The sequence below is a fragment of the Athene cunicularia genome (assembly GCF_003259725.1).
Source record: "Athene cunicularia isolate RWA chromosome 6 unlocalized genomic scaffold, athCun1 chr6_part1, whole genome shotgun sequence".
NCBI lineage: Eukaryota > Metazoa > Chordata > Aves > Strigiformes > Strigidae > Athene > Athene cunicularia.
In genome coordinates this window covers 17,040,105-17,167,353 of record NW_020799105.1, presented here as the reverse complement: position 1 = coordinate 17,167,353, position 127,249 = coordinate 17,040,105, and the positions used below count along the sequence as shown (strand labels likewise).

Sequence of the window (127,249 nt, the reverse complement as noted above, 5' to 3'; positions counted from 1 at the left end):
CGGTGGGAGGCGAGGGCTGCCCCGGCAGAGGGGCTCGGGCGCTGCCCCCCGGCTTCTCTCGCTTCCCTGATACGGGCGGCTTCATCCCAGCAGAACGGAAATTACCACTTTTTAATAGGTGTGCGCTGTCGTACTCCCACGAAAGAAAAAGAAGAGCCCTAAGTTTCACCGAGACAGAAGGTTGTGTAGATCTAAGGAAATTTTTCCCCTTCTATAGACTTCAGATGCATTTCCTTATCTTTCCAATTATTCAGTGTGTTGCATCTCTGCTAATTACGATACCCTACTGAGGAGCCGTTGCATCAGGCCCAGCAGTCCAGTACATGGACTGAAGATTGGCACGGTGTTACTAATTACTCCTGGATGCAGGCTCCAATCCTGCAAAATCATACACCTACCCAGCGGTGCGTGGGGTTTAACATTCACTACCTGAAGAGATTTACATCAAAGCGACATTTTTCAGTGTAACTGCCTCATAATTGGCACAAAACACAGGCATGGTAATAAACAGCCTTTTGCTTCACGACAGGTCACTGCTTCGATATGATGGAGGGGCGGCTGAACGGCACGGCGGCTCTTGCCGTGTGTCTGCATGCTGCTGCTGGGGCCGGTCTTTGCTTCGTGGGATTATGCCTGTAGCTCCTGGTTGGATACATAGCCAAAGTTTTCTCCTGAAAATCAAACTAACAGAGTCCCATGGTTCCTCTCATGCCATCTGTTAGCTACTTCTTTTCAAGAAGACAGCACCACTTCCAAATCTGTAATGGATCGTTATGGACAAGAGAGACACTGGAAATGTATAGATCTTCAAGTAAATGCATGGAGAGGAGATGAGGGAGACTGTGCTGTCACCATCAATGACTGGCAGTGTACCTGAACTTCAGAACATCCAAATGTGATTTCATGACAATGTATATGGGGGTTACCTATGAAATCCAGAAGCTGTTTGCCAGCTGTGACCTTCTATATCTTGATGAAAATATTTTTCCATTGCCATCTGGTCCCCACAGCTGAATTAACAGACCTAGGAGTGGCTTTTTTCTAAAAGTGATTGTATTGCTATTGAAAAAGTGGTATTGTATCTGATAATGCTTGCCAGTTTTCAAGAGTTTACTAATAAAATTGCGTATGGGGAATTTCTGACTCAAACTGTTGATGAAACCCCTATTTCTGTTTTCACAATGGTTGTTGGCATTCACAAAGAGAAAGGTTGATTCCTCAGTGTGCTGCAAGTTAAGTACTTTCTTAACTGTGTGCCCGATTAACCAATTTTAATGGAGTATGAAGTCCTGGATTTTTCAGAAAATCTTGCTTGTTTTCAGTAATGAGTAAGGGCGAAATTAAAAGGATAGTAGTAGAAGGAAGTGTCTTGCTTCAGGGCATGGAGTGATTGCTACCTGGGGAAGGGTCAGGAAGGAAAAACTTTCTCATGTACAATATTGCACAGCTGGATGTATGTATTACTGGGCAGGGGGAAGAACCAGCAATGTGATACCTATAGCATCAGCACTCCTTTTATTATCCCCAGAGACTCACCCTACTCCCTAAAAACATAAATAATGAAGCCTTTGACTGGATATTTGCATTGTAGAAAATAAGTGTTTAACTACCACGTAAGCAGCTGCAGGATGACAATGGAGCATGCCTTTGGGAAATTGAAAGGTAGATGGCAGGTACAAACTAGAAGGCTTGAGGCAACTAAATAGTACCTGTCTGGAATAATAACTGTGTGCTGTGTTCTGCACAACATCTGTGAAAACAAGGATGGGGCTTTGCTGAGACCTGGGAGGCAGGTGTGGGAATATTTTCAGCATGCAGGATTTGAGCGACACACAAGGTGTTCCCTCCTAAATGACAGTTGTTAGAATTTTATATATTTTGCAAGAAAGGATGGATGCTTTTGATATGGTGTGGGGAATATGGGGGCTATGTGGTGTGATTTGGCACACCACAACTTTATGAAATTCGGTAGAATAATACATCTGTCAGTTTGGGCTATGTGTTTGAGTGGGATTTCTTTGTAATCAGGCAGAGATGATCTGTTGCAAATGCCATGATTTACAAGATTTAAACTTGAGTATTTTTTAGGTTATGATACATGATAAATGGGCTTATTTAGACACTGGAGGTCTCATTGTATGCACATGGTCTATGCTGTGCATGCTTTGCACACATTGCTTCAAGATTTCAGTTTAAATTTTAGCACAGCCTCACCAGTTCTTTCTTTGCTCTTTAAGAGTGATGCTGCCCTGGCCTGTCAGTTCTTTTTTCCATTTCTCTCTACTCTCTCTTTGGCTTTTTCTTGCTCCGTTAGAAACATTTGCAAAATCCCTGCACTCTCAAGTTTTCCCAACACTGGCAACAAAGGGAAAGTGTAAGCACAAATCCTTTTAGTTATGAAATGTAAACAGTTATTGGTTGGTTTCCAAAACAGCAAAAATGTAAAAAGCTCCTGTAAAATTTGGAAGGCGGTGCCTTAGAGGTTTTTCTTCAACTCTAGGGAGATTCTGGTGTTGATAAATCTTTTCCAGCTTTCTTTCAATATTTTTGCAAGCTGGATTTGCTACTATGCTAAATTTGATTAGCATGGAGAGGCTATGTGAGACAAGAGGCCCTGAGCCCATTAACCACGTGGTTCAGAGAAGGTTATGGTGAGGCTGGTCTAGTTGTTTGAACTTTTACAGGCAGCTTTTAACAGTGGATAGCACCCCCACTTTGTGTAGTGAAACACCACCTTTTTTTTTTTTTTTTTTTTTTTTTTTTTTTTTTTTATAGGGTTGTAGTTTGTGATGTCTGGCTTCCAGCGATTCATGTGGCTGGAAGAGGAACAGCCGCTGTTCAGGAGTGACAGAGAAGGTGGTCCTGACTTGAATGCCTGTTAAGAGGTTGCTTTGTGTAACTAATGTGTGCTTTTTAGATTCAGCTTCAGGATGCAGACATGCTCCAAGTTTTCTATGCAGTTAATTGAAAGAGTTTAAGGAGGTTGGAGAGGTAACAATGTTTCTTCCTACTAATTTGCAATTTCAAGGTACTGTCTCCTTGTACTTTGCTCGTAACTGCAGTACTTTTAAACCACATTGATTAAGGTTCTACTGTTAAGTAAAGCCTTTTAAGATTTTCACTGATATCAGAAAGCCTTTATGGAACCTTACTAAAGGAGGAAAAAAGCCACAATGAGCTTTTAACTGAAGAGAAAATGTCTTGCTAAGATTCGTCAAGATAACAAACGTGATGGTTTTGTGATTTAATTCCTTGCATGATCAAAATGCCGTGCGTACTTTGTAACGAGACCATACAGTGCTTGTTTTTCAGTAAACTCTCTTTTCTGTTAGCAACTTAGTTTTAATCCAGGGTGGTAAAGAACAGACTATGTAACAGGACAGTTTTGAGGTGCTCAGAAATGGGCAAATCTTCAGTAGACTCCAGCAGAACTGACGCACAATGGATGTGAGGGAAACAGCGTCGCTGGGAAAGGACAGGAGCTGTCTTAAGGCATCGTGGCTTACCGTGCTTCTCTTCCTGAACATGCTGTAACCTGGGAGAAGCAGGAGAACTGGGAAAATGTGTTTCCTGACTTCCAGCCAAGCCAGTAATATGTGTCACTGTGAAAAGAAACAAACAGGCTTTGCATATCTTGAAATGAAGTAACTTTTATCTGTGAAATAAAGGGCTTCTAGCGGTCTGTCAGGACTCGTGGAAGGAACACGTGGTCCCATTCTTCTCAGGGACCTCTCTCATGCTCTCTGGGTGCACAGGGCATATGGGCTGCAAACACTGATGCTCCAGGCTTTAGTCCTGTGCAGGTCGTTGGTATCCAGGTGACTCCTGGATGAATGATTTGTTCGGTAGTTGCCAAGTCTTTTATGTTTTTGTTTGGTTCGGGGATGTCCTGCTTTCAGCACCTCTCAGAAGTCATTGCAGGAGGGCCTTAAGCAATGTATTGTCTGTACGGTACAGGAGCAGCTCGTGCATCTTTTGTCTTGCCAAAGTGTGAGACAAGGGCTCTAGCATGGATACAGATAGCATGAAGACAACTAACTAGAAAATACACAATATGGTGACTCTTGAAGTAGATGAAAACAGAGAGGCAGTAGCTGGTAGTTTGCCCAGTGCTAAGTAAGGAGGGGACAGCCTGGCCACTGTGACCCTAATATCGGTCACTTGCATAAACAGAAAGGCAATCTGGGACAAGATGAAAAGCTGTGTGAGAAGAGAACTGGAAGACTTCCAAACTATTTTGGTTCACAGGTGTGAGCAGGGTAAATATTATTGTGATGTAACTTGGTCAACATAAAATCATTCTTGATCCCAAAAGGAATAACATGAGGTAACTCATCGGTTATTTTGATACAAATAATTATGTTGTGTGAAATTTTTTTTTAAAAACAAAAATACGTTTTTATATACTGATGTTAATTACTTACTTTGAGAGGCCTCAAGTGTTTTCAGGACTTTGTGCCATACCCATTGCTCTTCAGATTAGAGACTCTATTTTCAGCACACCAGTTGCTGACAGTATGTTGTGCCAGTACATTGTCAGCATTCAATAAAAGTAGTAATAATAAATTAAGCAGAACTGTGCATCTCCATGGAGAGATGAATAGGAGGCTCTTTAAGCATACCCAGAAGGTTTAGACAGAAATGATTTTGATTGAATTTTTTTTAGTTTATAGAAAAGGGAAGTGTTTAGCAATATTCCAGCACTGCTGCAGGCACAGGAAGTGGTGCAGATGCATGGATGACTAAGTAGACTTTTACTTGGATTGAGATAACTCTTAGTTGTGTCCCAGGGCTGTGGAGCCCTGCAGCTGAAGGTATTATGATTAGGTGAGATGTAAATCTCAAATCCTGACCATTTATAGCTGGTAAAATTTAATAGCTTTTTTTTTTCAGAACAGATTTCACAACCCTAATAACTTTCTTGAATCCTAATATCAAGCAGAATCATTCCTTATCGTTATTTGGCTAAGGAATTTTTATATTCTAACCTATGCCAGCCTACTCTTTATGAATGCTGTTAAATAACTGCTTTGTTCATTCTATTCTAAAGTAAACGGTTCATTTCTAAAGTTTTTTCTGTAGGAGACAGATGTTTGGATTTGTACCCATCTTGTTTAGAACTCTTTGAGATAAGAGGCTCTGCTCATTTCACTGTGTGTCCTCTTACACCTGGAGATGGAATGATAGGTTGATGAAATGGAAAGACATGAGAAATGAGTGTGCTCTGCTCTGCTGCCCATAACATACAAGGTGAAACTGAGCTGGCACCAAGAGAAAAAAAAAAAAAAAAGACTTGGCTGGGACAATGGCATTGTGCCTCCTGCAGACCCAACAAAGGGCCAGGAAGCTCCAAACCCATCTCTGGCCTATGTCTCTGGTGGTACCATCTTCTAATATGAGTCTGTTCCTAAACACAGAGCAGTCCTCCATGAGGTCACTGGCTGTATGTCAGCGTGAGGAGAGGCTATGATAAATTGCGGCTGCTGCTGTATTTACTTTTCTGTTCATCCTGGGCTTATGACAACTGGCTTTACAGCAAAACCGAAATACTAAATGATCAGACTCTAGCGTTCACATGGACATGATTCGTTTCTGTGAGTTCATTCTTCTATTTAGAGAAAGATATTGCTACCCTCCCTTACGCACTGACACAGTTGCCAAAATAACCGCTCTTACTAACTGGCAGCTTTAAAAGCCAGCCTGCAGCTGACTTTGAAACAGAAGGTCAGCAAAGGGAGCAACAGACTTCAATTCAGAGCTTTAATGGGAGCCATTGACCACAGCAAAAGGCCCTGACTGGAGTGTCTAGAGTGTGCTTTGCACAGGCCAAAAGTCACTTTCATAGTCTTTGAACCTTTTGTATAAACTTATATATTTTTCACTCGGTGGATTTCAAGATGAATGTGCAGCCGTGTGCTAGATGTGGCTATGGGGTTTACCCTGCTGAGAAGATTAACTGTATAGATCAGGTCAGTTCTCTTTCTTTATTATTTTGGACTATAATAAATGTACAGATTGGCACTTTTAACACAGTGCAAATCTCTCCGTTCCAAAAATTCTTTACTCATAACTGGATTCAGAACTGAAATGAGTTAATAAAAGGCATATATTTGAAGAAGAATTCTTGAAATTCATGAAATGAATGTTAAGGATCAATACTGAGATTTAAAACTCAACAGTATAATAATGAAATACAAATGTCTGTTTGGTTTCTGTTTTGTGGTATTTCCAGACATGGCATAAAGCCTGTTTTCACTGTGAAGTATGCAAGATGATGTTAACAGTAAACAACTTTGTTAGTCATGAGAAAAAGCCTTACTGTCAAGCGTAAGTGTGTTTCCTTTTCTTATTTTTTTTTTTTAAACACAAAGATTTGAAATGCCAAGTCATTTTAATGTAATAGAGGCACCATTTGGACTCAGCCTGGTCCCATGTGTGATGTGAAATTATGCATTGTTAGTGCCTTCATGCATATCTTTGGATTTACATGCATCACAAATGATGAGAAACTTGTTACTGTATATAAAGATTCCTCATTTGTCCAGTGTGTTAAAAGATAACAAATTAAGTTCCATTTCAGTATTGTGGGAAGAAAATAGACACAACCGTAAAATTCAGTGCTTTCCAAATCAGTGGTTAAGAGTTAACAAGGTTGAGCTAATCATCAGGAAAATGTGTAAAATGCAGATTTTGGAGTTGGTTTGTTCTAGGAAGTTTTTATTTTATAATGATCAATTCCTGTCAAATTTGTCAGCAGAAAAAGGAGAGATGACAGTTGTTTTTTATTCTATTATTCTCTTTTGTTATTAGAAACACAGCATTGATATGATGATCATTAAAATTAATTTTGCTCTAGGCACCTACTCCATACAATAATAACTTGAATGTAATCCGAGATCTCTGTCTGAGGGGTGGAAAAGTTATGTATAGAGGGGTGGAGGCTGGTATTGTGTTTTTGAGTGCTCAAAGAGACCCTTTCTTGTGGGCTGTCTGGAACATTCCTAATATCCTTTTACATTTTACTTTTTTAGGCATAATCCAAAAAACAATGCGTTCACAAGTGTATTTGAGACACCAATAAATATGAACGCAAAAAAGCTCTCGGAAGTGGTAAGCGAGGTAAGAAGCTTGAGGGCCAAAGGTATTTAGCTTTGTTTTACGTTTTGAGATCATATTTGTGTCTTGTCTTAGAAATACAAATATGTATTCTTTACTTACCCTCCTGTGTTCTATTAGAACAGTAAGATCTCAGCCTGGGTTTGAATCATAATTTTTAAAATGCTTTCACTCATGAGAAAGAAAGGTTAGATCTGAATTTGCTTCTACTTTCAGAAAGAAAAATGGATAGCAGTTTCTCACCTGCCATATTTGATAATCTACATGGAAGCATTGTTCACATAAACTGCCCAGAGCTATGTAAATTTAGTAACTAAGTCAGGGGGGTTTACACAGCCATTGGAAACAAGAATGACCTGCTTGCTTTATGATCTCTTCTGAAACTGATTCTAAAGGGCACGAAACAAATAAATTCTGTCTCAGTGGAATGTAGGCAAAGGTTCTCATAAATACTTTGTCAAATATTTCTGGCAAACCTGAGGTGAGAAAACACGAAGTCCAGGGGGTTTTGTGTGGTTTTACTGAAAATGTTTCGCTAAGGCGTTCAGAACGGACTGGCTTTCCGTGCCCTTTTCGCCGGATCTATCCTCTAAAAGGCTGCTGTGCCCCGGCAAACCTCTAGGGGTGCTCAAAGTCTTCTTTCTTTTCAAATGACATTCTTTTCTGTCTTGCATTGTTTTCCTCCCAGATACATTTGTTTCAAACTTGCATTTCTGAGAATTTAATGAAATGAGAAATACAGAAACAACCAATAATTGATAGCTATTTCACTTCTACGTGTAATAGTATTTTCTTGAATGTCGTGTCTTTTTATACTGTTCATTGCATGAATATATTTATCAGGCAAACTAATGTGTTTTGATGTGATTGGCCATCATTAAAATAAAAGAAGTTGTATTTCTTAGTCTATAGCATGCTAAATTCATTCTGATGTTTTGTATTAGCTGTACAAAGTTGATGTACATTAATAGCCTTTATCAGACATTGTATCCTATATCATTCTTGTACAGTATTCTTATACATCAGCTTTTGCAATATCATGGGCAGTAACTATTTCAGCAGTGATTATCACACTTACTTTAAACTGTGTGTGACAGACCTGGTCAGGAATGAGTTTGGGATTACTGCACGTTCTATTTCTGGTTTTAGGCAGCTATATGAGACTCTGATACTTCCAGTGCATGTGAATATACACACCAGACAAATTATAGCTCAAAGATCACTTTCCCTTGTTTTTTACACCTAAAGCACCTTCTGTCCTTTTCAATCACATAATGAGGTTCTGCTCCAGAGAGAAAATTGCTAAGGGTAGTAAAGAAGCTGATTCTGCAGTACTTACTTAAAGGGAGTATTTCTGTGGAAATTTTGAGTGAAGGAAAAGTTTTTTATTGCTAAATGTATAAAATAATGCTAACTTGGGAAAAGGGTTCATTTGCTACTGTAGGTTGTTGGGGTTTTTTTAGGTAAGATTATTTCTTATGCAGAAAATATAACATATTTCTTCAGTCCTAACCTGATGTTCTCACATAAGTCTTATGCTGACACCAACTTGAATGCAGAGATGAAAATTTAGCTCACTCCCTCTGCACAGAATTTCTGTGTGAGCAGACAAATCATTCATATCTCTGTACCTCTGAATTTAATTTCTAAAATGGGAATAATGGTACACATGCTCCGTGATGTTTTTGTTCCGTCCATTTAGATTTTTCACTCTTCAGGACAGGGACTGTTATTTTTTGCATTTGTAGAGTGAGATGTGTAACAGAGCGGTGATTTCAATTGGATTTCTCCGTGCTATCATGGTAAAATTAACAGTAGGAGAATAATGACCCAGGACACAGTCATGATATGTCATGGACACTATAAAGGGAAATAGGAGAGTAGAATATTGCCCACCAGGTAATAGTTCTTTCATCTAATGCTGCATTGATATGTTTTGTTTAAAATTTCTTAGGGAATTCAATGCTCATAGATTGTTTTCCCCCAAAGTGTTATCTAAGGACCAAATTATTCTTTCAGATTTTTGTGGCAGATTTCAGGTGTAATATGCTGCTTCTTATACAAATGTGCAGCTCCAATAGTAGCAGAAATTTTAGGTAGAAGCTGCGTGTGGATTAGAGAGCAGAGTTTTGACTTGAGGGTGAAATGCAATCTTCTATTCCATGAAAACTCCTTTACCAAGAATGGGTGGCATGGAGGAAGTACTTATGTAGTCTTTGCATGGCATAGAGCTACAGGCTGTGTGGCCTTTATGTACATAAACAGGGTGTAAATGGTGATCTAAAGAGGGAGAAGGAAGAAAAGCTGGAGAGTTTTGCAAGCTCTCAAAAGGTGGTTGGTATTTTCTTGTTGGCTGTGGAGATTTGGTGGATCAGGTGTGCTTGTCATAGTCCCTTGGTTTCTGCATTCATATCATATATGAATGTGTCTTCAGGGTGAAATTATTAGTTGGCACTGAAAACTAGGCTGATCTATAGTAGTTGGAGATCTAATACACAGACACAGGTAAACATTATGAGTAGAATAAATCATCTTAAACTGAGTTGTGTTGATGCTGCCATCCAGAAAATTAGTTCTGTTCAGCTACTTTGTTCTGTGTGCAGTCACATTGTTCCTCTGCTTCTCTTGTATTGGTGATTTTTGCAGTGAGGCAAAGCTAACACAGCAAAAGCCTCCTTACTAATTCCCTGATCTAATTTGCCCCATAGCAGCCTGTCTGATGGTGTCAGTGTGTGACAGACAAGAAGAAGGGTTGCCTAGTAGGGCCAGAGGTGTTTTTGGAAGTAGCCCTCCTTTAGACTGGTTTAAGGTGGAGCCCAAACTAGCAGGCACTGAAGTGGGTTTGTTATAGGGGGAATTGCACTGCTTTTGTTGTTCTCCTTTTGTTGCTGCAGCTCCTGCAGACTCCATATCACTATGGACTAAGAGACTGTTCACCTTGTTTGTCTCCCTTCTTGTTCTTATCCTAAGAGGGGGATGTGTTAGCCTGTACTAGCAAACTACTAATAGCAAGTCTTTTTTTTTTTTAGATAAAATATCGAGAAGAGGGTGAACAATTCAAATCAGTCTTTCAATGGGATGTAAGATCCAGAGAAATTGAAGCTGCCTATAAAGCCCAACAACTGGCCACCCAGGTAAGAAATGTCCCTCAAGTCACCAAGCCACTAGCCTGCAGGATACCAAGGATGTGCCTTGGCTGTCCTGATCACTAGGGTTTTACTCACAGCATTTCAGTGCTAAAAAAACCATTGCTTCTCATTTGGCTAAACTTTGCAAGGCAGCATAGCTCAATTTATAGCTTAGGGTGTAAGAATCAGAAGATGAGGAAGGGTGTATCTATACACTTAGCTGTTAGGACTGTTGCATGTACAGCTATACTCAATGTGTCTGCTTTCTGCTGGCACTGAATGTTCACAAGTGATCTGATTCCCAGGGAGAGTTATTTCAATCTCACTCCAGGATCCTAGATCCTGACATTTTGATGTCAGTTCTTGTTATACAAGTTCTGCCCTGGCATTCTGAAGGTATGTGGAATGTAGGCCTTGTGCTGAACATCTGCGGAGGGTAAATTTCACTTCCACAGCATTGTGTGTGCTTCTTTTTTTTTTCCCCTGTCAGATCAGCTATTTGTGTATTAAAACAAGGGTGAAGATTGGTAGTTATTTTATTTTTGTTTTGTAGAATGCTTACTATGCTGCCTATGAGGAAGGAAAATCGTGGTACTCAGGAACCATCCCAGATCCTGAGATGGTCAAGATAACCCAGGCACAGAAGACTCTTAATGATGTAAGTGGGCTGATGTTTTGAATAGCTTTATTTTCATGGTTCATCACATTCTGAAGACTTAACTGTGTGTAAAAGCCAACCTTTGGTAAGATGTTACAAAAGCAGAGACTGACATGTTTACTTCTGTCAATAACAATATTTAACCAAGTGATTAGAGTCACATAACAGTGCTATTGCCCATCCTGGAAATCATACATTTGTATATTTATGTAATTGAGAAGCACTTGAACTACTGACCAATGATATCTGAGGTGACATGATCTATCAGGCAATACTATTTCCGTCAGTAGAGCAGAACTCATGATGGAAAACATGTCAATTTCTATAGAGTCGACATTTCATGGACTATATTTCCATGCCTGATGAAAATCACTTTTGAATTATGACTGATTGTCTATGCCCATACAATGGGTTAGTGACTCAGTCAACATAGCCAATTAACAGTGGATAATTGATATGAATGGGGAATGTTTTCTGTTGTTTGTAGGAAATATTTCTACCTAACAAATTTATAAGGTATAAGTTATTTAGTTTACTTTTAAATAAAGTGATACATACCTTTATGAAGCAAGCATTAAAAGAGGAATAGCATTAAACTATAGTGGGTTCTTCTGTTTTAACAAACAATAAAATATTAATTTTCTAGTTTCAATATACAGAAGAATATGAGCCACGGAGAGGCAAAGGCAGCTTTCCTGCTATGATCACTCCAGGTTATCAGGTTGCTAAGAGAGCCACACAACTAAGCAGCAATGTAAGTCACTGTTTTTTTAATTGTATGTTAGACTTCTGAATTTGGAGAATCCTGGGTTTAGGCCAGTCACTTTAGACAGTAGGTTCTATGAGGAATATTTGTTGTATTGTTAATTCTACAAAGTGAGAAAACTTTAACATGATGCAGAAACAGGGTTAACAAACCACTTGGCTTGAGAGACAATCATATAGGATAAATGGCAATATAGATATTTCCTGCTAGATGTAGCAACATTTGCTGTAATTTATCACAACCTGAAAAAGACTATGAATCACTCTAAGATGTTTATTTAATTTATTACCTTTATTTTCACTTTATGGCTTTATTATTCTATTTATTTACATCTGACATTTTTTGCTTTCTTTATTATTTGATGTTTAATACCTGTAATATTGAATTTAATTAATGTAAAAGCTACTTTAAAGATATGCACAGAAAATTGCTTATTTATAAAAATAAAAATTCAACTGAAAAAGATCAAGTAAAAATAAATCTTGTAGAAATAATTTAAAAATATTTCACTGTTTTCTGCAAACTGCCTGAATTGATATTGTAGTATAATCTTAGCTGGGCCATTAATGACTATTCTCATGATATTTTAATCAAAAGTATGGCTCACATAAATCTAGTATCATATGAGAATTTGATTATCTGGGTCCATTTCTGTTTCCTTCTGACATTCACTTTGTGAATTGTGCCTTAAATATACTGATAGCTTTACTTCACAATGGGGGAACATCATGATTTCTGTTGCTCATTGTCTCTTAAAGCCTTCTGATACGAAATGCATATTTGCTGTTTATTGTTTGTAATATGTATTTTATATGTTTTCTCTCTCAGGTAGAATATAAGCGGGGACATGAAGAGAGAATTTCGAAGTTCACCTCTGTTGTAGACACTCCAGATATAATTCATGCAAAGGTTGGAGGGCAGCTTTCAAGTGATGTACGTGAAATGAAATAGGTTGACCTGCAAGTGGCTCTTAGAAAATTTATAAATCACTTAAGAATATGAACATAAAGAAAAGTTAAAAAATTAATGTTTTAAAGGCAGACTCATTTTACCATTAAGTATTTAATACTTCCAGTTGTAAAGACCATATTCAGTTCTAGGCCATTTTAGAGACTATCTGGCTGTCAGAACTGAAGGCAGAGAACTAGTCTGTTCTATACCCAGCAACTAGGTGCCACGTAAAGTAAAATCTAATGTAAATAGAGCAGGCATCTTGCAGACAACTTCAGCATTTTCTTTAAATAACTGTGATCCATCCTATACCTTGAATGAGACACAGAGGTCCTCAGAAGATATGTGATCATGTAGTTAAAGACTACATTGTAAAGATTTGGACTTCATGGTTCATCTTCCTTTTGGGAGATGACAATCATTGAATGCCTGACTTTGCAACTTTAAGAACTGATTACGCATGCAATCAAGATATATTTGATCTAATTGGTCCTGAACTGTCTTGGATTTTTACAGTTGAAATACACAGAAGACTTTGAAGAACGGAAAGGGAAAGGCAGCTTTCCTGCTATGATCACTCCAGCTTATGAAATAGCCAAGAGAGCTAATGAATTAGCTAGTGATGTAAGTGTCCAAAGCAAAGTTTCTTTTTGGAAAGAAAGTAAGTTGTCACACAGTTTTTGGATTAAAATGGTTACTGGCAGATATTCCATGAGCATTGTAGAGGTATGCTAGCAGTGCACTTCATATGCAGATTTTCAAGTGATTGTTTTTTGCAGGGACAAAGTTGAGTTTTATGCACAAAGATAAAATTAGGCATTTTATTTCTGAATCAACTCTGGATTTTTGTGGGAAAAATTTACCCAGCCTCCTGTTGCATACAACCGAGAAGGGAGACAATAGAGTCAGATGGAGGTCTTTGATTTCATTCTGTCCAACTTGGTATGTGTTAGAGGGGCTGAAGTGTGGCTCTAATTTATACAGCCACAGTATTTCTGGGTGACCTTGTATCAGGGGAGGGCTGTGTTTGCAGAGATCTGCTTTGCCATGACTTCCCATGCTGTAAGGGGATCCTTACAGTTCATTCTCCTATTCCTTCTTTTGTGCTGTTGCAGGATGAGGCCTTTATGAATGCAAGAAACTAGCTTCTTGGATAGCAATTATATACATAAAGTATACACACACACACAAACACATGCATACATTTAACATAGGTGTGGATTTATAAAATGTAGCTTTGTATTCCACTCATTTTTCTCTCCTTACTGTTGTGGGCTCTTTTTAAACTCCTTGGTGTACTGATGTTGGCTTTCTTTTTCTCTAAACATAACAAAACTAAAACACCCCTCTATTCTGTAAAAAACATTGTAAAAGGACATCAGTATTACTTCAAAATGTACAGTTAATTGTGTTTTGTCATTGGATACTGAAAAGAAAGATCTTTTTGTTGCAAATAACATATTGTACTAACTCAATGGAAGTGAATTTAAAACATTATTAAGAGTCATTGATGAAAATAAGAAGAGATCTGTAATTCTGAAAGCAAAAGCAACTGCCTCAAAAACATTTAAATGGTTTTGTTTGCCTTTGATCTGTGGAAAACCTTTTATTTGTGTCAGCAAACACACATGTGATTAAAGGGCAGCATCAGGTTACAGGCATTATTTTGACTTCAGCAAAGGTAGTGTAAATCTGGGTCTAAACTTGAAGGTTGATTGCCTAAAATTCCCTTGATCATTGGGTAGATCAGCATCTTTCATAAACAAGCCCATTTATTAATAGTGTTCAGATGACCCTGTTGTAAAAGAAGTGCGCTGTGGTAACCATGAATTTACGTTACAATCAGTTCTGGTTTTTTAACCTGCTGGAACATCAGGGATCAGCCACTGACAAGCAGGTGGTGCTGAACACACTGAACCCAATGGTCTGAGTTGAAATGGCAAGTCCCATGTTCCTAGTGCATTATTTAAAAGTACACCACTATTTTTGGTTTTATATCTTCAAGTGGTATATTTGACTTCTGTAGATTGGTGGCAACAGGAATTCTGACAATCCTTTATTGTCAACATGTGCATGTCATTGATTATTATTTATTATGCAACAACTATATACCAGACTACATTAATCTGAATGATTCTTTTACTTTTTTCTGTTAGGTAAAATATCATCAAAGATATGAAAATGAGATGAAGGGAAAAGCCAGCTATACAGCTGGAACAGATGTTACTTTTGCAAGAGAAAATGTAGATCAGTATGTCCAGGTATGCAACATTTGAGAGATAACCATGCTGATGTGGATCATTACTGTGGCTGATTGCTTAAGACTTTAGAAAGCTGCAATGAGGCATATTTTCACTCTGCTTTCCTGTCTGGGAAAGCAGGGTCTCAAAGGAAAAGATGGTGTGCAATAGCACCGTGCTCTGATTGTGTAATATATTTGACCTTGGAACTTACGAGATGTGACTACAAGGTGCATGCACTGTCACTGCATGATCATTCTGAAAGGTGAGACTTACCTTGGCAAATTTTATCTGTGTACAGGCATGCACTATACATTTCTATTGGGGTGTCGTTACATATCACACTGAAATGTGTTTACTTGTGGAAACCTTCCCATTCCATGAGAAAGAAAATGTAAATTCAGTTAGGAGAGAAAGTGAAAGGGCTGTGGAATGGTAGAAAATTAGTCAATATTAAGCATCTTTTCTCTGCCAGTATTTTGGGGAATCTTAGAAGCTTTACATCTCTAAATATGTGCAAATGGCACTGAAGATCATACACAATCTCTTAGATTTCAGCTCTTCTACAAGAGTGGTATAGTGAGCTTGAGAAGTTGTAGTTCTGCATTTGTGGAACCAAATAGGTTTTAGTTCTGTTTCAGTCTTTGCTTTCCTTTTACTTTTATTTAATTTTTAAGGGAATACAATTATTTTTGTTGTCTCCCAAAATGCATCCAAAGTTCTATTCCAGTTAAGTTAGGGAAATAGTACAGCTAAATAGAACTGAATACAGCTAAAGGGAATTTGAAAGGAATTGAATAGTGGTTTTGTATAAACAAAACTGTATGATTAGTCTTTGGTTTTTCATCCTAGCTCCTCATGAGACCCATATACTTTGGAGAAATTAAGAAACAGGGAATACATTGTCATAAGACATTTGGAAGTTTTACATCACTTCTGTCCAAACCCACATCTTGTAATGTGTGGAAAGCAAACCATTCTTGAAGAATATGAGTTTAGAAAGTGTAGCATTGAAGCCTTCAATTAATTTCTGTCTTTTGAACTACTACAAGTTTTAGTAAGAATAAACAAATAAAATTAATTTGAAAAAGTGCTAATTGCATTTTCAAGCATTGGAATGCTTTAGATAATTTAGAATTAATTTAAATTTTCTTTTCTTTGAAAGTATCTTTGAAACTTCAGTCATAGACTTCAAATTTAATTTGAGTTTTAATCTTCATAGATTGGATTCTGATATTTTTATTCAAATGAAATAGAGCCACTGAAATTAATGGATCTTTCTGAGTGAAGCATGACTTAACACGGGTAAAGAGATTAGATTTCTAACTGTCAAGATCATGAGGGTACATCATACATATATATATATATATATATATATATATATATAAAAATTGAAACAATTTAAGGAATCTTACTGTAAAATTCCTGTGTGCTGAACACCTGTTTTTTTCATGCTTAAGAATCTTAGAAGTGGCTAAAATTAATTATCTGGAACTCTGAAAATACTGTTCTGCAATATAAGCAATATTAAAAATTATGTTAAAATGTATTTGAGAAAGAAGAAAAAGAAAATGACAAGTTTATCTGAAGAATTCATACTTATGAGTGGCATTTTAAAAAGTCAGCTGATTAGTCAGGGATATTTTTTATTTTCTGTGCCTGTTTATAGAATAATTTAGATTAAATAACTGATTACATGATATTGTTCACAAACTTATGACATGAATGATATAACCTATAGCATCATGTTGACATTGATGGTGCACAAAATGACTGACAAGGGATTGTTTTGCATTGAGAAGACACAAAAGAGATACCACAAATATTTATAGTCCTATCTATCTGTGCTCTCCATGACATTCTGGACATGCCACACATTATTTTTTCACTTAAACTGGCTCTTTACTAGAAAGGATTTAGAAAATATTATGGAGAAGACACATTACACTGCATCTTACTTGTTTGTATACTTATCGTATCCTCCCAGATCTTGCCATAGAAAGCTTTGGGATGGTCATTGTGTAATAACATTTTAAGAAAGTGTCAGTATTTTCTCAAAAGGCTTTTCAAATTGTCAAACATTTACACATTAATTTATCTATAGATAGATATAAGAGTATTAATTCTGCAACAATTTTTTTTTAAATCAAGCAAATGGAATCTTGTGATTTGTTCCCTAAGGAATTTACCACTTTAATATATCTATATATCTGCTTTATTAATAAATTAATATACCTTCAAAATATATCACTTCACTAGAGAAATATTATTTTGGGGCAGTTATGATGTGAGAAATGGCTATGGAGAGATCAAGAGACTTCTGTCACATCATAGAGGACGGCTGACCCCTTGGAAAGTTTAAGCAAATCTCCTGGCTGCTCAAACCATTAGATATTTTTATAGTTTTCCAGGGAAACATATATTGACAAAGAGAGGGGCTAGCAGATATCATCTCTGTAAGAACTGAGCTGAGATTAGAAGGATGTATATCATTGTATAATTGAATCCTATCTTGACCACAGCTAATTGCTACCTGAATTTCTCTTGCAATGAAACACAAGTAATTTTATAGGCACATTTAATTTAATGGGTGATTTTATTCTTACAGTTGGTCATTTTATTCCTTTTTCATTAAAAAAACCCCAAACCCAAAAACCTATAAACTTTCCTACTAACAAGGAATATGGGGCTTTGTGAAATCACCCATGGCCCCACCTGCTGATGTATGATGAGTAAACACTGAATTTTCTTCAGGATTATATGGATGAGTATGAAGAACGTAGAGGGAAAGGAAGCTTTCCTGCTATGATCACTCCAGCTTATCAAAATGCCAAGAAAGCAAATGAATTGGCAAGTGATGTAAGTATGAAACCTGAATCAATACAATTCATAAACAATTAAAACCAGCAGTTTGTCAGAGCTGTGCCTGGGAGGAGAATGCTAAAATTCCACTTGAGAAGTAAACAACAATGACATTTCACTGCATTGCTGGGAACTGGATGGCTCAGGGGATTAATAATATCCATTAATAGAAGGGGACACAGCTCCAACTTGCATGAGGGAGGAGGTGGATGTAGCAACTAATGGGGATCCCTACTGTTAGGTTAACCCTCCTGGCAAATCTGCACCTGTATTATTAATGAAACCTTCAACTGCCTTAATCATCCTGTGGACTACAGTGGTATTCCCAGTAGTGAATAAATAGAGGATGAATGAGCTGAACTAGTTTTGATATTTTGATGTATCATGCCTCTAGCACAAAGCAAGTCATATGGAGCAAAAGGAACTATGGAGTATGACACTGTCACTTCACGAGGTTGAGTTTATTTCTAGGCTCAGGATTTTTAGTTTTGGGTGCTAAGCTAAAGAATCGGCAAAAGAGCTGGTGATGTGTGATTCTTGCATGTGGCCCATTGATTAAAGAGGCCTTAGTCCTATCTGAGGAGACTGTTTCTAGTAGTGACAAAAAATGGGTCAGTCTGTAGGTCACTACCCTGTGGCTGCTGTGAAGGGTTCCTGCAAGTGACAACCTTTGTAGTGTGGACACCTGTCCCCCATGGGGCAATCTGAGCTGTTGGGCTCAGTCTGTTTTCTGGGGAGCTAACAGACTGTTGAATCTTTCAGCTTGTACTAGCCTGGACTAGACACTTGCAGTAAATTAGAGTGAAAGGATCAGTCGTATTCTGTTACCTGAGTTTATGACTGAGAGAATATAAAAAACCTGAAACCTTCTGTGTCCAGTCCCTATTCTGATGACAAACTCACTGATGCCCTGTTTAAACATGAAATATTTAACCTTTCCAGATGAAGACATCAGTCTCACAGGTTTGCAAAATTCTAATGATTGGTAGTTTCCTTATTAATCTGTAAGACCTAGATCATGGAAACAGATTGGTTCATGGCAGTAACATTTGCACACTAGGGTGTTGCTCAAGCTGATTCATATGTTTAAAGCCTGAGACACTGAGTGCAGACTTGGAAAATAAAAAGCACAAACACTTTGCAGTTCAGTATGTTTAAAGTAATTTGTTATTTCTTACATTATGAATCTGAGTTTTGAAGCAGTATTATAAGATGAAGAACATAAGCATCTCCTTGTATGCAAGAAATATTGAAATATATTCCCAAAAGGGGTTTTGCTGGATAAAGGTTGACAAAAAGCCAATATTCATATTATCTGTCTTCACCCATCCAAGCTCAATTTAAGTCAATAACCTGATGTTTAAATTAAATTAACTGATCTTTTATTTCAATCTTGATTTCGTAGAGAAATATAATTCCGTTAAAAACACTGTAAGTGCAAAAAGATACAGCTTTTTTTTAAAAGCTGGTTTCTACAAAAGGAAAACTTCACAGAGCACTTGATGACTATCTGTAATTCCCCGACTAGAAGTCTAAAATTAAAGTACTGAGAATTAACTTCAGTAATAGAAGAGCACACAGGCTCCAACGGGTCACTAGCCAAGCACCTGCTAGTTATCTCTTCAAGCTATGTAAACAACCAGTGCTCTTCAATCTATGTAAAAAATGGATTTTAAAAAGTGCTATCCAGTGAAGTGACTTGACAGGGGTTGTTAGGGCTCTGATTTTACATGTGGTTTATTTCAGGAAGTAACAATTTGCAGTGTTTCAACTTAGCAAAATTTATCTGCTTAGCAAAGCAAGAATAGGAAAAATCTTATCCTGAGTCATGAAGCCAGTCTAAATAGAAATGGTGAAAATTGTAGACATTTGTTTTATAATTTTCCCTACTTCTTTTCAGATAAAATACAAGAAAGATCTTTCCAAGATGAAAGGTGCAGCTCACTTTCACTCCCTAACGGCTGAAGACAACTTAGTCCTCAAACAAGCCCAAAGTGTTAACAAGCTTGTCAGTGAGGTAAGGGCTTCAATCGATCTGTTAACAAGTTTGAGAGCAGCTCATACGAACATTTGTCTCTGATGGGTAAGGACTACAAATATAAACAGCTGTTGTTCTTGTTGCCCCATATGTAACAAAAATGATCTGTGTATAGCACAGTAACTGGAGTGAAAGGTGCAAGAACCGTTCTTCAGGTGCTATTACTTGGTACTTCCAATGATCTGTGTGAAAGTATGGGAAATTAACCTTGGAAGAGCAATTCTCATTCTGGCCACATGAAGAATAGAAACCTAAAAAACCCAATTGTGTTTCTGAATGTGCTGTGAAGTTATAATCATAAATACTTTAAGATGACTTGTGTGTGTACATTAGAGTGTTTCAAAGAAGGTTCTACTGACAATTAAAAAATAATACCAACAGAGTAAAAATTTGTACCATTGTGTTAATGCAGGTTTCTGTTTTCTTCCATCATGTGAAAAACTAAGTTACTGATAATGCATTCTTCTTCTGCTTGGCAAGCGAAGATTGCTAGGGAATTCTCAGTAGATTCTGAATTATTAATTTATTTATAGTGTCATATCAGCTATAAAGCTATTAATAAATGTGAGTTTCTAGAGCTTCCCCATGGCAGTTTAAAAACTTATACACTTGAGATGTCAAAGTATAAAACCTTCAATAATGAAAAAACCCTGGAAGTAGGACTGGAAGGGGCCTCCTGGGCCAATGATTGCTGGCTCCTGCTGTTTTGGCACACTATCATATAATCTTCTTCTCATTTCTAGCCTACATTTATTCTTGTCCACTTTATTACTATTGTGTTTTGTGCCAACATTGCCCTTTAGTTTAAGAAGTTTTTTTCCCTGCATGATTACCTTTCTGAGATGTTTACATACAGATATCATTTTCTTCTCTCTGCCTTTATTTTCCTAGACTAAGCAAGCCAAATTCTTCTCATCTCTCACAGTCTTTCACTGAAGCTGTTACAGGCTGAGTGCATGTTCCTTAAACAGGAATGATTATGAGTACATAAGTTCTTGATGAGGTCTTGCTGGAACCTGGTACATAACACATGCACTTCTTAATGCCTGCTCAAAAGTCTCCTCTTGCTCCTGCCTTTGTCTTTTTCATGGCTGTGTTACTTTGGCATCTTGCCATCTTTCTGTGGTCAGCCTACATCTGAATAGTTTTTCTTAGCCTTTCCAGGTGATGAGCTCTTTTAGCTATATTTGTTATGCCTACTCCCTACGTATATTAACCTATACACTTCTGAATTTAGTCCCATTTCTATTATCCCTTCTAATATCACCTCCAACATTCCTACTTCAGAGAAGAGATACTTAAGGAAAATATGAAACCAGTTCTGTATGTAAACTTGCTCTGAAGACTTCTGCTGGTAGTCTTTCCCCTGTTCAATCCTTCATGTGGAAAAACACCCATTGCCTTTTCTGCTTAAAATTCCTTTGTAGATCCTTGTTTTCCTCATGGCACTGTCTCATACACTTTGGTGGGGTCCAAATGAATGAAGTTGATTACATTTCTTTTGCCTATAAAATGAGAACTGAGTATATGAAAATAATTTTTATATTAATTTTCATCATATGACATCTGATGAAAAGCATGTATCAAAATTTCTGAACAGTGGGTCTGGCTAATAAAAAGTGTGTGGAGGAACTTGACAGGGCAGGTTGAGGTTTTACCATATCTTTTCCTTGTGCATTTTTGTCAATGAGGTGGAGTATAAGAAGGATCTTGGAAACAACAAAGGCTACAGCATGAACTACTGTGATACTCCACAATTCAAGAATGTGAGCAAGATCTCAAAATTCACCAGTGATGTAAGTTTTCAGTACCTCATGTGTGACTTGCTTACTCCGGTAGCTGCTGGAATCACAAGTCATCTGTGTGTGTTTCAGATAAGCATGGACTAGGAATTTGATGGTATCTGATTTTAACCCATGTCTGTATAGCACATATCCTAGTCTGTCCTGATGGATAACTGGGGGTCATTTTATATAGGATTATGAAAATAACTATTATGATATATGGAAAAGAAATTACTTACAATGGACTACTAATCTAAACAAGTAGCTGTCAGTTGTTACTGTTACCTATCATAATTACTACTTATTTCATTGTATGTCCATTTCCTGGCCGGAAAGGTAGGAAGAAAAGAACATGCTTACTGTGCAAAAGCAATTGATTTTAATAATTATACTGCTTGTATCTCATGATTGCTTTATACTGGTTGCTATCATACTCTGAAATCCTGGAGGAGTAAATCTTTTGCTGTACGGATGAGATGGTAGAGTGGATAATTTATCATGTCAAATTCCCTACACCTTGGTGGAAACTGCACCAAAACAGTCCAGTTTTGGTAGATGTTTACATGTTCATTTGTTAATCTACAAATAATGCAGAGGTATCTTCTTTACATGGCATCCAGATGATCTGAAGAATATATAAATGACGTCTTGTAAAGTAGAAAACTCACAGAGGATTTTAGTTTTTATTTTCTAAAGTACCAAGCTTGTTGTGGACTCATGAGTTTCTGTAGTGCAACACTAGTAGACCACAGTTGTAATAATTAGTCTCATTGCTGTAACATATGGAAACTCTTAGAAAAGCTAAATGTATTTTCTCAGAGTGTTTTTGCTTTTTTTACACAGCTTAAATACAAAGAAACATACCAGAACCAGATGAAAGGTCATTATATAGGTATCGGCATGGACAAGAGAATGCTACATGCCATGAAAGTTGGCAGCTTGGCAAGCAATGTAAGTCTTTTTTAATCACACTTGTATGGTTGTTGCTTTCTTGTCTTTAAGATTTTCCAGAATTAAGTTGATAGAAAACTTTAGATCATATTGTACTGGGGTTCTGATGGATAGATATGTTGAGAAGAGGGGAAATTCTGGAAAACCTTTTGTACTGGTTTATAGCTCACTGTGTGGAAGAAGTTAAAATAAGCACATTCAGTGATCTGGCAACATACTGAGCTCCTTCAGTTTTCTTTCACATCCGTAGGATGCTGAAGGTTGCTTGCCACCACTGCCAGGGTCAGACCTTTGCTGAAAAAACAGTCTTTAATGAAGATTTTTGGATTCCAATTTAATTTACTGGGTTAGTCAAGAAGCTATTTCATTACATACCATTCCTTCAAGTACATTATTTACAAATCTGTAAGAAGCCTGAGAACTAAGCAGAAAGATAAAAGAGATGTGTCGTAGGTGGAAGTTAAGTTAATGCTCCCACTGTTGGCACTGGATTAATTGAGGAGCTGAAAAAGAATCAATTAGTGGCTAAACTATGCAAATAATTTCATTTTCTTTGTCACTCATGACATTGAACTTACTTTGTTTCCTGCATTTAATATTAATATTATTGTTTCTCCTTTTCTCTTGACTGATAATTATTCAGATAAATGACAGCTAAAAAAAAAGAATGATTTTTTTTTGTTCTCCCTGTGTTTCAGATAGCCTATAAATCTGATTACAAACATGATGGTGTTGACTACAATTACCCAGCTACTCTCACTCCCTCATATCAGACAACAAGGAAGTTGGTCCCTTTGAAAGATGTAAATAATTCTATGTTGTTTTTTTTTTCCTATGACTTGCATGGCTCATCAGCTCTCTGTAGAAGAGATTGTAAAAGATTGCATGTGTCAAATGATGATTTAATCATGGGAGCAAACAGCTAGTGAAACAAAGCTAAAGCAAAAGAGTGCAGGGGGTCAGGAAGGCTTAGAGGTATAGAAAGTGCTGCTACCTCCTGTCATTGGCTTCAGTTCAGCACAGATTGTACAGTGATGCAAAATGAGTCACTTCTGTCGTATCCCTAGTCTGTGTTGCAAAATGTCTCACCATCCTGGGCAGCTTCAGCAGCAGCATCAAGCACTGAAAGGACAGAGAGACTTAAATAAACTTCTCATCCTTTGTGAATTCCCTGAAGATGGGTGTTCCTCTCCGAAGGGGAACTAACTGGTCACATGCAAGAGAGGTGCCCTGTGCTTGGGACTGTTACTGATGAAACAATGTGAAGAAATTTGTGTACTGCTGTGGTTATATGTGCTCTACAGATAAATGGAGGATGTCAGACTGTAGAGGATACCATACTTTCACCTCTCACAAGCGTTAAGGGCTTGACTGATATAATCTAGCATTTGGATCTTAACCTGTGCCTTAGGAACACAGTCACCAGGCATTACTTATAAAATCAAGAGGAAGAGGGCAGCAGCTCTGCAGGGCGTTTCTGACTACCTAAGATGTATATAACCTGTCTTTCCCTTGAAATTGCAAGAAACCAGGGGCAAGATGCCTTAGAGAGGCCATTAACATTATATGAGATTTATCTCGGCCTAAATATCTCTTCCAAGAAAAAGCTGGTGTTATGAAGAAGTAGAATTGAGAACCCTGATGTTCTTGAGGAACTACTTTATATACTTCAACTGTAAAATGCACTATTGCCTCTTCAGCAGTAATTTCAACTTTGTCTTTGAAAAAAAATTAAAAAAGTAAAGTTCAGTGTTTGGTTGCTTAGTGTATGAGACAGCTGGATTCTTAAAGAGTTCAAAGTAAGCATGAATTAATGTCCAAAATTAGTTCTACCCACTCTAAACATTTCAGCACTACCTGTGGCTCATAGTCAGCATCTGGGTTTGGAGGACATAAATCAATTGGCCACAGAGGCTCAGTTACACTAGTCATGATCATTATCTGGTAGTTTGAAACAGTCCCAGGATTTGTGTGCTCACTGATAACCAACATGCTTGCTTTGAACTCTTTAAGAATACAACTCTCTTGCATACTGAGCAATCACAAGTAGCAATAAACACACAGTTTCAGTAAAAAATAAATGATCCTTTTTTGTGGAATTAAAATTCTCTCTGTCACTATAAAGAACCAAACGAACTGTTTTATTTACTTTGATCACTTTGGACCTGTGAGGTCATTCAGGCCTTTTTTCCTATTTTTTATCATTATGGCAGAAAGAACAAGTTTACGTGATGATACCTGAGATAAGAAGGTGCGCATTAAAATAGTTTTGGTAACACAGTCTCTAGAAATACACCCTCCTTTACTAGAAAAAAGAGTTCATAAGAAACTAGTTTTAAGCAATGTGATTTACAATGTTTGCAAAGTGGTGATTAATTGCAGTGAATATTAATTAAGGCTTACCGAGAATAATAATTGTGTCCTGCAGTGTAGCACTGAGTCCTTTGGCAGTGACAGGTTTGAAGAAAAGCTTCTTTATGACTTTTTTATCTTGCATCATTTTGGGGATTTAATACATTTATTTTATGGTTTATTACTGCTGCTACCATGTTAATGTGGTAGGAATTTAGTGGGCTCCAACCCTATCTATGGCTGACATTAAAATTACTTTTTTTGTACCATAAATATATATTTTTCTTCTCTCAGCCATACAAAATGCTGTGATTAATTATTACATTAAAACTCAGTAAAGGCAAAGTGTAAGAGAGTTCACTTGCTCTGCACAGCATTACACTGGACAGGCAGTTACAATGTTCTTATATAAAGGTAGTCTGATAAAGATAAAAATAGTCTAAGTGATAGTTAAGAGTGTCAATTTTATAGGAATGCTTTAGGGGACCAGCTGAAACTGCATGTCTTTAAGAATCTGTGGTTTTGAGGGCGAGGGGTTTTAAGTGAAGTTCGTTTTCAAAGTGGAATAAAAACTGTGACATCTGACTATGTAATTTTCAGAGCATTAACTCAGATCTCATCCAAGAGACCCTGACATTTTTCCTTACCTCAATTTATCATGGTTTAAGTAATGATTTATACAGAGTATTAGCTAACAAAACTGTCTACCCAATATCTCATTTTCCAGTCTGAATATTTCTTCCTTTATCTAATGTGGGTTTTTTTATCTTAAATTAGGTAAACTACAGGCAAAGCATAGACAAGCTGAAGTACAGCTCTGTTGCCAGTACTCCACAAATTGCTCAAGCCAAAATAAATGCACAGCAGATCAGTGATGTAAGTTCTGTCATCCTTAGCCACCATAGTTTATTAGAATTATGACATAATTTTATTTGTAGCACTTAAGTGTTTTTATTCTTGATAGTTCATCAGCAAATTTACAACCAAAACAAGAATAAAAATTGAATGACATCACTTCCAAACATATGGCAAGCATGTAGATATAATATTTTTCTCAATTTTTAAGATTCATATTAGTGTGCTTTGTTAGGGATTTGTCTTCTGTGTATTTATTAATGCATGTTTTTTAATAATATATTTTCTACTTATAGATAATCAGTAACTATTCTATTTGTAGAATAATTATTCTACTTCCAGTACCTAGGTAAAAGTTATAATTGGCTTATTGCCCTCATATTTATGTCAGCCATACCTATGAGTGTATCTATAACATGTCACTAGTAGCCTGAAATTCAACAGCAGTCAATTCGTGTAACGGTCATATTTTTAGTGAGTTTAAAATAACTGAGTTTGTTGTTGACTTTTTCAATATATGGCAGGTGAACTATCGAGCCCAGTATGAGAAGACAAAAACAAATTACACTTTACCTCAGGATGTACCTCAGTTAGTCAAGGCAAAAGCCAATGCTGAGTTATACAGTGAGGTAAGCCAAGAGATGTGGAAATACTGTATTCATGATGCTGTTCATAGACAGAAATGAATGTAAAGATGATGATGATGCTATTTCTGGGAGCACTGGGCATTTATCTTTGGTCTTTACTAAGCAGCATGAAATATGGTACCCAGAATAGATCTTAAGTATAGTGGAACTGCCAGACTTTTTTTTTCAAGACCTTCTCAGGTGATTTGAATTTGTTTAGTGAATCAGTGTTTGGCTCACAAAATTAATGGCTTCTGAGGTGATATTTATATGAAGAACCAACATTTGCACGGTTCTAATAAAGCCTGCTGAAGTCAAAGGAAAGACACACAGTGACTTCAGCGAACTTGGATCAAGCCCACTGTTGACACCATTCATAAATTGTGACAGTGTGTGGTGATTTACTGAGAGACCTGGGTGGTGAAATCAAGCACTTTCAGGAAAAGTTTAACTTCTATTTAATTTTTAAAGTATTTTTCAGGCGTCCATTGCTATAGATAGTTTTAGAGGGAAGAAAGCTCAATGGGACAAATAAATGAAAAACCAGAAAAAAACCCCAGGCTTATTACTGGTGTGACTTATTTTTGAACCAGCTTCATAGTTTTTCATGATTGAGAGCTGGCGTTACAGCAAGTGTTTCCTGGCATATTCACACCTTGTCTCTTTCCCTACATTTTATTTGAGTTGCATTGGTGGAGTGTTGTGGAGCAGTACTCTTTGTGGCTATAATGTGTTGAGATGCATGCCTATTGCTAGATACTAGTGAAATGTAACCATATGAAAAGCCAAGTCCAGAAAATGGGGCTTCCTGGATACTTCATTAGGTGCATGCATAGAGTTCATGAAGGCATACTTGATCCTGTTCTAATAGAATTTCAAGTGGAACCTTGAAAAAGAGCTTAAACATCTAGTACTTTAACTTCTGTTAGCTTCCAGAAGTTAAGCCTGTGATTCTCATGCACTTCATCTACATGTGTGATATAGTGTTGGTCATGAGTGTGCTTTTGAAACAAACCTCACAATGCTTCACTGAATTTTGCTTCGCATTGTGGGGTGGTCTCAGAGCACATGAGCTAGATTCCTTTTAAATGCAGCCAAACGGAAAGAAGATGCTCTGCAGCAGCTCACATAAAGATCTGCAGTTACAAACAGGTGTTCAGTGCATGGGACCGGACTAGCTCTAGTTTGGCGAAGTGGAAAGAAAAATTCTGAAATGAGTGGTGTGATGTCTGATTCTGAGCACCAGCTTTTCTGCCCTATACATTAGCTCCTGTTGATCTACACTATTTGTGCATGTAAGCATAACCACAGGCAGTTCTGAAAAAGGTTCCTTCCCCTATGCCTGTTTAAAATGGAGAGCTATTGGTCATCTGGGATTTAAAGTGCCTGTAAACTCTGCGAATAAAATTCTTGACTCAATCCTGGCTGATTAATTAGCTCAAAATGATAATGACGTGTGACTTAAGAAGGTTTCAGTTTGTTGACTGAGCATATTGTGTGTTTATGTGTTAGTGACATGTTGCTGTCTTTCCTTTCTCAGATTAAGTACAAAGAAGGCTGGGAGAAGAGTAAGGGCCAAGGCTTTGAAATGAAACTTGATTCTCTGCCTTTACTTGCTGCCAAAGCTTCAAGGGATCTTGCCAGTGATGTATGTTATATTTAATTACCTAGGAATTATTCTTTATATAAGTTGCTATAGCACAGGGAAATAAAGCTTAGCTCACTTAATCTGGATTTTTAAATCCTGCATTTGGCTGTCCATCTTTCTCAATGGCTGATGAACAGTTGGAAACTTTCTCAGGCTCTGCTATGAAATTTCAATTTCTGACATTTTTTTTTTTAAATACAAGTGTACAGAAGGAAGCAAAATATGCAAAATAACGCTATAGTAAAATTCAGTGTTTTGAATTGTTTATAGCCTCAAAAATATTTCTAGCATCCGCTGCAAAGGGAATGTGTATTTCTTTAGTTTGCTTCTTTAACATGAACACATGTATATAAAAAAATTTCCAAACAAACTCTTTTTAAACAATTTATCTCATGAGAAATTGATACCTGTGGAGAGGCAGAAAAGAACAAAAACTTTTCCTTCAGCTGGAATGTGTTCAGCAATGATGGTGATTCCAAAATTCATTAAGAAAATCAAATCCTGAATTTCTTGCTTGATTTTTACATGATTGATTTCTTATCTTTTGCTTTAAGAACAAGATAATTTAGCTAATTAAAAGACTTTAAATTTATAAACATATCCACCTCAGAGGGGTGAGCTTTAAAGAATGAGGTTAAAGATAACATAAATGAGACCAACCTTGCACCTTTGGGAATTTCTGAGAAAATCTGGGAAATCTGAAGTGGCGAAGTGAGAATGCGAATCAGACTAAGCCCGTGTAAATTTTGACCATCCAAATCACCAGTGAAAAACATATTACTTATCTCTTGAGTAACTGGGAATGTGTGTTGACTTAAACTGTTTTTTTCACAGATTAAATATAAAGAAGAATATGAAAAAACAAAAGGAAAAGCAATTGGAACAAAAGATTCAAGACTTTTGCACTCTCTGCAGGTGACCAAGTTGAGTAGTGAGGTAAATTATTTATTTCTCTTACTCAAAAGGTGTTTTTCATAATTATGAATCTTTCAGCAATAATATGCAATCTACTACTGTTACTGATTTCAGTATAAGAAATTACTGGAAGCATTTAACAAAAAATTGGTTTCCTTCCTTTGTCTGTTAATCTACAATGATTGCACAGTATTTTGGTTCCCACAGGGAGTTTTGGGTTGATGGTGTCCTTATTTTGGGGCAGGAAAATAGCATCCTATTAACATTGCAATACAAACACTTTACATAAAATTTACAGGCAGATAAAATTCTGTTTAAAAGTAAGGTGTACTATGATGGAGAAGATGTCTCTAAAGTCTGCAAAATTCATCCTGTCCTCTGTTTTGTGGATCCCTCATAGGACCCAATTTCTACATGTGTTTTTTGCCTAATCTGTGTAAGGACCCAAACAAGTGGGGAGATTTAAGAGAGCTTTGGCTTTTCAATACACTGATACAGACAACTCATTTTCATTCCTTCTATTTCTAGACTGCCTACAAAAAAGATTTTGAGGAGAGTAAGACCCATTTCCATCTGCCTATGGATATGATAAACCTGAGACATGCTAAGAAGGCCCAGGCACTTGCTAGTGATTTAGATTATAGAAAGAGACTCCATGAATACACAGTGATTCCAGAAGATATGAAGACCAAATGGGCAAAGGCGGCCTATGGTCTCCAGAGTGATGTAAGATGGTGTATACTCAGTCCAGCTGTTACAATTAGTATGAGTGTTTTATAGACTTTTTCAGTTTGATATTAATTCTCATTTTGTATGGATGCTGGTTGATTTGTACTACAACTTTTTAAAATGTCTTTGCAATGTCTTTGAAACTCAAAAGGGTGTACATGTTGACAGGCAAAATTTGTGCCCGTGTTTCTCATGCCAATAAATGTCATTTTTCTCTACAGCTTCGATATAGGGCAGATCTGATGTGGATGAAAGGAGCTGGGTGTATTACAGAAGGAAGTCTTAATATACAACAAGCCAAAAAGGCAGGAGATCTGGTCAGTGAGGTAAGCAAAGTGCTCAGGCATCTGTTTGTTGTTTATTTAAAGGTTTATGTACACTTATTCCACTACATTATGTGGTATAAGTAAGGAATTCCTAATAAAGAAACTCTGAGAAATGGAAGAACTGATGGACATAGTTCAATTATTTTACAGTTTAGGAGATCCTGGGTTAGAGTTTAAAAATATATTTTCCAATATATTATTATTGGGCCGAATTTCTGAGGCAAAAGTCCCTATAACTGTGCTTCCACCCCTTTATTCACTTGCCATTTTGCAGCATGGCATTGGAAGGAATTAGAATTTTGTATGATACATGTTACATGAAGTGCATAGAATTTTAAGGAACAGTGTTGAAAAATTAGATATTTTGCACTGCCACTAACTTTATGGAAGTACACTTCCTCAGCTGCTTAGCTATGGTTGAGTCATCTTGCTAGTACTAGGAAAACTAGAGGACAGAAGAATAAATTTGGGGAAGTTTGACAAGAAGGGTAAAATCCCACTTAGTGCTGGAGGAACAGAAGCCAGTTAGTTACTGGAGATCACACTCTCTGATACTTTGGGTCTCTGACATCCTCTCACTACTCCTGCAAGGGAAAAAAAATACATCTTAGAAACAAAAGAAGAGCAGCTACTCTCAGATCTAGTGTCTTGCTAGGGATAGGCTGACATCTGCTGCTGTGGTATGCTGTAGTAATAATCACTTCCACAAATATTTAATCCATAATGATCTGCCTTTTCATTCCAGTGCGGTGTAAGGCCAAGAGATGGCTGACAGTCACTTAAACTGGAGACTAGTGGATATTATTTTAGAAATCTCTATTGCCATATAGAGCCTGGCATTTTGTAATTTCTTTGCAGAGTGTCACTACATTGTGTTCCATGCAATGTGACAAAACATGCTGGTTTTAATCTGCCTCCCTCCCTTACAGGTTCCTAAAATAAAGCAGTGAGCACCTCTTTGAAGTGCTGCATGCTTTTTTAATAACTTATATTTCGTGTTCCCTTAGCAGAGACACCACGTAAACTTATCTGTTCACCCATCAGTTCAAACAGAAGGATATCTCTCCTGAAATGCCAGATAATGAAAAAATGCATTTACACCCTTCCTAGGTGGAATGCCCCACTTCATGGCTGAACTGTTAGAATAAGAATTTGACTAAAGTATGCAAGAATTGTTTGCTTGATCTCCTCTACCATACTGTGGTCTTGAAATAAGGTGCTGCATTTCCTTGTGTTGTCTCAAAGATAGAAAGAGATGGTTAGCCTGCTCTCAAATAAGTGACACAAAACGCTGAGACAGAGATACTGATTCGAAACAGGCCTGATTCAAAGCCTGATGAAGTCAATGGAAGTTTTCCACTCACTTTGATGAGTTTCGGATGTAAAATGAAAAGTAAGATGGAATAAAAGTAAGGGCAGTCTTATTTACCAAACTAGAAATGTTAGTCTCTATGCAAATTTGTCCATTGAAATGGATTTTATGTAAGTACTGGTACCAGAGGATGAATGAAGCACAATGTTTTTTCCAGCATCCAAGACCTGAGCCTTGTAGAGGGCTCTCTCTCACAGCTGTTGCTCCCAGGAAGGCTTGACTACATTGAGCTCTGCTTTGGAAAGAACTGGGAGATGGTGGGGAAGATTTTGAATTTAAGTTACTTTCAGGACACTGAAATTGCTTGTTCTGCTTTAATTGATAATTGAGAAATATCTTAATAATTTAAAAATATCTCAATAGCTTATGTTCAGTGATTTGAACAACACATGTATATGCTTGAGAAGTCTCATGTAAGAAAATGAGATAGATTGGCTGTGTAGCTTATGGGCTCTCTTGGGTCCTGACTTAAGTCATACCCAGTTTGTGAAGGACACTTGTTGGTTGGTGTGCAACCTGGATCTTGTAAGATACGTAGCTCGTACATCTGGCATGAAGGGTATCCATGCTTACAGTGTCAGCAACAATGCATTTGGCATTCTTGCACTACCCTCCTTGCATCAAAAATACTAGCACTGGGTAATATTTTGGAAGTTTATTTTGTGGATACCTGTTCTAAAACTGTCTTGAGAATTTACAGGGGACTTTTGCCTCTTATCAGTCATGTACTTTTTGAAAGCACTACATTTTTCTGGGAAGGTAAATATTGTAGAAATTCTTATGTAACCTTCTTTAATTTGATGTAGAAAAAGTACAGACAGAAGGCTGATGCTCTGAAGTTCACCAGTGTGGCTGACAGTTCTCAGATCAAGCATGCCAAGAAAAGCCAGGAACTGCAAAGCGACGTGAGTCCTTGACTGAATTTGTCTCTTTACAGGTAGCTTACTCATAATGTGTTCATCCCTGAGATAGGTACCCTGAGATGGTGGTGGAAGAGAACCTAGTCATGAAACCTTTCAATATATGAAATTTCTTGAGATTTATATCTAAAGGTTTTTATTTGTTTATTTGATGAATTTTCTCATTGAGTTCTCTCAGCTAGAACAATGACAACAGAAATCAAACCCCAATGGAAATGGAAATAGACAAGAAAGGCTTCTCATAAATGAGGTTAAAGGCTGGAGGGGGAGTTGATGACAAACTTGTGAGTGGTGCAGGTTGGATTCCAGTATAGCTGAAATGTGTTCAGAGAAGGCACCTGAGTATTCCTGAGATAATAATGTAATCTGTGTGAAAACTGGTTATCCATGGCGTGGTAAAAATGAGGAAGGAAGTTAGAGGGAAAACACAGTATTCCCAGCTGATCCTCAAGCAGTGCTTCAAAGCAAGGTAGACATTAGCACAGGGACTGATATACATCCATCCCAGGTTCTGTGTTTCCACTGAGGGCCCTGTCAGACTACTTAAAGCTGTATCAGTTAGACCACACATTCTGCAGCTTTTTCTGTTAAAGTACTTTACTTACTTTACTAAAGTACTTTACCTTTTGATTTTATGGTTCTGGGATTTAGCAAAATGCTAAAATAGGCATATTTTCCCATACTGTGTGCTTTCAAAATGCTCCCTATTCTTTGGTGCTGGGTGACCTTGGTAGATGGAATAGAATAGAATACTAGAAAATAGGATAGGATAGGATAGGATAGGATAGGATAGGATAGGATAGGATAGGATAGAATAGGATAGAATAGAATAGAATAGATAGAATAGAATAGAATAGAATAGAATAGAATAGAATAGAATAGAATAGAATAGAATAGAATAGAATAGAATAGAATAGAATAGAATAGAATATGTCACTTAGAAGGGACCTATAATGATTGTCTAGTCCAACTGCCTGACCACTTCAGGGCTGAGATGGTACTGCAGAACTTCTTGGCAGGATTTAGCTGACAGCAACTTACGCTTAAATTTCCAAAAGGAAGGGAACCTGTTAAAATTGCTGACCAACTAATTTTGGAACAGTAGTGACTTGACAAGCTTTTTTAAAATTACTTTTAATATGTTCTGCCTTGAAATAAAGATACCATCAGCTTCTCAGTTGTTATGTGAATGAAGCATTATTGCTTCTTGATTGGTCTTTTCCAGGCAGCTACCATGTTTCCTTTTTTGCTCTTCTGCATCAGTAAAGACCTGGCACTTACTTGGATGAGTGTTGTGTGTCTCAAAGATGACACCAGATTGAATCAGAGGAGAGCACAGATCTCCTGACTCTTGTTACTTATCTTCTCTGTACTGAACAACACAATTTCTGTATGTGTGTTAAAGTCAGAATAGTAACCGTGGATTTAGAGCTTTATAGTGGGGACATTTTTTTTCTTTTTCTGTGAGAGGTAAAGAAATTTAACAGTTTCTGAAATGGGACATCTTTTCATAGCTTTTCAATAGCTCCTCCAACAGCTTTATGGGCTTCTGAAACAGAGCAGTTCATTTCTCTGTTGATGTTGCCCTGGGATATAAAGTGGAGATGTTTGCTACTTGGATCATTGATATTTTCATTTAAAGTTGGAATGTTAGTCCTCACTGGAGTATTATGTCAGCAATTACATTTAGGTCATAAATTTTCTGTGCAGATTCAGTTGCTTAGTGTTCTTCATTTCATGCCTAAAATGCACTATTTCTGTGTCCTATTAAAGACTTTCATTCCACCTAAAAAGTAGCTGCAGTTTAATATTCAATGAAATGTATTCTTGCATACATTTTGTACAGAGTATGAATTACTGCCAGCTTTATAGCCAGTTAAGCAGAAAACTTTAGAAAAGAGAATCAAAGTATCCTATACGTATATCATTTCACTGCTTCCCTGAAATTTAACCATGAGCAATTTGGTCAACCTGACTCTGTGGGTCAGCTTTTAAATTCATATTTGGCAAAAAAAGACATGAGGCTAAAGATTAACTCACCAAATAAATTAATCCTAACAAATCCTTGAATATTTTCTCTGTTTTAATTAGTATTTCTTCAACATTAAACACAGACTACTGCTTGTTAACCATGCTTTGCTTTCTGTGGACAGGTTGCCTACAGGTCAGGAAAAGAGCAGTTTCTCCATCAGTACACCATCAGCAAAGACGATCCTGTCTTCATACTGGCCAAAGCAAATGCTGCCAATATTAGTGAGGTACTGTGCAAGACAGAGGTTTGGATTCCCTTACTCCTGTGAATATTTACAACTGCTATTGAAATGTTTGTTCTGTAGGTAACAAGTTCTTTCTCTGAGAAGGTCCAGATTCTTTAGATGTAAAAACTTTATATCTACATTTAATACTTGCTCTTAATTAAATACTAGTCACATCTGCTGTTCTAAAGAGTCGTCACTTTTAAAGTTTGAAGCTGTGTATTTTCTACATGCCTCCAGATGAGTGGCACATTGACAGTTTCACTGGAACCAGTGAGATAATGGGGTTATAGTATCCACAGTATCCACACTATGTAAGTGAAGACACCAGGATCTGATCCTTAGACATATAGTTGATGGACATGGAGTATATGCTGGTCTGTTGATACTGAGAGCTTTCACTGTGACTATAGAACAAATAGAATATATTGATAGTAATAAAGAGACTGTGTTATTGTCATCTCTTTAGAAACTCTACAAGAGTAGCTGGGAGAAGCAGAAGGAAAAAGGATTTGTGCTTCGTCTGGATGCTTTGTCATTCTTGTCAGCTAAGGCAAAGAGGGATCTGGCAAGTGATGTGAGTATGGACTCCGTCAGCCTTCTTTATTCTTAGGACAGCTGACAGTCCAGGTTGCTACCAGAGCATTGGGGATGTGTCACATAAATCTCAGTGCCCTAAGCCACCCTCCCTCGATTCATGCTAAGGAGCAATGGAGGAGTTGTCTAGGTGATTGGCATTCTGTAAGTAGTCAGAAGGTTTGCTCTGAGCAACTCAGAGTTTTTCCCCACATGCTGACTGTGTTTTCCTATTCTCATTTTGACCCAAGGGTGAATTTTAGAACTAAAAATGAAGTGGAAGTCTCCTATGAAACATCATAACTTAATACATCTATGCCTGGCCAGAAAATTCCTGGAAGAACCTTCTGACCTCAGTGCCTAAAGAATGTTGTTTTTTCTAGAGAGGACCAAAAAGAAAAGATTTCTTACAACTTTTTGTGAACATGCTATTATAGGGAAAGGGTTTGTTCTTTATAAACACGAATTTCTAAGGCACTTAGTTCTCTATTGCAAATGGACTTCTTACTTGCTTGTATCAAGGACCAAGCATGTCACAACACTGATAGACCATTGCTTTACTACTAGTAGAGTTGTCAGTTTGGCAGCTTAGATCACTTACTCACAGTCTATTTTGTTATTCACAGATTAAATATAAGGAAGGTTATGAGAAGATGAAGGGTAAGCTGATTGGAGTAAAAGCTGTGGAGGGAGATTCGCAGATGGCTCATTCCCTTCAAATGTCAAAGTTGCAGAGTGATCTGGAGTACAAGAAGGCATTTGAGGACACAAAGAATCAGTTCCAGGTCTCCATGGACATGGTTAACCTTGTCCATGCCAAAAAGGCTCAGAATTTGGCCACAGATAGAGGATACAGGACAACTCTCCACCACTACACAGCCCTGCCTACTGATATGAAAGTGGCCTGGGCCAAGCGGGCCTACGGATTGCAAAGTGATGTAAGTCCAGAGCTTAATGTATTTCAATACCCTTTCATTCAGCCCCTTCAGACACTTAGGGCTGAGTTTCTTCAGATGTTTATGCTTTTAATGCCATGACATATTTTCCCAATTTTTCAGCTATTAAGCAGTTAATATTAAACCAGTAAATATTAACCACTTATTTGCTCAAGAAATATGTTTAAGGTGTGCTGTGTTTTTGAGGAGAGTTATACGCCTGTTTATGAGCATGGCTTCTTCAAAACCTACTTCAAATGTTATTAAAGTACTAGGATTCATATATGAAGTACATTTATTTTTTTTACGTAATGTGCAGGGAGCTTAAATAATTTATAGTGATAAAATTAGTGATAAAATTCCATATGGAGACCACATGTTCAACTGTAGCCATCAGATGAACTGTCTGATACTGTAAATGTTTACTGTAAGTTAGATTTTTCATTCTGAGGCTTTAAGTCAGAACTTTTCAAGAAGACTAAGACAGATATGTGTACAGGTCTTGTTGAGGTATAACTGCTGAAACCACTCTGGCTTCTCTGAGAAATGCAGCTGTAGTGCTTGGATAAGCTTTTGGAATTCAACAGACTGTTGGTAGGAGGGATTTTGTGAAGAAAGTGAGAAGCAATCCTGTACTCTTCTTCGTTAAAGACACATGGAAAAAATGAAGCAAGATACTTTCTCTCCAGTATACCAAAAATATAGGGGTTGGGAAATGTTAGGTATCATTTTCTTATTATTGCAAATCATTCATGATCTTTTAAACGGTGCACTATGTAGAGAGAAACTGAAGTTTTTGCCACGTTAGAGTAAAAATTGCAAATGACGGTAAGGTGTAGACCAGTTCTAAAGACTGTCTTGCAAAACATATTGTACGTAAGTGCTGGTGAATCCTGATACTCCTATTTCATTCTGAAATTTTTTTTTGCTTTCCTTGCAACTGTGCAATAGTGAATAAAACAAAAGCAGGCAATAATTTGACTTCATTGTTCCTGAGATGTCTGAATCCTTTAATGGCATTTTAAGTATATGAACACCAACAATAGGACCTTTTTTTTCTTTGTCAGAACCTATACAGAGCAGATTTGAACTGGATGAAAGGAGTTGGATGGATAGCCACTGGGTCATTAAATGTGGAGCAGGCTAAGAAGGCAGGAGAACTCATTAGTGAGGTGAGATTTCATGACAGCATGTAACAGAATTTGCTGCATAATGCGTGCAAAATGTCTGTATAAAATTAAAATAATTTCTACTCAAAGGGGAAAGAAAAAGGCATACCACATGAAAGCCCTCAAAACCAGGGATAGGACTGGTAATTAGAGGGAAACCAGATACCAAACACACACCAGTAGGAGTCCATATAGCCTTTGCAAAAACAAAGTAGGTGACAAATGATATTATGAATAATAATGGCAATCAAACAGTGCTCAATTGCTACCCACTAGCCTACCTTTTTAATGAAGCAAAACAGGAGAGATGATGAAAAGATGCAGTCGTTGGACCCAGAACCTTCTTTTTTAAGATACGGATTCCTTTTTCACATATATTCATGTTAGCTATTGAAATTCATATAGATATCTCTGTCTGTAGCTATCTATTGGCCCAAGTAGTTTTCATCCTTATTTCTTCCTATGACTAATACCACTTACAAGAAAAGGTGAACTCTGGAATCCTTTGTGCCAGTTCCATGAGGCCTTCCAAGGAAATTTTGGCAGAAATAGTTAAAAAGTTCATAGTATTCTGTTTCTGATATTTCAGAGGGAGTCCTACTGGCCAAATCTTCTACAGTAGGAGATTGAATACTGTGATTTTTTAGATAACCGCTGGTGATGCAGGAATCATCTGTCCATTCAGTCAATGTGAATAAGAGCATAACCACTGATGTAGCGTTTCAGAAAAATATGGTCATCCTTTCACGTCTGCGTGATTACCAAAACTACTCTTCCTGGTAATCATCTACAATGAAGAAGGGTTATATTTTTAGATACAATAAACTAGATCCTCAGCTAGTGTAAAGCAAGGTAGCTTTATAAAAGCTAGTACAGCAATGCTGGCTGGAATAGTAACTGTGAATCTGTACAGGTGTGCCATTTTGATGTTATAGTAGTGAAAACTGCTGAGTAGAAATTTGACCTGCTAGGTTGTTCATCTCAACATTTTTGTGAGCACTAAATAATTTTAAGTGGCTATGAGTCTCCGTCCTTCTTAATCCACACCGTGACTAGCCCTTGTAATACTGCTGAAAATAATATAATTTCTAGGAATTTTATGTAGAGATGTTCTGTTCAACTCTTATTTGTTTTTATGACTGATCAGGACAAAGTGTAAACCGCTTTTGTCCCTGCTTAAACTCAGGAAGATTGCTCATATTTAAGGAGTTTCTTTCTGAAACCAAAATATCGCTCATAAGCTTGTAATACCTTAAAAGAGTTAACGTGCTTTGAGTCCCCAGAGAATCAAGATGTTGCCTCAGATAAACTTTGGTGGATCGCAGCTCAATTTAAAGGAGAATGACATGCCTTTAGACTCAAACATAAACATTTTCCAGAAGAGCCATGAACATGCTTATTGACTTAGGAGTTCATCACAGGCATTGGGAAAATTTAGCATGCACTATTTGGAGAAGGGATAAGAGTATTGATGGGTATAGGAAAACTCATGCAGGAAGGGAAGCTTTTAGTGACCTGGCCATATAGAAAAAGTGTCATTTTGGCATCAAACAGCCTTCATCTTAATTAAGTATATATAACAAGACCTCTCAGAACCTACTGTGGGTCCTTTCAAGCAAGCAGAATTAATATTATCTAGAAGATATATCATAACAATTACGCACCGTGTTAATGTCTGCACAGATTTGCTGTTGGTGTTAGGAGTAAACCTAAACCCTGAAACAATGTTAAATGATTGCCGTTATTAACAATTGTATATTATTTCCTGCTTAAAGAAACTATAAATAAAAAATATAATCAGTAATCTGAAAAAGGTTTTAAAATCCTGAGTCCGGGAGTATTTAGGTAGGCAGAATCTGATTTTGAAATGTTTTACTTATATTTAGGGAGAAATACTTTAATATTAATTGGCAAAAGGTTATTGTTAAATTGAAACAAATATTAATCTGAAAGTACCTAGGACATAAAGATGAGGAAAGAGGAATAATAATTATGTTCACAAATTCACTCTAATCTCCAGCAACCTATGATTTTTCTCTTTCAAATAGCATGAAAGAGCAGCACAAAATTCACAGCTTTGATCTTTTTCTGCTCAACAGAAGAAGTACCGTCAGCATCCATATGCTTTGAAGTTTACCAGTATTAAAGACACTCCTGAGATGATCCAGGCTAGAATTAGTTATAACCAGGCTGTGGATGTAAGTTATAATGTATATACATTATGATTATAAGAGTGGTATCCTCTTTGAACGACCTGATTGAAGCACTGGCTTTCTCTCTCTTTCTTTCTCTGAGATTATCCTTGGGAACCATGAAACTTCTGTGTTCTGGTGTGGTGCATCTCACAAAGAGCATGTTTCTAACTTGGAACAGGAAGTCATAGAGATACCACTGAAATGAATGGGAGTTTCATGTAAAAAAGGGCTTTCTGTCCATTTTTTTTTTTTAGAAGTAAAATTTAGGAGTAAGACTGACCTTTGACCTTTAGAGACTTTGGGCCTTTTGAGATTCATTGAGGAAGAACACATTTGGGGTTCTTTCCCCTTTTCAAACATCTTTCAAATTTCAGTTTCTGCATATTCTTTGGAAACAAAATGTAAGGCGGCATGACAAGGAAGAAAAAAAATTATTTCAAGCTGTCATCCTGCTGAGAGAGAAATCCAGGAGGGGAAACCTTAAAGGAAAGAATAGAGGCTGTTTGGTGTTTAAACATGTTTATTTTTAATAGAAGAGCGATTTAAAAATATTGTAGACTTAACTGGGATAATACAGAAATGAATAATATGCAAAAGTCACTCAAAACAGACAAGTTTCAAACATGAGAGGATGTTTTATTGTGAAAATAGATATTTTTAAAGTGAAGAAGAAGATGAAAGACTTTGTGTAAAAACACATGCTATTGTAATACTTATAGTGTCTTTGCTTTTGGTTTAATTAATAAGATTCAAAAGGCTTACATCTCAGGCAGGATAAATATAAGTCATTTTGTTTGACTGAGCCACAGTCAGAATCAGTCTGCTGCTCTACTTCTTCACACATAGAGTTCTCATTAATTTTCCTCTTATGGAACTGCAGTACAAATGGGCTTACTTGCTAGAGAAAGTGGCTGCAGGGTGAAATGGAGAGGTTCATTCTAATCTAAAAAAAATCTTCTGGGAAAGGCAAATCTGGTGGTCAAGGCATGGGTCATATCTAAGGCCAAATAAAATGGTGGCTATCTGTACTTATCTGAAAATTATGGTGTCAGTGTAAGAAGAAACTAAATTAGGAAAGAAAAAATAATATGAAAGAGGTGACCTCTGCATAGCGATTGTAGGGGAAGTTCCATTTAACTGCATAGAACTCCTCTTACCTGTCTGCAGACATCTGAACGTTAGCTAATCCTGGGACAACTCTATATTCTTCCTTCAAGGACTGATATGAGTAGCCTGCATAGACATCTGTTTTATGATGGGATCAGTCACCTTCTGAGTTTTTTTTAATGTCTTTCCATTGACTATTGAGCACTCCCTTGCAACTAGCTCTAGAAATAAATTTGGAGCAATTGCACAGATAATTACCATCATATTTTTCTGCTAAAAATGAACAACTTTGGAGAGATGTGTTTGGGGAACTTCAGCTCCCCCGATTTCTGTGGAATTTCAGAGTGTTGGTGGGCCACTCATGACTTCACATCCTAATAAATGCTGTTTATTCTCCCTCTCCCTATTCACATATGTTGGAAGTGTTATCAAATTAATATTAAAATATCTGAATTTTCATATACATTGATTTATACACTTAAAACTACAAGGAGTTCCTCTCTAGCATACTCTAGCTGGTAGGTGGGTGTATCAGACTTTTTGAATACTTTTTGAGTGATACAATTCCCTGTATTTATTAATGCTGCTGTCACTTTTCTGTAGTCTCTGCTTTCCATAAACCTATTTGTTAATGTTTTTCTCTGAACTAGTGATTGTATAGTGAGTACTTGCTTCTGAAATTCATCTCTATTTGCAGAGGCTGTACAAGGAGCATGGAGAGAGTGTAAAGCATCAGTATACACCAACGACAGATCTTCCTGAAATCCTTCAGGCCAAATTAAATGCTATGAATATCAGTGAGGTATAAATCTAATCTTTAATATTTTAAGGGAAAGTGAAAAATTTGATAGTGCTTTCCTATTTGTCCTAGAAAGGAAATCATACTAAATTTATTTCCTTTCACCAGTGTACAGTAATTCTATGGTCTAAATGTTTCTTAAGTAATATGAGAAATCAAACTTCTCCTATATTAGAAAGATTAAGAATGAAAAAACAAATACATTTTTATAATGGACATTTGTCATGTGATTCTTCCTGTTGTATATTGATAGTTTCATTTATTTGGTTCTCTGTGTTAGAATAGTGGAAAACTATTGTGGTAGTAATGCTGGGATAGCAATGAAGCTGCAGTGTCAACCCTCTGAACAGCAACTCTGCTTTATTCCTGTTCCATATTTCCTAGATTCGCTATAAGGAGTCCTGGAGACAGATGAAAGATGGTGGCTATCAACTGAAACTAGATGCCATTCCCTTCCAGGCAGCAAAGGCTTCGGGTGAAATCATAAGTGATGTACGTGAACGTACTGCTGATATTGTCCAGTATGATACGTGAGTCACTCCAGACTGTTTCTGCTCTGCTGAGTGACTCCTGATGGAAACAGCGTGTCCAACCAACTTTACATCTGGGACACATCTGTCCTTGGTCTAGTTAATTGTGCTTTTGGAGGTGCAGCCACAATGAAGTGTTATGGTAACTAAGCAAAGGAAGGTTTTTGAAAGTAAACATCCATTAACAAAATTGACCAATTTACTGGCTGTAGTGACTGGACAATCACAGGGATTGTTCAGAGGCTGTCAGCCACTGTTAGCTAGGCAAGCTTTGAAGAGAGCTTATTCAGGAAGTTCTAACCTTCAGGGTTTGTTTTGGATATTCTTTAAAGGTTATGGAGACATACAGATTAATTTCAAGTGTAGGAGACCAGTTGTTTTGACTTTGCTAGAAAGTTGATGGAGAGAGGCTCCTCAGAGGTTGATTCTGAGCACCCGCACCAGGTTCTTGTCTTTCAGCACCTGTGTAATAGCAGATAACTAGCCCAAGCTATTTGTAAGTATTCATTGGTGTTTTTTTTTTTTTTCTTTTCTAAATAGGGTAAAATATTAAAATGTTTGCACAGGTGAGGTCTTCCTACCATCCACTAAAGGTTTATTCAGATTTATTATCCTACTGAGTATAGCCAGAATCTATTGTATAATCTATTAATCCATAGCTCTCTGTAATATGAAAACTCTTTTATTCAGGTTTTAACAATCTGACTAATACTTCTCTTCACTCCTATTCACATTTCTATTCCTATTTCTATTCCTATTTCCATTTTAGTGCAAGTATAAGGAGGCATTTCAGAAAATGAAAGGACAGATGGTTGGTTCACATGGCCTGGACGGTGATATCCATATTGCTCATTCAGTCCATGCAACATCACTGCAGAGTGATGTAAGTACAAGAAAGATGTGGGCATTTTGGAACTGGTTTCTTAACAGTACTCTTCTGTGAGTGGCTTCTCATGGAAGATGCTCTTAGCTGGAGATGGACTAGCTGTGAAATAGTTTACTATTTAAAATTTAGGACTTTCTCTTCAACTTTTCAGATATTTTGATATAATCACGATATTCTTGCCATTCTTTTACATTAATTACAGTAACATTAATTTGACAAAAAAAAAAAAAAAAAAAGACTGTGCATTCTTGCACAATCCTCTGCTGCATACTGCTGTTGCCTAGCATAGAATATTTTACTCTGTAAAAGTATCACTCAGAGGCAGGTCTAATTGAGAACTAGTAGTGGTCTTTGTACTTCTAGAAGTATATTAAATTTAGTAAAGATACAAAGTTATTCAGTAATTATTTTAAATTTACTGTCTTCCTGAAAGACTAAAGGATGAATGAATTTATGGAATTTCAAGTTGGACTTTTTTTGTTGGGGAATGGTTCCGACGTGGGGTTGGGATATGCTAAGAATCACATCATTTGTTCATTGTCGGTAAGAACTGTAACTGTTCAGAGCATTTTGAACACTGTGTCTTGATCCAGAAAGCAGTGAAATATTTGTCTGAATTTAAGCACATAAATAATCTAAGAACTATTTATCTTCTTACCAAAACTGTCTATAGTGATTCTGATTGTGGATATAGATGGGTGAGAGTTCATGGATTTCAGTGAGTGCTGGGCTTGTACTGGGATTCTTTCCTGTGTGATGTCATGCTTAGACATGTAGGTTACGATAAGTGTCTGAAGAATTCATCCATCTGTCAGTTCAATGATCACTGATAACTCTGGATATTCATTATCTGATGAACAGCCTGAACATCTCAGATATGGATAATCTGATAGAGGAATGTCATGTGAGAAAAGTTCTTTGAAGATTTCCATACCTTTCTTGTCCTGGACAGAGACAAGACGTGAAAAAAACCCTACCACTAAAAATGATGTTTAAAACTATGAAATGAAACTGCCTAAATCAATGGAGGCCAAAAAATATGGCATTCCTCAGGGGTCAGTGTTGGGACTGACACTCTTTAACATCTTTGTTGGCAATATGGACAGTGGGATTTAGTGCAGTCTCAGCAAGTTTGCTGACACTAAGCTGTGTGGTAGGGTCGACATGCTAGAAGAAAGGGATGTGCCATCCAGAGGGACCTGGGCAGACTCATGAAGTTGAATAAAGCCAAGTGCAAGGTCCTGCACATGGGTTGGGGCAATCTCAAGCCCCACAGGCTGAGTGGAGAATGGTTTGAGAACAGCCCTGAGGAGAAGGACTTGGGGGTGTTGGTTCATAAGAAACTCAACATGAACCAGCACTGTGCACTTGCAGCTGAGAACGCCAACTGTATCCTGGTCTGCATCGAAAGAAACGTGACCAGCATGTTGAGGGAGTTGATTCTCCCCCTCTACTCTGCTCTTGCGAGTCCCCTCCTGCAGTGCTACATTCAGCTCTGGGATCCCCAGCATAAGAAAAACATGGACTGTTTGAGCAAGTCCAGAAGAGGCCACAAAGGTGATTGGGAGGCTGGAGAACCTCTTCTGTGAGGACAGGCTGAGAGAGTTGGGCATGTTCAGCCTAGAGAAGAGAAGGCTCCAGAGAGACCTTATAGCAGCCTTCCAGTACTTAAAGGGGACTACAGGAAAGATGGGGAGGGACGTTTTAAAAGGGCATGTAGTGATAGGATGAGGGATAATGGCTTTAAACTAAAAGAGGGTAGATTTGGATTAGATGTAAGGAATAAATTTTTCACTGTGAGGTTGGCGAGACACTGGCACAGGCTGCCCAGAGAAGCTGTGGCTGCCCCCTCCCTGGAAGGGTTCAAGGCCAGGTTGGACGGGGCTTTGGGCAACCTGGGCTAGTGGAAGGTGTCCCTGCCCATGGCAGGGGGGTTGGAACTGGATGATCTTTAAGGTCCCTTCCAACCCAAACCATTTTATGAAATATTTTGAGTGAGGATTTGTACTAATTCTAATATAAATATATCTGTTTGCATTTCAGACAGTATCTTCACCTTTTTGTTGTGCTTTCTAGAAGTGCAGTGAATTAAGATTTCATTTATTAGTTTAGTAATTCTATAGACTCAATGTATCCAGTTTTAACAACAAAAAAAATTTAAATAACGTCTCAGCTTAATTGATTATATTGTAGATGGCTTCTAATTTGATGATGAATAGGCTGCCACATATTCTAAGTATCGATCAGTCACAGTATAGTTATACAAGTTAGGGAACTTACTTTTAAAAAGAATATACTGGAAAATGGATGAAATATGGAGAATATCTCTTCTGGTCAAAACCTGAATTCTAATTACCATGCTGTGACATGTATGTGATCTGTTTTTAATTTGATAGGTGAAATATAAGCAAGGTTTTGAGGATACAAAGACTCACTTCCACCTGCCACTGGATATGATAAACTTGGTACATGCCAGGAAAGCCCAGTCTTTGGTCAGTGAACAAGAATACAGACAGCTGCTACACCAGTACACTTCTTTGACTGATGATGTGAGATTGCGGTGTGCCAAGAATGCATACAAACTACAGAGTGAGGTAATTGCAAAATATCCCAGCAATATTCCCCTGTTGGTTCTGATACAAGATAGTTCTGTTCCAAGTTATGACAGCTGACAATATGTATTTGAGCAGCAGCTGGGGAATAAAGCAATGGCTGTTCCTCCTTGATTACATTCAGGAATGAGACATTTATCTTAATGGGCAATTGTACAACATGTGTGATCACACTATACTGAGAGGTAGAAGTGTTTGCAAGTGAGGATGATCGCACTGTTGGTGAAATACTCTTTTTAATATCTTGCTAACCATGCAAACTGTTTACCAAATGGTATTTGAGTTGGTTTGCATCTGGGTGAAATTCATGTGTACTTCCACAACAAAGATGCCTATTGTTAAAAATCTGATTGGTGAGAGACTTATAAACTCTGGCCCAAGACATAGCCACTGAAATTCTAAGAAGGATGAGTTTAGCTCCCTATGTAATCTTGAGTAAAATTAGCTGGATAATGTCTTAAAAATTCAAGGGTAGGCTGTGTCTGTAGGCGCAGCCTTGAGCCAAGGGCTTTAATAGATTACATTGCCTCAGGAGGGGCTGTGTCTTAAAAACATGTCTGACCTCAAAATGCCACTGTATAGCAGTTTACCACTTTCAGTCAACAGTCTTAAAGATGTGTTCCGCGGTTGTGCTGCCATAACTCAAGTGAAAACATGTGTAATCAGAGATTCTGGGGCAGGTTTCCATCCATGCCCCTCTTTGAGATGGGAATGAAATTCTGATGGGCAGCAATGCATCTCAGAGTGCAGAATTCACTCTTACCATCTGATGCTAATAGATGACAAGAGGTGAGGACTGTGGTTATGCTTTGCCCTCTCTTACTTTGCAACTCACAAAGGATATTTCCCGTACACAGCACCACGATGCCTTTGAGTCTAGAGTTTACCACTGGACAGACCTGGGTGGAAGAGAAGCTGGTTCTGTTCTCCTAGGCAGCTGAATAAAATGAAGGCATAGTCCTTTTACTTTATAAGTGGTCGGTTTACTTTATAAGTGGTTGACTGAACCAAAACACCTCATTAACTAAAGTTAGTTCTTCCCTCAGTGACCAGTAGCAGTTTCCACATATCCATCAAATAGGCAAATCTGTGCTTTACTAGTTGTTTGGTCATTATGGCTCTCTTGACACAGAAAATAGAATGATCCTCCTCACCCTTCTTATCATTAAATGACATAAATTTTGTCATAATATGTCTACCAGTAACCTATCGGTAACTTTTGAAAAAGTAATATTTTACTTTTAATAAAATTTTAATAAACTGCTGGGTTTGGTGGTCTGGAAAATATTTTAACAAAGTCTGTACAGTGGCTTAGAGCCATTTTTCCTTAGTGTTCCCTACTTATATTATGACTGTTTAGAACTGTTAAAAACCAAGGCTATTTTGTCTGCAGTTCCACTTACTAAAAGGTTACCAGCTTTTATTTAAAAAGTATTTTTTACACTTTTCTAAAAAGGTTATATTTTATATATATTCATAAATAAAAATAGCTGATTTATGTATTATATGTGAAGAAAATGCCTGTATCTAGGAAAAGTTTTTTCGAGGTTACAAATGTAAGTTAGGAGTACAAGTATCATTCAGTGTTCGTGAAACATAGTACTCAGAATCTTGCATCTATACTGTAGATCTGTCAGGACTATATATGCACATGGACACATACATAAACACAGGAACATAGGGTAATGTATGTGAACTCTCTGTGGTAGATGATACTAATTTTAATGGATTTATTTGAATACCATTATTGTGTATTTTTGGATGTATAAATATAGGGCATCTCAGATGCAAACTTGTAATTACTGCCGCTTGGTTCTCCTCAGAATTTATATCGGTCTGACATGAACTTTATGCGAGGAGTTGGATGTATTACTCCAGGGGCCCTAGAGATTGAAGGAAAGAAGAAAGCTTCTGAACTCATCAGCGAGGTAACAAAAGAGGGTTTTGATTTTTCCACTACAAACAAGAGTTTGCCAGATGTCTTTCTATTAAACTGGGCTGGCAAAGTGACTCACTGGATAACGCTAGTCTCCCTCCCCTTGTGTTTGATCATTTCATTCGTGTCCTAACTGCAGATGGGTGAACTTGATGGAGTTCAAGGTTTTGCAGACTTTGCTAACTGTTTCTGCAAATCTTTTCTCCTGTGTTACAGACCCAGGAGGTTGTTATTTTATGTTGTTTATTTTAGAATTAAAAGGGGCTTTTCAGCTAAAAGTAAGGTTGTGCCCATCTCTAATAAGTACCGTGTACTGTTTCTCCAAAATTAGACTGACCCGTGGAGTGCCCAATACAGTACACCATCCTCAGCTCTGCTCCTGCTTTACAGTCTTAGTCTGTTTTTCATTTTCTGCTTTTGAGTGCTATTGTTTCCCCCCCTCTGTAACTGGATTTTTATTTCCTGTATTGTGTTCTCTTCTTACAGTCTCCCTAGTTTCAAATCTTCAATCTATTGCCCATATTTACAGAGATGTGAAATTAGGAAAAATAAGAATGTTCTTCCTAGTTGTGTTTTAGTGAACAGATCCCTGCTTGGAGTGATCTTGCAGTCATTTTGTTCACAATTCTGACATAGGACCACAGGACAGGTGGAACCTCCTTTTTCTCACAAAAATGTTCAGTGTGCTTGTGCAGCACCTTCTCTCTGGATCTGATTGCCTTTACTGTAATTCTACTAGCCAGGGTTAATGACATCGAGTGAAATAACCTTATTACTGTATTCAGGATATCAGTGCTTCTGGGGTTTTTTATACCTTATTCCCTATTTACTTTTCATTTCCCCTGTGAGGCTTGAATGCACCAATTTCAGAGTAGCAAAAGGTAAATTAGTCTAATGGTTAATAAACATTTAACCTTTGCAAAGTAGAGTTCTAAGTACAAGGAGCAATATTAGACCACTGGTAGTGGAAAAAGTCCCCTATCTGACAAGAAAATTTAGTTATTCTGTTCATTTTTCTTTGTGTGTGAACTCAGAGTAAATATCGTCAGCAGCCACATTCCTTCAAGTACACATCGGTGACAGACTCTCCTGGCCTCCTTCATGCAAAATTCAGCAATATGATTGCTAATGAGGTAGGCTCTCCTAACGTGAATCAGAAAATATGCTTTTCAAAATGCAGAGAGCTAGGCATGGAGGAATGGGAAAGAGACAACCCTGTCTGAAAGCAAAATGAGTCAAAAAGAAAGCAAACATCACTGATTTGTGCTTTTTCAGTTAGGTCACATTTTATTATTTCCAAAAATTTAATATCATTTTCAATTCAATCTCTTCTAAAAAGCTTAAATAGTATGCATACAGTAGAGTCCCATTATTGTTTTTTTTTAATGTAAAATGAATATTCAAAAGATCAGGTCTGTGGGATGTTCTTGAGGGAGCTCATTTGCATAGTATGGTCCACTTCAGAGGGCTCCTAAAAAGTGAATCACTTTTCTAGTTTTTGAAAAAACAAGACAAAATCTATAGGCAGATGATGAAAATCATCTATAACAACACGAGGAAAAAATACAAGCTAGAAAATATGGCTAGTCTAACAGAAAAGCCTACCCTTTTATTTAACATACATTCATAATGCCCTTAATGTCCTTAAGTCTACATTTGGCCTGCTAGGAACATAACGAAAGGCTAAGAATGTAGTGGGTTGGCATCATGATATATGTATAAAAATGAATGTAAAATTTTTTTATGCCCAGAAAAAACCCCCAATGCAATTTCAATTGCAATGGTATATTCTTAGCTGTTTTTTTGTGCTTGCTATCTATAGTTGTCATAATCATAAACAAATTAAGTACTGCTGTTATATTATTGAAACAATAGAGAAAATTAATTGCAATTGTCTTTTTGATCTCTTTTCTAGCGCCTGTATAAGGCGGCGGGAGAGGACAGTCAGCATCACTATACACCAACACTGGGTCTGCCTGAGTTTACACGGGCAAGAATAAATGCAGCCAACCTCAGTGATGTAAGAATTTGTTCTGCATTTCTTGTACTTATTTGGGATGGAGGATGAATTGTGCAAGGAAGATGGCTAAGTAGAGGACTTTTTAGGTCTATTCTATTTATGCTTTCCCTGATTTGATTACAACGATATTTATCCCATTAGCATATATATGATTGTGAGTAAATTAAATCTACATAAAGAACAAGACATGTTTTGTCTGAGTTAGTAGGATTTCCCAAAGATAAATTTAAAAAATCCTTTAATTATAAAGAATGAGACTGTAATGCAGAATAACAAATGAAAGAGGGTCCCTTTGTTTGTTCCTTTGTGCATTTAAAAGTGAAGCAGCAATCTACATGTGCCTTTCCTACTTTAGGCAAAATACAGAGAATCTTGGCATAATCTACGTGCTCAAGGCTACAAGCTGACAATGGAAGCACTCCCGTTCCAGACTGCCAGGGCCTCCAGAGAAATTGCCAGTGATGTGAGTTGAATGATTCAACCTTCTTTCTTGCCTAATTTCTGTTAACTTCATGTAAAACAATGTCTAAAGCAGATTTTACTGAATTAAAGCAACTCCATAACCATGTGAGACAAGTGTGAGACAGAATATATTACTTATGAATGAGATTCTTTGTGTGAATTAAAAAAAAAAAAGAAGGGGAAGAATTGCTGCTAATCGGGAACCAAGCTCAGTTAAACATCTTCCAGTGGGAAATAGCTGAATTAAAGTATTTGCAGACAGACAAATCAGAGAGATTCTGCTCCTTTCCAGGCTTTCAGCTCCTCATATTATAAAACACCCACTAATTCTGTCCACCCCGCTTTGAGCTGACTTTTGGAAGTTCTTAGTGCTCCTGAATTGAAATGAAGTTAGAAGCTGAGCATTTAGTTTCTTCTTACTCCTTAGTCAGGAACTGCCTGTCTGGTTAGGAAATGAAAATCAATGGATGCTCCTGTAAATATATGTCTCCTTAATTTCTGAAATAGAGGAAACTAATCTTCTTATGCTTGAAAATATCCTTCTCTTTTGATTGTTGTTTGCAAAACACCCAGACATGGTGGTATCCATTTCTCAGAAAGCCTGATTTCATCCCTTCCTCACAAGACATTTAAGAAATTCTAGGAAAAGATGACAATTAAGCTAAATTTAATTTAAAAAGTCTTCATTTTGTGTAGTATTTAGTTGCATATTTTATCTCTAATGTGATAAAATATGAATATATTTCATGTCTATTTGTTTCATGAAGCAACTATTTCTAGCTGTAATTTATAATGTATACTTAACCGTATTTTGCAGAGTGCTTTTGGTTACAGCTTCAGATCTGCTCTAAAGGGTACAAGTCCATAATAGAATTACATCCACTTACGACAGATCTGAATTTGGCCCTTCATCTTGGAAGCACTTTATAAACATTAGCTACTGTAATTTAATCCCCACAACTCTCTTGTGTGGTAGATAAGTGTTATTATCCCATTTCAACTACATTATGAACTCTTCAGGGCCCAGGCCTTCCCTTTAAAGTTCCAAGCACCCTGTTGATGCTGTATAAATAATCATTATCATCATCATCACTATTTCACAGAGAGGATAAATGCAAGATCATAGGGAGAGTCATAGTCCCAGCTAAGATGAGAATGAGGGGTTACTGGTGCTTATTCTTGTGCTCAGACCACCATCTTAGGCTTCTCAACATAGTTATTGATCCAAGAAAACTGAATTTACTCTTTAAAATAACTGAGTGGCATTTGCAAATCTGAAGGCTGCAGAGTGCATGATGTTTCTCTTTTGTATGGATTTTTTTTCGTCTGTCTTTTGTTTGTTTCTCCTATGTTCTTATTACTAGTGATGAGAATAAATTTCTATGAAAGATAATAAAAGTACGTGATCTGAGGTTAAACATGATCAATGCTTTAGGCATATTCAGAGAATGTACCGAGATGTGCTTAACTTTAATGTCGCAACTACTGTGGTATTTAAATTTGAGAGCAATGAGAGATTCAAACAATTACTTTCTAATGCTGCATACCTTGGCTGTTTTTACAGACAGCATAAGCATAGATGTTTCAGTGACTTATCCTAAGTTAGGTAGCTAGAGCAGCCAGTCTGTTTGGCACTTTTTCACCTTCACCCCTTTTTTGTTTTAGTACCAATATAAACACAACTTTGTGATGGAGAGAGGAAAGCACATCGGTGCAAGAAGTGTTCTGGATGACACCAGGTTGCTGCATTGCTTGCATGCTGCCAAATTACAGAGTGAACAGCAGTATAAGAAGGGATCCCAAGAAGTGTGGTCTCAGTACCATCTGCCCATGGACATGGTGAATCTTGCCCATGCCAGGAAAGCCCAGGCCTTAGTGAGTGATCAAGATTACAGAAAGAGACTCCATGAATTTACAGCACTCCCAGAAGACATGAAGATGAAGTGGGCCAAAAGAGCCCACATGCTACAGAGTGAGGTAAAGACTTTCCTTCTGTTAACAGCAAATTGAATTTAGCAATAACAAAGCTTTGAGTGACTGGCACAAACTGCATATTGACATTGGGCAGTGTTTTAGAAAGACTGTAAATTTATGTGTATGTAACAGCAAGATATCTGATTGCTCTTCACATATGCGATATATGTGAATCAGATGTTCTCGTATTATGAACCTGACAGAAAATCACTGTGGTCCATGTTACTTATTCTAGAGCTGAGAGATATACAGTCATCTCTCAGCTGTTTGGATCACAGCCAGTCAGTGGTCTGACAGCCACTGATCTACATGCAGAATTCTTTGAGGAGAAGGTTAAAAGCTAAGAGGTTGATTTGAGATATGTTAGAAGGTCATTTTGCAAACAGAAGTAGTCATATCAAATAACCAGTTCCCCAGATGTATTTCTAGAAATTGCTTATGCAAAAATAATTTCAGACAAACTTTGATGACAGAAATGGTAGAATCTCAGCATGGGCCACATCATGCTCACTTTGCCTTAGCACATACCTTTGTTCAGGGACAAGCCATTGTCTGTATGTGCTTTTAAACAGATATCGATGTTGAATGCATGCATAAAGCCGCATGGATGCAGGTAGTTGTATTTTGACAGTTTAGGGTCCAGCATCATTAGTTGCTCTGTAGGAGCAGCTCTCACTATCTAATAGAGTAATGCTTGAGCTGGCTTGCTGTTATGTCCTTTTGCATATAGGGGGAAAAAAAAAACCAAACTGAAAAAATGGATGATTGGATAAAAGTCACAGAGTGAGCCAGTGTCACTCTGAAGGAGAAGTCAAAATTGTTGGGATTGCGGGTACTGTATTGGCTTTCACTTTTTGTTGGGTCTGCCTTGTTGTCTTTACTGGATTAGGAGGTAGAGCAGGCCTTTAATGTGAGTAAAGAATGAGTAATGTGTCCTCCTAGAAATGGGGTTAATGAGGAAGCATACACCAGATAAAATAATTAGTATTCCTGACTTGAACTCACCTCATAAAATTATTTCAAAAGGGGTTCTTTTACGCCCAGTACAAACAGGTTATTACTTACTGCTTTGAGTCATACTAATTCACTCGTGGGGCCTTCTCTTGTAACTTGCATATGATACATTATTTAATTCCTAGTGGAATGAACAAATGCAAACAGTTTGGCTCTACGATGTGATATGTGCATGGCAAATGAAAAACCTCAAAATGTTAAAATAAATCAGGGAGTCTTTTTTAAAAAAAACTTAATAGCTGTGGATACAAAACTGATAGCTAACGATTTTCATTTTTATCAGCATCGCTATAAATCAGACCTGAACTTCATGAAAGGAGTTGGTTGGATGGCTCTGAGATCTCCACAGATAGAAAGTGTAAAGAAGGCTGGAGAGCTCATCAGTGAGGTAACTGATAAATCTTTCATGGAATAGCACGTCTGTAGGAATTGTTTACCATCAAGGCTCCTCGTTACATGACACTTACGAATGTAGCTTATCGTTTCCTTTTGATGTGGGAGCCTGTTTATACAAGGTGTAAGTTACCAAGAGATGCAAGTCCACTGTGTGACACCTGCTGAATATTTTCCATTCCGAATGAAACACAAGAGTATAAACAAAACATGTAGCAATAAATAAATGCAGTATACTCCATTATGAAATTCTAAGCAGGTGGTTATGGAAGTGATATAGGAAGATACAGCATTGACAACCACTCTGAAGGGGCATTTGCCTGTTCAGTATCATGCATTAATGGAGAAAAATTATGAACTGTCAAAAGTGTAGTTTTCGAAAGCTTTTTGCATGTGAATTTTCAGTGGGAAGTCCTTCTTGCACACACACAAAAAATGAAGTTTGGTGCCTGGGCACCACAACAGTGATTCAGTGGCATCCCCATTCCCTAGGTGAAAGAGCAACTGAGACTAAAGCAGAACACTGTTTTTAATACTGTGGCTTCAGGGAGGCGTCTTTTGTTTTGTTCCAGTTAGCACACACTTGGAATTGTGATATATCATTAACAGAACCATCCTGTGCATTTTTCCTTTGTTTGTTTCTGTTGTCTCCTCTCCCTCTCAGATAAAGTACCGTCAGAAGCCAGAAAGTTTGAAGTTCACATCTGTGGTTGACTCTCCAGATTTGATTCATGCTAAAAACAGTTACCTCCAGTGCAGTGACGTAGGTTCCATTTTACTACAAGTGATCTTATCTTTTGTTGTACTATAACGCCTAAAAGAATTGATCTCGACATTGCTTCCAGTGTCAGTTGCATTCAACGACTTTTGACTCCACAGAGGCTGTACAAGGCTGAAGGCTCTGAAGCCAGGCACAGGTACACCCTGCCTCCTGATCATCCGGATTTTATTCGAGCCCGCCAGAATGCACTTTACATCAGTGATGTAAGTAAGACTTTTACTTTTAGGAGCTGACTTAGTAAACTTGCTTGGGAATGAAAAGCTTTCATGTGTATGTAGAAGCCAGGTTCTCTGAGCCTGACGAAAACTAAAAAAGCCAGAGGCTGTGCACAGCCAACATGGCGCTAGGTTTGGGCTGGTGGAATCAGGAAACGTCTTTTGATTTTTCTTCTGAGAACTGGTTCTACTTTCTAGGACAGGAACCTACTATTAAGGATTTCAGTCCTTCCCTATACAAATGGTTGCAACACTGTGTTGAACAGATCCCTTAGGCACAGTTGTCATCAACCTGGATGCAACTGAATTAATGGAATTGGTTTAAAGAGATTTTGTTTCCACATTATCCTAGACAGAGGCACTCAGTCTATTCCTAACCTGCTGTTCCCTGATTAAATAGCTGTTGTCTTTAACTGTAGGGTCAGCCTGACCTTACTTTGTAGAAGCTTTGAGTTCCTTGTTTGGTGATAGACACTGTGTAGGTGAAAAAAACAAATAGGATTCACATTCTTTGAAGCCATAGAGGAGAAGGTAAAAAGGCAAAGGGGTGATTGCACACAAATGCAAGGTCATCCCTAGTCCTGTTAGCAGGGTGTACAGTAATGCTTGCATTGCTTCTACCCAGGCTGTCTTGCAGGATTTCTGGCATCTCAGTTTACCTTCAAATTTAACACCACCTAACACTAAATTCACCAGTGAAACAGAAGAATATATTTTAAAACATGAAGTGGATTTTGTGCTTGTTTTCATATGGTCACAAACCCCAGAAAGGTTGAATCAAAGACTTACCAAAAGCAAATGAAAGGGACAGACAGAAATGTCGTCGAAGATACCATGGCTGTGTAGCAGGACCTGCAGACTGGAAGCTATTTTAAGAAAGCTACTAATGGAAGAAGAACCAAATCTAGAGCAATTTCTCTTCGGGATGTAAATGGGTTTCCTCAAAGTCAAATTAAATATGTTAGAACCGGCTGTTATGTCTTATGAGTTAATGAAGACACATGTGGCTGGGGATAGAGACAGGGATCATTTGAAAAGCTTGAAATAACTGGTATTGAAATTATGATGCCACGAAACCCAAGACACTGCAAGTGGATGCATCAAAAGAGAGAATAAGGGCAATATCAATGCAATATTGATGTGACTGATTCATCACAGTTTCTAATAGAAATTAAATCACATTAAAAACAACCACATTCAAGTACAAAAGGAAACCCTGGTGACACTTTTCAGATGAGGCATTTTATCATTATGGTGAATAGAAAAGAAGTTGAAGTGCTATGGAGCTGGATCAAAACCTTGGAGACGGTACTGATGACTCTTGCTACAAATAAGCCCAGTAGGATAAAACATTTATTATTGCAGTTATGGGACTGCGTTTAAGAAACTGCAGGGGGAAATGACTGTTTTGTTCTTTTCTTTTCAACACAGAAATTGTATAAAACATCTTGGGAACAGACAAGGGCATCTGGCTATGATTTTAGGATTGACGCCATCCCATTCCAGACAGCAAAGGCTTCAAGAGAGATTGCTAGTGATGTAAGAATTGTTCTGTTTCAAACACTTTCCAACCCTCTTCCCATACCACCCCACCCTGTAAAAATGGGTGAATTCTGACACAAGTGAACCTTGTTTGGGTTTGGAAAATTGGTGACTCAGTGAAATAAAATGCTGGTGAAGTGCAGATTTCCAACTAAGGGCTCCCATTAATACTGCCCAATACCAGGCTGCTCTGTTTCACACTGAAGAGTTATTCTTAGGAAGAAGGCATATTATGATGTAGTTAAATAAAATAGGTACTAGGCTATGAATAGTTAGAGCATGGTCTAGAATAAAGTGGGTCGCCTTTCAACACACAAGACCACAGTTGGCAAGAAAGCTGGAGATGAAGGAGCTTCATTGCTTGAGCGGTGTATTGGGTGTGCCCGAGAGGGCAACAATAGAAGGACCTCTGACTGCTTTTGAGAGATGAGTATTTTGGTCTCCCTAAGTCTTTCTACTGCTTTAAAAATTAGCACAAAGAACATTATTCTAAATTGTGTTGTTAGATTAGGAGATGTAGTTTGTTATCAAACAGACCCTTGGTCTTTGTGCACTCCAGGAAGCATGACTGATAGCTAGGGGAGGGTAAGTTATTTCATAGCAGAATTTGAAGGTAATCTGAATGTGAAAATGAGATTTTCCTCTGTACTTCCTGCAGTACAAATACAGAGAAGCCTTCCTGAGAGACAGAGGCCAGCAGATTGGATTCCTTAGTGCAAATGATGATCCCAAAATCAGGCATTTCCTCAGAGTGGGGAAACTCCAGAGTGAGAACCAATACAGGAGTGAATATGCCCAAAACAGGGCACAGTTCCATAGTCACCTCAACCAGCCAGGATTCCTCCACGCTAAGAGAAGCCAGCAACTTGCAAGCAGTGTTAACTACAGGCAGCCTTTGCATCAATACACTTGTGATCCTGAGCAGCTAAATGTGAAGCATGCAAAGCAGGCCTACAAGCTGCAGAGTGATGTGAGTATAACTGAACTACACTGTCCTTCCAAGTGCTAGGAACTGTGTGTGGCAACATGCTACACAACCTTATCTATCAACAAAATCACATTCTTGAAAGAACTACAGTCTCTTTGCTGAAACTTAATAATTTATGATCGACTGTGTTGGTTTATATGCTCCTTCTTGAATACCCAGTGCATGTGGTTTGTTAGAGCCCAGCAGAATAACACACACTGGTGTATGTTTCATTCTCTCAGGTAAAATACAGGTCTGACTTGAACTGGCTCAGAGGCATTGGCTGGACTCCCCCAGGTTCTCACAAAGTTGAAATGGCAAGAAGAGCTGCTGAGTTGGCGTACATTCGGGAAATGGGATTGCAGGGTGCTTCTGCTCAGAGTGGACCTGGAGTTGTAAGTAGAGATAAGCATTCTTCTCACAAATCCCAACAGCTCTGCTCTCTAGAAGGCAGACAGGCACACATCCTGTTTAATGGTTTCAAATGTTCCTCAAAGTCTACAGTTCTCCCCATTTGAACAGAATGTATATACTTCCCTCATGAAGCTTTGTGGCTTTGTGTACACCTTCATTTGAAGGAACCTCTCAAGAGAATTCAACACTGTCATGGCTGAGGAATTCCTGCAGGGACTGGGAAGTGCCACTGTATAGGATTTGCTTGCACTATGGGATGTATTTTCCTTAACTTGTGGATGTTTTCAGATCTCCAAGTGTCCTGGTACCTCCACAGAAAGCAGAAGTAGAGGTGGAAGGGACTCCCTGTACAACTACCCTTCTCTTTTTCTAATTTCAGCAAGTCACCATGTGTTGTGTAATTATGTTTTGCCATGTCATCTCCACTGGCAAGTGTATTGACAAGCTCAGTGTAGACTCTAAACAGCATAATGTATGTTTTGGGAGGCTCCTCAATACTGTGGGAGGCTTTTTGCAAAGGGGGAATGCTCCAGCCTCCTCCGTCTCTGTCCAACTCAAGATTCAAGAAATTACAAGATGGGATCCTCCGGGTTTTCCTGACTCCCAGTCTGCAGTGTCCCAGCACAAGAGAGGAGAAGTCCATACAGGGACCTTGTAGCCCCTACCGTTAGGAAGCATTAAGTTACAATGATAGAGAAGCTCTGCACTTTAAATACTTGTTTCATTTAAGTTTTAACTTTGGCAACAAGTCAAACAATAATCCAGCTCAAGAGAAACAGGACATACCCATGATTTACATTCCCAGTTACTCAGGAAATAAATTATAATTATGGGTAGGTGAGTAATTCAGGCAGTGGGAACTGCAGGCAACATCTTCTTAAGCCTGACGTATAATGATCTGATGGTCCCAGGGAAATCTACAGGTGTGCAATCCACCTGAAACTCAGGTGTTTGCTGGTTTGCTCTTTATTTAGGGCTCAAATTAGAAATTAGGACCTGAGAACATTCACTCCTTTCATATGCATGATATCTAACTTACGTCAACAGATCCATTTTTTGCACTTTTCCACTGTAGAGATTTGCTCAGTGCAGAGCAGTGATTTAGATTTTGCTCATTTGTTTTCCAGCTGTTGTAATTTTTAATATGCACATATTTTGATAGAATAATAGTTAAAACCTTCTTCTGTCCACTGGCTGTCCTCGCAATTTACTTGGGTTTGATTTTACAGGACCAACTGGAGACAGAAGGATCTCAGCAGGTCACAGTCAACCCTGATGCTTCAGAAATTCTGCAAGTGAAGAGAAGAAAAATGCAGCTGTATCAGAAGTGAACAGAAACGTGACATAACACAAATAGATTTTCATATTTTCCTGCAAATCCTGTAGCTTTTCCTGTTTTCTGGGAAGCACAATAGATGGCATCTAAGAACTTTCGATTTTGAAAAGCAACTTAAACATTGCAATTTAAAACTGATCATTTTATTTTTGTGTGGATACTTTGTGATTTATCACTGTATGTATTACAAAATCTGATATTTATTTAAAGCTGTAAATGAAATTAATACTAGGTGACTGGCAGGCTCAGCTTTGTACTACAGGTGAATGAACCAGACTGGTAGAATATAAAATAATTTGACATGAATAAATCAGATGAATCTTATTCCATGCTTGTAATCTTTGGAGATTTTTATGTTCTTGGATTATTTGCACCATTGACCTAAGAGAATACAAAAGCATCATTCAGGTGTCTTAACAGAGGAACAAGACAAAGGCCAGTGGAAGCAAAGTTATCGTTGACTAACCAAGTGTATGCCTTTTAGCAGACACCAGAGAATTTGTTCTTGATTAACAGGATGTATTCAGATCATAATTAGCTCTTCAGTCTTTTTCAAATCTTCCAAAGCAAAAAATCAGAATTAGCTCAGTAAAATTTATCTCAATAGGGATAGCTATTGATTGATTAGGTAGCTGCTTAAAAAAGGTTATAAACCATGGAATTCACATGAAAAGGACGTTACTGTTTTGAGGAATTGACTTCACAAACATGTCGATACTTTATACCTTGATTTAATACCAATCCCCCGTTTTTCAAATTTCTTTGCAGAATCATTGGGCAAAATTTACACAATTTGACTTCAAAACTTACGAAAAACCAAGAATTATCCAATAGCTTTAGACCCATATTTTTCAGTGAGATTTAATACCCGCTAGATCTCACTGGTATTGAAGTTAAACACACATAACACCATTGTAGATCTGTAGTGTAGTAAGTAATTATCCTCTAATCAGAAATAAAGTGGATAATTCTAATATTAGAAGGGTTTTTTTCTTTTTCATTCTGGAATGCATCACTGATGGAATTTGTGGTTATTTGCCCTACAGACGTGCTTTTAAAAATAATTTTCCTGCCTCCTCAGATAACTCCAATGGTCACAGTCTTGCAAACATAGGCACATGATGATTTTTATGTATGTGAAAGACAATAACGGCTTTAGGAGTCCACATCAATAGCTTTCAGGTGTCAGGGTCTGATGAGTGCAGAAGAAACACACCTTAGACAGGGGCATGAGGGGAAGAGGGGAATGGTGGCAGCAGCTGAGCCTTCAGAATTTGGGGAAATTATAAATACAAGTAAATATCTCAAGCTTACCATTTGTCATTCCAAAGATGTCTCCTAATGAAGTGACCTTGACTCAGACTGAATTTTGTATTTAATCCAACTGAGAAATGTTGTCACCTGGGTATAAACTCCTGGCTTTGTTTTTAACCCGCACTTCCTACCCCAGCTCACAAGGCCATATACATAGTAGGAGCCATTTTCTACACAAGTTAGTGGGCCTCCGGAGTCTCCCTGATAAGAAAAAGAACACATGTTCCAAACATGAAGCAAAACATTAACCAAAACAAGAATGCTCCTCTCCCATCATAAGACTTTGAAGCTGCAATGATGTTTGTTTCCTATCGGATCATCAGATGCTGCTCAGTCCCTGATTAGGCTTGCAGTTCTGGAACCCGGTCAAATGATACCAGATGTTTGGATGTAAGTTTTTGTTTGTTCAAGTCTGTGATGTATATCTGACAAGGTCACATGAAATTTCTCAGGCATAAAAGCACCAGGCCTTCAGAGTCTGAGCTCAGAAAGGTAAAGATGTGATCTTTGGCTTAAATAAAATACTTGATCTCTCCCACACCCCTCAAAAAACTTTATTCTGCACTGGTTGATCTCATTTTTTGTTTTGTTGATGATTTCTGTTGGAAAGTATGCTTGTAGTGGTAGTTTTCACCTTAGGAAGTGTTGTTCAAACTCTTCCCTATCTTACAATGGTATAAATATGAACTTGCTTCACACTTGCACTAGCTGTAATGAAAAGAAATATCAATCCTGACTTTCCCTGCAAGTCTTAGCTCTGATATAGTGAAAATCAGATTAGAAGTGGTGCTCATGGCAGAGGCCATAATAAAATCTAGAGAAAAAAGGCAAGTTTTCAGGTTATTATGACAAACTGCCTCAGAAGCCAAACTTTCCAGGCAAGTCTCTAGCTTCCATAGATCTGTCTGTGGCTGACAGTGACAACATTAGCTCTAGGGATATACATCTCAGACTGTACTGAAGAAATATGATGGCTGTTGAAATACACTGATGGGAGAAACAGATGCATATGCAGCACCCTGCCAAAGCTATTACTCTTCACAGCCTGACTATTTACACAAAAAATTAGTGTTCAAATACAGAAAAAGCAACAGACCTGACAAGAATCAGCTACGGGTCTCTGAAGATTTCCCGCACAAAACATGCTTTCATCCAGTATGTGATCATATGCTCTGGGTGCATTGCATTTCCTCTGCGAAATCAGCTTGACATTGGCATCTAACAGCTGACGGGATCCTTCATCTATGGGATGTGCACCAAAAAAAAATGGAGTCACCTTCCTCCCAGTCCTGTTACATGTCGTCTTTGTTCAAAATACGAGCTTGCTTGCCAGTTGGATGGGAAGGGGGAAGAGCAAGGGGGATGCATGTGCTAGCCTGGGTAGAAAAGGAATTATCTGCCTGAAATTATAAAGGTTAGAGTTGGAGCCTGGAAGCTTCGCTCAGAACACCAAGTTGTTGTCTGAATAAAAGCAAAGTCAGGTACTCAGGATTTGGCTCCGATCAGCTCTACCCCTCTAATCCTGCTTTTCAAAGGTGCTGGTTGTCTGCAGCTCCCACAGATCCCCATGGGACTTTGAGCTGCTCAGCACTTCTCAGACTGGTGCCATTACATGTTTTAACACGCAAGCTAATGAAACAGATGAAAACTGAAAATCATACAATATTTAAGGGCAATGATTAATTATAGTGAATCTAAAGACATAACTTGACATCTAAAAGCAATAGCCAGAGTTTCAAAGCACTACATCTGTAGATAATTAAAGGTGGTTTATAAGTTTGGTTCTGCTTGAGTTTCAGGAAATATTCCATTTCTGCAGTGATTTCCTGAAATGCTAATAATAGCTCTGCTCAAAGAAGGAGCCATCTAGTTTGAACACGTACAGGGTACTTGATATTCTTTGTTGGGAAAAAAAAAATATATATAAAATTCCCCGTACCCTTTTTAAGAGAGACTTTTTATTTGGAACTTTTAAAAAATGTCCATTAAATTCTGTTGGTGCATTCTGATCAAATGAACACACTTGTCTCTTGTGGACTTCAATGAGAGTTACATCAGAAGGGAGAATTTGGTCCTATGTATCGTATCAGGCTGTATCAGTCACAAAGCACTAGGACACCTACTGCAGCCTCAGTGACACATTTTCCTTCTGCTGCTTTACAGCAACACATCAATCAGAACATGAGAAAATGCATTTTTCAGAAAATTGCCATTATCTTTTTTTTTAAGCATAGTAATTTCTCCCCTTAGGATTTACTGCGGGCAAGAAAGGTTTTGGATAGAGCTGGTTGAACTTGAAAAGGTTTGGTTTTTTATTTTTTATTTTCAACGCATCTGAAGATCCAGATGCTGCTTCTGAAAAGCTTTATCTGACCCAATGGGCTGGAAAACCATGTGAAAGTTCCCGTCTTTCTTGGTCCTGTCTTGAAAAACACAAACTATACAATAGCCTCTCTCTTGATACCTTCTTGCTTCTATTGCTGGCTTCAGATGAAACCATGACATGGTCAGGTGGCAAGCAAAAAAAAAAAAAAAAAAAGCATCAGGGATTTTTTTCAGAGCTCTGAAAGATTTGGTTTGTCTAGCAGTTGGAAATTTCTGCTAATGAGTAATTTCCATGGCAGGGTTTAGCCGTATTTAGTTTTGAATTCCATCTCTTGGTTTCACTAAGTGACTAAGTCCACATTTGGGTCTGGCAAATGCTACAAAAAGTACCAGCCCACCTTGCACTGAAAGTACCTATGAAAATCCAGCTAACCCACAAATACCTGTCTCTGTCGTGCCCCATCCAGAAATGAAGCAGTCAGTCCCAACAGGAAAGAAGAAGTCAGGCAGACACACTGTTTTCACATACTTTGTTTCCACCGCACAGTGACCATCAACTGGCTTCAATTTGAGTAGTGCTGGAGAGAAGGTAACAACAGCAAGAAGTATATGTAACTAATTTTAATCCGTAACCATCTTTACCAGCCTGTGACACAAACCAGTGCACAGCTGCATATACCTGACATGCTATTTTCACTCCATGACAGACCTGTCCCTGTTGTTCTGCTCCTCCAACACAGTGACTTCTGCCTGGCCATCACAATTCACATCCTAAAGATTCAAATGGGTCTAAACCACAATTTGGCCTAATTATTTCCAGAATATAGTCTCAATGGGAATTTTACACTGACTTTAGTTGGAGAGAGGTGCTTCAAACAGCTGTTGTTGGAGGCGAGCCACATGAATAAACGGTAAAAGGGTTTTACCAATATCATTGTACGGAACATCATTCCTCTCTCTGTATTTGTAATGTACTATGATCTTCTCCACATCAAATATTTGCTCTTGATGCTCTTTCTTCTTGAGGTCTTGTTTTCCAAGGGCTACTTGGAGATATTCTGCTGGTTCTCTGAAAAAAAAAAAAAAATGCAGATATTATCTATTAGTGATGGTGAAAACCTGTGCCTTCAGTACCTGGAAGTCAAAATATTGCTTCTTGTTGCAGAGCATGGCAAGAAGATTTCCTAAGATCGTTAGGAGGGAGAAGGGATTAGTCAGGCAAGTGGTCGTGTTGGACAATACATGAGCTCTCAGCTTGTTACAATCATGAAATAAAGTGGTTTAAAGCTGCATGAACATGGTTTTCTTTGCATTTTAGGGCAGAGTAGCAGTGTGCACAGAGTCCCTTACTGTGTCTGTGATGATGAATGACAACTCCTGGAGCCATGGGAGTACAATCGCTTGCCATTGTCTGGGCATATTTAAAATCATCTGTGCTGGAATGATCGCCAGAGTGTGATTTACCCGTTTCCAAGGATGGTGGTTTCCAAACTAGTCAACAAAAATGTTGAAGGAAATGTCATATTCTAAGCTAGCTGTCACATAAAAAATTGAAAGCAACATGTATATTTTGGCTGTTCTGGAGATCTTAATTATGATGCAATATGTGATGTTGCTTATGGTATCCCAATATCCCCATAAATTTTCATGGAGTCTTTCTTTTATACATTGCAAAACCTTGTTACTTTCCTCCTTTTTTCCTCTCACACAAGTATTTTAGCTCATTTTAGGTGAGTGGGGCCTAAGTTTCATTTGTTATTCCAGCAAACACAATTTTCAAGTATATATATATTTTCATGTATGTGTTCATTTTTTCACATATAGGTTTTCCTTTCAATTTGATTCCCAGCAATCATTTGTATTGCATATAATTTGGATTCAAAACTGTCTTTAATAAGCATCCTAATTTTTATACTTTGATCTACCCTAGGCATAGGACATGCACCTACCCAATGCAGTGTGCAGCAGTAAGAACCCAGCATTCTTTAATTAGCACTCCACCACAGAAATGTCTACTCGGTTTTGAAGTCTTCGTCTGCAGAGATGCCATCCAGGGATGTTTGCCAGCTGTAGTCTTAGCTCCACCATAGATCCTCTTGAGTGTACTTTGAATTTCTGGTTGTCCACATGTTTTGAATATTTCATTTGATCCAGGTGGGTCTGTCGGGCTGTCTGTTGGCCATGAACTCTCTTCAGCTGCATTGGAAGACACAGCAGATGTATACCACAGAGATAATATCAGACTGGAGGAGATAAACAACAGGGAGTCACTTGCTGCTCTGGACTGTCTACATGCTGCCAAACTTCTAATTCTTTACCTGTTCCTGAGCAGGGTGAAACATCACAGAAGTCCCATTCCACTTTGTGATTTTTTACAATGTAGCACCAGGGTTTTTCATCCTCATCAGGATTCCTGAAAGGAACAGTTGAGAGCATCAGCCAGTGAGAATGGGGAAATCTCCACAAAGCCAGTGAAGGTGCTGAGGATCCTTAGGGGAGCAGCTTCATGCTCCCATATGAGAGCCAAACTTCCAAAGATACTCTTTCATAAGATTTGACAAAGAAGATGCCTGCGATGAGAGAGTGCGGCTTCTGCCATTTTACTATCCCCGTACATATTTTAACTCTAAGAAAAATGAGGGACTGATTCAGCAAAAAGTGGGCTGCTTCTGGAAGCCTCACAGCAGTACAGTGGCTTAGGGAATGGCACCTCTAACACCCTGGTATTTTATAGGCAGGCAGTGTCTAGAAAGATGTGAGTTCCTATCACCATCAGTTTACCAAATTCATGAGCAGTTTGTCCTCAGTGCTCTCTTTGATACAGACTTCTACAATTGCTTCTTCAAAATATTACCTGCAGAAGTTATGTTCACCAATGCCATAAGAGTCAGCATCCTCCATAAAGGCATTAATAGGATAGTCCAAGAGAATGTGGGAATTCCAGTGCAGGCAGGTTTTGCCATTTTCTGTTTGGTTCACTCTTCCTCTGTACTTCGAGGAGGCCTTTTCATAACAATCATCCACTCCTGTAGAAGGACAAGGACGATATGAAAATGTCTTTTGTGTTGATCCTTGCCCAACATGGTTCGTCCTCCTTCCCTTCCTTGCCCTACATTAATTTTATGGAGGATCAGAAAGACCTACTGGGTTATGTAATTATATCCCTTCTATATAGGCCAGAAATAAGAGTAATGTGCCAATATCTGTCCAGCTTGAAGCTTGATTGACCTCAAATGCCTGAAACCTCTTTGCATGGTAAAGACCTAGCAGCTAAGAGGTGTCTTAATGCCAAAGCAGAATCTGTCCGTCACTGGCTTGGGCAAGAAATGGTACCAGCAGCATTAGATAGAAGTGGGTGCAGAGCTGCTATCTTGCTAGGGCAATGGATGTGCCAAGAGGAAGGTTGTGGTGTTATGAACCTAACCTGTAGCTGAGGTGGAGGAAAAGTCACCTGCAATGTGGATCATGTAGTGGAACATGGAGTCTTTCTCTTTAAAAGCGAAAGAAACAACTCTTTCTCCTTGGAAACATGCGGTGTGTGGTGCCCATGGTGGTGCTACAGAGGCAGAAGGCTCTCCATACAGGCTGGCGTAACCCCACGCCCTTGGCCACCCATTCATGTATCAGTGGCTGTCCCCTTGTCCTGGGGAGTCACAGGCAACTGGCCATGAATCTTCACTATATCAGCTTTTGAGTGTTTAAGGAAAGACCGACATTCCTTCCCCATGGGACACACATAACCTCTGGGAAACGTGTGCTCAGGGACCTTGCTGAAGTGCGCACAGAAAACATCCATATGGGAACTTTTTTGAGTCCCTTTGCCAAAGGATGTCTGCAGAAGCCAGCCTCTTCCTCCAACAGTCTCCCTGAGGAGGCCGGTGCCCTGGTTGTAGTCCGGTGCTTGGTGCAGTGACAGCACCAGTTAGTATGGCTGCAGGGTGAAGCCAGCCCTTGGCTGTCTGGAGACTTTGCCCCTACCCTCTCCCCCCGGGGCTGTGACGTACCGATCTCACAGAATCTCCCTCTGAAATGTTCAGGGCACTTGCAGGTGAATTTTGATCTGATTCTGTGTCTTACGCAGATACCTCCATTTTTGCAAGGGCTTGGCTTGCATGGTGCAGATGCTGTCAATGTGGAAAACAGAACAGCCTTGTCACTCACTCTGCTGAACGCTATACAGCCACTCACATGCCTGATGGAAACTGGGGAGAGCTCCCACTTAACCTGTTGGCCTTGAGTTCTTATGAGCTCTTGAAAAATGCTTATCACTGTGGATTCTAACAGTGAATGAACCACCACCCTGTAAATCAACGTGACTCAGCACTAACAAGCTCCACAGATGGGAGCTGTAGCAGACTCGGGCTGGATGACCAGGGCAGGATCACCCTCTGCAGTGGGCTGCATGTGATTTCCCACCACTGACCGCCCATGGTGAGACGACCTCGCCGTGCTGTCCCCACCACAATCCACTCAGCGCCCTGCTGAGTGCTCACCTCGTTGGCAGTCAGGTATCTTGTAGGGATGATTGCAGCTGCACTGAAAATAAGGGGGGGTTAATGTAATCAGGCAGTCTCCTCTGTGGCACCTCTTCTCCAGACACATGTCCTTCACTGTGGAAAACAGAGAGTCAAAGTACTTCTTCAACACACTTGGGATTTCCCTTCTTGTTCACTGTATCTATCTGTGGCAAAAAATCTGCAGGCCCAGTGAGCATCTCCTCCCTGACCACCTGGCATGGGATAGAGGAGCACTCTCTGCACACCTGATGTCTGTTTTACTGGATACTGCTTTAGACAGACCTTGGTCTGGATAAGGAGCTAAGTGTGAGACTTATGAACATGACTCGGTGGGCTATCAAAACCTTCAGCCTGACAAAGGGTAGTTTTATAAAGCCCTCTGTGTGCTTTCATTGACAGAGCTGTAACAGTAACATTATTTGCCAAAATAAGGAGTGTAAATTATCAAAAGAGTGATTACCCTTCTCGCATGTAGTCCCAGCATACGGCTCAGGGCAGAGACAGCTGAAGTTGCCTCCTCTGTTTTCACATCTACCGTTGTTCTTGCAAGGACTGGAGGAGCATGGGTCTGCTGGGGTAAGGATGAAGATCTTAGTTTTACTTTCAGCTTCTCCACCTCTATCACCTGCTGCTTCTTCTCGTATTTTCTGACTGCAGAAGGCTGCCTTCCTGGGCACAGCATCTCGTGTAACACATTACACATCAGCCACAGGAGCAGCTGTGAAATGCTGCAGAGCTTATTGCAAGATGTAACAGCTCACGGCTTTGGGTCTGGAGCTCCTCAGCAACTTTTGCCATGTCTGCAATGGAGCTGTAATGGGGCAAGTCCCTTCCTTTGCTCAGGGACAGGTTTAACTCTATGTCAACATCAGAAGCAGATGCCTTAGGAGCAGAGCTTCAAGCACTTGGTGTGGAGGGTTCTGGATTTCATATTGCCCTGGTCACAATGGGGCACTAACTGTCCCCCAGAAAAGCCATCCACCACCGTTATATCCCTGGGTGGCTATTGCTCCAAGGGAACAGGCACCTGCTGAGAGACACTTAACTGCTGCTCCTTTACACCACGCAGAACCTCTCCACTCCACTCCAGGCTGCCAGGAGCTACATACCAGCTCTGCTTTCTTTGTATGAGGGGAGAACCCAGGGGATGTTACAGGCAACTTCCCTGTCTCTCCTTTTGTGTTCCCTGAGCAATCTCGAGGAGCCTTTCCTGCTCTCCTGAAGTTTGGCAAAACAGAAAAAGAAAAGAAAAAACCCTGCAACTGAGAAAAAAATTTTAAAAAAGGAAACCTGCTCTACATTTGGTTCCCAGCATAAATACAGAACATATATCCCATGAAAACAGCAATTACATCTTACAGTGTCTATAGATAAATAAGCCTGTGCTTTTTTGTAGTAGTAATCAGAAATGTTCTGCATGATCAGAATCCATCCTGTGAAACCTGGAGATAAAACACAGACTCCTTACAAGAGAAATACAAAGGAGAACACTGCAAACAATCCTCCTAACTCATCCCTTTGATGCAGGCATTTTGAGAGCAGGCTGGCAGCCGAGGCCTGACACCCTCATGCTGCAAGCGCAGGGCTGGGATTTACTCTTTCCTCGCCTCCCTGCCCACCCCTCAGAGGTACCTTTTTTGGTATCACTGTAGCCAAAATATGCCTCAAACCAGTCAGGGTCCTCCACAGACTGCTGCTGGAGGGAGGGGTCCTGCTCCGGTTGCATGTACTCATCGTAGTACTCATATTCCTCAGCCTCATCTGTAGGGAGTGTTGAGAAGAGAGTGGAAGAACAGGGGAATTAAAACTGCTTGGGGAAGAGAAGTTGTGAAAGAAGTTATTCGCCAGGATGGACAGTCCTCTTCTCCTTCAGCTCATTTGGGATGTCAGTGGGTCCAGAGCTCGCATCATCTCAAGAACCAGAGGTGCTGTTCAGCTCTTCCTTGGCATGGGCAGAGCTCACCCCGTGCCCAGCACAGCCACCAGCACAGACCGCCGGCCCCAGCCCTGCTCCGGGAGGGCGCTGGGGCCCTGTCCTGGGGTGGCAGCTGAGACACGAGCCCCCTGCTCAGCACCACAGCCAGGGGAGGCGCTGATGGCCGTTCCCAGCACAGTGAGAAAAAGAGGTTTAGATTCCTGCAAGAAGAAGGGGTTTTCATTGCCCAGCTGCTTTGATCACCAGCATCACCGCTGCTGCAGCACGAGGCAAGACCTTCACCAGCACACGGGTCCCTGCTGCGTGGGGGGACACAGAAACGCCTTTTGAGGGCAATCGGAGGGGAGTGAGGGCCCAAGGCATCTGCACACCCGTGTGGCTTCCCATCCACAAAACCCCTTTTGAGGAGCAAGGGCCCGGCGCAGCAGACACATCCTTGCCTCGGCCGAGCCTGCAGCCTCCCGGCAGCCAGCATCCTCCCCGGGAGCCCGGCACCGGCGGCCCGCAGCTCTGCCTCTCCTCGTTCGGGGGGTCCGGCCCATTAAAGAGGGCTGCCAGCCCCTTGCACAGGTACGGCTGCTGCCGGTGGAAGCCACTCCGGTGTTTCAAAGACAAGCTATGGTAATGAGCAAAGCTAAGCTACGTACAGAGACATTTTAAAAAGCTCTCCCCTAGGGCCGGACCGATGGCCCCATGGATAATGCTCTGCCTTGAACTGATTATCAACTGCATTATCTTAGTTTTCTCTCCTCATTCATTCACTTGCAGCCTTCATCTTTATTCTTTCTTTGCTTCTGGAAAAAAAAAAAAAAAAAGAAATTCCACTTTTGTACAATGGGTGTTTTATATTTCATATTAAAATAGAACCTTCTTTTTTTTCTTCTTTTTTTTTCCTACATGCCAACTCTCGTTTCTCACCAAAAAAAAAAAAAAAAAAAAAGAGGAAAGTTTCACCTCATTTACTGCTATGTCAAGTCAAGACTCCTTTTCCTCAGCTCATTATTTCCGCAGGAGCTGAGTCTCGACAGTGTGCAAGTGTTGCAGAAGTGTGTGCCTTGCTGAGGAACAGAAGGATCTCACTGGAAGATAAGGACATTGTCTATAGTGAACAAAATTAAATTTAATGTGGTGTAGTTAAGAAAGAAAAACAAAAAGATGATTTTGCCTGAAATGCAGCCTGCAAGCTCACTTTATCAGAGGGGAGATTTTGCAAGAGGACTTGAATTTGAGGGAATTGTCTGAAGGACTCTGATTTTGTCTTCCTGATTTATTTTCAAAATCTTAGTGGGTAATGTTGACTTTTATTCCACAGATGCTTTAAGAAATTTTCTGAGGCACGGGGTAGACCTTTGTATAGAAAAGGTATAGCTGCTAAAAGTTATGAAGGATGAACTGGGGAGTTAGGGCTTCCAAAGGCAGGCTGCAAACACACCTAGCATGCTTACAGAGGTCGGTAAGGACTCTTTTGAGTCAACAGAGGAAAAACAAGTGCTCTGAGTGAGCACAAATAGCCAAGCCATTGTAGAAACATCTACCATGATCTCTAAACTAACTGCTCAGTGTAAGTATGGTGTTAAGAAATGACGATACTGTCACTTCTTTTTATTACATTGGCATCGTTTCTGAGCAATGTTTATTACTGACACCTGTGAAATTACTTGTTGACCCATTATAGACTATTTTAAGTGCATTGCTGTGGTAAAACCCAAGTTGGCCAAGGTACAGTTCATGTTTTTCAGGATGTCTGCTTCTGATGACTTTGTGAGGTGGAGGATCACAACCCCCTGTTGGCACTGATGGGGCAGAAGATCCCCGAGGCAGTTTTGAGACAGGCTAATGCACACCTGAGGCCAGGTTGGCACCCAGCAGCCCTCGAGGAGGGCAGTTTCAGGTGGCCAGGGCTGAGGTCAAGTGGGTGGCACTGAGCAACCCGCTCATGGACTGGCAATTAAGTGAAACTTTATGATCAAGCTGTAAAGTTAAGGGAGCATGTGGAAAGGGCTCAGAAAACATCAGTAAACCTTTTTGGGTGCTCTGGCCCACTGCATGAATAGTGGGAGTCAGGGAGCTGAGCTGCCTGGCTGGAAGACCAGCCAAGGTGACGTGAAAGTGAGATCTGAGAAATCATCAGCGTCCCTGCTTTCTCCATCACCATCCCTCTTTATGAAACTGTGAAACAGAAATAACTTTTACAGGTCATGTGAGTGATGCTTCCTATCTCCCAGCCACACTGTGTCCTTCCCAGCTGCATGAAGCAGTGAAGAGCGAAGAACAGAAACCCCTGACTTGGGTACATGACATCAAACTAAAAGATGTCTTATTTATCACTGCTTCGACACTAAAAACTATTTGGCTTCCACATTTCTTATTTAAGGAGTGCTCCCATTCCATTTTTTAAATTATTCATAACAAGCCATAGGTTTAGTAAAGCAAAAACACTTTTTAATTTTTTTTATCAGAGCACATAATTAACACACAAATTCTGTTGCACTAGTTGATTTAAACATATTACTAAATTAGAGTGTTCATTTTTTGTGAGTGCTGGAAAACCTTAACATGCTTAAAAAAAGCAGTGATCTGACATTTGTCACTGAAATGTGACTATTACATGAAATTAAATTAGACATCCTGCATGCAAATTTTCAAAGAATAACTTTCCTCTGTGTAGTACAAAAAAATCCCCCCATAATTGATAGGCAGAGATTGACTTTTAAAGCTTCAAATCAGCTTTGAGGTCTGGGTGATCTTTTAAACTGCTCAAGCTTTCATCTGCAGTTTTTCACATTGCCAAGAGCTGCCAATCAAGCGATGGATTTCTGATCAATATCCCCTTGTTCATTAGCTTACACGGTCTCTCTGTTACGAAGAGAACAGATATCCCAATGCCGGCAGTCACACTGTTTTCAAAACCTTCGCTGGATCAAGTCATGACTAATGTTCTGAACGGGAAAGTGATGCATTAGGATGCCATCGAGTGACCTGAATTGCGAGGTAACTTTGTTGGACTGCGGTTGTCAAGATGAGTGATGTGCAAAGTTAAAGCCTATTGCCAACACACATCAAGAGCACCAGAAAGTACCCAGCATTTATTCGAGCTCTCTGAACCTCTGAGGATTGACTGAAATCTGGCCTAATTTAAGCAGGATGAGTCTTCCTGCCACCTTTCTAAATAATTTTTGTCTCTAGCTCTGAGAATAATGTAGTGTTATTTTTATGAGGCTGAAATCCTGACTGTATTTTAAATAATGAGATGTCCCTCGTTTACTTCTGCAGAGACAAGACCTCAAGGTATTTCCTCCATTCCATGCAGGCTGTGGCTGGGAGTATCTGTGACTTCAGAAATAGCGAAAGGAGTAAGACCAGCTAACAACAAAGCCAGCAAATCTTTCAAATAGTTTTGTAGCTGTAACTTAAAAGCAGTTTCGCAGCACCTTTTCCTCGTAGGGACAGGCACTGGGCAAAGACGGATGATGACAGCTGAAGGAGTGAGGACTCGCAGGCGGATGGGCAGTGGGAGGCTGCAGGGATAGTGGAGGGACAGAGGTAAGGACCATGAAGCATAAGGCAGGGAATGAATTAAGAAACTGTGAAAGGGATACTTTTCCATCAAAGGCAAATCAACAAGTTTGCACAAGGCTTGTGCGTAAAGTCTGAAGCTAAGTGCACAACTCTGGGGCCAAATACTTGCAGAAGCGAAATACTGAGCTCAGACACACAAATGATTTGGAATTTTGTTTTCTGCACGTATCTTGTTAGAAGAGCAACACTGATTTGGGGAAGGAAGCAGTGCTGTATGAGCTACAAGGCTGCTGGACTTGCAGGTTTGAGCTGGAAGCCAAAACGCCATGGGAATGAACAGAAATGCAGGGGAATAATGGGGACATAGTAAAAGCCACACTCCATTTTGCAGGAAAATGAGCAAAATTAATGTAATGCTTTGTCAGTTATAAATTATAAACTCAAATCTAAGAGCCACTGAAATCGAGAATAGGATGAGCAGGGCTTACCTGCAAAAATACTGAACTTATCAATCAAACCATAGGCTTCTATGTGGATCAAGTAGGCTGTGAAAGGATGTACATATCTTCACACAATCTACACATCCTCACACAACATTCATCACAGCCTTTCACTTATCAACATCTTAATGCTACATAGCCTTTAATGATTTTTTACTTGCATGAACTTGTAAACACTTTTTAAACCTTCTTGCACTTTGGGCAAAACCTTGCGGAAATAAGTTCCAGTTAGTTGTGTGCTGTAAGAGAAAGGTAGCCTTCATTTATTCAACCTTCGATTTTCATGCACAGTTAGACTCTGCTTATCCTTCTGTGAGTTTTGCAGCCCAACACCATGACCTCTGCTCCAGCCCATGACCCACTGTGTCACCCGTGGATCCCCAAAGCTGTGTTGAGCACATGAAGCCACAGAGTGGCAGAAAAGTCCTGGCTTGGAACAGACCTGAGTTGCAGGTGCACTCTAGGAGTACCCCACGATCACCTGCACATTGGTACTGCTGCTGCACCTTTGCTTTGGGCTCCAGTGTGCCAGACTCGCTCCTGGCTGGGAACCGATCCAGCATTGTCTCCTGCACCAACATAGAGCACATGTGGAAGTCTGAAAGTCGTCACTGTATTACTTGTCCGAAGTCAAATAGACTTTCTACTTGGTCACAGGCCTTATTTTAAGCTCAGCAAAGCTGCACGTGAAGTTAATAAAATTTAGCACTGGGCTCTAGTGAAAGCTCTTGATGGACCAGATCACCAGCCTCTCGGTTTCGTATGTAGAAATTAAAATGAAGAAAAGGAAACCACTTACCATGCAGCAGGTCAGCCAAGAAGAAGAAATGGGAAGTCTGCATGAAATAAAAAAGGACAGAGAGTCAGTTTCTGGAAAAACAAAAGCCAGCACGGAGCTTGGTTTACAGCACAGTTTCTGATTGCCCCCAGTTCTGGACATTCAGATAAGCTTGTTACCCACTTTGGAGCTAGCTGGGCTGTATTTTAAGAGTTCTTTCAAAAGATTAAAAAAATGTTTTAAAATGCCCACTGATCCCAACAACCGCCATGGGAGCTCTGGCTTTTTTGAGCATCCAGCCCAAACCACTGGGCTGGTGTGCTTTGGGAAAAACCTGTCCTGAATGAGTTAAATTGCCTCTTTGCTTATTAAATGACCACACACTGACTATTTTTCTAAGTTCTCTGAGATACCAACAGAGGTCATGGTCCACCTGGCTGCCAAAGCCGGAGGCTGAGATGTGCTCGGGCTGGGCAGAGCAGAGGTGGGGCAGCACGGCACAGCCTGGGAGCGGGTGCCGCCGGTGGGATCTGGTCCTTCAAGCTGGAAGGCTGTCAACAACCTTCTGATGGAGAAGGACATTTCTGGCACTTCCCATGAGGAAATGCATGTGTCCAATCTCCGATGTGGGGCTCCAGCCTTTCCTGTTTGGCTTGTGATCAAGGGCAAGTGACAAAAGGGAACAGAAGAAAGAAAACAGCTCTCAGCCTTTGAAGAGCGTGAGTGAGGTTTGTCTGAAAGGAGACGCACTGACTCCACACCGGGATGCATCGCCCACATGACAATCTCAGCTCACTTTCCCTCTTGCTCTAAATCCCAGCTGCGGACAGGATTACCTGCCCGTGATTGAGAATACACGTGCTAACAGCAGGTGTAAAGAAGATTTGGAGCTGCTATTCTTCATCTCTCACATTATTCGTCAAAAGAAAAAATATTTCCAAACAATTTAACACATGTAATAAAGACAGCACACACACACACACACTCACACACAATTATTATGTGCACCTACGCATCGCCACAGATAAAATTAACTGTAAATATATGCCCTGTTTAGTTGTGCATTATATATAGAAATGGTATAGTGAAGAAAGACATTCTCAGCTAACACTGGTTGTGACTAAGAACGAATGAATCAGAAGCAATGGATAAGAAACAGGACAAAAAATGCTCAGAATTCACATTCGTGAATATTATCTGGAATATATAAATGAGTTTTTGCTTCAGGCACGTTTGCGTCCCTCTTGTGTTTGAGCCAGGGAGAACAGACACTCCAGCTCTCCCTTTCCCACTGACTTTAATGAGAACGATGTCCCCTGAACTGCTCAGCGGAGCCCCTTTCCAGGTGCACTTAAGTGAGCCACACACATACATAACTAAATCCTCTGCAGCTGGAAGGACACACACACTGACACAATTGCCCCTCCTGAATGAGTGCAGAGATGGCAGTAAATGAGAAGGCTGTAAAAGCTCTGCCCTTAGTGTATATGTTTCTTGAGTGCAGGTACAGGGTTTGTCAGATCCTTTGCCAGACCCAGTAGAGACTGAATAAAGAAAAGGTCTAATTGTTTCATTTACAATTAGTGGTAGCACTCATCCATAAACACAGACACAAACAAACCCTGCAAGTGTACTCCTTTCTTTTGGAGGAATAGACGAAACAAAGAACAAGGGAGCAGCAATGGGAGCAGGATAAAGCAAGAAACATTTCCTGTCCCTCCCCAGCTCTCTGCAGTGCCCTGTTGTGCTGTTTGCCTGGTGGGGTTGGAAAGGGCTTGAGGGGCAGAAGGGTTTGACTTCAGTGAGGTTGCCCCTTCAATCAGGGCAGCCCTTGGCACCACATGGGAATGCCAGAGGGTTTCAGCCCAGACTGAGCGAGGTGAAGGACGTGACTGCATCATGCTCTTCTGTGCCTCAGTTTCCCCCAGCTGTAGAGCAGAGATGATAGTCTCACAATGCCCAAAGGAATGGCTCACAACCGAGAAAAGAAGAAAGGTGAGAGAACTAGGGCTTCGCTACACTATCTTTTCCAGGTTACCCACCTACTCCTCCTGTCCAAGCATTTCTCCATGGGCAGAGCTAACTGCAAAAGGGCAGATACTCTAAACTCCCTCTTGCAATAATCTGGTGCCCTAGAACATGGGCAGGCTTCCAGTAACATCCTTCAGAGTGAGCGGTGGCTTGTACTCTAGGATGGTTGAGTCCCAAATTTTGATTCTTGCTTTTGAATAAAAGCCTCTATCTGCTGCCACAGTAGATTTATTGGGAACAAAAGTTCTATGAGCACCAGATGTGAAAAGTCCAAGAGTTAAACCCAGTCTCAACCATAAGGTTCCTGTGTCCTATTTGTCCTGGAGCTTTTCTCCCTCGTGTGCCTGTCACAAGCTGCTTCAGCAGAGCCACAGGGGACAAAACCCCAGGCAGGGCTGACCTCTTGGTGTGGAGACTTTTCTCCTCCCTTCTGAGGTCCACTGGGCCACTCACCCAGACCACACTGGTTTTGAAGCCTTTTCACACCCGCTAGCCAGCACAAGGCCAGATTTTAGCCTTTTGCCTCCCTGCATGAAGCTTTCCATGGTGGTGTACTCGTCTCCTTCCCTCCTGCCGGCTTGAGCTCGCCCTTTCCTCCATGCCGTGAGGGGGTGCGGGATGCAGGATGAGGGATGTGGGATGCAGGACGCGGGATGTAGAGGGAGGATGCTAGGAGGGGGGGCACAGGTTGGGGGCTGCAGGAGGGGGTGAAGGCAGGGCCTCCCGCCTGCCGTGCCGTATTTCCTCATGGCCAGCAGAGGAGGATCTTGTCCTTCCGACGAGGTGCAATACTGAGCCCAACCAGGAGCAGGATTCAAACAAAAGGAGGAGGGAGGCGAGGCGGGGGGAGAAGAAATTAGGCTGTGGGGCTGGTTTCACCAAACAGACTCCTTGCTGCAGCTCGACACCGATACTTTGTGCGCTCTCTCAAGAGGGAATAAAATAGCTGGATCCTGTTCATAGCAGGTCCGCAGAGACAGGGGACAAAGCTGGAAGAATTTGCGGAGAGTAATTTTAAATTTTATTACTTTAGGCTCATAAAAAAGAAACCCTGGAAAAAAAAAAGTGGGAGAAACATTTTATACGGTTACCAGTGCATTGCTGATTGTGGAGCCAATTACATTTATAGGGGTCCTAGACAAAATGGTGGAAAAATGGCTGAAATTCAAAATATCCTAATTTCATCTCACCTTTGTTGTCATCATCATCATAACGATTAACACTTCACCAAAGCTTCATTCCTCCAAAGAACCATCAAAACTTTACTAATTAAGCTTTATACCAAGGTTAAACACTGCAGATACATGATACTCTCTATTTTTCCATTTCAACTCCTCGAGAAAGAGAGATTAATGAAATGTAATAGATTTCAAACAGTAATGCCAGAATCATGAGCTTTCTTGGTCTTGGGACAGAATCCTATGTCTCTTTCTCAGACAAAAATGTCCAGTTAATCTCTGGTGATTCTTTCTGAATAAAGCCAGGAAGATTTGACCCCAAATTCAAGGGAAATTATTTACAGCTGCCAAGGGCATTCTGCAGTTGAACTGTTGATTGTGTCTTGGATACATTTGCTACCCTGTATTACAATCAAAATGAATAATTAAAACACAAAAGCAGGTGGAGAAACAGGCAGCACGAAGGCGACAACCCAGGGTTAGGCTGTGAATTTACATGTGTGCAAAACAAAATTTCAGAGAAAGTGTAGCTACTCAAGCTGGTGTGACAGATTAGCAAAAGGGATGAAAATTACCTCTGCACATAGACACACTTGTAACAAAGCCCTGCAGGAGTTCAAACATTAAACCGCATTGGTAGGAATTGGCCTATTTACTTAATTGCACGAAGTTGTGCAAATTCTCCTGCAACTTGCTGTGAAGTGGCCTCTCCTGCAGAAAAACAAATATTACCCCTTTCATTTGTTCTGTGCAGTCACAGCTTTGCAGCAGAGAAGGAGGTGGGATGGGCATGAACCGGAGAAGGAGGATGGATATTTGATCAGCTTCCATCCACGACTGACATAAGGCATGAAGAAGCCATGAGGGCAGACACAACTACTGCCTTTTCGTAGTGAACCCCTTGATCCCGCTGACAGCTCTCAGTGGGAACCTTTGTCTGGGCTTCTCGCCAAAGGAGGAGGGAATCGACAGTTCTGATGCTCTTACAATCGGCCAGATTTTTGCCTGCAACCATCTTGGGTAGTGACAGTCTTTGAACTTCAAGGGAAAGTGGCTTTTCCAGCAATGACATTGTATTTCTCAGCCAAGGCCATGGTTGCAGTATAATGAAAGCAGGGCATATTATCATCTGGAGCACACATGCAACACATGTTGTATTTTTAGCCTGGGAAACCATTCTCTGAAAGGATTCCACCAAAACCTCTGAGTTCTTCACCTCCTTGCTACCAAGACATCTCCTGCCTCCACACCGAACTGCAACATGTGCCTCAGAGTAAATTACATATTCCTTATGAGTGGTCCCAGGGTACCCAGAGAAGTTTACATTTAAAGTCTTTATTTTGCTGATTATTTAGTTGTGAGCCTTTCCCATGGTAGCACCTGATATAAAAAACACAGGGATCCAGTAAAAAAGCAAGAGCCCTCAGAGGTGCTGCTGAAACCAGCTTGGATCTCTGCACAGGAGTTACCTGCTCCTGTTTTCCGAGAGATCAAAGTTTCCAAGTTAATCTTTGCACCGTGAGAGATAGCCTGGTAGCAGCTGGCTGTTTTTAAAGTTGTTCACTGGTGGATGAGCGTGCTGGTGCTCCTAGGTGGAAAATGGGGTCAGCCTTGGATGCCATAGGAAGGGAAAGCTACAAAATCTGTTTCACGGGGGCTGCAAGAACCAGCCTTGTTACTCTAACACAAGTGCGCTGCGCTATCAAAGGTTTTGCAGCCGGTGCCAGGAGTGGAGGTTATACTGCTAGACTTAAAGCTTATGCGAAGTCATTAAGTCCCTTTGGTTACACGGGATATCAACCTGCATGCTTCAGGGCATAAACTGATTGCCTTCGGGGGTCAGCCAGGAACGCTTCCCTCTCCGAGAGAGCCCAGTGCACAATTAGCTGGGGGCACTCCCACGGCTTTGTTGCTTTCCTGCTGCATCAGGCAAATTTAGGCGAGCACTACAGAAGGATATTGCACCTGGTGGGCCACAGATCGAGACGACCTTGACAGCATTCACTTCTCTTTGCAGGGATCATTTTGCGACAGTGGAGCATAAAGCCCTCGTGTGAGTGGTGCAGCACTGGATAGAGGGTGAGGGGAGCAGAATCGGGAGGAATAGATCCGTTGATGGGTAGAAAAATATGTCAGACAGCATTGAGTTTGGGACACCCTTAAATTTTGGTCTCCAAGCACCCGAGTCAAGGAAAGACCTGTACGGCTCGTAACAGTTTTCTGTCTGCTGTGGGCCAGCAAGGAGATAGGCACCAACGATGTTTTCTTTGCAATTGTTTGATCTTAATGTGATACTTTAATCCTTCCCTTTCTGCTACTAAGTGCACTTGGTTGTTGGACTGGGCATGACTAGTGAATTCAAAACACTCTTCATCTCAACTAAGAGGACATCGGTTTTCTGAGGTTCTGAAATACACAGTGAAGAGCCACCTCTGCTGCTCTGCCTCCTGCATGTCTTCCTCTCTGCTGCCAGGGGTGTTGAGTTTGCAGGGAACTCTGACATGAAGGAAAAGCCAGATCTGAGCATCTGTTGATTTAAAAATTGCTTTTTTCTTTTTTTCCCTGCGAGTATGTGCTGGAGCACTTCAGAGCGTTGTGAAGTGGGATCTGCAACCTGGTGGATGAGCGACTCCATCAGCAGAGTATTGTGGGATCCAACTCGGTCTTGTCCCATTGCAGATTTCTCTAGCCCAACTCAGCACAAATTTTAAGCATAATGTTTAAATCTATGTGTATTTCAGAAAAATTGCTTCAATACAAGTCTGAGGAAGGGACGATACGCAGCTGAATTGCACAGCCTGATGCAGCAGAGCTCTTTGGATTTCTCTTTCCCTAAGTAAGGAATACTTAACAATGCAGTACCTTATGGCAGGCACATTTCTACTACAGTATCTTGCTGAGCAGAAGTGTAATTAAAAGTGAAAAAAACCCCTAACCTTAGAAGACCTGTCATGTCTGAAGACAGTCTTTGGTGCGATTGTACCATATATGCTAAAATAAGGGTAAAAATTTTGTTCTCATTTGCACCCATCATGCAGCTTTATGCCTTCTATGGAAATAGTTTTGATTCATGCAGGTGAAATCAGTTTCTCTTCAGGTCATATGAAAGAACCAAATGGAAATTTTTGCCTTAGGGTCCCGCTCCAAATCTGTCAGATCCATGAATGGCCGAGTACTTTCCTTTTTTATTTTGTCTGACTCAATATGAGCTACTGCCTAAATCTGTATTGGACTTCTGCTAAATTTCACCAATAACATTTATTAATCAGTGTTATAAAACCTCCTAAAACCAAATTCAAATAAAAATAAGAAGATAGATAGTTCTGGGAAAGGATGGAAAAAGAAATTGTAAGGGTATTTTTCATGGTTTCAGCAAAGTGCAAAGTCTATTCTTTTTCCATTCTAACTATTTCAGCATAACTTTTTCTTTGGAACAAATCATTAAGGCAAAAATGTCCTCTCATAACATGTTTGTCATGCAATGGTCATGTCACGGCAACTCATTCCCCTCTTTTTTTCTGGGATCCATGCCAAGTGCTAAACCAGAAAACCTTGTTATATTAATTATGAAGAATAAACATGTTTTATTAAAAACTAGCCTGCTGAATATTCTGTCGTGCTGCTTTTCAGTGACAGCAGAATTGCTCTTGCATTTTAGTAATGTTAATGAATTTTCAGGGGTGGGGGGAGATATACGCTATATGTTCCACAACAATATTTAGAGCAAAGTCAGATTAGGATTGTCAAAGCTAATGAATCAATCTAACGCTTAGGACACGTTAGGAAAAATCTGTGCAAGACTTCATGTTGTCCAAGACTGAACCTACATCTTCCTCACTGAGTGTGAATTAACACAACCAATTCGTTATGAGATTATTTATATTAGAATGGATTCCCACAGTGTCTGTAAAACTGGCATTGAACTACCCTAGAACTGATCCCCTCAGTACATTGCTATATGTACCAGTGGATCAAGTGTGCCATATCCACCGCTGTCAGCGGATAGATAGCCCTGATGATACACTATTTGATAAATACCCTATTGTGTTACAAAACCCACTGATTACAAGCTCACCAAGCTCTTCAAAAAGATCTATAACCCATTATGAACCCCTCACTATATATTTTTCCTAAAGGACTCAATTTAAACATGTCAACATCTGAAATTTTGCAACGCATTTCAGTAAATATGAACCTGCCTGCATAGGAACTGTCATTAAGAAAGCAGGTTCGAAAGAACCTCAAATTACTTCAGGAGAAAATCTACTTGCTCACAGTGCTTGGAGGAACAACAGAAAAGTTTTAAAACCTTACTTTTAACTTTGCTTTGGTTACAAGTCGTTCTTTCAGTCTTGTTTAAGGAGGAGATGAATAGATTTGGGAAAGTATATCAAGCTCTGCCAGAGCAGGGCTTTGGCCATCTCTAGCTGTGTTAATTATTTTGCAATTAACCTTCCTTCCATCTTAGCAGCAATGATAATTCAGCCATCCAAAACATATGGCTGGGGTAAATTTTACCTTTGATGAAAGAGCTTGCAAAATTGCCAAACCATCGCATACCCCTGACTTGTTTAATTGGATATCTGGTCCCTTCACCACGATGATGAGCAGCCCATGCTGCAGCCCGGTGGTTTGGAGCATCTTGCAGTGCCCAGGGCTGGGGAGTGACTGCATTCCCCACCGCACACCCCTGGGCTCGAGCGGGGTGGACACGGAGCACACCCAGATGGGCCATCCTTTGTCACTATAGATATCTGCTCAAAAAAGCCATGGGGCTTCCCTCTTATGCAGCATTTACTTGGGCACCTCAGTGTCCTGAAATGTGGATACTCAGCTAAATGCTCAAGCTGCCCGGGAAGGGCTCAGCAAGGAGCAGAGCTGGCACGTGATGAGAAAAATAATATAAAAACATACTCACGCACAAATGTGTCTTCCCTAGGAGAATGACCAGTGGAAGAACCTGAAGGGTCAAAGCACTGTTAACCATCCTTATGCTCGTTTTTTTCCTTGAAAATAGCTTTTTCTTCTTGCCTATGTTTTTTTCAGACAAGTCACAATCATTTGAGGGTGAGCTAATTCAGTACAAATAATTAACCATGCTTCAAATATTGTTTAATGTTCAACAAATTGCCCAGATCAAATAAGCACATCCTGTCCAGATAATCACTGCATTGACCGCTGGTAAATGTTTCAAATCAGTAAGTATCAAAGATGGGAATAGTATAAATTAACAATGAAACAACACATTTTTCCTGTATTAGAATTATTTTTTAACTATTATTGTAAATTGAAAAAAAGTATGAATCAGACTGCCTTCTCTCCCATGTGAAAAAAAAAATAGTGAGATCTGGTTATAAAATACAAATTTTTAAAAAATATGAAAGTGTGCTTTTTATTATTTTCTAAATTTTGGACATTCTTAAGCATTTGTCCACAAATGTAAGAACCTGGAATCTTTTTCTTAAATAAAAATTGAAATTCTTGAGTAACCCCTGCTCTCCAGAAGCTGAACCATTTCTAACAACAGTAGCAACTGAGGAAATCACAATATTATTGCAAGAATAAACAACTCTGTATTGCAGAAATGCTGACAAACTTTTACTGATCAGATCTTGTTTGTGCTACATGCTATGAAAACAAGTGAAAAGACGTGTTCTTTCTCCCAGATAGTTTAGAGCCTGAGTAGGAAGAAGGCAGAGGGTGATAGAAATACAGGGTTTTCACATCACAGCCCCAATTCACAAGGAAGTCCTAGCAATATGTTTTCTCTGTGGTTATAAAGCAGTTAAATAGGATAGTGCTGAGCATATTATACAACACCAGGAGAAAAATTAATATGGTTGTCTGCTCAGGAGGACATGAGTAGTGTACAGTAAATAAAATGGATGGGTGAGATGTGCACATGTTGAAATCTGAGGAAGAAAACAGTAAAATCACAATGCCTCTTCATTTTCCATCCTGAATGGGATTTCCTGGTGGAAAAGATAAAATGTGAGCACTTGATTACAGACACTGTGACAAATGATGAAATTTGGATGTCAGGGAACCTTATTTCTGATGATACCTCACTTTGGAGCCTTGAACATCCTAAAGGAGACTTCATACATCAAAATACACAAAGAATTTAGGTATGCTAATTATGCCACACGTGCATAATTTAAGCAGGCGCCTACAAGCAAACCCTGTTTGAGATTTAGTATGTTGGTGGCCACACATACAAATTTAAGAGATTCCAGATTCTTTAACTCGTTAGAAAGACAGCAAGATAAAAGGAGTTAGATAGTTTATGTAATGTGTCCTTGAGTAAGCTGATTTGCACTGAATTTTAATAGAGCCCTGATTCATCAAATCTCAAACAGAATTAAGGTATGGACTGGATCCTAATAACATCATGCTTTATATCCATGAAAGATAAATTAAAGGATGCAAAACTGCTATTGACAAACATTGATTATATGTACTTTGATGGACTTTGAAGTTGTGCCAGATGCGTCTTGTCAGCCTCCGAAGTTTTCTTTTAAATCTCATTGCATAAGGCTTTTACTTTTTAATTATTTTTTTCCCTCAGCCTCTTTGATCAAGAAAAAACGTAGATCATATTTGTGTGATGCTATTTCCTATGCATTTTATTTAGATATGCCCTTGTGCGCAGCTCATGGTATGTAAAAAACATTACATGGCAGATAATCATCTTACCCTGGTATCCTGGGTGCTATTTAACACTTAAGTGACCTTCTTAAGCTGCTGAGTGAAATCTCGCCGTCTGCAGGGGGCTACACAACACTCATCTTTTTGTGCCACATGAATCTACAGAATAAGATGCAAGCCACCAGATTGCTGGGTGTCTCTTTGTTCCCGGGAGAATTTAGACCAGTGAGAATGTTTCGTGGCTCCATTTCATTCCGACCTACTGTCTGTGGCAAAGTGGTCCTCATGTCAGACCCTGTGGAAAGGCAAACCTTCTTGCAGCTTCTGCAGATTTTACAAGCTTAAACAAATAAAATTCCTTCTTCCTCTTTCCCATATGTGCAAATGTCTTGTCAGTAGGGAGCTTCAAGAAACTGAAAAGAAGCTTTGGAGCCATTTTGATTCTTAAACATTGTGAGCCCACATGTACCATCTTGTTTTCCTTATCCATCAGGATATGGCCATAACTTTGTGGGCAGGGGAGTGCATAAGGTATGTTGCCATGCATGTCAAAAGACTCAAAGATGGTGCAGGATTTGGGCACCAAAATCTTTGGGATCCATCTTTGGGACGTTCTTTTTTGGGCAAAGGTCCCATTCCCTACATCCCCAAGACCATCTTATTCATGATGGCTTGCTCATCAGACCTGAAGCACTGATCTGTGACTGTATAGGTGTTTTCAGACAATAAATATGGAGACAAAATTAGAGAACTATTAAATCTTTTAAAATTGAGAATAAATAGATGAAAACAGCTGGTTTAAGTACTGGATCAGAACTCTGGTGGATTGGGGTATTTCTGCACAGCTGTCAATACCGCCTTGAACAAATAATTTACTCTCAGAATTCCTTCACTTCCCACCTGAAAAATGTGGGTAGTAACTTATCTTCTTTAAATCTGTGTTGCCCGTTTAGATAATAAACTATTCTGGCTCAGTATTTTCTTCTATATTAATGAGCAGCTCCAGGCACAAGAGGTGCCCTGTCTTGACTGTGATGTCTAGTATGAAAGAAGGGAAAGAATAACCTAAAAGACTATAGTCTCAATGATTTATTTGGAATTACTACTAAGTATTGTATCTTATAATGCTTTAGTAGTTTTGCTTGCCAAAATAAACAGCAGAAACATTACTTTATCCTCTTTTTTTTTCCCCTAAAATGGGAATTTCAACTGAAAAAATATTTCCCTTGGACTTTTTTCTACCACTGTGCACAACACTTGAATTCTGATCCTGGAAACCATTTCAAGCCCTTCCTGGCTGATAACTCCTCTACATCCTCCAACATGAATGAATATTCTGTGCTGTATCTACCTATGTGTGTCTGGTTTGTGTGTGGATTACTGTGGTGTTAGATATACTAACTGCAGATCTAGTTATTAACACCAGAAGAAACAAATTACCACAGCTGTGAGTGAAGAAAGATAATTCCTAAGGTAAAAGAAAAATAAAAACCTCTACTATGCAACTGTAATAAAACCAGTGGTTCTAGAAATACTTGCCTGCATCAGCCATCAGCACCATGCCCACAAGAGCACAAGCCAGCCTTTCTGAGGGTCAGGACATCTTTCTTCAGACTCAACAGCAATGCCATGGAATATGTAAAGATTGATACTTTGGCTATGGTCTTTTCCGCTGCTACCATTTTGTGGCTTTCTTTAATTAACAATAACTCAAAAGCTCTATACATGTTTGTGCTTCCTTTTTTAGTGTTCCCTCCACCTCCATTAAATACAAGTCTTTTTCAAACAACAAATGAAAATAAGAAAGCAGAAGCCCTATTATTCCTCTTTATACAGAAGGACCAGAGTTGAGTGAGAGTATAGGGAATTGACTTTTAATATAAAATCTGGGAAGGGGAGGAGGGGTATTCTCTTTGTGAAATTCATCTTGGTGCAGAAAGCCAGCATGAGGTCTAGACACCACTTAAATCAACATTTAAAGTGTTGCGGTTGCATTTTGTTTCATAATTCTCTCTAGAAGCACATTCCCAGTGATGGTTTCAATTCTTGGGCTCAGATCAAAAGCACAGTAAAAATTTAAAGACAAGCAAACAAACAAAAAACAGAGTAAGTGCAGGCAGCAGAAAGTTCTGTTGGATGTGCAAAAGGGCTCTTCCCTCATCCCCACCATTATAACCCAGAAGTAACTCTTCAGAGGCTTTGTGCAAGCTCAAAGCTAGTTCAAGAAAAGGATGAGCTAGTTAGGAAGAGAGGCAATCCCACTCCAGTGGTACACACCAGGACCAGCAACCTCTCTCCGGCTCTGATTTGGTACCAGACTCTTCCTCTGAAGGTGCATAAACACCATGGAGCCCTTGAAGAACAACCTGTCATAGTGGAGCTTTGTTCCTGTCCCCAGTCAGAGACCAGCGTACACCCGGCTCTAAGGTTTTCCGTCCCTTTCTGGCCTCTTGGGTGTTCTTTTAAATCTTTCCTTATAACAGCTCCAGATATTCTTGTTAGCTGTGCAGCTTTCTAAGCCCATTTTTGTGTCTCGGAGCTGCCTGCTAAAAGCATTAAAATTGTAAAGTGGTGGACGAAGGAAAACAGTTTTGCTTTCAAGTTGAAAAACATGCATCAAAGCCCCAGTAGTAAATTTACAGAGTATTAAAAACAAACAAAATCTGACCGTAGGGTAACATCATTTTAGGAAAGATGCAATGGCCTACCTCAAAGTCTGCATTTAATGTACACAGCTCTCACTTAACCTGCCTAGGCTATAAATCCCAAGGGTCAAATTCTGTCCAGCCATCCTAAACCAGAGATATTTTTACACTGCAAAGGTAGAACTAATATAGTCTCTCTGCTCCGGTTACCAAACACCTCCTCACAGGCCCTGTTGGTCCTTTTCCAGACGAAGTGGAGAGCAGGGAACATCAGTCCGAGGGAACACGTACAAGCCATGCCCCCATAAGGTAGTCTCTGATGGGGGAGTTAGAGGCGGGAAGGGTTAGGGGAGGGCTGGCAGGAGCTGGCAATGCCATTCTGCTGCTTTGGAGGAAGAGGTGGGGTTTCTGAAAGGTGCAGCATTTGGCTTTTAATCTGACAGCAGCAACAAGAGCATAGGAAGGAAAGGAGAAGCTGTAACAGCAAAGACCTAGTGATGTGGCTAGACCTGAAAGAGCCTGACAGCAGGGCCTGCACCGCACCCGTGAGGATTTTCTTCCCCAGGGGGTGAGGAGCAGCAGCACAGAGGAGTGGCCGGGCTCAGCAGGGCACCGGGCAGCAGCTTGCACAGAGGTGCATAGACCTACCCTGCACCGCTCAGAACCAGGTGCATCCAAAACATGTCAGACAGCAGCTGGCAAGTCATCTGAGGGTAAGAGCCCCAGCCAGCTTCCCAAAAGATAGTCCCTGTAGCGCAGTGGCACAGACTAGCTGCTGTGGGCTGCACTCAGTGGCCCAGTCTGACGTGGTCCACGGACTCACAAGTTGTGTATGATGGAGAGGAGGTAAATGGGGTTAGTGCGCAGACTTCCAGGGAGTCTCTATCTCCTTTCTGTACTCCGAGAAAGGCACAAACCCCACAGGGTACCCAGGGCTGCAAAACTGTCACATCTGCAGCCTCTGGGAAATGTTTCTGCCATCTTGGGCGCTGCCCAATTGCAGGAGTTGTCACATTTCTTGGTGCCACTTCAGCCAGCATCTGTGCCTTTTTTCCTCTTACACTGCAATGTAGATGACACCACCCTCATTACTAACTTATTTTACAATCCCTAAACAAGGGAATATAATGAACATTATGGTAACTACTTTTTTCCTGTTGAAGAAACAAAGCTAGAAGTCTGACCTCCATGCATTCAGAAGAAAACACAAACTAGGAAACGTGGATTTAAATAAAACGTTCCTCCAAAATACATCTTTAAAAATTATTTTTTTTTTCCCCATTCACGATAATATTGTTACTACAAACATTCAATGGGACAGTGAGATGTCATGTTTCCAGGAGGGGAGTCATACAGTAATATGTATAGAAAGTATCAGGGAATTCTTTGGCAGAATAATTTAGTATGCTGTTCAGTGAATTGTCTAAATGACTAAAATAACAGAGACAAATAACTTCAGGTGCAACCATGCACAAATGTTATGAGTACAGCTATGCAGTTCTGATAGAGCCAACAAATCTTGAGTAAGTACTATACAACTACTTTACTCTCTTTAGGTGTTTACTTTTCCTTGTGCAGCTCTCCAAATTAGAATTATACAAAATACTTTCAATTTTCATTTATTTACTAATGTTTATTGCTAGATATTGACAGAGTTAGCCAGCTGAACATTCATCTGAAATGATGCACAACTGAAGCAGCACACAGTTGCAGCTCTTGCCTTACCTCCTTGGTTCTCATACGTGGAGGTGATGAAATGTGTAACAGCTCTAGTACTTATGTCATGTTTATCTTGGCTTCATGTTTAACTTGGCTGGACTAGCGTGATGAGCAGGGCCAATTTGGTTGAGCATAAAGACGTTGATTTCATTTCAAGCCCAGTTTCCCCAGGTTACAATTCCTCTTTTTGATCCATCATCTTAGATCTATACTTTGACCTGGGATTTTCTTTCTGAAAAGCAATTTTTCTATGGACACATGATCCAGTATTCAAGTTCATTTTTTACATAGTTGAAGTCAAACAAGTATTTTTTTAATTTAGGTTTCTGAAATTTATAACAGAAGCAGCACAGCACTGTTTGCACTTTTCTCCATGTAGCAGTGGCAACCACAAGTAAAATTGATTATGGTTTTTATAACCATGTCTGGGATAAGGAAACTGTCTCCTGAGCAGCAATGCTAAATGTGAGTCCCAGATCGATAACTGTGGGGCTAATAGCTTGTAAATTAGTCACTGGACTTGTGAGCAGATCCTAAGGGATTTCGCATCCTGCTCCCACTGAATTCCCCCTTACCTTCCTTTGAAAACATCAACTACTGTTCCTGCCCCTCGTCCATTGCATTCAGCACTATTTGCCTGTTTCCCTCTGGTCCTCTTTAACCAGCCCTTTTTTGACTAAGCTGCTCCTAAATTGTTTTGTTCCCTTCCCCACTCTCCACTTTCTATCCTTCTCATTGCAATCAAACCAGTCATCTTGCAGGCTTTACACCGATGGTGAGTACCGGGAGCCAGGCCCAGTGAAGGTGATGGGAGCAAGAAGCTTGCAGCCCAGAAGATGTCTGTGCCCACACCACCAGCACAGCCTCTGAAGGACCAGACTGGGAATGGACAGACCTGGTACCACAAAAAATCTGTGCCTGAGGTTCATAACAGGAAACACAGACACTCTCCAGAGAGGCTTCCCTCATTAGCAGCCAAAACCTGTATCAGCTCACTGGAAATCCAGTGTGGTGTTCCTGCTTCAGACTCCTAAACCAAAACCTGAATATTTTTAAGGTTGGATAACTTTGGTATGAGCCTACCATCACAATGCTTCAGGGCAGCAGTAGTCAAGTTCTTCGTCCTCTAACTCTAGGCACTAACATGGACGTCGTGGTTGGCAATCTTCCTGTGATACATCATAGTATCCCAAAAATCAGAGAAGAGGTGAGAGTCACCATGCTCCTAGGAAATGCTTCACAAGAAGGATGTCAGTGAATCCTTTTGGCTGTTGTTAAAAAGATATTTCTGGGAAGAAGCTGACATTTTGTGTGGAAAGCAATACTTTTCATACAGTATGTTTAGACAGGCACCTAATTCTCACTGCAAATTTTGAATGTTGAGGTGCTGGTACGGGTGGCAGCATGTATCAGTGTTTACATTAAAAGTAATTACAGTGATGTTATAATCATCCCTAAGCCAGGCATTGCAAAACTGAATAATTTATTGTTAAACTTAATTCAAACGTGCTCCAAAATGGAACTGATTCCTGAACAGCCTGAGCTCAGCTCTGTAATGACATCTTGAAGCCAGCAAAGCAACATGGTTACATTATTTTAAAGTCTGTGGTCTGTGCTTAGAGTACACATTTTTTTAAATGTGTATTTATTTCCTCTTTTCCCTTTCCCATAGTGCCTCCTATAAGCACAAAGGTTTTTCCACTCTGACACCCATCCCCAGACATCCTCTCCTCTCCCCTAACCCCCTCTGTGCACAGTCCTCGTCACTCAGCACAAGTTCTGCTACAGTACCTCCACCCCAGTTCCTCTCCTCTGGGCTCCTCTTCTTTGCTGCTCCCCACAGGTTAACCCGAAGTTGCTGTGCTCACTAGGCTGGCTCGGGGAACAGCTAAGTGGAGGCAATGGCCTCAGTTCATCTCTCCAGCTCCCAGAGGAAACCTCTCATATATTGATTGTCCTTGCCTATGCTAGTGCTCTCACTTGTGCACATAATTAACTGGGACCCAAAAAGCCAAAGCGAATGACTCCCATGAGGGAAGCAGCTTTCACACCATATACAGGATGCTTTGGGAGAGGAGGCTTCAGGCAGGAGGACAATCTGGGAAACCCAGCTACCCTGGTCCTTGAAGCTGGTCCTGAAGCCAAGACCCATGGGAGAGCTACTCAACTTGTGGCATCACGTCCAGCAAGGGGTCTGATAGACAGGCACTGCACATAAACCCCTTTTCTCTGCACGTCTTTGGAAGCATCTTTCCAGCAACCTGCCCCATATACTTGGTGCTAAAATAAACTCCTAGGGAAGGAAAGAGCATGTCTGAAGTTACTCCTTTCCTTTCCTTCTCTGCCCTTCCCTCCCCGCTCCACGGTCCACATTTGCAAACTTTTGGTGTCTTTGAATGATTTTCACACTCCAGAACAGCATCATTGAATTTTGCTTAGTTAAGGCAAGACGACTCATGTCAGAAAATGTTTGCTAGATTGGGTCTCATTTTGTAACATTTCCCCTCAAAGGATCATTCAATGATGCATCTTAGAATCAGATTCCAGAGAGGGAACTAAAAGAAACATCAATAAAAAAAGAAACTGTGAAGAAACTAAATATAGAACAGGCCAATATGAATTAAACAACATCCTAGAAATCTTCACACAATAATTGATTTGCTCATTTGTACTTCTTTCTATTCTTTAATCTTTCAGCAGGGCTTCAATCCTTCCCCCATTGCTTTTTTAATATTCTCTGTTCATCTGTTGTCTACAATATTGTTTCTGATCTCTCTCATCCCATCAATCATCTATAAAAAGAGACTAGTCCACACACTCTGGTCTCCAATCCTAATGACTGTAAAGAACTAATCACCTAAACTGAGTGATGTTCATTGTTGTAAGTGTCTCTTTGATTTATTAAACATCTCTGTATAAATTCCTGCATGTTTTGCAAGTTGTTTCCTGGAACCTGTATGAAGGCACTTTGAAATCCTAAAACTGTCTGCTTATGGGGTTTTTGGTTCACCTAATAAATGGATTCTTGTCATGAAAATTGAGCTTTTACTTAACTGAAAGGACCACTCAATTCCAAATTCAGGTCAGATCCTCAGTTTGAGCTTTCCCTGAATACACAGAAAACTTACAAAGGCCACTCATATACACTTTATATTAATTTGAAAATACTGTATGCATCACTTCGGCATGTCTGCCTGCTGTCGGAGAGCCATAGACGCTATGGAAATACTCCTAATGATGGCATTTTCCCTAGCTGTCACTTTCACATGCTGTTGCAAGCTCTTTAGTTGAGCAAGGAGACTTCCAATTTGATTTAAAAAAAGTTTAAGAACTGAATATGTTCACATTCTGTCCTAGTGAAAATGGTGTATTCAGCACCATGTCATCAGTGTGCAACCATTCCTCACAGTAAAAACATTTGATCTGGGTGCTGAAATTGGCCTCCTCTTTGAACATACAGTGGTGGTGAGGCCACCAAATCCCCACCAAAGGCCCTGGGTGTCACCAAATTTGGGGATTCTCAAAGGGATGCAAGATACAGGTTCTGCCAGTCACATCAAGGACTGCCTCCTCATTTATCCTGATCTCACTTGGAAGAAAAAGAGATACTAAGGACAGAGCAGAATTCAACATGAGCAAGGTATGTCTGAAGATGGTATGAGGCTTTTGAAAGAGCCTGACATGATATTCTCATGAGCTAATTGTGAAAGATGGGAACTAGACAAAATATTATATGGGCGCAGCTGTTGGTAGAACCACACTCAGGGACAACACTCAAAATGGAGGACCAGTTTGATAAACAACTCCCCTCTGGAATTAAGCCTTAAGACTTAGGCACAAGTCTTAAGACTTGTGCTATTCATGTTTTCTCTCTGGCACCTTAGGGTGCAGGACAAGAAAGAAAAGGTATAAAATGTTCGACTGATGCCATTCTGGGAAGCATTCTTTGCCATTGAGAAGTTTATGAATTCTGTTCCACTTTCCCATGCTGGATTTGCACAGAATATTGAGTGCCTGCTAAAAATAAATGCATATTCCTTAATGTTCACTACACTCTTTACAGCAGTCCCTGCTAATGAACCAGCTACTGTTACAGGCGGGTGAGTTTCACGCATTGATTGCCTTAGTGCCTCATACTAAGTAAAAAAGACTTTAATAATCTTATTATTACAGAAACATCATGGAAACTCATAAATATAGATTCAACATTTAACATCACAAATCTGTGAAAACCCTTTTTTCAGCACAGTATGGGCATAGTTATGCTGGCAGGCAAAAGAAGTGGGGAAAAAAATTATGTATAATTTATTCTATAGATTTGCCCACTTTTTCTGTTTACAAAATGTGCATTAATACCTTACAGCTTTTGTGTTCTGTAACTATTAGCAAAACAGTCTCCTAGAACCCTCTGGTGAGGGTGGGTTAAGATGGACTAGTAAATTTTGGTTTGGTGTATAGAGCTCATATGGCTTTCCTTTTCACTGCCTGATTAGCAGATTGTCAAGTGTTACTCTCAGAATGAGATTTTGTTTTGTTACATTCACTTTAGCATTCAAAAATTTGTTTTCTGTGCATAGCTCAGGACCTCATGCAAACATCAATGTTTTTGTGATTACAGTTGTCAGCTAGAGTAGCCATAGAAAGTATTAGCTCCTCCACAAGAGCATACACACAGAAAGGGCTGCGATATAGAAACACAGCAGAATAGGGGTTTTCTCTCTCTTTCTCTCTCTCTCTCGTTGTTTGGTTGTTTTTTTGTTTTTTTTTTTTTTTTGTTTGTTTGCTTTTTTTAAGGAAAATGTTGCAATAGTGTTTGGAGAAGGAAAATTAGATTTTTTTTCCCCAAAATAATTGAAAAACTAATACAGAGGAAGTAGATTTAGATTTCTGTTCAAGCAAATATTCATGGAAGTGATTAGTGAAGTTTAAAATGACCCCATCATCTGTACTCATACATATAATGTTGCTGTAAAAAGATAATTCTATTAATAACAGGTGAGAGAACTCCATTAACTAGTCATGGGAACATAAATAAATAATAACTAGTGACAACATGGGTGTCAGCATCTTTACCATAGACGTTGATTTGAGCTAGATGATTTCCAGACTCTCAGGAAAGGGAGACTCATTTCTGTTCAAAAAGCTCCTACTCGGAGGACCAGCACACAAATGGACAGAGATTAGGAACAACCAACAGTTTCTACATATGTGAACTCACTGCACTACAGAAAGGATTGCAGAGAGAAATGTTTTTAAAGAGCTTAAGAAGTAAAGCGCAGGCAGGATAGGAGCTCTATATTGTGAGAAAAAAAGCACGAACAGGACAGTTGAAAACACACAAATAATTTAACTTCTACGCAGGACCAGCTAAAACATTTGCTTAGAGTCATATCACACTCTGCGGTTGGATCACCTGTATTTACACTGTATATTTAAAATATCTGTTGATGATAGAGTCTGTCTACAAATTTGATGTCAGTGGTTTCACTGGGAAACGATCTGTAATTTTTCTCTGCTCAACAACACTGACAATATAAAGTCTACTATCTCACAGACTACCTCGATCTTAAAAATGATTTTTTTTTCTTCTCAAACAAATGATTCCCCAATCTTTGTGGGATAAATATGGTGATGATTTAGCCTGTTTTGCAATCTATTGAGCTTTAAATGTGTCAGCTCATTTAAGAATTGATATTATAAATTTTATCGCTCTGTTTTGGGAGAAAATCCTACATCTTGAAGAAAAGAAACAAAGACTTTCCTTTTCTGATTGGTGGGGTGGGGTTTTTTTTGTTGTTTTGGTTTTGCTTTGTTTTGTTTTTCCCAGAAAGATGGTTGCTGCTCGAGAGGCTCTGAGCAGTAAAGAAGGCTGGAAGTACTTAGTCTTGGTGGAGGTGAACTGTACGGTTAGAGGGCAGAAAACGAGGTCAGAGGTATATATGATCAATACAATATTGCACAGGAATTGCCACAGCGGACACCTCATACCTACTTTGTGTGTGCACTTATAAATACCTGTCCGTATCGCCAATCCCTGGCTCAGCTGAAAAAGGTTCTGTATCTTTGACGCGAGGCAAGAAGATCTCCATCCCTGCAGTTCTACTGAGATTACTCAGCTGTGAACAGATAACTCGATACAAAGAAGAGGAAGAAAAAGCAAGGAAAAAAGTAGAAGCAGACAATTTCATAGAGCCCAAACCAGACAAGACTCTCTCTGATGACCAAGGGAAAAGCTTTGATAAACGGTAGGGCAGCTCCTCAAATCCAGGTCTCTGAAAGTGGGGGTGGAACACTGCAGGAAATAATATGAGAGTCCCTGCTGTGGGAGTCAAGGGAGACAGGGAAAATAGTTCAGGTAATAAAAAAAATGTTAATATTACAAGAGTGGAATGCATCTGAGTATAATTCCAGACTTTTAAGTTCAGTTTTCAAATCTTGGAGAAAGAAAGAGACAGCCTGCTGCCATCTCACTAGTTTGTCACATTGGGTTTAAGGTGTGGAATAAATCAAAACTTTTTTTTTTTTGGAACATGGTACAAAGAAATGCATTAATAATACATGAAAAATGTTCATCACATTGGTGTGCATCAGTGGAAACACTGTTTTAAAGAAGCTATGAGCAACACATGAAAAGACTTGACCTAGGTTTCACTTCTGATGTGTTGGGGTGGGGGCAAGGCAATCGTTTCTCTTACCCACTGATGTGCTGTGTCTGTGACTTCCCGCTTGGGTAGAGAAGTTGGGTTCCCAAAGCAGGGATGATTTTTCTTTCCCACAAGCAAGCAAGGAAGTTTGAATCCTCTGAGCCATCCCCTCTAAGTGGATGCAAGAGGAACAGAGAGAGAAATAAAACAAAACCTCCCAGCTAACTGGTAGTTGCCATGCCTTTTCTTCCTCTGCATGCTGAATGTTTAAATGTCTAAAGACTCTGATGTTTGCCGAGAACAGCAGTCATTTTTTCGCTCAGCTCTGCACACTGTAGCGCAGAGGACTGGGACACATGCACAAGCCTGTATTCTGTGCCTTTCAAAATGGTTTTGCTTTCCTTCCCTTTAGTTTCCAGATATGTGCTTTAAAAAAAAAAAAAAAAAAAAAAAAGTTGTTCTAATTAAAAGTATACAGTTGCTATTTATGGAAGAGCATAGCTGCAATAAATATTTGTTTCTAAGCTAGCTGAATCTATCAGCAATCAGAGTGTGGGGAAGATCAAAGGGAAGAGAAGATAAACACAAAAATTACATTTGTGATTCGGATTGTGGTAGCGCCCAAATTCTCCACACAAAAATGAGGCCTCCTGCAGTCAATGCTGTACAGGCACATAGTGGGATTTTCTTGTCTTCTGAAGTGCCAGCATCTCAACAGGCAAGTTGGACCCGAGGGGTATGAAAACAGATGATTTTTGTTAGTGACCAGAATGAAGAAGATCTCGTTTTGCCTCTGCTCCTGGGGTTAATTGTGTTTGCAAGAGCTGTGGGCACCCTCTCCTCAGCTGGTGACATAGTGGCAGAAGATATTTGGGCCCCGCTGTCTATGTGGGGCTGTGCATCCATGAGGGAACCCTTCAGAGACCTTATGCTTCAAGCATGCAAGAGCTTTGTTTCCACCAGCTCTTCCATGAACAATTTTGCCCTCAGGGCTGGTCAAATGCAGTTGAGCCAGACGATTTCCTTTGCTCAGTGGGGTAGGGGGGGAACTGATGGTCACCTAGCTGTGCAAACCCACTCCGTAGTCTCTGTCATTCCTTGCTCTTACACATGTGTTGGAAGACACTTCATCTGTGCCCAGATAAGCACAGAGGGAAAAACTGCGCTCTGCATTGTATCCTGCCAGGTGGAGGGACCACAGCTGATGGGCCTTCACGTGGCACTTTGCATGCATTTCATTCCTCTCTTCCCACTCGCTGCTGCTCCATCACTTTCCTCTGCCTCTGGGGAACCCAAGGGCAAGCATGGTTGCTGTTGGACCATGTCACAGGTCACACGTGGGGATGTGGCCATGGAACAACTTTGCAGAAACCTGCTGGTGGTCATCACCTCCCCATTGAACCAGCAGAGCCATCCTCAGCAAACCCGTAATCCTGAGTGAGGTGTGGCTCAGCATGCAAAAATTTCCCTGCTGAACCCTGATTTTCTGTTGGAGGGTACAGGAAAGAGGGAATTCACTGCTCCAGCAGATGCTCATTGCACTCCTTATATAGGCCTTAAGCCTGTTGTCACCATCTTAATTTGTAATTTTGTGAACTACTTTTACCTTATTTAATCAACTCCCACAATAGGAAAAAAGACCCTAAGGAAAGAGAAGAAAAATTGTTAATTTGCTAAGACCTTGCCTGGCAAGTTTCAGCTCAGAAACCCCAGAGAATGCAGAAGAGATTAATGAAAATGCTGAGAATCACCATAATAATTCCAACTACCCGCACCAGTGTCAGCAGGCTCAGCAGGGCCTGTCATTAGAAAGCCCCCTTTTAAAACGGGTGTCCCTCCTATTAGTTAAATTATCTAGACTGTGGCAAAGAATATTCCAAGGTGACAGAAATCGGAACAGTACAGACTGCTAAAAATGAAAATCAGATAATTGCTCATAAATTACTTCTGGGGTCTTTCAAGATCTTTCAGTCTTGCTGACTGAAAAGCAAGTCATTTGGAATGCAACAATTAAAAGCTGCAACATACGGGAAACGTAGTTGGAAGGAAGATATTAAGAGATATATTGTACCTGCATAAATTATCATCTGGTTTTCAATAGCATCATGAATTTGCTATTTTTCTCCTTAAAAAGCAAGTAAGGGTGAGAGCCTCGGCATGGAGACCAACACTAGCTCTGGTCCCCAGTCTCCTCCCTGGACTTCACACATATTCCAGCCAGGTAGAATAAAGGGGGTGGATAATATTGCCCTTATTCACACTTTTTCCCTGGTGTTGTGTCTGGTTAATGCCCAGTGACACCCACCCTTGACACAGGTAACCAGCACATCTTCAAGGGAGGTCACCTCATAGCTTCAGCCCCTCTGGAGGAGGGAGACTGCCCCACTCACATGGGTTGAAGGGACAAAGCAAAATTTCCTCCCTTGGGTTGGGACCTTGAGGTTTCGCCAGGAAAGATTTTAAACAGAAGGCTTTTTCTCCTAATTTGTCACATCTGAGGGTAAAATTAATGTCACTTGGTGTTCAGCACAGCTACCTCCATATTAGGTTTTTTCAGTAGTTTTAGATGAAAGCTGCTTAGAGACAGAAGGGGTGCTCTGGTGAGCTGAGGGTCAAGACATAGTCACCTCTTCAACTGTATTCTCTCTTCTTTTTCTGATCATCCCACACAGCTACCAACTGTTTGGAAGAGGATAGCAGTGTAAGTCCAGAAAATGTCTGTTAAAAATGCCTTTGACACTCATTTACTGCTGACCACGTTTGGTCTAAAAACATTAAGAAATTATTTCACCCTTCTTGGCATTTATTGGACTACATGGAGATGTTTTTTTTTTTTTTTTTTTTTTTTTTTTTTTAAAGCCAGACTATATTTTGTTATTTGCCCAGAGGATTTCATGCATGGGCTACTCTATAAATAAGACTTATTATTCCCCAGTGATGAATGTGGTTTCTTTCTGAGAAGTTGCATAATAGCTCAAGTGGGATAAACAGGAATTTTCTGATGGTGTTAAGTTTCACAATTAAACAGGGGACAGTTCCCACTATGAGGGATAGCTAACCACTTTTTGAACGACCTTTTTATTTTGTACTGAAGCCAGCAAGTCCTTTGCCCATGAGTTACATCTGGGCTGCAAGAAGGGGAGGACATGAGCCACCAACTTGTGATTCTTTGCGGTTGCCAAGAGATAAATTTGGTTCTCCCAACCAAATTTATAGCTAGGAGGAGGTAAGGGAAACTGTAAAGTCTATCACTGGGCTGGCACCATTATGCTGGTCTCAGCAAGTCCAAGGACCGTACCAGCAGCTGAAATACCCCATGCTGTTTGAGGCGAGGCAGGAGGCAAGCCTGCGGGACAGTGACTCTTCAGCATGAACAACACAGCCTGTTTCTGGGAAGGAAAATGGAGAATTTCTTCAGGGCTGCTTCTCTGCACATTTTGCCAAAACTATATTAACCCCATGAACATAGAACAAACGTACATATATTACAGGGCTTCTTTCATGAATAAAGGATGCCAGGTCACCTAACCTCCATCCAAATGAGCAGCACAGGAAGGGAGAGAGGAGAAGTGTAGGTAATTTGAAGTTACAGCAGGGAGGAGACAGAGATTTACTCACATCTGAATCATCCAACAACTTAATCTGTCAGAAATCAGCAAATATCGCACAAATTTTCACAGTTTTTGACAACCTGTCCCCTTCCCTAGCACTGCCAGAATCTCCTCTCGTCGGCTCACAGACACCTTGCATGTCAGAGACACCTCAGCCTCCTGGAACAGCCCCTTCCACGTGCCAATCTCCCTGCAACGCTGGACCTCAGTGCAAAGGAAGGGTCGGGGATGATTTCTCCTGTTATGACATAATTTCCCCACAAATCACGCTTTTCCACAATCCCATCACCTAAAGCTCCCTTAACACCTGATGGTTTAGTATGTATTCAAAATTTCTATTAAAGTGAGTCTTTACTATTCATGCTCTTTAGGTTTAGGACATACTTTGCATAGGATTCAGGGTATGCAGGTGAGAGTGTTTTTGTAGGCTGGCATTTTTATAATCTGTAATTCTCAGTGGTTATGGCTTCACCTTTATCTGGAAATTTATAGGAACACATGTCTTTTGGAACAATGAGAAAAAGGCTGATAAAATAACTGCCCATCAGCTTCTGGGATGTGTAAGAAGGAGGAAGGTTATCACTCAGGGAATGCCTGAAATCAGCTGTCAAGAACAAATAACGAAACAGAAAGTCAGCTGTGTTGAATGGTACCTTCACCCTTCAGAGTTCAACTGCAAAAAGGACCTTGGGGCTGATGCTCAGAGGTACCATGGGGTGCATGTCTCTACCACATGCACCCACTCCTAGGCATGTTTAGGGGGAGAGGGTTCCTAGCTAAATGCATTGAGATGGACTCTGTGTTGTCATTATGTATGAAGTATGTGTGTGCAGCCCAGCAGATATCAAATTGATTTGTACACAGGGGAACTTTGAAGTCTTTCAGTGTGGAAACCTGATAGAGCAGAAGGATATCAGGCTGCAGAGTTGGTATTTTATGATAGCTCTCAGTTCCAGCATTGCCAGTCTCATGTGCTCCTCTTAAATTTCCCTGCTCCTTCACCACACTGTTTCCATATACTTAATATTGAACAATATTTACATGAAAAATGTTCAGAAAGGAGAGAGGTTAGCAAAACTGTCAACTGGGCTAAAAATATTAAGCAAATCTTTTCCAGCCTCCATAAAGTAATAGATTTCTACTGCTGCTTACTCTGGAATTCTAGCAGGCTGCTGTACTCACAGGAGGGTTCTTTCTTAGTTTGTTTTATGCATCAGCTTCATGTAGATTAATTGTTTTCTTCTGAAAGTGAAGAACACACATTTACTGATGGAGATTGCGTACCTCAAGGACAAACTAAATGTAGATCTTCAGCTTGGAGATCATTAACTTTTTGTGCAATTTAGCTAGTAAATGTAAAAACATGTTTACACTTGAAGACTTTCTTCAAGCTGGAGCAGATACATCCTTAGACAAGACTGTTAAAATATGATGACACCGAGTCTGAACTCAAAGCTGAGTACTCGAACACACATTAGCCCAGATCTGAGTGCTCCATTCACATTCACACAGACCTTTACATTCATCTCTCTACTCAGGAGCGGCTCCATTTTCCCCCACAAATAGCAGGAACTCTTCAGAGAAGCTTCCAGCCACCTAGATCTCTGTATCTAAGACAGGCATACAGTAAAACTGGGACTGTTTTGGCTCCACACTCAGAAGGCAGTCCTGTGTTTTCTGTCTACACTGCCTCTGCCCAACTCATCAGGACTCATCCCTGCACCCAGATGAACCAGGCCATATTTTTGGTGAAGAAACAGTGAGGGCAGAAGAGTGGGTGTCCTGTTGTGCTGGCTGAAAGAGACAGATTAGAGGGAAGAGAGAGGGAGCGAAGCTGCCAAATGCAGCTGCAGCGTGTGACATCAGGACAGACAGCAGAGAGAGGACAAGTACTCATGGGATGGAGCAAATTATGCAGTTTGTTTACTCTGTGGTGATGAAACAGAAAGGTCAGTTTCTATGCACCCTGGCTTATAGGCTGGCATATATGATTCATATATATGTATTTTAAGTCTTCTGTATCTCTCCAGCTCAGGCTGCCACTCGTTTCTAGTCTTCTAACAAGCAGGCTTTTGAACACCATTCACGCTCACTTTTTAAGTTTTGAAAGAAATGTCTCTTGCTGTAGAGGCTGCTGCTAATGAGAGATGAGGCAGAGTGGGGAGACAGCACTGCTCTAGGTAGTCTCTGTGTTGTGCCATCCTGTGCTGTGTGAGCACATGATAGCAACGCTCTCCACTGCTCTGGCTGCACCGCATGGGTCAGAGTCTGTGTTAGCACACAAGTAACCATTAACCTGGCCTTTGCCGCTGGCTTCCAAAAACATTTCTGAGCATTCACCTCTCATTCTGTAAATAACAGATGCATTCAAGGAAATGTCAGTGAGCAACAAGATAGGGCTCACTAGAATAGGAGTCACAGAAAAGCAAGGTTAAGGCAACACAGGCTTCATTCCAATCTGGGCAAATAAAGAAACTCTCTCTCACTGTCTTGGTCTGTGGGAAGGGAGGTGTGTGGGGACTGACAGAGCAACGATGCATCTGCACTTCTACTCACAGCCACGGGAATGGGCTGCGGCCACAAAGTCCCTCCGTGCTTCCCACCACTGGGTACACAGTGGATGTTTGAATTGTATGACTTGCAAGTTTGCCTGGTCTGCACTGGGAAGACCTATTGAAATGAGTGCTCAGCATCTCTTAGCTCTTGGTCCTTTGGGATTTTATTCACAAAGCAGAGAGGTAACTCCTCTCTCTAGCCACATCCACTTCAGACTCAACACTAGAGGTAAAATATTGAGATATGAAAAGGAGATATCCTAGTATCTCCATGAAACCTACCCCATTTTATGATTCACAAAATACAGTATTGAGAATTGTGTGTGCACAGTATTATTAATGGATGCAGAGAGCTGTCTGGCCAGGCCTGTTGGATGGTCCTGTTAGAAGTTTGCCTGCTTCTGTGGTCCCATCTGCTCTCCTCCACCCTCTTCAAAGACCAAATAAATTTCTTTTTAACATGGCTGCCAAAGCTCAGGGCTTTTGAAAACTGAAGGGCTGACAATGCTGATTCCTCATTTCTGACCTGCACCAGCCCAGAGCTGTAAGATGTGGACCCTGACAATGGTCTTTAATCCTGTTGTTTGACCAGTTCACAGGTTCCGCTCAGCAGCTCCTGCTGTGACAGAGATGGGTGCTGCCAGGCCCTAACTTCCAACCCAGTCTGCATCTCTGCTGTGACTCCACACTCACCAGCAGCTCCCTTGAGGGTCTGTCTCCAGGAGCAAACCAGTCGTGCAGTTCTGTGCTTCTGACAGAGACAAACGTGGTGAAGGTGCTGGCGGGGTTTTGGTCATGACCTTAACCCAAAATCTTGATTCCTGCATCCTGAGATGAAAACTCTGCTGACTCCCTCTGAGTCAAAACTTGTCCCATGCTGATCGTGCATAATCCTAACAGAAGGGGCAGGGAAGAAAGAAGATCAACCCCTTCTGTAGGCAATGACTAGCAGTGTTAGTAGTGAACCTAGCACATGCTTGTTTGGAGTCACCTGAAGCTTCTCACTGAGCATCATGGGAGACCAGAGGTAGGTGTGGGTCACAAGCATGGGACTGGGGATCTCTCCCCCAGTCACCCCATGAGGAATGGATTCTGCCCTTGGGAAAGTAGGCAGAGGTGGCAACAATCTGCAAGTCACTGCTGCTGTCAGGGTACCACCTAAGGATGCCAACCCTGCCTCAGTTCCACCACCACTTTATAATCCCTGACCAGTAAGAACCATCTCAGGTATAGAGAGTCCCAATATGTCTCCTCTTCCTCCTTGCAAGAAGAGGAGAAACCTCCCCACACCAGGAACATCAGTTTATAAGAAACGTCCCCACACCAGGAACATCAGTTCAGTATCAGCAGAAGATAAAATCAGTGATACAACAGCATCTTAGTGGGAAATTCCCACACCTTTGTAGGACATCAGTAACAGAGGAAAAACTCTACCCAGACCTGGTCTGGCTTTGATTTGCTGTGTCCCTCAAAATGAAAAGTGATGTCTACACAGTCGCACAGAGATCTGAAAAACAGAGGAAGAAAAGACGATTCTTGTTCAATTAAATTTTTCTAAAAACCAACAAGAGTTCTCTGCCTGCTGTCTCTTTCTTAGCACAAGGCTTCAGGGGCTGGGCAATGCACTGCTCAGTGAAACGGTTATACTAAACATTTACATTCTCCTTTACAGCTCTCCTACCTTCGGCAGCATTACAGCAGGGATCGGTTTCACCTGCAGTACAGAGCTGTGCAATTTATACACCCTTCTCTGTCTTAAAATTCCCAAGCTGCACTGTACAAGCAAGGAAGCAATAAAAGACATGGTGCACAGACAAGACTTACAGCCTGCACTCAGTTCTGATGTTGTAAAAAATGCCTAGCTGAAACAAAGATCTAAGTTTCACATCATTTATTTAACTTTCAAACATCATATCCTAGGTTTTACGGTGATGGGCACTACAGAAAACACGATGAGAAATAGATGGGTAATTATGGTGGTGGTTTTGACTTTTACCATCATCTAAAACTGTAGTAAAGTCAGAAGATACAGGTTTCTGCTTCTTGAGATATATGTTTAAATCTAGTTTGTGTCACAAGTGATCTGAATGTAATGGTCACAGCTTGACTCCTAACCAGGCTTAGATAAGTGGCTTCGATTTAGAATTAGGTGGGGTTTTCCTTATCAGAGCATGTGTACCACATTGTTCAGTACAAATCAGTGTGACTGGCAGCAGGTTTTGGGTCTAGGAGGGAACAAGAAACTTCATTACTGAAAGAAAGTTGTAGACAGTGATATGCGTGGGATGCTCCCTGGGCAGCTGCCCGTAAGCTGCCTGCTTCTCAGCCTGCAGCCCCTCGCCTCCAAGCACTGCAGTTTGTGAGAGGCACTACTTGGTTTGGGGGGAAAGGAAGGGGCAGGCAGAAGAAGCTGGTGAAAAAAAAATTAATTTAGAATTGAAAAAGAGACAGGAAAGATATTTTAAATGGCATGTATGTATAGATCACAGGGGAACTCTGAAATGCATGGTTAAGTATTGAAATGGCCATCATCCAGCACGTAAGCCCTGACTGTTACAGAAACCCCACGCAGGTGGGTACCGCTGTCACATCCAGGATGATGACAAGAGTGTGTGTCATCAACAAAACCAGACTGGTCCAGGAACAGGGTCAACGGCAAACACCCCCTGCGGACCGCCGGTGCTTCCTCCTGGGGCAGGTGACAGCGAGGCTTGTCCCCTCCATCACGGTGGCCCTGGCCCCGCAGGGGTGCGGCTCCGGGCACAGGGGCCTGCGTGGAGTGGTGGGTCACCCCCAGCAGCCCGTGTGGCCCCACGGGGACACCCGTGCTCGGCGGCGGCAGTGCCCACGCGGGGCTGCCGTAGGGTGGTGGCGTGCGGGCCCTGGCGACAGCACGGGAGGGCAACGCGGGGTGGGAGAGGTCCCCACCCGGGCGGCGGGCTGCCGCGGGGGCATCCCTGGGTGGCAGTGTCCCCGCGTGGGGCTGCCCGTCCCCCGTGTCCCCGCGGCGTGCGAGCCACGAGAGGGCACTGAAACATAACCGAAGCGTTGAAACGCGCTCAGCCTCTTGCGCCAAAGGGGGGTCTCCCGTCTGATGCCACTGCCTTCCCCGTAATTATATCTTCAGATAAAATTCCAGAACAAAGGACCGATACAAGGATATATTCATTGCTCTGTGTTTCAACTGTCCATTATGAGGTCTGAAACAAAAACAGGGTTCATAAATACCCTACAATGAAATGCTTCATGCGTCGGGAGCTTTTAAGATGAAATACGACTTTCTGTTGTAGTTGTTTGTCAGGCTAAAACAATAATTGTATTGAAATTCATTTTTAATTAAACTGTTTGCTGTGCTCTGGGAATCTGCATTGGCATTTATGTAGTGTCCATCATTGCTGTATCGGTGTGCTTTATCTGCACAATCAGTTAAGCTTAGTATATTTTAATTGAAATTCTTTCAGTCTTTCAGCCGTTACTTCCTCCTTCAGATTATCATTCATATTATAGCTGCATTTCATGCTTATCCTATGCTGAGTGATTACAAGAATTATTCTGCCATTATTTTTAATTCTTCCCTATTTCCCCCTCAGTTTCACAATCTCTTTTTACTATAAACTCTTGCTGTTATGAGGCAATTTGGTGCAAATCAGTTCACACTTTTTTTTTTTTTTTTAAACTATAAACCAGATGTAAGAAACCCCAACATTAAAAACATACAGCACTGAAAGACTGTCATTATTGAAAACTGAAAATATGCCACTAAGATAATATGAAATATTTTAAAATGCAACTGGAATATGTAAGATGTAAGTACTGAAATAATTTTAATAAAATATACCCTTAAAATTTCCAAGAGACAACCTCATCAAAAAAGAATGAAAAGAGATCCTGTTACTGTCTTTTTTACACAGTGTTTTCTTTTACTTCCTGTAAGTTTTCTTTAAAATTTTTCTTAAGTGTTTGTAGCTCATCTTACTAAAAAAAAAAAAAAAACAAAAAAAAACCAAAACCAAAAAACCCCAGGAGATTCACAGATTTGTTGCATGAAAGAAAAAGGCTAAAATCAAAATTATTGAACTATTGAAGAAGAGAGATTTTGATTCACATTTGTCCAATAATTCTAATATATTTTCTTAGTTAAAAAATTATTTCTGCAGATAGTTTGATTAATTAATACTTTCTTAGGAGTGCATTTTTACTTGAAACCCCTGGAAATATATATTTTTAAATCTCTGTTTGATATTCATTGTCTCTAATATCACCGGTATGGCACTATTTACAGTTTAAGTCTCACTGCTGAAACCCTCGATCCTGAACAGCCTGCATTCCTGACCTCTGCTAGAAACAAAAGAGACAGGATGCAGAGGGAACCTCAGAGGAAGGAATAGCACTGGAGTTTGTTTTTACTTCGCTGGGAAGCATCACAAAGAACAATTTTGTGTGAATAAGGTTTTGCAGGACAACAGTCGACATCCAGTGCTGGCAAGGGAGAGGACTTAACCTAATTAACAGTTTATTTCCACATCTCACTACCACGAGCCTAGGTAACACCCTTCATGTTCAGCATGAACAAGGCATTTATTTCAACTTCTGAGAGCTAAATTCTTCCCTATCATAACAGCATCGTTCTGGCACTCCATGTGGACCCGTAGCTTCTGTTAGCATCTGCGAGGGTCCTGGGAGCCAAACTGTACTGAATAACCCACGGACACCCACTCAGTGGGATGATAGAATTTTGCCATTCATTCGTCAAACCTTTAGACCTCAGGAGTTTTTATACATCTAAATCCAGATCACTTATGTGAGTGTGTGTGTGCCAGTATGGTAGGGATAAAAAAACCTTCTCTAAGAATCTGTACTGCCTGGTGATAGTTTTCCAAGGAAAAAAAAATATTTTTTTTTTTTTGTCCTGGCTTGTGCTATATTTCAGAAAGCTCATACCAAGGTAAAAACGCAGCAGGGACACCTTTTTGTGGCTTCAACATAAGCTGTGGAAAATTTTTTCTTGTGCTTCCAAACAGCTGATTTGCATCCACAATGTATCTCAAAATATAGAAGAAATATATAAACACATAGGGACAATACTTGCATATATCAGTGCAGTATGTATGATATATGATTCTATTATATATCTATATATATGCATGCATGGAAATTCTGCCGACCAGAGAGGGGAAACAAAACACTGAAAATGCATCCCAGTTTAATTTGGTAAATTCCTGGTTATATTGATTAAGGAGAGATTTTTCTGGCTCCTGGGCAGATGACCAGTCTGTAGCACGTAGTATTTTCCAGCTTTAAATGTCTCATGGCTCGTAAAAACCTTTGCAAGTATTTCTTATTGTTAACTGCAGTATCTCGTCATGCAGGTAGAGCTGATCTCTTGAACGATTTTCTCATACCCAAATACCCAGCAAAGAAATCTGACATTAGCACACCCATCTACACACGCTTCTCTTTTGCACCACTGGGAAACACACCAAGAGATATTCTGCCTGTTGGGAGCTAACTCCAGCCCAGCAGTGCTCAAGATGCACTTTCCTTCAGGGGAGGGGGGAGGAAAAAAATCTTCAAATTCTCTAGGAAGATTCAGCTTCCTCCCGCACCTTCTTTTTTTCCCCTCTTTTAAATGTCAGGCTCCTACACAGTTTCTTTGAAAGTTCGAACAGTTAGTTAGATCAGTCTGGAAGCAAAACAAACCACAGCACATTTCACCTTTTACAGAACTTTCCGAGAGGCAGAATGCATTTCAGAGTGGTGACTATTCAGCATTTAGCTCTCTGGGGCTGGGGTGTAGACCTAAAATTCAAAACATTTTTTGTACATCTGTGTTGAATCAGAGCTTATTTCTGATTAAGGTGGCTGAATTTTTAATATTAAATTCTTTTTAAAATTGATCACTGTTGTATTTAGGAACATCAGATGGAAATGGCTGTAGCATTGCTCACTCTGCTCAGGATCCAAGTTAACTGGGTTGGAAGGTTTCTGATTTTTTCCTTCAGCTCTGTTTTGCCTGAGGTACAGCCTGTGACAACAGAGCCTAGACTCTTTGACTTACTCATGGCATTTTCTTTCACTGTGTGTGCTGGGAGATGCTCAGGCTGCTTCTCTTTCCCTTGTCCTGATGCTCAATGAGAAGTTCATCTCCTCCACTTCTCCCTGTTCGGGGAAGGGTGGGTGCTGGAGCATCCCAGGCTGATGGTGCATGGAGCACAGCTGCTATAGGGCTTTCCAGTCAATGAAGTGCCATGGGAGATACTGGTCTGGTTTTCAACCCTGAGCTTTGAAGGGGACTAGTTGCTCCTGCTTCAGCTTGCTGCGAGATCTGAGACAAAGCAGTGATCTCACCACCTAAGCACTGGGAAGAGTGAGGGATGAAGTGCGGTCACCCCCACCACTCATTGTGGGGGGTCTGTAAGCAGTCGAGCCCACCCAAATATAGGGCATAAAGAAGGGGGGACAGAGGAGAGAAACAAGTTTGAGTCCTTATTGCACCTTGTAACAAGAGGAGCTCATTTCCCTGTCCTCCATTCCCAAGATCAGCATCAAGCCGGGGCTGAACTAGCAGCTAGCAGTCTGCCAAAATCATCTCTGGTGTGCAATCATTTTGCGTGTGTGTCATCACAGAGGCAGCATCAGCTGGGAGGGTCCCTGGCACTTTTGGGGGTGCACAAGTGGACTTTGCTGTGATAAAGAAAGCTACCTAGGGAGCAGCGTATCTGAAGGGCCCATATAATGATGTGTGGCCAAGGCAGACGATGTTGCCAGCTCGCACATCATACACACAGGCTGTGGGAAGTGCCCAGCTTGATGCTTCAAGCGATGTTTGCTAACTGCTAAATGCAGGTTAGAGTGTTTATGCCGTATCCAGGATCCAGCAGGATGTGATCTGGGCAGCAGGCAGGGCAGCAGGCAGGACAACAGGCAAGGCAGCAGGCTCACACGGTCCACACTGGGGAAAGAGAAAGGTCAGCAACACTCTGTGTCCAGTGCAGCCAGTGAAGAGCATAGGGCAGAAAAAGGCCCTGTCTCCCAAGCTAAGTGAAATCACTCCATGTCATAGAATCACACAATGGTTTGGGTTGGAAGGGACATTAAGGACCATCCAGTTCCAATGCCCCCCACCATGGGCAGGGACACCTTCCACTAGACCAGGTTGCTCAAAGCCCTGTCCAACCTGGCCTTGAACCCTTCCAGGGAGGGGGCAGCCACAACCTGTTCCAGTGCATCAATACCCTCTTAGTGAAGAATTCCTTCCTTACATTTAATCTAAATCTACCCTGTTTCAGTATAAAGCCATTACCCCTTGTCCTATCAGTACATGCTCTTGTAAAATGTCCTTCCCTATCTTTCCTGTAGCCCTCTTTAAGTACTGGAAGGCTGCTATAAGGTCTTCCCGGAGCCTTTTCTTCTCCAGGCTGAACAACCCCAACTCTCTCAGCCTGTCCTTATAGGAGAGGTGCTCCATCCCCCTGATGATCTTTTTGGTCCTTCTGACTCACTCCAATAGGTCCATGTCCTTCTGATGTTGGGGGCCCCGGAGTTCAATGTAGTATTCCAGGCAGGGTCTCACCAGAGCAGAGTAGAGGGGGAGAATCACCTCCCTTGACCTGCTGCTCACATTTCTCTCGATGCAGCCCAGGATGCAGTTGGCTTTCTGGGCTGCAAGTGAACATTACTGGCTCATGTTGAGTTTCTTGTAAACCAACACCCCCAAGTCCTTCTCTGCAGGGCTGCTCTCAAACCATTCTCTGCCCAGCCTATATTTGTGCTTGGGATTTCCCACATCCATGTGCAGGAACTTTCATTTGGCCTTGTTCTTCATGAGGTTCAGACAGGCTGACTTCTCAAGCCCGTCAAGGTCCCACTGGATGGCACATCCCTTTCCTCCAGCATATCAGTCACACCACAGCTTGGTGTCATTGGCAAGCTTGTCAAGGGTGCACTCAGTCCCACTGTCCATGTGGCTGACAAAGATACTAAGCAGCACCAGTCCCAGTACTGACCCCTGAGGAATGTCGCTTGTCACTGCTCTCCACTTGGACATTGACTCATTGACAATTCTTTGAGTGCAACCATGCAGCCAATTCCTTATCCACCGAGTGGTACATCCACCAAATCCATGAGTAATTGAAGAGCACTTGACGGTGTTTTGGATTCACCAAGACCTTTCACTGAACAACTGCAGCTCCTGTTCCTCTGGACTAGTGCTGCCACAGCAGCTGCCTGCCAAAGCCATGATGGGTGGACAGGAACACCTCTGTCCATCTGTCTGACCTTCATGGCCAGGGTTGGTTTGTGGCTAGAGTTCATGGCACAAATTTAGATGTGCTGAAAGTTAAGAGGTTGCTGTGCCACCATTAATTGTGCTCATACCAAGTTTCAACAGCTGAGCTTGTGGTTAGGGAGGTGAGGGCATAGATGGAGGCTGGCAGCAGATAGGCAGCATGCTGGGGAACAAAGCTTACTTATAACAGAGCCACTTGGGTTGCCTGGCAAGGTGGGATGGTGGAAGGTGAGTGACAATGACATAAATTACTTCTGCACAACACTGGTGATCATGACACACTGCAAGTCATCTGTGGCAGTGCTCTTTGCCTGGAGATGGTGGCTGAGTCCACCTCCCCTGTATTTTCAGACTGTTCCATGTCTGATGTTCGTACATGCTGAGATAAGGAAGAATTATAATTTTTATTTTTTTTAAAGGAATGCATCATAAGGCTTAACAACCCAGAAAATATTTTGATTTATCTACCTGCAGTCACTGGATTTGCCCACCCCATGTCATACTTTGTTTTTCCCCGTCATCATCTATCATGCAAGAGGAATGGCCAAGGACACCCTCTTCTTAGCCCCCGAGCCTAATTCTGTGGCAGTCTAACATTTCACCTTAACTCTTACCTCTCCAGACAGAATCCCCTCAGCTCTGAATTAAAGAGATGACAGAAGCACTAAAAAGAAGGGTCCTTCTGTAACAACTGTGACTTCAGAATAAGTGGTCTCTTCTTCTCAATATTAACAACACAGAAACACTCGCTACCAAGCTCAACCCTGTGTACAGTCTGTGCATAACCTTTTAAACAGCTTTTGCTGTAAAACACAAGTCTGTGTTTGCTGTAACAGAAGCGTTTCATTCCTCACAGTAGAATAAAAGAGTTTGCTGAAAGAGAAAGGGCACTGCAAGTCCCTGCTTTGTGCTCTGAATTCTTTTCCAGCATCTTCCTTTTAATACATCGCAAAAGGGGGGAGAGAAGAAAAAACCACATTAAAAAAAAAAGTGTTTTAGAGTGTTTTCCCAAGAAATATCACACACTGAATTGAAACACCTTATCTACAAGGAGGTCCTGGTGGCAAGTGCAGAAGCAACACAGGAAAAAAATCAATACAGCCTGCAGAGATTAAAAACATACTGGAAAAAAAACATAAGAAAAATGCAACAATTAATGCCAGGTGTACATATAATACGTGAAAACAAAGCAAAGAGGCATTAGTGTCTACACACAGATCTATTGGATAGGTAATGCTTTTATCTCAACTTGAAAATGGAAGCTTTATTAGACTGCTTCCCATCAGGAGGCATCATATCAAGAACAGTGTAAAGCTCTAACTAGCTAAAAGCCTCTTCCCCCCACACCTTCCATCCCAATCACTTTGCATACGGATGAAATTCAATTGGCTCAACATCTGACTGAGGTGGTGTCAAAGATGGGTTTAGATTTACCGGATTGGATGAAACCACACATTCCCTCTCCAGAGGAAGACATGAATGAGCAACCAAGATGCCTTGTCATAGGTGGGAGCATTTGGTCTGTGATTCAAAAAGCCTCTCCGTGAAGTTACAGCTAAAGATTTTCTTATTGTCACTTTGTGTTACACTGTCTCATCTACTATTATACGTCCGACTTGAATAAAATGTCTTGTACAAGTTTTAGCTGTGGAGGGTTTCATAATAAAGAAAGAGCCTCACACACAAAATTTAAGCAAATATTTATGGTGTGACTCAGTGGAACGATTCCTTAAAATTACCTCCAGCAGTTTTGCATCCATGCAATAATTAGACGAAATTTTAACAATTTATCCACTATCTTGAGTGTAAAGCTCAGGAAAAGGCATCATATCTAACAGCTCTTTCTGTCTCCACTGCCTAATGGTAAAGTACATTATGAGGCCTAAGTAGAATATCTGCCTTATTAGTTTTCTGAATCAGGAACAATAGAGAGGGATACCCCCCTTCTTACAGACACATACCAGCAACATAAGGCTCGCAGAAGGGCTATAGACAAGGATAAGCATCAGGTAGCTTGGCAATGCTCGAAGAATAGCACTTTAACCTTCTTTCTGCTACTTTCCCATCAAAATAAATCAAGGTTAAAACCTTTCCTCTTAAGCCTCAGAAACATGACTTATGGTTTACTTATTCTCTTCCTGACGCTGGTGAGTAGAGAGGCAGGTATAGAGTCATGCACATGCCGGTGGCTTGGGCACTTGGTACTACTTCAAGGCAGTAAAAGAGCTACGCTGACTAACCCACCTGAGAGTCCTCCCAGTGCAGGGACTTTAAAGAATAAGAGAGCATAAAACATCCAGACCTCTAACTCACATTTGGTACAATTTATATCCAAATACATCCACCATACTCTTGGCATTGCACAGAGGTCAGCAACAGAGCAGCGTCTTTAATGGAAGCCAGCACTGGACAGACACAAGCAGGGACAATACACACAGAGATATAGTTATACACTGCTGCGAAGGGAGGGATTTCAGGGAGTTAGGAGCTGTATTTCTCATGAATTTCATGAACAGCTCTTGGAGCTAAGCTCCTATTTTGTCCTTGCTTTTTGTGGCAGGGGCACCTCATGCTTTGGCCAGGATCCCATTTTAGCATCGTATAAATCCGAATGGGTAAAGAACATACTTGGGCACTGGTGTTCCCACTATGGACAGGCTGCTTGCCAGCACGGATAAACAAAAGTACTTTTCATTTATTAGTTACTAGATTTCATTCAAACTCCCAGAGCTCTGATTCTTTTACTTTGGACCACATCCCGTGCTTCCACTGAAGCCAGTTGTAAGATTCTCCTGACCACATTGAGAGCAGATTCATTTGAAAAGCATTTTAAAGGCTCAGCTCTGCCATTCTTACACAAGAAGGTGTAAAGCGACTTCAACAGGTAATTCCCAAGGATGACTTTGCACAAGCCAAATTTGCAAGATTTTAATGAGCCTTGAATAAGACCGCTAGCTTTTTTTTTTTTCCAGTAATGCTGTCCTCTCTCCGCAATAAGTAATAAACATTCACAACACCCCATGAGGCAAGAAGTCATAGCTGGGCCTACTTTAAGATGCATAAGCTGCAGAAAAGCTATTAAGGCTTCATAGCGAGCCAACGCTGGAGCCAGCACTCTGAGTGCAGGCAGTCCTGGCTCTTAATGCACATATGAACCTGTTAGTGCTAAGATTCAACTTTGTCCTGTCAGACGTCTTGAGTGTTTACTAAATCCAGATGGCCTGAGGAAATAAATGAGATTAAAAAGAGTCTGTTTCATTCTCACACTTCCCAAAGCCCTCTGCAAAGTATTGAGTTGCTACAGATAACGCATGTACGTGCGGGCAACAGTGGAACCATTATGAACATGCTGAGGACTTCATTTAACTTGTCCTCAGCAAAGCTTAAAAGCCTTTAACACTTCCATGCCTTAAAGAAGAGGAACATGACATTCTTCCTTCTCTGTTCATTTTGACAAATGCTGCCTAACCTCTGGTTTTCATCCATATAGCACCTGGGAAACTTCACTGACATCTCCAAGAGTCTTTGGTAACATTTTCCAAAATGGGAAGCATGAGGGTGATCCTAACCTCCTTGGGGGGTACAGGAAGGACACACAGGGGACATGGGCTCTGCAGTGATGGGGAAGTGACAAGTGGAAGCATCTGAGGTCCGAGACTCCCCGCTCATGCTCAGGTTACACCAGTGTACAGATGGGCTGGAATTTGTAAGCCATGCCCAGAGGCAGAAAAACATGGGTTTGCTTAGTCTGGCACAAAAGAAAAAGGCAGAGGGCAAAATCTTCCACATAAGAATGACTGTTATAGGAGAGGGATGAGTAGCAACCCTCTGTGTTCCCCAAGGAGGCAGAGACAAATGGAGTTTGGGCCATCAGCCCCCTGGAGCACCAGGAAGCTGTAGGATGCCCTTGATGAAGCTGTTAGGGAAGAGATCAGAAATAGGTCAGGAATGATCTAGGAGTGCTCAGTCCCATCTCAGTGAGGGAGAAGGACTAAACAGACTCCTGAGGTTGCCCCACTGGGTATGCGCAGAGATGAAATTAGCCCAGCTGCTCTTTATATGGAGTGCAGAAGGAGAGAGAGGGAACTTTTCAGCCAGAGTCTGTAAACCAGCACCTGACTGTGCTCTGCACCTGTCTGCAGGAACACAGCATTCAGATAAGTGTCTGTCAGCAGAGAGCAGTACCACGCAGGACCGGCCACTGGTGTGCTTCTGGGCACAGCTGTACAGGGGTGCATAAACACCAGGAAGGCACCCAGGGTGCTGGAAGAGTGAGGAAGATGATGCAGTCAGCTCATTCATCCCCTGCAAGGCTATCTTTGTAGCAGAGACGGGCAAGATCTTGATTTTTCGCTTTCATTAGCTACCCTTTACTCATAAGCCCTTCTCAAATCTCCTTTCCTATGACTCTCTTCCTTCTTCATTTTAATCTGATGAAACATTTATCTTTTTGTAAGAAAAAGGAATCAGGTTGAGAACTTCATATAGAATGAGAGGAGGGAAACGTGCTCAGGGTAAGGGGTTGTGGCTTGGGGAAGCCCAGATCATTGCTACTAGAGACTTGGACAGGTCTCCTGCTTGCTCCCCACTTCAGCTCACCACTTGCAAGTCAAAGATAACAGACTTCTTTTTTTCCAGCCATTTGTCTAGAAAGATTTGGGGTTACTGCACATCCAGCAAGAGGTGGCCCAGGCCTCAGAGGAGATGCCGGCGCTTTACCATTGTACAAACAATAGCACCTCTGAGAAGCAAGCCTTTGCTTTGTGTATTTACCTCGTTTCTTGTTCAAGCTTTGTTAGGGAACCAAGGCACTTATGCTGGTTACTAAAATAAAGAAGTTCTATAAAAAGAGATCAGCTCTTGCAAGGAAATCCAAGCTGCAGAAACATGAACAAAGATCCATTGAAAGGCAGGGTTAAATAAATACAAATTCATTTTGCATAGTTCCAAAGTCCTTCACTCAATACACGCCTGTTCTCATTATTACTCAATAACATTTAGCTAATATATTTGGATTTTCAAGGCCAACATTTTCAAACATTTTTCTAAATTAGCACAAATCTTCTGCTTCGTCTTTTCTTCATCTACTGTCAGTGGAGCAAATAATCAGAGAACAAATAGATACGTACTCAGCTTATAAATTCTTCTTGCCAAAGACTCGACCTCTAGAGACTTGACTTCACATTTGCTTTCCTGTAGAATTTAACAAAATTAGTCAAGTGCGATTTGTTGCATGTTTGTTTCTTTTCAAATGACAGCAAAGCTCAGAAATGTCTAGCCCCAGTGATTAAAGGAAGAAGGGAGATTTTATTAATAATGCTTAAGTAGAAGGACATTATAATGCCAGAAATACTTATTAACGTTTTCCACCTGTAGGTAAAAGCTTATAAAATTTTACCTCCTGTCAAGACTGAGGTCATATCCCACTTTACTGACACAAAGTTAAAAAGCAAGGGACAAATTTTAGCCTCAGATACCCCTGCATCTTCCTGGCTGGGCTGTGGGGAGGATAGGCCAAATATTAAATTTCATAACAGAATAATGTGCAAAGCACCTGCATGATGTGGCCCTACCCCAAGGCACAGACAACCTGAGGTGATTATGTATCATCAAAAGCACATCCTTTCCCCTCTTTCTCATTAGAGCCAGAGGAACCGACTCTGGCTGAACCATTTGCTGCATTCGGTGAAAGAAGGAGGCATCTGCATTTCAATAGGATACTTGTCAAGGTTGACAGTAACCGGAGAGCTACTTGTTATAATGCTGTGTACTACAGTTGCCACAGCCCTACTGTATGTCTCAGTTTACTGCAAGCACAGTGACTTGTCATTTGGAGTCCTTTCAAACATGTGGCAATGGGGGCTCAAACACTGCAGAAAGGGAGGAGAAGCGGAGGACATGGCCAGCTTCTTGAACATGGTTGTGCCTTCATTTTTATGAATCAGCTTTCTGGTCTCGAGTGATAATAAATGGAGGGTTTGGACATCAAAGGTAATTTGATTTATGAAAGAAAAGTAACTGTGATAAACGTGCTACCTGGGTACGTTTCAAGTCAGCAACATCAGGGAAATTATGCACTTACTGCACATATGCTTCCTCTGTAAAAATAAAAAGTCAGAAACTGGCAGTCCTGCTCTGCTCACTTAGAAGGGGCTGTTCAAGCCATCCCACACTGGCCAAAGTCAGTAGAGCAGTGGGGAGAATGTTTCGGAAGAGTCCCAGCTGTCAGCACATGGCAAAAAATGGTAGTCACTCACCCAAGTGATAAAGAATTATTTGGTTTAATGGAATAGAAATAATATATAGAAAATTCCTATCTGTTACAGGTCTGTCTTCCTGCACTCTGCCTTCATGGTCTTATGCAAATACTCTGTATAATAGGTATTACTTCCTAACCCAACATCTGCAAACATGCCAGCTCTAGTTTGCCACCTGTAAATCAAACAGGATTCAGCCAGTATTCTGGTATTTCCAAGAGGGAAGGTTACCCTGGAAGTAGAGTTAGAGGCTGGTTTTGCTGATTTCTTACCTGGTACTAAAAGGAGCTTCAGCATGCATGATGATACCTCAGATGAGTGAACCCTCTGAATTTTGTTTGAACCAGAACCACTATGATGGACAACACCATCATGCACCGTCAGGTTAGAGCCCAACTGGACCACATACACTTTTCTCTATAAAACTGAAAGTCCTTTGTTCAAACCAGCACTAACACCTGGGTGAAACCAGTGTCTGAAACCAGCGTCCAAGCCAGTAGCTGCAGTCAATTGGTCTCTGTATAATGGGAGCGGAAAGGCTAATGAAGTCTCCTCTAGAAATACATCCTAGTACCAATCACATAGCACCAGCTGCCTGACTATCCATTTTTCTCTTTTTATCTTCATTTCTTCCACCTTCCCACTTACCTCTATTTATCCTCTATGCCCTGCCTTTCCTTCTACCCCTGTCTTTTTTGTTACTTTTCCATCACTGCCTTTCAACATTCAGCTTATTCCCTTCTAATTTGACTCAGGGTAAAATAAAAGTTCATGAACAACATGCCTATCAGCTGCTTCAAATACGACTTATCTCAAGTGGTCCATTCACCTGTGGGCCATTAAGTAATACCTTTGCAAATACATCAAGTTCACTCTCTGAAAGATATCAAAGGCAAGAACACAGATACTGTCCACATTCATGGAGAGAAAGCTCAATAGGGAAGGCTGCAATGTGGGTAAATACACCAAGGTGGGACGAGCATGTCAATCTGTTGTGGTTTTTGCACTTTTGTCCTTCCTTTGTCTGACTAAAAGGAAGTCATTGGATGGCGCAGCTTTCCAACAACTGTATCTATAGGTGATCATTCCTTTGTTTGACATCAACCCTTCTCCTTTCTTTGTAGAGGAGTTCTAAATTTCCAAAATTTTTAAAAATAGACAGCCTCTCCCCTTCTTAAAACATATGGAGAGAAGAGATTTCTTCTTCTCTTCACTAGATAGTGCCGAGCTGCTGAAGAGGCAAATAGTTGGGGTCAGCATTATGCAGGTATTAAAAAGCAAGTTGACAAAAAAAAAAAAAAAAAAAGTCTTTTAACTCTCTACCAAGATGAGCATTTTGTTTGAATGGATCTGTGCATTTAAGAGACAAATTATGGGAGTACCTGCTCCTGTGCTATTTGGAGAAGCATAGACCCAGATAATTATGTACTGTAGACAGTTCACTAAAGCCACCAATAAGTTAAAGACATTCTTCTGAAAGACAGAGCAAATGACTGGCACAGTGAAATGACTCTTCCTGACAGTAATCGAGGAGTTAAGATGTGTTGTTACATTTCACACTTGCAGCCCAGCCTTCTTCAAAGACACAAATGCTTGGTGCAATGCAGCTGGGCTTCCAGGTACAGCAGCTTTTGTCACCCCCATGGACAGCAGCGTCTTTGTGTGCTGGGCCATCTGGAAATGCTGCTGGAAGGAGGAAAACAAGTATGGGAGCTCAATGGTGGCTTCATTGATCCTTTCTGATACTGGGAAAACTTATCAAAACCAAGAAATATGCAACAGGAACCATATAATCATCCAATGAGCAAATCCCTCAATGCAGATAGAGCTTTTTATAATATCTGGGTGTCCCCAAGACAAGGGTTATGGGCCTTAGTCTCTTCTGATGAAGCTCTGGAATTCAGCAGCTGTCATGGCCTAAAATGAGGTTGCAGATTAGCTGAGACCTCCCTTTTGCTGGGCTAAGACCTGAATAGCTGGGTCTCCAAGCAAATTTGTTACCCTCCTTCTATACACTTGGGAAGCAAACGGCAGCCCTGCAGAGCATGTCCCTTCTGGCTTTCCTGGGTCTTCTGAAGTTCCCAAAGGCAGCAGCAAACCATCATGTCCTTCGAAGGATGGAAATACCCAACAACTCTTGGCAAAAAAGCAACATAACATGGATAAAATGTTCAAAATATTTCAATAACTTTCTGCAACAGAAAGCCTAATTCATATTAGTGGTATCAAGAATTTCACACTGTGTTTCAGGTGAATTCAGAAGATATTGGATGTAGTTGTAATCAAAACAAATCTTTGAAACTAGGCCTATTTCCACTGGCCTCAGCAGGCCTTGGATCAGACTGATATTTATGTTTGAAATAGCCTATTTAAGACCCTGTACTAAGTGAGTCTGTTCTGAATATTACCCAATGTGTTTATATGGAATTATTTGGCTCCTGTTACTTTAATAAGCATCCCTTTATGACCAAACCAGACATTTTTTTAATGATTCAAGTTGTCCAAATCTTCATGGTAGGTAGAGGTACCTCTTAAACTAAGGGACAGCTGCAGATGACTCAGTAAAGATTGGACTAATTTAAATATTTTTCCTCCATGGATGAAAATCACTTGTCCTCATTCTTTTAAACATACTCTTTTTGGGTTTGGGTTTTGTGGGTTTTTTTTATAATGGCATGATTGGCCTTCTTCACTTTCATGAAAAAAAAAAATCTTAGAAACAAAACCAAGACAAAATAACCTGCTGTAAGCTTCAACAAGTATGAAAACACCAGAGGCTCAGTCAGCTGCTCACAAGGAGTTAAGCTTCCTTGGGAGAAATTGCTAAGTGCCTTCCAAAATAAATAAATAATTTTAAAATAAACAAATAAAAAGTTTGTCTTTCTTAATCTTCTGTGTTATCACTGTGTTTGCCCAGAAAGCTTCTGTAATTTTAATAATGCGAAAAATAATTTCTTTGTCCTTATGGACAAAAAGCCTTTTTCAGCTCATTGTACACTGGAAAAATCTCGACTATAAGGTACTTTGTAATTTAGTTCTGATATACACCTTGGCTCACAGGTGTAATTAAAAACCCATTATAATCATCCAACGAGCAAATCAGAGCAGTCCCAAGAGGAGCTGAGCTGTGAGAGCCTCTATTTATAAAATCATATTTAATGTAGTCTTATCTCTACACTGAAAAAAACATCTGTTTAACATACTGTAAACAAAAATATTAAGGTTCCCCGGCCTTTTTGTCAGAATGACTTATGACATGATCTGCAACATATGCAATTAAGGTGTAGCAGAAGAACTGCCTAATTTCTATGGAAACAACTACAAAAACATTGTATGTTTGCTCCTGGTTGATACTCAGCTCAGGAGTGAGAAAACAAGGACGGATATGGGGGGGAGCTGGGGGGATTTAATGGGGGCTTGGTCAACAATTTGCAGCCTCTTATTTTTTTGTGTGTCTCAGCCCAGACAAAATAGAGATGGCAACAATTTTTTTCTATGATTTTGTCTTGAGACTGCAGGGAAAAAAACATGTTGCCTCAAGTGTTAATGAGCTCAAATTAAAAAAAAACCCACACATAAACCAACCACTACCAGCACCATAACAGAGTAATAAGCATATTTGCATAATCCACTCTCTCCCATGCATTTATAGATAACCATGCCTTATATCCAGAAGATGAGATGCAGTTTGTGCTACCATGAGGATAAAAATGGGAATATAAGCACTTTATGGTTTAAGAAGTTAGATGAAAATGACACAATAAGACCAACAGAAATTGGCCATCGGCTGTTGTCAGTGTCATCCTAGGGAAGTCAAGCATGAAGTTAAAACCTTTTCCACTGTCCCTGTTAAATCACACCCCCCACCAATAAATTTAGAATTGGTGCATAGACACTAAGCTGAGGATCAGGATGGACACTGATAAGTGGTGCTGTGCTCGGATGCTCTCTTTGTGGGAGCAGGAAAGATCCAAACGACGCCACCGCACAGCAAAAAACAAGGTCTTCTGCTTGTCAGTGGGAAACGCACCAGCGTAGGCAACGGTGCTGCATACTCAGGTTTCCTGGGGAGCTTCCTGAACCAGAGTGGGATATCACACCTGAATTCGTGTGCATCAAAAAACAGAACAAGGGTCAGCGCTAGATCTGGCAATGCTGTGAGCAGGGACACGACCGAGCTGTTGTCGCTGTGGGAGCCCAGCACTGCCCGTGCCCGTACGCCCTGTGCCGGCAGCACCTGGCGCCGCTGTCACCCGCGGGGATGGCTGGAGCTGTGCCAGGAGCCCATGCACCCTGAAGCACCCTCTGCTTTTTGCTAGCCTGGACCAGCTGCTACCCAAACCTGGTGTGTGGGCCTTTCTTCCTTCATTTTTGTCCCTTTGTTAGGTCAGAGAGTGCCTTTGCAACTACATCCCTGGAATGGCTTAGTTTCCCTTTAGGAATAAAGCTCTCTTTCCCTAGTTTATTGTGACCAGGCTTTTATAGGGGTGAACATTAAATGCAGCAATAATTATGTTTTTGAGTAAACAGATAATTGCCTATGATTACATGTTGATAAAACACAAGATGCAGATAGATGAGCAGCATCCCAAGAACCTGAGGAAATTAGATCAGAAAAGCCCTCACAGCAAGGACATTGCTAAAACAGGGAAAGGAACTGAGATATCCTACACTGTCTGGTTTGTTTACTTCCATTTTCCACTTGGAGACAATATCAGGTTGTCTGTATGATTTCCACTTGCTGGAGACACTCTTTTTTGGTATGTTAAAATGCCAGCATACAAATGGGAAGGCTGTCATACGCAAAAACCAGAAGCAAACAGACAGATGGCACTTCAAGTTCCTTCAGAAGGGCCTAAATATGATAAATGTGCAAGGTACACAAGTGCCTGCCTGGGCAAAAAGGTGTCCTTGACCTCCAACTTTCAAGATCATGAGGTTCTGTATTAAACAACTAGAACAGGAAACCAAAACCAACACAGGGTAAAGCAGCAGCCTGTATCAGTTCATTGGGAAAATGTCCAATCGTAACATTCCCCAAACCCAAAGGCAGTAGGTATGTGCTATCGAAGCTCTTCCTAAAGAATCCCTTGCTAAGTGCATTCAAAGCTGTGGCTGAAACTCTGGGGCTACTGAAGCCATGAAAAATTTCTGACCCATGTAATAACAACAGGATCCTGCCGTCTGCAACGTAACTGTGTTAATGGTCCTCTGCACAGGGACATGCAGCTAACTTTCAACATCTGCTCCTCTTGTGGACTGGTGCAGAGGGTATCTTAATTCAGAGAGTGATAATTATTGGCTCCAGAGGTCTTGCGGATGATCCATGTACAGCAGCAGAATCACATGCTGGGTGTATATTTCCAAATGGTTATGTTGACAAACAGACAGTATGTAGCTTGCTTGAGATTACATGATTACAGTTAACAGCAAAATATACCTGGTTAAGAGAAATCACAGGACAATCCAGTTTACAAGTGCAATTTTTCCTCTGGAAACACTTTTAACCAGCTTGAGCTACATACCTGAGCCGTTTCCCTGCTCTTCTCAATAGCACAGTTGAGTGAAAAGGGAAGGATTTCCTCTGATGTTCACTTGAGCCAAAAAAACAAAACAACCTCAGAGCTGAATTTACCATCCTTTCGCAACCACCAAGTATCAGAAGGGACTGTCTGAGATCACAACCAACACACAAAGAAATTAATTTGGTGTTGACACTTCGCAGTGCTTTGAGATTGTAAATCAGAGGCTGCTTGGCGGGTAACAAACACCACCTCCCTTAAACACAGGAACACAGCAGCCCAGGAGACCTTTCTGAGTCATCAAGCACAATCCCCCACTATCATAGATTGCAGCATCTAATATCCCTGCTTCCTTAATAGCCCTCATTATCACAGCAGCTAAGCATCTGGCAAAGTACACAACACTGGCACTGCCCTCCCACAATGATCTGAGCCTGTGCGTGTGCTAAGAGGAAAAAGATATTTGTTAGTACATTTTGATATACCTGTGAACTTTTGAAAACAGACAATAGTCACTTATAGCCCAATGGAAACCTGGGCAGGAAAGATCTTTGAAATATTTCTCAGATGTCTGGGAAAGACAGAAATAAAGCAAATTATTCTATCCCATTCTTATACCTGGAAGGATCAGAGTATATTTATGCAACACATTCCTTCCATGCAAAAACTTAGTCCCAGACATTAAAAAGAACAAATAAATCTTTCTAGCCTTAAAAAAGTCTGTACTCAGACGGGCACATGGCAGTGTCAAGTGGAACGTGTATTCCCTGTGATAGTAAATCTCATCACAGAAATCAAAGCCAAGTTGAACTGCACGTTAGGTATTAAGTGTCCCAAACTGCTCATCTTGCTAAACCTTCATAATAAAATAACATTACAGTCTATAATTACATGGTGTAATGATGCCACTAGAGTAAAGCTCAGGAAAGGCTTAATTTTCCAGGCTTTGCAACAAGTGTGAATTGGTGTGAGGCTTAAAAGGCATTCACAATCTGGATCCAAGCCTAGGTGCAAATAGGACTATCATATGTGACATAAACCAGACAAATGGACTTCATGCTCAGAGTGCTAAACAAGCACTGCAAAGGGAAGTTCCCCAAAGCCACACAGATTTATTGGCACAACATTTCAGCAATGGCTGCCTGTTGCACCTATGGTGTTGTTTCTGACAAGTCTGAACAGAGGGACCTGGAAAGGCTGGAACACTTTACACTGTCGCTTCTGACAAACTGTGAAGCAACAGCAGCTCAAACTGGGAAATGAGGGAAGATTTCAAAAATACAAATTTTACTTTTAAAGGATCCTTTTTTTCTCAAGTTCCCAAATGTGAGAATTTGTGTTCTTAAAATGCAGGGCACTCTTCCAAGTTAAGAGAACCTCAAGACTTTTTTGGCCAACACTGATCCGGTACTCAGACACAATAATGCAGCAAACCACCTGTAATTACCCTAACAGCTGGTGGTGGCACTGAGATGTCTCCTGCAGCCAAGGAGCCACCCCAGGTATTGTGCTCAGAGCCGACTGATTCTGCTTCACTAATTCAGCCATCACCCAGGCAACACATCCTCCAAGGGGATTTCTCCTTCTTTTCTTCTTGCAAAGTGAACAGTCACCCAAATTTTTCAATGCTGTCACCTGATGCTCTCCAAAAAATCACGTGACTGTTGGTTTTAAAGTTTAATGTCATAATATTACTCTTCAAATTACTGTTCTCGGAAAGAAATGTGGGTTTTTTTAAGAGAATGTTTTATATCTACAGAAGGTCTAAACACTAAGATAAATTAATTTCTCTCATTACAGTAGCAATCTCAGTGACAGGATCCCATTTTGGCAATGCAGACTGGCTCCTAAAACAAAGTATAAGGCTTAAGTCTGCTGAGTGAAATTACAAGGACATGCTCTATTATTACAGAATAATTTAGGTTAGACAGGACTTCTAGAAGACTCTAGTCCAACCTCCTCCTCACAGCGGGGTCAGGTTGCTCATGGCCTTGCCCAGTGGAAGTCTCCAAATTTCCTAGCCCCTGTCCTCGTGCTTGAACATGCTTGCCGTGAAAATGGATTTTCTTCCATCCAGCTCCAAACTTCCCTTCCTCTAGGTACTGCTTCTTGCCCTTTTGTACCAGTCTTCTAATCTAAACTAGTAATGTTGCCTCCCTTTACCATCAACAGTCATCTCCATTCCCATGGAGAAAGGCACCCCATGCTCAACTGCTTCAGCGTAGGACAAACCATCTCCTGGACTGACGTCTCTTTTTGTCAGTGCCTGCAGAGAATCGGGGCAAGATGTCCAACTTTCAGATCGCTAAAGTTTAGTTAAATTAATCCTTTTGCTCAGCTTTTCCTTCATCTTCTCTTGGAATTTCCAACCCATGGGATACTTCACTGTTGTGAAATCAATATAAGATGTTGAAATATCATCAGAAAGCTCATGGAACAAATTGTTTGGGAACAAACACGGTCAGAAATAGTAAAATGTTTAATTTCAATATCTGACTAAAACAACTTTTTTCGGATTATGGCAACATTTGTTTTTTCTTCTTTCACTGACCTGAAATATTTTATTTTGAATCAAGATATGCCAAAAACAAAACAAAATTAGATCAGTGTTGTACTAAACTGAAATAAAATGTCTTATTTAGACTCTCCAGAGAGAAGACTAGCATTTAGAAGGAAAGCAAGATTTTTCTAATCATTTTGATCTTGTAATAGCATCACCTTCTGATTAAAATTATCTTCAGAATTCTCTATCAAGTCCTATGAGTGTGTGAGATGCTAAAGTTTTAGACACTTTCACAGATTTTAATTTTTATTATACCCATGGATCAGAATTTAACTCAGAAGTCCCACTTGAAATGAACCTGTAAGTATTTCAGTAGCCCACTTTAGGCTCAGAAGTTTTTGTTCTTTGTGGGTTTTTTTAAACTTGACTTGCTCAAAAAATCTCATTACAAATCAACTCAATTTTAGAGTTAAAAGGTAATAATAGGAATATATTCAAACAATTAGCCCTTACTTACCTATGACTTAAGAGTTCAGGAAGTACACATGAAACAACAGGTCTTTTTTGCCATTTGGATGTTTTCTGTGTATTCTGCACTATTTATATGCATCAAACTTCTACCTGAGGTATGGGTACAGAATAAGCAGCAGATCCAAAGGATGGTTGCAGATCAGAAGGGATAATTTCAGCCTGCACTGCTAAGGATGATGGAAAGACACTACAGCAAAGAGCAGAGCATCAGACCTAAAGGTTCTGGGTTTGAACCCAGGCTGCAAAGTTGGAGGAACCATCCTTGCCTTTCCCTCCAGCAAAACCAGGGCAGTATTACCAATCTGGCTCCCTTAATCTGTTCAAGAGTTTTATCAAAAAGAAGGAACAAATTAAATTTTCTGTGTTCAGGCAATCTGAAAGGCAAAATTTGATAACAATTCCAGTTTTGAAAAAAAATCAGACAGTTATAGTTCCATTAATTGTTTATACAGGGTACAGTAGAAGCTGTATGTCCTATCTATTGACAGAGATACATTATGCAGCATCTTTGTAAGGCTCTGAATGCTTTACATGCTAATCAGTCAAATACTTAAGTCCTTACTCAGGATCTGGGTTTGGATGCAGACAAAGAGTTCACCAAGAATACGTAAATCTATATATAACATACACATGTTTATGCCTTTAATTATTAGATTCACCATTACTCAGTTCCTCTACAGTATTTGCTATTTTTCCTTATATTACATTAAGGGTACAAGCTGGTGGATCTCTTAGCTGGATTGGGGTCATATTACTCACCTTCTTTCCTTGCTCTGCCCAGTAATGACTAAAGGCACAGGCAGACAAAATCCTGACCTTAAAAAGTCCATTATAAAAAACATCCATTGACTTCAAAAGGGCCAGGATTTCACCTCTTTCTTTCCCATGGTGCTCAGGTACTGCTGCAAGTGCTCTCAGACATATCCAGGGACCTAGGTCTCTTGAGTACTAGTAACTATTTTATTTACAGACATGTAAGACCCACAAGGGTCACATAAATAGCAATAGGGGAGTGAAAAGGTCATGGCTCTCCTAGAAAAACTCTATCCATTACTGGGCACATGGTGATAGGTCAATCATGGGGTCCCCTGAGCCACGTGGGAACTGCATCTAGGTGTTTGCACAGCTTCCTTACAAACTCCAGCTGGGTTGGAAAAGCTACTTGTTATAATGTCTCTATAAATGCTTTTGTATAATAGAATGACTATGAGAAGTAGGTCTCCCTACAGACTTCTCTGATACACTCTTCTCTTATCCACTTTTCAGATGCTTTTGACAAACACTAGTGAAAACAGACTCTTGAGGTGTGGGGTTAATAGTTCTCACTTTTCTGTTTACATAAGTATTCTGTAGACTGAGAACTGCTATTTCCAGAAATATACAAATCAATTAAAAGTTTCGTATCCCCACCTCATGGATAATTTCAGAGCCTGAATCATCTGGTTTGCCGCAATTAAAACAAAGGATGCTTGTTCTAACGCATTGTTTTCACACTAGAAAGCCCAGTCTGCCTTCAGCTGTCTTTACCAACTAGGAATTCAAGAAGAAAGAAGCTATTAAAGTTTCCTCTACCCAGTTTAAATGTGGCACAACACACATTCCCGGCCAACTTTTCAGACTAAACATCTTAGTAAATTCTTCCTGACAATAGTTAGTGACAAGCATGTCAAAAACAACAAACTCAGTCACATATAAGGCTTATCAATAATTTAGTCTTTTCCCCCCATGAGAGACTGTGTGTTTTGCAATAATGAAATATATGATTTTAAAAATAAATAATAGGCTGTTGTCAGGCCGATTGTAGCTAGAAGTTATGAATTTGATTGATTGATTGAACATTTGACTTCATTCTCTCTAGCAAGATCAAAGCGAAACTCTTCCATTTGCCCAAGGCCACTTGCAATTTATTTAGAGATTGTGTTCATATCCCAGCAGGTAGCAATATTGGACTGAGGTACACAGAAAATCAGCTCTTTGAGGTTTTTTCTGAGTCCAAGGGATGCAACAAATGAGATTTTTTTAGTTCATTAAATCATTAACCACTTAATCACTAAAAAACACAACATTAGTTGCATTTTCCCTTAGCTGGGTGTAACAAGGAAGCAGTCATGATGTTGAAAACCTTTGTCAAATATAATACGCCTGTATTTATTATTTGTATGGCTATTTACTCCCCACCCCCCCTTTTTGGTTTAATTAGCATGGCAGGAGGCAATGACACCCAAAAGCGACAGGCATATGAATTGCGATGAGAAATCCTTCTAAGAGCAACATGGAAAAGAGACGTACATGTACATAAAAGCGCATAGAAGATGTTTGTGTAGCAAATATTGCAAATACCCTAGTGTAAACGAACCCCAAACAAGTCAGCCCAGACTAATGTGAAACCTTCAGTCACCATGAGACATAGCCAATATCAGCTGCTTTCCTCGATAACATTCACATATTGACTACAGACATTTGCAGGGCTTTCTTGCCAAAAAAAAAGAATCGTTCTTTAGCTGTCCTGTATCCATCCTACATAAGATTTGAGGATTAGCAGCATTAAAAGTAACAAAACCCAAACCCAAACAAGAAGGGTTAGAGCAGGAGGCTGAGCGGCAGCTTGTTGGCAGCGATGCACACGCATGCAAATCAGCAGCGGCTGCGCGCGTGGGACCTCAGCAGGGGCTGCCAGCAACAAAGAGCCAGCAGCCCCAGAAAGCCTGTACAGACATAAAGATAAGGATGAACAGGGGGGGAAGGAGAGCTTCCAGGAGTCAGGTGAACCCTCTTCACAACGAGGGAGAGGGTTTGTAGGAACCATACCAGGTCCAACCCGGGTGATCACTAGCCGAGAGCAGGAGTGCAACACTGGAAGTGTTCAGGATGATCGGTTCAAGTCTGTAACAAATCATGCCACTTGTGGCCTTAATGCATTTTGCCAGTGGGCAAGACCTGTATCTCCCACTCAAGTGGCAGAAAGACACCTCTTGATTGGACAGCTTGTATGAGGTCTAGATTCAAAGCGCCAGATAAGTGCAACTTCAGTGGGCTTTGCCTACACTAATGAGAGCATGGATTGGGAGCAGAGACCTATTCATCCATGGGTCAATGAGCAGCAGTGCCAGGGTCTTCTCCAGAGGGCTTGGCACTAGCCAGCTAAAGGGCAGAGGGTCCCCAAGGCAGATGGCATCTTGTACTGTCTCTTCAAGAGAGCTCCTCGGATACCTGAACCCCAGCTAACAGAAGCCAGAACCAGGAACTAGGGAGCCAAGTGTATACATACATATATATATATATATATAATTTTTTTTAAAATAAAAATATGTACTTGTAAAAGTGATCTCACAGTGAGAGGTGGGAACACAACCCAACAGTTCTAATCCTCCTGTTCCCAGTTCTGCTCATTAGGGAGAGCAAAGTTACTCCAGCTGTTGAGAATTACAATTAGACCAAGTAACACTGGTTGCAGATGGGCTACCCCAGACCAGAGGAAAATGTGGCATCAAGGTTTATCAGGGAAGTGACAGCTCCTATCTGCTACTGCTACATGGAAAAAGAGAGAAGGAAAAGCTGAGCAAACACAGCAGTGTCAGAGAGGTTTCTCACATACAGTAGCTTTAATGTAAGTATAGAGCTAAAAGGAAAGAATAAAGAGTGAATGTCTTCTCAAAAAAGAAACTTTATTAAAGCTTCCCATAACAGACCAGTACTGTATGTGGCCAGTGGTTCAGCCAAGTAACACTTTAAGGCAGACATACAAGACACTTACTTAAGAACACAGGGGCTCTACACAAAGTACAGCTCCTTACAGTGATCACCAGTCACTAGAGGGCATTTATGTCCATGAAGCTGTCAGACCCAATTTTTTCACTGAAGGTATGATTAGTTA

The 127,249-nt window shown here is 40.4% G+C and overlaps 2 protein-coding genes across 3 annotated transcripts; one reads left to right on the top strand and one right to left on the bottom strand.

The window, feature by feature from the left end:
- Nucleotides 1–5,897: 5,897 nt before the first annotated feature.
- NRAP (nebulin related anchoring protein) lies at nt 5,898–59,333 on the top strand. Of its 2 annotated transcripts, XM_026851660.1 has the most exons (42): nt 5,898–5,969; nt 6,233–6,327; nt 7,032–7,119; nt 10,146–10,250; nt 10,798–10,902; nt 11,549–11,656; nt 12,497–12,601; nt 13,136–13,243; nt 14,776–14,880; nt 17,614–17,718; nt 19,622–19,738; nt 21,451–21,555; nt 22,387–22,494; nt 23,193–23,297; nt 25,624–25,722; nt 26,226–26,330; nt 27,868–27,975; nt 28,810–28,911; nt 29,419–29,616; nt 29,841–29,945; nt 32,124–32,222; nt 34,391–34,495; nt 34,962–35,069; nt 35,695–36,006; nt 37,071–37,175; nt 39,272–39,370; nt 41,172–41,276; nt 41,658–41,765; nt 42,573–42,686; nt 45,086–45,283; nt 47,125–47,229; nt 48,272–48,370; nt 49,153–49,257; nt 49,613–49,720; nt 51,385–51,696; nt 52,991–53,095; nt 53,765–53,863; nt 53,980–54,084; nt 55,528–55,635; nt 56,297–56,608; nt 56,848–57,000; nt 58,249–59,333. In XM_026851660.1, the coding sequence occupies exons 1-42, from the start codon at nt 5,898–5,900 to the stop codon at nt 58,348–58,350; spliced, it is 5,214 nt and encodes a 1,737-aa protein (XP_026707461.1). In that variant the 3' UTR covers nt 58,351–59,333. The 2 variants fall into 2 exon arrangements, with proteins under 2 accessions (XP_026707461.1, XP_026707462.1); XM_026851661.1 differs by lacking the exons at nt 5,898–5,969; nt 6,233–6,327; nt 7,032–7,119; ... (3 more) ...; nt 12,497–12,601; nt 13,136–13,243 and adding an exon at nt 13,288–13,345 and having other exon boundaries at nt 58,249–58,683.
- Nucleotides 59,334–59,693: 360 nt separating this feature from the next.
- HABP2 (hyaluronan binding protein 2) lies at nt 59,694–91,098 on the bottom strand. Its single transcript, XM_026851521.1, has 12 exons — nt 90,971–91,098; nt 68,144–68,295; nt 66,972–67,082; nt 66,488–66,604; nt 65,999–66,118; nt 64,849–65,020; nt 64,313–64,407; nt 63,944–64,190; nt 62,921–63,063; nt 62,438–62,572; nt 60,766–60,911; nt 59,694–59,870 (listed from the first exon to the last, which is right to left on the bottom strand). Exons 1-12 carry the CDS (start codon nt 91,096–91,098, stop codon nt 59,694–59,696), a joined length of 1,743 nt encoding a protein of 580 aa, XP_026707322.1.
- Between the last annotated feature and the right edge of the window lie 36,151 nt (nt 91,099–127,249).

Excerpts from the sequence above, each read along its gene's own strand:
- NRAP (XM_026851660.1), top strand. The coding sequence starts at position 5,898 with ATGAATGTGCAGCCGTGTGCTAGATGTGGCTATGGGGTTTACCCTGCT. Across the intron at positions 6,328-7,031 it reads AAAAAGCCTTACTGTCAAGC|GCATAATCCAAAAAACAATG; the intron begins GTAAGTGTGTTT and ends TTACTTTTTTAG. Across the intron at positions 49,721-51,384 it reads CCAGAGAAATTGCCAGTGAT|TACCAATATAAACACAACTT; the intron begins GTGAGTTGAATG and ends TTTTTGTTTTAG.
- HABP2 (XM_026851521.1), bottom strand. The coding sequence starts at position 91,098 with ATGTTGAATTCTGCTCTGTCCTTAGTATCTCTTTTTCTTCCAAGTGAG. Across the intron at positions 68,296-90,970 it reads TTTGAGAATCCCCAAATTTG|TCTCTTCTCAACACTCCCTA; the intron begins GTGACACCCAGG and ends CTGTTCTTCCAC. Across the intron at positions 64,191-64,312 it reads TTCACCCTGCTCAGGAACAG|CTGAAGAGAGTTCATGGCCA; the intron begins GTAAAGAATTAG and ends CTTCCAATGCAG.